This window comes from Crinia signifera, chromosome 4 (genome assembly GCF_055691185.1).
Source record: "Crinia signifera chromosome 4, ASM5569118v1, whole genome shotgun sequence".
Lineage (NCBI taxonomy): Eukaryota > Metazoa > Chordata > Amphibia > Anura > Myobatrachidae > Crinia > Crinia signifera.
Window position 1 is genome coordinate 335168931 of NC_139220.1, and position 120565 is coordinate 335289495.

Consider the following 120565-nt stretch of genomic DNA (forward strand, 5'->3'; position numbering starts at 1 on the left):
GTGCGGACACTACGGGGTACACTCACATAGGACACACGCTGTCACAGTGCGGACACTACGGGGTACACTCACATAGGACGGACACCCCACAGGACACACGCTGTCACAGTGCAGACACTACGGGGTACACTCACATAGGACGGACACCCCACAGGACACACACTGTCACAGTGCGGACACTACGGGGTACACTCACATAGGACGGACACCCCACAGGACACACGCTGTCACAGTGCGGACACTACGAGGTACACTCACATAGGACAGACACCCCCCAGGACACACGCTATCACAGTGCGGACACTACGGGGTATACTCACATAGGACGGACACCCCCCAGGACACACGCTGTCACAGTGCGGACACTACGGGGTACACTCACATAGGACGGACACCCCCCAGGACACACGCTGTCACAGTGCGGACACTACAGGGCACACTCACATAGGACGGACACCCCCCAGGACACACGCTGTCACAGTGCGGACACTACGGGGTACACTCACATAGGACACACGCTGTCACAGTGCGGACACTACGGGGTACACTCACATAGGACACACGCTGTCACAGTGGGGACACTACGGGGTACACTCACATAGGACGGACACCCCACAGGACACACGCTGTCACAGTGCGGACACTACGAGGTACACTCACATAGGAAGGACACCCCACAGGACACACGCTGTCACAGTGCAGACACTACGGGGTACACTCACATAGGACGGACACCCCACAGGACACACGCTGTCACAGTGCGGACACTACGAGGTACACTCACATAGGACAGACACCCCCCCAGGACACACGCTGTCACAGTGCGGACACTACGAGGTACACTCACATAGGACGGACACCCCACAGGACACACGCTGTCACAGTGCGGACACTACGGGGTACATTCACATAGGACAGACCCCACAGGACACACGCTGTCACAGTGCTGACACTACGGGGTACACTCACATAGGACACACGCTGTCACAGTGCGGACACTACGGGGTACACTCACATAGGACACACGCTGTCACAGTGCAGACACTACGGGGTACACTCACATAGGACGGACACCCCACAGGACACACGCTGTCACAGTGCGGACACTACGGGGTACACTCACATAGGACGGACACCCCACAGGACACACGCTGTCACAGTGCGGACACTACGGGGTACATTCACATAGGACAGACCCCCCCAGTACACACGCTGTCACAGTGCGGACACTACGGGGTACACTCACATACGACAGACACCCCCCAGGACACACGCTGTCACAGTGCGGACACTACGAGGTACACTCACATAGGACAGACGCTGTCACAGTGCGGACACTACGAGGTACACTCACATAGGACAGACACCCCCCAGGACACACGCTGTCACAGTGCGGACACTACGAGGTACACTCCCATAGGACACAGGCTGTCACAGTGCGGACACTACGAGGTACACTCCCATAGGACAGACCCCCCCACAGTACACACGCTGTCACAGTGCGGACACTACGGGGTACACTCACATAGGACGGACACCCCACAGGACACACGCTGTCACAGTGCGGACACTACGGGGTACATTCACATAGGACAGACCCCCCAGTACACACGCTGTCACAGTGCGGACACTACGGGGTACACTCACATAGGACGGACACCCCACAGGACACACGCTGTTACAGTGCGGACACTACGGGGTACACTCACATAGGACGGACACCCCACAGGACACACGCTGTCACAGTGCGGACACTACGGGGTACATTCACATAGGACAGACCCCCCCAGTACACACGCTGTCACAGTGCGGACACTACGGGGTACACTCACATAGGACGGACACCCCCCAGGACACACGCTGTCACAGTGCGGACACTACGGGGTACACTCACATACGACAGACACCCCCCAGGACACACGCTGTCACAGTGCGGACACTACGAGGTACACTCACATAGGACAGACGCTGTCACAGTGCGGACACTACGAGGTACACTCACATAGGACAGACACCCCCCAGGACACACGCTGTCACAGTGCGGACACTACGAGGTACACTCGCATAGGCACCAACCACCTACTACAATACATGTCAGACGGAGTACGTCGGCAGTGCTTACCTACTTACATAAACACCTGATAAAGGTCACGGGACAGCAGGAGACATGTACAATAACATAATATTGTGGTCATGTGACAGCAGAAGACATGTACAATAACATTGGAGTAATATAATGTAGTCATGTGACAGGTGAGGTCAGAGTCCGCCATGACACCGGACATTATAACAGCGGCCTAGAACAGTCTCTATCGGAGCTCTGGGCGCCGGTGGCAGGTCTGGGCATATGGCGGCGTCTGATTACTAACATACCCAGCGATGAGCTTACACAGAGGACACGTGGCTAATACAGAATTATTATTATTAATGGTGTGCTTATTACTGCAGGAAGAAAAATTTCAGAGGCAGCGCGGATTCAAATAAACAATTTAAAATTTATTAAATAACACAATTAATACAATTGGTACTCAGATACCGGCCGGTACTTCAATATATAAAAAAACAAGTATAAATGAATAAAGCAAAATTAAGCAATAAAATGTGTTAGTGGCTTGCTGCAATAATTATTATATCCAATCTCTCTCTTTCTTTCCAGTTTTCAATGTAGTTTAGTAAGCAAATGGACAGTTAGCTCTCTCACAGCTTAGTCCGGGTTTATGGGTTAAGGATCTACGTCCTTCTGATGAAGCGGCCGACTGTGAAAGGCCGAGAAACGCGTTAAGGAGACCAGGTGCCGACCGCTGCCTCACCGTGCCTTCCTGCATACATTCTGCCTCCGTGACCGCACATCTTCCTGTGGATCTCATCTTGGGAGCTGTTTTGCACATAAGCAAGGAATCAACAGCCAGATAAATCCCCACAGGTCGACTGAGTGACTGAGCCAAAGGCGGGCAGGTTATAGCTCAATTGAGCACCATTCATTCTTTCCATGTCTTCTCCAAATAACCTTTTCCAACATCAAAAGCATGCATGCCATCTAACCCATTAACCCGGACTAAGCTGTGAGAGAGCTAACTGTCCATTTGTATCGGAGTACCAATTGTATTAATTGTGTTATTTAATAAATTTTAAATTGTTTATTTGAATCAGCGCTGCCTCTGAAATTTTTCTTCCTGTTCCTGTTGCCTAAGGGGTTGGGGTATCCCCTTATCAGAGACAGCAGCAGATTCAATTATATAGAATTGTGCTCTGCCACCTCTTTCTTGCTTATTACTGCAGCCTGAGAGTGACAGCGATCTGTACATGAGAGGACTGCACCCATACAGTCAGCATTGCCGACATACCAGAGGTCACACAGGGGACGGGCGGGTTATTTACATTACTGCAGCCGCCGGTTACTGGTGGGAGAGGACAGACCGTGACTGGTGCCAACATAAACGTGGGCTCGTCCACTGCCAGCCAGACACGGAGCACTGGGGGGGGGCAACATACACTGCAAATGTATCAATGCGAGACCCGTCCCAGTCACAGACAGCAGACCCAACATCAGACCAGTCCCAGTCACCTACAGCAGCAGCAGTCCCTACGTCAGACCAGTCCCAGTCACCTACAGCAGCAGCAGTCCCTACGTCAGACCAGTCCCAGTCACCTACAGCAGTCCCTACGTCAGACCAGTCCCGGTCACCTACAGCAGCAGCAGTCCCTACGTCAGACCAGTCCCGGTCACCTACAGCAGCAGCAGACCCTACGTCAGACCAGTCCCGGTCACCTACAGAAGCAGCAGTCTTTACGTCAGACCAGTCCCAGTCACCTACAGAAGCAGCAGTCTTTACGTCAGACCAGTCCCAGTCACCTACAGCAGTCTTTACGTCAGACCAGTCCCAGTCACCTACAGCAGCAGCAGTCCCTACGTCAGACCAGTCCCAGTCACCTACAGCAGCAGCAGTCCCTACGTCAGACCCGTCCCAGTCAACGACAGCAGTCCCAACGTCAGACCCGTCCCAGTCAACGACAGCAGTCCCAACGTCAGACCCGTTACAGTCACCGACATCAGTCCCAACGTCAGACCCGTCACAGTCACCGACAGCAGTCCCAACGTCAGACCCGTCCCAGTCACCGACAGCAGTCCCAACGTCAGACCCGTCCCAGTCACCGACAGCAGTCCCAACGTCAGACCCGTCCCAGTCACCGACAGCAGTCCCAACGTCAGACCCGTCCCAGTCACCGACAGCAGTCCCAACGTCAGACCCGTCCCAGTCACCGACAGCAGTCCCAACGTCAGACCCGTCCCAGTCACAGACAGCAGTCCCAACGTCAGACCCGTCCCAGTCACCGACAGCAGTCCCAACGTCAGACCCGTCCCAGTCACCGACAGCAGTCCCAACGTCAGACCCGTCCCAGTCACTGACAGCAGTCCCAACGTCAGACCCGCCCCAGTCACCGACAGCAGTCCCAACATCAGACCCGTCCCAGTCACCGACAGCAGTCCCAACGTCAGACCCGTCCCAGTCACCGACAGCAGTCCCAACGTCAGACCCGTCCCAGTCACCGACAGCAGTCCCAACGTCAGACCCGTCCCAGTTTCAGCAGTGGTGGCAGCACCCCAGGATTGGTAAATTCGCACTAGATCAGGTAACAAACCTCTATTCTTACCACATAAATCCAACCACCTGATGCAAAGCCCTTATTCAACTCATATTCAGTGTGGCTGCTGCGTAACACCAGGGAACAGAGGTGGACAAACATTCCAATAACTCCACCAATACATCCTGAGGCACAATCACCAGACCAGCCCATCAGGTCCCACCACAGAGACCTCACCTAAAGCTATGTGATCAGTAATGGTCAGAAGAACGAGATACAATTCCATAGGGCTGGTCCATGTCTGGAGCCCTATCATCTTATAGATGGGAAAGGGAACACGCAACACTTACGAGGTGGACAGGACCGGCCATGTTCCTTCTCCTCTTCTGACTTCACCTGGACACCAGGCGGCTCTTCCTTCTTCCCCGGTGGCAGTTTTTCCTCCCGTGCCTGGAGAGCTGCCGGCTTTGGGGGTAGTCGGGGCTGAGTTTCATCGCCGGTTCCTCCTTCGGGGTCCTTCTGAAACAGACCGGCTATCTTCTTCACAGACACCCCTGATGTTGTTTGCTCGGGGACACTCTCCTGGGGCTCAGAGTGGACGATGGGGGTCAGGGGTACACTTGGCAGACACGGAGGAGGCTTCTGTGGAGGCTTCGGAGGCAGATGGGGTGGTGGGCGGTTCGGAGGCTTAGCTTTGATAATCCGGACAGGCTTCTGGGAGAGAGGAATGGGAGGGGGCAACGTGTCAGTGGCGGACATGGCTCCAGTGTGGTCTCACACATTAAGGCATGATGGAGAACTCTGAGAAGGGGAACACAAGAAGATAATAACAGTCAGTCTACAAAAAAACCATTGTGACCCTAACACACAGCACAGCCAATACCAATGTACACAGAGAGGCAGGAGCTAGGAGCCTGCCCCTCCCCCTGCAGGGTGACACAGACAGAAGGGAGCTATGAGCCTGCCCCTCCCCCTGCAGGGTGACACAGACAGAAGGGAGCTATGAGCCTGCCCTTCCCCCTGCAGGGTGACACAGACAGAAGGGAGCTATGAGCCTGCCCCTCCCCCTGCAGGGTGACAGTGACACAGACACTCGCCTAGGACAGAGTTGCAGGGAGGATGGGGAGAGACAGGCTCAGGATTTTCCCACCAGCATCAGGAAGTGCGCTTCCTCCCGATAGTAACAGACGGGCGTATCTGTGCTTCCTCCCGATAGTAACAGACGGGCGTATCTGCACGGGTGTGGGACAAGGGGTAGAAAACAAAAAGGTTGACATGCAAAAAGGTCAATGTGGGGTTTGTAGCTGTTTTTGACCCGAAGGTCGACACAGATTAAAGCTCGGCAGTCAGTAAAAAAAAAATAGAATGACCCCCGGCTACAGCATGGCCCGTAACTCTGTAGCTGGTGTGAGACTACTAGTCTAAGCATACCCTTAGAGCAGTGGTAGCCAACCCTAGCCCTCGAGAGCTACCAACAGTTCACATTTTCCAGACAACCTAGCTGCTGCACAGCTGCACTCATTAATCACTGACACATTTTAAAAGATCCACAGATGGAGCTAATTAGCTCACTTGTGATTCTGTGAGGAGACCTGCAAAACATGCACTGTTGGTAGCTCTCGAGGACTAGGGTTGGCTATCCCAGCCTTAGAGCATGCTGGGTATTGTAGTTCCACACCAGTTGGGCAGCCTCTAGTGTACAGAGTAAATGCCTTTCCCCCTCCTCTGAGTGTACTGAAATAATTAGGGAATAGGGGGGCACTGAGACCCCCCCCCCCCCCCATCCAGTACACACACCAGACAGAGGCCATATTATGGGATGCCGCAGATGAGCAGAGAACATGGAACACGGAAACACACGAGGAAATCTCCAGAGCCGGGCAGATGTGTCACACGTGAGCTCGCAGTCACTTCCAGTAACAACCTGGGTGTGTCACACACTCACCCGAACAGCACCCCAGGCACTGTCCTATTCATATAGAGATGGCCATTGCTGTGTAGGGTGTGGTATGGTACTCTGACAGTCGGGATCCCGACTGGCCGGAGTCAGACAGCATGGCGAGCGCAAAAAAGCCCCTTGCGAGCCACCTATTCTATTCTCCCTCTATGGGGGTCGTGGACCCCCACGAGGAAAAATAGCGGGTGTCCGGCGGGCACCCGGCTGTCGGCATTTTGACAGTTGGGATCCGACGTCGGGTAAATGACTGTCGGGATCCCGACTGTCGGGAACCCGTCCTGCACCCGCTGTGTAGCCCCCTAACTGGGACCTGGGTGTGTCACACACCTACCCGACCAGAGACCCAGGGACCGTCCTATTCATACAGAGATGGCCATTGCTGTGTAGCCCCCTAGCTGGGACCTGGGTGTGTCACACACCTACCCGACCAGAGCCCCAGGCACCGTCCTATTCATACAGAGATGGCCATTGCTGTGTAGCCCCTAGCTGGGACCTGGGTGTGTCACACACCTACCCGACCAGAGCCCCAGGCACCGTCCTATTCATACAGAGATGGCCATTGCTGTGTAGCCCCTAGCTGGGACCTGGGTGTGTCACACACTCACCCGACCAGAGCCCCAGGCACCGTCCTATTCATACAGAGATGGCCATTGCTGTGTAACCCCCTAGCTGGGACCTGGGTGTGTCACACACTCACCCGACCAGCGCCCCAGGCACCGTCCTATTCATACAGAGATGGCCATTGCTGTGTAACCCCCTAGCTGGGACCTGGGTGTGTCACACACTCACCTGACCAGCGCCCCAGGCACCGTCCTACTCATACAGAGATGGCCATTGCTGTGTAACCCCCTAGCTGGGACCTGGGTGTGTCACACACTCACCCGACCAGCGCCCCAGGCACCGTCCTATTCATACAGAGATGGCCATTGCTGTGTAGCCCCCTAGCTGGGACCTGGGTGTGTCACACACTCACCCGACCAGCGCCCCAGGCACCGTCCTATTCATACAGAGATGGCCATTGCTGTGTAACCCCCTAGCTGGGACCTGGGTGTGTCACACACTCACCCGACCAGCGCCCCAGGCACCGTCCTATTCATACAGAGATGGCCATTGCTGTGTAGCCCCCTAGCTGGGACCTGGGTGTGTCACACACTCACCCGACCAGCGCCCCAGGCACCGTCCTATTCATATAGAGATGGCCATTGCTGGGACCTTGGTGTGTCACACACTCACCCGACCAGCGCCCCAGGCACCGTCCTATTCATACAGAGATGGCCATTGCTGTGTAACCCCCTAGCTGGGACCTGGGTGTGTCACACACTCACCTGACCAGCGCCCCAGGCACCGTCCTATTCATATAGAGATGGCCATTGCTGTGTAGCCCCCTAGCTGGGACCTGGGTGTGTCACACACTCACCCGACCAGCGCCCCAGGCACCGTCCTATTCATACAGAGATGGCCATTGCTGTGTAACCCCCTAGCTGGGACCTGGGTGTGTCACACACTCACCCGACCAGAGCCCCAGGCACCATCCTATTCATACAGAGATGGCCATTGCTGTGTAACCCCCTAGCTGGGACCTGGGTGTGTCACACACTCACCCGACCAGAGCCCCAGGCACCGTCCTATTCATATAGAGATGGCCATTGCTGTGTAGCCACTAGCTGGGACCTGGGTGTGTCACACACTCACCCGACCAGAGCCCCAGGCACCGTCCTATTCATACAGAGATGGCCATTGCTGTGTAACCCCCTAGCTGGGACCTGGGTGTGTCACACACTCACCCGACCAGAGCCCCAGGCACCGTCCTATTCATATAGAGATGGCCATTGCTGTGTAGCCACTAGCTGGGACCTGGGTGTGTCACACACTCACCCGACCAGAGCCCCAGGCACCGTCCTATTCATATAGAGATGGCCATTGCTGTGTAGCCACTAGCTGGGACCTGGGTGTGTCACACACTCACCTGACCAGCGCCCCAGGCACCGTCCTATTCATGCAGAGATGGCCATTGCTGTGTAGCCCCTAGCTGGGACCTGGGTGTGTCACACACTCACCCGATCAGAGCCCCAGGCACCGTCCTATTCATATAGAGATGGCCATTGCTGTGTAGCCCCTAGCTGGGACCTGGGTGTGTCACACACTCACCCGACCAGCGCCCCAGGCACCGTCCTATTCATACAGAGATGGCCATTGCTGTGTAGCCCCCTAGCTGGGACCTAGGTGTGTCACACACTCACCCGACCAGAGCCCCAGGCACCGTCCTATTCATACAGAGATGGCCATTGCTGTGTAGCCCCTAGCTGGGACCTGGGTGTGTCACACACTCACCCGACCAGAGCCCCAGGCACCGTCCTATTCATACAGAGATGGCCATTGCTGTGTAGCCCCTAGCTGGGACCTGGGTGTGTCACACACTCACCGGACCAGAGCCCCAGGCACCATCCTATTCATTCAGAGATGGCCATTGCTGTGTAGCCCCCTAGCTGGGACCTGGGTGTGTCACACACTCACCGGACCAGAGCCCCAGGCACCATCCTATTCATACAGAGATGGCCATTGCTGTGTAGCCCCCCTAGCTGGGACCTGGGTGTGTCACTTCCTGGAGACCTGTGGCCTTAGGGCGAGAGGTCCACGGGGTCACCGGCCAGCTTCCACAGCGCACAGAGTCCTACAAATATTCGGGATTCGGTTGCTAGGTACAGGGCTAAGGTCAACAGGCGACAATGGGAAGGACGACAGTCTTTTTGTGCTGACAGGCGATATTTCATACCCTACCATCCGCTAAAGCATGGTGGGAGAATATAATAGGGTGCCGCGCAGCGAGCCATGCGAGGGGACGCGGTACACCGATTAGGTGTCCATGTCGACTTGCGTCAACATCCGGGGGAAAAAAACATGAAAAACTGAAAAAGATTAGTCAGGAAGCAGAGTGGTGGCTTGCGCTAATGCAGCAGCTGCGTAGAGCGGTGGACAACGCCCCCGGCTGTATCCGAGCAGGATCCGTGGTGCAGTTATTTCACAACTCGAGGAGGGTTGCGAGCATTCTTGAGTTTTGAAAAAGCGGCGCCGCGGACCTGCTCTGATACAGCCGGGGGCGTTGTCCATGCATGGTATCGGTGGGGAAGGAGAGGGAGGGAAGAGGAGGAGGGGTAATCCACTGTGGCAATGAGCATGTACCCCTGGCATCAAGCATGTTACCCGTTGCAGAGCATGCAACCCCTGGCATCAAGAAAGAAACACGTAGCAACGAGCATGTAGGTAAGCGGCAATTATGTGGCATAATAGGCATTATGGAATGTGGCATTATATGTAATGGGCATTACAGTGTAATGGGCATTACGGCGTGTGGCATAAGGTGTAATGGGCATTACGGCGTGTGGCATAACATGTAATGGGCATTACGGCGCGTGGCATAACGTGTAATGGGAATTACGGCGCGTGGCATAACGTCTAATGGGCATTACGGTGTATGGCATAACGTGTAATAGGCATTATGGCATGTGGTATAATATGTAATGGATGTGTCACATGTGTAATAGACAATACTGTGTACATTTCTGGCTTGCATTGTCCCTATTTTTCGTTCTTCTGGCTTGTACACTTTCATCCTGGCTCTTAAATTTAAAAAAATATTGTTGAAACCTGACATAAACACACTAAAGTGTCACAAACACACATGTTCTCATACAGGCTGCCCTGGGAATGACCCGAGACAGGAAAGGCTGCACCCCCTCCTGACATTGTTCAGGAAACTATCCCATCCTCAGCCGAAAGATCCGCACAGGGCCCGACGGTGGGATCAGTGTATGGAGGGGAGGAGGTCTGCCAAAACAGCATGGAGAGATAGGTGGGCTGCAGAGCTGACACTCTGATATACAGATACAGCATGGAGAGATGGGTGGGCTGCCGAGCGGACACTCTGATGTACAATACAGTTTAGTGCCAGCACAGATGGTGTAATGGTTGGCACTATTTAGGCCCCGATTCTGGTTCACCACCAAAAGCAAATTCTCTCTAATGGACAAAACCACTGAGGTCATTACAGGGGCCAGGCTCCCTCCTGTGATGTCATATAGTGCACTGAGGTCATTGCAGGGGGCCGGCCTCCCTCATGTGATGTCATATAGTACACTGATGTCATTACAGGGGGCCGGGCTCCCTCCTGTGATGTCATATAGTACACTGATGTCATTACAGGGGGCCGGGCTCCCTCCTGTGATGTCATATAGTGCACTGAGGTCATTACAGGGGGCCGGCCTCCCTCATGTGATGTCATATAGTACACTGATGTCATTACAGGGGGCCCGCCTCCCTCATGTGATGTCATATAGTACACTGATGTCATAACAGGGGGCCGGGCTCCCTCCTGTGATGTCATATAGTACACCGATGTCATTACAGGGGGCCTGGCTCCCTCCTGTGAGGTCATATAGTACACCGATGTCATTACAGGGGGCAGGGCTCCCTCCTGTGAGGTCATATAGTACACCGATGTCATTACAGGGGGCCAGGCTCCCTCCTGTGATGTCATATAGTGCACCGAGGTCATTACAGGGGGCCGGCCTCCCTCCTGTGATGTCATATAGTACACTGATGTCATTACAGGGGGCCGGGCTCCCTCCTGTGATGTCATATAGTGCACTGAGGTCATTACAGGGGGCCGGCCTCCCTCATGTGATGTCATATAGTACACTGATGTCATTACAGGGGGCCCGCCTCCCTCAGTGATGTCATATAGTGCACTGAGGTCATTACAGTGGGCCGGCCTCCCTCATGTGATGTCATATAGTACACTGATGTCATTACAGGGGGCCCGCCTCCCTCATGTGATGTCATATAGTACACTGATGTCATTACAGGGGGCCCGCCTCCCTCATGTGATGTCATATAGTACACTGATGTCATTACAGGGGGCCGGGCTCCCTCCTGTGATGTCATATAGTACACTGATGTCATTACAGGGGGCCGGCCTCCCTCCTGTGATGTCATATAGTACACTGATGTCATTACAGGGGGCCGGGCTCCCTCCTGTGATGTCATATAGTGCACTGAGGTCATTACAGGGGGCCGGCCTCCCTCATGTGATGTCATATAGTACACTGATGTCATTACAGGGGGCCGAACTCCCTCATGTGATGTCATATAGTGCACTGATGTCATTACAGGGGGCCAGGCTCCCTCATGTGATGTCATATAGTACACTGATGTCATTCCAGGGGGCCGGGCTCCCTCATGTGATGTCATATAGTGCACTGATGTCAATACAGGGGGCCGGGCTCTCTCATGTTATGTCATATAGTGCACTGATGTCATTACAGGGGGCCAGGCTCCCTCATGTGATGTCATATAGTGCACTGATGTCAATACAGGGGGCCGGGCTCTCTCATGTGATGTCATATAGTGCACTGATGTCTGCCCCTCACACAATGCAGATGGTACAGCCTGCAGTGTATATGCTCAGGTACACATGCTTCACACACACAATGGGGAACAGATCCAATGGGAGAGAGACTGCCATATACACCGATACAATGACACACGCACAGGCTGCTGATACAATGACACATACAGGCTGCTATATACACCAACTGAATGAGACACAAGAGAGACACACAAGCACCAATACAATTACACAGGCTGCTGCATATACTGATAAAATGAGACAGACAGACACACACACAGGCTGCCATATACACCAATACAGAATACAATGATACACAGACACACACAGGCTGCTGCATACACTGATACAATGACACACAGACACACACAGGCTGCTGCATACACTGATACAATGATACACAGACACACACAGGCTGCCATATACACCAATACAATGATACACAGACACACACAGGCTGCCATATACACCAATACAATGATACACAGACACACACAGGCTGCTGCATACACTGATACAATGATACACAGACACACACAGGCTGCTGCATACACTGATACAATGATACACAGACACACACAGGCTGCCATATACACCAATACAATGATACACAGACACACACAGGCTGCTGCATACACTGATACAATGATACACAGACACACACAGGCTGCTGCATACACTGATACAATGACACACAGACACACACAGGCTGCTGCATACACTGATACAATGATACACAGACACACACAGGCTGCCATATACACCAATACAATGATACACAGACACACACAGGCTGCTGCATACACTGATACAATGATACACAGACACACACAGGCTGCTGCATACACTGATACAATGACACACAGACACACACAGGCTGCCATATACACCAATACAATGATACACAGACACACACAGGCTGCCATATACACCAATACAATGATACACAGACACACACAGGCTACTGATACAATGACACAAACGCAGACAGATACACATATACAATAATACATACATGATACAATGTTACCTGTGTGTGCAGTGCGGGCAGGAAGCTGCTGCTGCTGCTGCTGGGTGTAATCCTGACACAGCCGGAGCCTCTGCAGCAGCAGCACAAGCACACAGGGGAGGGCGGGGCCGGGGCGGGGTCTGTGCGGGGTGGGGGCGGGGCGGCCTATTGTTCTCATCCAGCTCTATGCACACAGTATCTGTCTATGTATCTATGTATATATCTATCTATCTATCCATCTACCACAGTATCTATCTATCTATCCATCTATCTATCTATCCATCTACCACAGTATCTATCTATCTACCACAGTATCTATCTATCTACCACAGTATCTATCTATCTACCGCATATCTATCTATCTATCTATCTATCTATCTATCTATCCATCTACCACAGTATCTATCTATCTACCACAGTATCTATCTATCTATCTATCTATCTATCTATCTATCTATCTATCCATCCATCTACCACATTATCTATCTATCTATCTATCTACCACAGTATCTATCTATCTACCGCATATCTATCTATCCATCCATCTACCACAGTATCTATCCATCTACCACAGTATCTATCTATCTATCTATCTATCTATCTATCTATCTATCCATCTATCTATCTACCACAGTATCTCTCTCTCTCTCTCTCTCTCTCTCTCTCTCTCTCTCTCTCTCTCTCTATCTATCTATCTATCTATCTATCCATCTATCTATCTACCACAGTATCTATCTCTCTCTCTCTCTATCTATCTATCTATCTATCTCTATCTATGTATCTAACCATCTCGGGATGTACTAAAAGGAATGACAGTGGAATGGCAGTCTGGTCTGCAGATAAGGAATGCCAATTCCTTTAGTTTCTTATATAGTGCAGCAGATTCTGTTACAGCATCTTATATAGCGCAGCAGATTCCGTTAGTTTCTTATATAGTGCAGCAGATTCCGTTACAGTGTCTTATATAGCGCAGCAGATTCCGTTACAGTGTCTTATATAGCGCAGCAGATTCCGTTACAGCGTTTTATATAGCGCAGCAGATTCCGTTACAGTGTCTTATATAGCGCAGCAGATTCCGTTACAGTGTCTTATATAGCGCAGCAGATTCCGTTACAGTGTCTTATATAGCACAGCAGATTCCGTTACATTGTCTTATATAGCGCAGCAGATTCCGTTACAGCGTCTTATATAGCGCAGCAGATTCCGTTACAGTGTCTTATATAGCACAGCAGATGCCGTTACAGCGTCTTATATAGCGCAGCAGATTCTGTTACAGCGTCTTATATAGCGCAGTAGATTCCGTTACAGTGCCTTATATAGCGCAGCAGATTCCGTTACAGCTTCTTATATAGCACAGCAGATTCCGTCACAGCGTATTATATAGCAAAGCAGATTCCGTTAGTTTCTTATATAGTGCAGCAGATTCTGTTACAGCGTCTTATATAGCGCAGCAGATTCTGTTACAGTTTCTTATATAGCGCAGTAGATTCCGTTACAGTGTCTTATATAGCGCAGCCGATTCCGTCACAGCTTCTTATATAGTGCAGCAGATTCCGTTACAGTGTCTTATATAGCGCAGCATATTCTGTTACAGTGTCCTATATAGAGCAGCAGATTCCGTTACAGCGTCTTATATAGCGCAGCAGATTCCGTTACAGTTTCTTATATAGCGCAGCAGATTCTGTTACAGTTTCTTATATAGCACAGCAGATTCCGTTACAGCTTCTTATATAGCACAGCAGATTCCGTTAGCTTCTTATATAGCGCAGTAGATTCCGTTACAGTGCCTTATATAGCGCAGCAGATTCCGTTACAGCTTCTTATATAGCACAGCAGATTCCGTTAGTTTCTTATATAGTGCAGCAGATTCTGTTACAGCGTCTTATATAGCGCAGCAGATTCTTTTACAGTTTCTTATATAGCGCAGTAGATTCCGTTACAGTGTCTTATATAGCGCAGCCGATTCCGTTACAGCTTCTTATATAGTGCAGCAGATTCCGTTACAGTGTCTTATATAGCGCAGCAGATTCCGTTAGTTTCTTATATAGCGCAGCAGATTCCGTTACAGTGTCTTATATAGCGCAGCAGATTCCGTTAGTTTCTTATATAGCGCAGCAGATTCCGTTACAGTGTCTTATATAGCGCAGCAGATTCCGTTACAGTGTCTTATATAGCGCAGCAGATTCCGTTAGTTTCTTATATAGCGCAGCAGATTCCGTTACAGTGTCTTATATAGCGCAGCAGATTCCGTTAGTTTCTTATATAGCGCAGCAGATTCTGTTACAGCTTCTTATATCGCAGCGAATTCCATTACAATTTATTATATAGCGCAGCAGGTTCCGTTATAGTTTCTTATATAGCGCAGCAGATTCCGTTACAGTGTCTTATATAGCGCAGCAGATTCCGTTACAGTGTCTTATATAGCGCAGCAGATTCCGTTACAGTGTCTTATATAGCGCAGCAGATTCCGTTACAGTGTCTTATATAGCGCAGCAGATTCCATTACAGCGTCTTATATAGCGCAGCAGATTCCGTTGCAGCGTCTTATATAGCGCAGCAGATTCCGTTACAGTGTCTTATATAGCGCATTAGATTCCGTTACAGTGTCTTATATAGCGCAGAAGATTCCGTTACAGTGTCTTATATAGTGCAGCAGATTCCGTTACAGCGTCTTATATAGCGCAGAAGATTCCGTTACAGTGTCTTATATAGCGCATTAGATTCCGTTACAGTGTCTTTTATAGCGCAGTAGATTCCGTTACAGTGTCTTATATAGCGCAGCAGATTCCGTTACAGTGTTTTATATAGCGCAGCAGATTCCGTTACAGTGTCTTATATAGCGCAACAGATTCCGTTAGTTTCTTATATAGCGCAGCAGATTCCGTTACAGCGCCTTATATAGTGCAGCAGATTCCGTTACTGTTTCTTATATAGTGCAGCAGATTCCGTTACAGTGTCTTATATAGCACAGAAGATTCCGTTACAGTGTCTTATATAGCGCAGCAGATTCCGTTACAGTGTTTTATATAGCGCAACAGATTCCGTTAGTTTCTTATATAGCGCAGCAGATTCCGTTACAGCGTCTTATATATAGCGCAGCAGATTCCGTTACAGTGTCTTATATAGCGCAGCAGATTCCGTTACAGTGCCTTATATAGTGCAGCAGATTCCGTTACTGTTTCTTATATAGTGCAGCAGATTCCGTTACAGTGTCTTATATAGCACAGAAGATTCCGTTACAGTGTCTTATATAGCGCAGCAGATTCCGTTACAGCGTTTTATATAGCGCAGCAAATTCCGTTACAGCGTCTTACATAGCGCAGCAGATTCCGTTACAACGTCTTATATAGCGCTGCAGATTCCGTTACAGTGTCTTATATAGCGCAGCAGATTCCGTTACAGTGTCTTATATAGCGCAGCAGATTCCGTTACGGTGTCTTATATAACGCAGCAGATTCCGTTACAGTGTCTTATATAGCACAGCAGATTCGTTACAGTGTCTTATATAGCACAGCAGATTCCGTTGCCCTTTACAATAGGAGACAGTGATACATCAAACTGGGTATTTACAGCCAGTCAGAGGTAGGAGGGCCCTGCTAGCAAGCTTACACTCTATAGGGAAATAGGCATTGATACATAAGGATAGGTATTCTATATCGCATAAAGTCCACTACAAAGCTTGGTAATGGGATGTATGATACAGTGACCCAGCAATGTTGGCCATAAACCACGCACATAACACATAGGTACTGGGGAGTGCAGCCATAGACCACACAAGTAACACATAGGTATTGGGGAGTGCAGCCATAGACCACGCACGTAACACATAGGTATTGGGGAGTGCAGCCATAGACCACGCACGTAACACATAGGTACTGGGTAGTGCAGCCATAGACCACGCACGTAACACATAGGTACTGGGTAGTGCAGCCATAGACCACGCACGTAACACATAGGTATTGGGTAGTTCAGCCATAGACCACGCACGTAACACATAGGTACTGGGTAGTGCAGCCATAGACCACGCACGTAACACATAGGTATTGGGGAGTGCCGCCATAGACCAGGCACATAACACATAGGTATTGGGGAGTGCAGCCATAGACCACGCACGTAACACATAGGTATTGGATAGTGCAGCCATAGACCACGCACGTAACACATAGGTACTGGGTAGTGCAGCCATAGACCACGCACGTAACACATAGGTACTGGGGAGTGCGCCATAGACCACGTACGTAACACATAGGTACTGGGGAGTGCGCCATAGACCACGTACGTAACACATAGGTACTGGGGAGTGCCGCCATAGACCACGCACGTAACACATAGGTATTGGATAGTGCAGCCATAGACCACGCACGTAACACATAGGTACTGGGTAGTGCAGCCATAGACCACGCACGTAACACATAGGTACTGGGGAGTGCGCCATAGACCACGTACGTAACACATAGGTATTGGGGAGTGCAGCCATAAACCACGCACGTAACACATAGGTACTGGGGAGTGCAGCCATAGACCACGCACGTAACACATAGGTACTGGGGAGTGCAGCCATAGACCACGCACGTGACACAAAGGTATTGGGTAGTGCAGCCATAGACCACGCACGTAACACATAGGTACGGGGGAGTGCCGCCATAGACCACGCACATAACACATAGGTACTGGGGAGTGCCGCCATAGATCACGCACATAACACATAGGTACTGGGGAGTGCCGCCATAGATCACGCACGTAACACATAGGTACTGGGGAGTGCAGCCATAAACCACGCACGTAACACATAGGTACTGGGGAGTGCAGCCATAGACCACGCACGTAACACATAGGTATTGGGTAGTGCAGCCATAAACCACGCACGTAACACATAGGTACTGGGGAGTGCAGCCATAGACCACACACGTAACACATAGGTATTGGGTAGTGCAGCCATAGACCACGCACATAACACATAGGTACTGGGGAGTGCAGCCATAGACCACGCACGTAACACATAGGTACTGGATAGTGCAGCCATAGACCACGCACGTAACACATAGGTATTGGGGAGTGCAGCCATAGACCACGCACGTAACACATAGGTATTGGGTAGTGCAGCCATAGACCACGCACGTAACACATAGGTATTGGGGAGTGCAGCCATAGACCACGCACGTAACACATAGGTATTGGGGAGTGCCGCCATAGACCACGCACGTAACACATAGGTACAGGGGATTGCAGCCATAGACCACGCACGTAACACATAGGTATTGGGGAGTGCCGCCATAGACCACGCACGTAACACATAGGTACTGGGGAGTGCAGCCATAGACCACGCACATAACACATAGGTACTGGGGAGTGCAGCCATAAACCACGCACGTAACACATAGGTACTGGGGAGTGCAGCCATAGACCACACACGTAACACATAGGTACTGGGGAGTGCAGCCATAGACCACGCACGTAACACATAGGTACTGGGGAGTGCAGCCATAGACCACGCACGTAACACATAGGTACTGGGGAGTGCAGCCATAGACCACGCACATAACACATAGGTACTGGGGAGTGCCGCCATAGACCACGCACGTAACACATAGGTACTGGGGAGTGCAGCCATAGACCACGCACGTAACACATAGGTACTGGGTAGTGCAGCCATAGACCAGGCACGTAACACATAGGTATTGGGGAGTGCAGCCATAGACCACGCACGTAACACATAGGTACTGGGTAGTGCAGCCATAGACCAGGCACGTAACACATAGGTATTGGGGAGTGCAGCCATAGACCACGCACGTAACACATAGGTACTGGGTAGTGCAGCCATAGACCACGCACGTAACACATAGGTATTGGGGAGTGCCGCCATAGACCACGCACGTAACACATAGGTATTGGGTAGTGCAGCCATAGACCACACACATAACACATAGGTACTGGGGAGTGCAGCCATAGACCACGCACATAACACATAGGTACTGGGGAGTGCCACCATAGACCAGGCACGTAACACATAGGTACTGGGGAGTGCAGCCATAGACCACGCACATAACACATAGGTACTGGGGAGTGCAGCCATAGACCACGCACGTAACACATAGGTACTGGGTAGTGCAGCCATAGACCACGCACGTAACACATAGGTACTGGGTAGTGCAGCCATAGACCAGGCACGTAACACATAGGTACTGGGGAGTGCGGCCATAGACCACGCACGTAACACATAGGTACTGGGGAGTGCCGCCATAGACCACGCACGTAACACATAGGTACTGGGTAGTGCAGCCATAGACCACGCACATAACACATAGGTACTGGGGAGTGCAGCCATAGACCATGCACGTAACACATAGGTACTGGGTAGTGCAGCCATAGACCAGGCATGTAACACATAGGTACTGGGTAGTGCAGCCATAGATCACGCACATAACACATAGGTACTGGGTAGTGCAGCCATAGACCACGCACGTAACACATAGGTATTGGGGAGTGCAGCCATAGACCACGCACGTAACACATAGGTATTGGGGAGTGCCGCCATAGACCACGCACGTAACACATAGGTACAGGGGATTGCAGCCATAGACCACGCACGTAACACATAGGTATTGGGGAGTGCCGCCATAGACCACGCACGTAACACATAGGTACTGGGGAGTGCAGCCATAGACCACGCACATAACACATAGGTACTGGGGAGTGCAGCCATAAACCACGCACGTAACACATAGGTACTGGGGAGTGCAGCCATAGACCACACACGTAACACATAGGTACTGGGGAGTGCAGCCATAGACCACGCACGTAACACATAGGTACTGGGGAGTGCAGCCATAGACCACGCACGTAACACATAGGTACTGGGGAGTGCAGCCATAGACCACGCACATACTGTAACACATAGGTACTGGGGAGTGCCGCCATAGACCACGCACGTAACACATAGGTACTGGGGAGTGCAGCCATAGACCACGCACGTAACACATAGGTACTGGGTAGTGCAGCCATAGACCAGGCACGTAACACATAGGTATTGGGGAGTGCAGCCATAGACCACGCACGTAACACATAGGTACTGGGTAGTGCAGCCATAGACCAGGCACGTAACACATAGGTATTGGGGAGTGCAGCCATAGACCACGCACGTAACACATAGGTACTGGGTAGTGCAGCCATAGACCACGCACGTAACACATAGGTACTGGGTAGTGCAGCCATAGACCACGCACATAACACATAGGTACTGGGGAGTGCCACCATAGACCAGGCACGTAACACATAGGTACTGGGGAGTGCAGCCATAGACCACGCACATAACACATAGGTACTGGGGAGTGCAGCCATAGACCACGCACGTAACACATAGGTATTGGGGAGTGCCGCCATAGACCACGCACGTAACACATAGGTATTGGGTAGTGCAGCCATAGACCACACACATAACACATAGGTACTGGGGAGTGCAGCCATAGACCACGCACATAACACATAGGTACTGGGGAGTGCCACCATAGACCAGGCACGTAACACATAGGTACTGGGGAGTGCAGCCATAGACCACGCACATAACACATAGGTACTGGGGAGTGCAGCCATAGACCACGCACGTAACACATAGGTACTGGGTAGTGCAGCCATAGACCACGCACGTAACACATAGGTACTGGGTAGTGCAGCCATAGACCAGGCACGTAACACATAGGTACTGGGGAGTGCGGCCATAGACCACGCACGTAACACATAGGTACTGGGGAGTGCCGCCATAGACCACGCACATAACACATAGGTACTGGGTAGTGCAGCCATAGACCACGCACATAACACATAGGTACTGGGGAGTGCAGCCATAGACCATGCACGTAACACATAGGTACTGGGTAGTGCAGCCATAGACCAGGCATGTAACACATAGGTACTGGGTAGTGCAGCCATAGATCACGCACATAACACATAGGTACTGGGTAGTGCAGCCATAGACCATACACATAACACATCCCTGACATCCCCCTTCTCTCTTTCCTTCTCTGCCTGACACCCCATTCCCTCTCTCCATCTCTTCCTGACACCCCCTTCTCTCTCTCCATCTCTCCCTTACACCTCCCTTATCTCTCTCCCTAACACCTCCCTACTCTCTCTCCATCTCTCCCTGACATCCCCTTCTCTCTTTTTATCTTTGCCTGACCCCCACTTTTCCCTCTCCATCTCTCCCTGTTACCCCCCCCCCCTTCACACTCTGTCACCCCCGTCTCACTCAGACACCTCCCTTCTCTCTTGTGTCTCTTTCTGACTCCTCCCTTCTCGCTCTCTCCGTCTCTGACACCCCCTTCTCTCTATGTCTGTATCTCCCTGACACCTCACTTCTCTGTCAACATCTCTTCCTGACACCTTCCTTCTCTCTCATTATTGCCTCTCCCTGACACACCCTTCTCTCTCTTCATATCTCCCTGACACCCCCTTCTCCCTGTCTCTGAGACACCCCCTTCTCTCTCTCCATGTCTCCCTGACACTTCCCTTCTCTCTCTACTTCTCCCTGACACCTAACTTCTCTCTCTCCATCTCTCCCTGACACCTCCCCTCTCTCTTTCCATCTCTCTTTGATACCTCCCCTCACTCTCTCTCCCTTTCTCCCTGACACCTCCCTTGTCTCTCTCCATCTCTCCCTGACACCTCCCTTTTCATTTTTGATCCCTCCCTGACACATCCCTTCTCTTTTTTGATCCCTCCCTGACACCTCTCTTCTTTCTCTCCATCTCTTCCTGACACCTTCCTTATCTCTCCATTTCTCCTGACACCTCCCTTCTCCCTCTCCGTCTCTTCCTGCCACCTCCATTCTCCCTCTCTGGCTCTCCCTGCCACCTGCACTCTCTCGCTCTAAATCCTCCCGTCTCTATCTCCATCTCCAAAAGGTCGACATGTATTTTTTTTTTTACTGTTTTTTTTACCCGAATGTCGACACAGTCGACATGGACACAGTTTGAAGTTCGCTGCACTCGCATTGCTTCAGGCACGGTGCCTCGCTACGCTCGGCACACTGTTTTCTTCTCCCGCCACTCCCTAGTGGATGGTAGGGCATGAAATACCGTCTGTCGGCACATGTCGGCTCAAAAAGCAGTGAAAAACCCCATGTCGACCTTTTGACTGTCGACATAGACACTGTTGACCTAATGCTTGTGTCAGCCTTTTTGAATGTCTGCCTTTTTACATGTCGACCTTTTTGTATGACCTTTTTTGCTTGTTGACCTTCTTGTTTGTCGACCTAATGATGTCGACCTAATGGTTATCTACCTTTTTGCTGTAGACCCGTTGTTCGGATCCCGTGGAGACATCCTCGGTTGATCTAATTACTCTGCTCAGAATCTACTGCGCTATATAAGACACTGTAACGGGATCTGCGGCGCTATATAAGACACTGTAACGGAATCTGCTGCGCTATATAAGACGCTGTAACGGAATCTGCTGGGCTATATAAGACGCTGTAACGGAATATGCTGCACTATATAAGACACTGTAACGGAATCTGCTGCGCTATATAAGACACTGTAACGGAATCTGCTGTGCTATATAAGGCACTGTAACGGAATCTGCTGCACTATATAAGACACTGTAACGGAATCTGCTGCGCTATATAAGACGCTGTAACGGAATCTGCTGCACTATATAAGACACTGTAACGGAATCTGCTGCGCTATATAAGACGCTGTAACGGAATCTGCTGCACTATATAAGACACTGTAACGGAATCTGCTGCGCTATATAAGAAACTGTAACGGAATCTGCTGCGCTATATAAGACGCTGTAACAGAATCTGCTGCGCTATATAACACACTGTAACGGAATCTGCTGCGCTATATAAGACACTGTAACGGAATCTGCTGCGCTATATAAGACGCTGTAACGGAATCTGCTGCGCTATATAAGACACTGTAACGGAATCTGCTGCGCTATATAAGATAGTGTACCGGAATCTGCTGCGCTATATAAGATACTGTAACGGAATCTGCTGCGCTATATAAGACACTGTAACGGAATCTGATGCGCTATATAAGACGCTGTAACGGAATCTGCTGCACTATATAAGTAACTGTAACGGAATCTGCTGCGCTATATAAGACGCTGTAATGGAATCTGCTGCGCTATATAAGACACTGTAACGGAATCTGCTGCGCTATATAAGACACTGTAACGGAATCTGCTGCGCTATATAAGACACTGTAACAGAATCTGCTGCGCTATATAAGACACTGTAACGGAATCTGCTGCGCTATATAAGACACTGTAACGGAATCTGCTGCGCTATATAAGACACTGTAACGGAATCTGACGCGCTATATAAGACGCTGTAACGGAATCTGCTGCGCTATATAAGACGCTGTAACGGAATCTGCCGCGCTATATAAGACACTGTAACGGAATCTGCTGCGCTATATAAGACACTGTAACAGAATCTGCTGCGCTATATAAGACACTGTAACGGAATCTGCTGCGCTATATAAGACACTGTAACAGAATCTGCTGCGCTATATAAGACACTGTAACGGAATCTGCTGCGCTATATAAGACGCTGTAACGGAATCTGCTGCACTATATAAGACACTGTAACGGAATCTGCTGCACGATATAAGACACTGTAACGGAATCTGATGCGCTATATAAGACGCTGTAACGGAATCTGCTGCACTATATAAGTAACTGTAACGGAATCTGCTGCGCTATATAAGACGCTGTAATGGAATCTGCTGCGCTATATAAGACACTGTAACGGAATCTGCTGCGCTATATAAGACACTGTAACGGAATCTGCTGCGCTATATAAGACACTGTAACAGAATCTGCTGCGCTATATAAGACACTGTAACGGAATCTGCTGCGCTATATAAGACGCTGTAACGGAATCTGCTGCACTATATAAGACACTGTAACGGAATCTGCTGCGCTATATAAGACACTGTAACGGAATCTGCTGCACGATATAAGACACTGTAACGGAATCTGATGCGCTATATAAGACACTGTAGCGGAATCTGCTGCGCTATATAAGACACTGTAACGGAATCTGCTGCACTATATAAGACGCTGTAACGGAATCTGCTGCACTATATAAGACGCTGTAACGGAATCTGCTGCGCTATATAAAACGCTGTAACGGAATCTGCTGCGCTATATAAGACACTGTAACGGAATCTGATGCGCTATATAAGACGCTGTAACGGAATCTGCTGCACTATATAAGTAACTGTAACGGAATCTGCTGCGCTATATAAGACGCTGTAATGGAATCTGCTGCGCTATATAAGACACTGTAACGGAATCTGCTGCGCTATATAAGACACTGTAACGGAATCTGCTGCGCTATATAAGACACTGTAACAGAATCTGCTGCGCTATATAAGACACTGTAACGGAATCTGCTGCGCTATATAAGACGCTGTAACGGAATCTGCTGCACTATATAAGACACTGTAACGGAATCTGCTGCGCTATATAAGACACTGTAACGGAATCTGCTGCACGATATAAGACACTGTAACGGAATCTGATGCGCTATATAAGACACTGTAGCGGAATCTGCTGCGCTATATAAGACACTGTAACGGAATCTGCTGCACTATATAAGACGCTGTAACGGAATCTGCTGCACTATATAAGACGCTGTAACGGAATCTGCTGCGCTATATAAAACGCTGTAACGGAATCTGCTGCGCTATATAAGACACTGTAATGGAATCTGCTGCGCTATATAAGACGCTGTAACGGAATATGCTGCACTATATACGACACTGTAACGGAATCTGCTGCGCTATATAAGACTCTGTAATGGAATCTGCTGCGCTATATAAGACTCTGTAATGGAATCTGCTGCGCTATATAAGACGCTGTAACGGAATATGCTGCGCTATATACGACACTGTAACGGAATCTGCTGCGCTATATAAGACTCTGTAACGGAATCTGCTGCGCTATATACGACACTGTAACGGAATCTGCTGCGCTATATAAGACACTGTAATGGAATCTGCTGCGCTATATAAGACACTGTAACGGAATCTGCTGCGCTATATAAGACACTGTAACGGAATCTGCTGCGCTATATAAGACACTGTAACAGAATCTGCTGCGCTATATAAGACACTGTAACGGAATCTGCTGCGCTATATAAGACGCTGTAACGGAATCTGCTGCACTATATAAGACACTGTAACGGAATCTGCTGCGCTATATAAGACACTGTAACGGAATCTGCTGCACGATATAAGACACTGTAACGGAATCTGATGCGCTATATAAGACACTGTAGCGGAATCTGCTGCGCTATATAAGACACTGTAACGGAATCTGCTGCACTATATAAGACGCTGTAACGGAATCTGCTGCACTATATAAGACGCTGTAACGGAATCTGCTGCGCTATATAAAACGCTGTAACGGAATCTGCTGCGCTATATAAGACACTGTAATGGAATCTGCTGCGCTATATAAGACGCTGTAACGGAATATGCTGCACTATATACGACACTGTAACGGAATCTGCTGCGCTATATAAGACACTGTAATGGCATCTGCTGCGCTATATAAGACGCTGTAACGGAATATGCTGCGCTATATAAGACACTGTAACGGAATCTGCCGCGCTATATAAGACTCTGTAACGGAATCTGCTGCGCTATATACGACACTGTAACGGAATCTGCTGCGCTATATAAGACACTGTAACGGAATCTGCTGCGCTATATAAGACACTGTAACGGAATCTGCTGCGCTATATAAGACGCTGTAACGGAATATGCTGCGCTATATAAGACACTGTAACGGAATCTGCTGCGCTATATAAGACGCTGTAACGGAATATGCTGCGCTATATAAGACACTGTAACGGAATCTGCCGCGCTATATAAGACTCTGTAACGGAATCTGCTGCGCTATATACGACACTGTAACGGAATCTGCTGCGCTATATAAGACACTGTAACGGAATCTGCTGCGCTATATAAGACACTGTAACGGAATCTGCTGCGCTATATAAGACACTGTAACGGAATCTGCTGCGCTATATAAGACGCTGTAACGGAATATGCTGCGCTATATAAGACACTGTAACGGAATCTGCTGCGCTATATAAGACGCTGTAACGGAATATGCTGCGCTATATAAGACACTGTAACGGAATCTGCCGCGCTATATAAGACTCTGTAACGGAATCTGCTGCGCTATATACGACACTGTAACGGAATCTGCTGCGCTATATAAGAAACTGTAAATAAATGAAGAAATGAGTGATGTCCAACCCCTCTTAGGTGGACAGACAGGATAAAACTGGGGTTAATATAAAATATACAAATATTTATAGCTTTGTGTATGTGTATATTGAGTATGCGTATGAGCGGTTGGCCCCAGCGGCAGTGCGGTGTGTAGCACATAGACTACAATGGCTTATGCCAGGTGGAAGCATCGTCTTCTATGGGTTCACCAAGATCCTTGACCGACTCAGGAGTCTGGGGGGTGTCACATTATTCCGGGAGCCTCCTCCACATCAGCAGTGTGGCCTATGGCGGCCATTTTGTTTCCCAATGTGAATATGGAGTGAGTGCATTAGACTTCCTGTCCCCAGCTCCCTGTGCAATGTCCCTTTGGTTCCTATCATGGAGAACAGGACAGAACGCATCTCCTACATTATGTTTCCAAGGCCAGGTCCTGGATCTTCTTCACCAACCACCAGCCTGAGGGGTGAACGGAACATAACGTCTCTGTAACGTTGGCGAGAGCTGAATGATCGGCATTGTGTCCGGCACTTGTTCTCAGTGATGAAACCAACGATGCTATTAGGTAACAGTAGGGATCGCCGTGTCCCTTCACAATGGAGCCACATTCTTTTCTCCTCTTTAAAGAGTCATAAAAACTCCTGGTGAGTATATAGTATACAGTCAGGGGTGGAGGTGCCAGCGACAGGGGAACAGCGCACTGGCCGGGACACAAATAATCCTCTGTATAAGCCCTTTATACCAGTACGCTCCTGGATTACACAGGTTCTTTGGCTGCTTAAAACCAGATGGAATGCAAACCTGAAGTCAGCCAGGAATTCCAGGTCACTTAGGGGGTGATTCTGGTGAATTCGGGCCTGTGCCAAGCAAGAAAATAAACAAAATTTATTTTTCTTTGTAGAAATGGAGCAGATATCTGGGCTTGTTCCGGAGCAGGGCATGTGCCGGATCAGATCAGGGAGTGTGCTGGACCGGAGCAGGGCATGTGCCAGATCGGAGCGGGGCATGTGCTGGATCGGAGCGGGGCATGTGCTTGATCAGAGCGGGGCGTGTGCTGGACCGGAGCAGGGCATGTGCCGGACCGGAGCGGGGCGTGTGCTGGATCAGAGCAGGGCGTGTGCTGGACCGGAGCGTGGCATGTGCTGGATCAGAGCAGGGCGTGTGCTGGACCGGAACGGGGCGTGTGCCGGACCGGAGCTTGGCGTGTGCTGGACCGAAGCAGGGCATGTGCAGGAAAGGGGAGTGTGCTGGACCGGCGCAGGGCATGTGCCGAACCCGAGCGGGGCGTGTACTGGACCGGATCAGGGCATGTGCAGAAAAGGGGAGTGTGCTGGACCGGAGCAGGGCATGTGACGGAGCGTGGCGTGTGCTGGATCGGAGCAGGGCGTGTGCTGGACCGGAGCGTGTGCCGGACCGAAGCGGGGCGTGTGCTGGACTGGAGCAGGGCATGTGTAGGAAAGGGGAGTGTGCTGGACTGGAGCAGGGCATGTGCCGGACCGGAGCGGGGCGTGTGCTGGACTGGAGCAGGGCATGTGCAGGAAAGGGGAGTGTGCTGGACCGGAGCAGGGCATGTGCCGGACCGGAACGGGGTGTGTGCTGGACCGGAGCAGGGCATGTGCAGGAAAGGGGAGTGTGCTGGACCGGAGCAGGGCATGTGCCGGACCGGAGCGTGGCGTGTGCTGGATCGGAGCAGGGCGTGTGCTGGACCGGAGCGGGGCGTGTGCCAGACCGGAGCGGGGCGTGTGCTGGACTGGAGCAGGGCATGTGCAGGAAAGGGGAGTGTGCTGGACCGGCGCAGGGCATGTGCCGGACCGGAGCGGGGTGTGTGCTGGACCGGAGCAGGGCATGTGCAGGAAAGGGGAGTGTGCTGGACCGGCGCAGGGCATGTGCCGGACCGGAGCGGGGCGTGTGCTGGATCAGAGCAGGGCATGTGCCGGACCGGAGCGGGGCGTGTGCTGGATCAGAGCAGGGCGTGTGCTGGACCGGAGCAGGGCATGTGCCGGACCGGAGCGGCTTAACCCTTACCCGCTCATGTTGTTAGGCTGGCTGAGTATTGATTAGAATTTCTAAGCTGAATATGAATGAGCATTGAAACACTGTAGTATTGATGAGTATTACTCAGGAAACAACCAGCCCCTAACTGTCATTTTCCAAACCGCCTGTAACATGGCAGTTATGAGCTGATTGGCTGATACTTTATCTCTCTCTCTCTCTTAGAAAATGGTCCCTACAATGTCGGCTTGCGATTACTGCATTCCCAGACCCCCGACTCCCCTCAAATGTTTCATCGATATATCAGCAGTTCAATCTGTCGGCCGATATATCGGCCAGTGTGTACGCCCAGGAGCAGAGCGTTTGGTAGCGGTCAGTCACATTGGACGGTCAGCATTCTGGGGCCTATTGCAACAATAAAACTGGCCACATTTAACAACCGTGCGGCATGCCGGACAAACTCAGAGGTTTGTTAATGGGGAAATCACTTCCAAAGCAAAACCAGGCCCTTGAGTTCTCCTTTAAAAAAACCTCAGCGTTCGTCCGGCATCCCGCAACGAACTCTGAGGCGGCTACATTTGGCCGCAAGAGCTTGCGAGCAGGGCCCTCCTACCTCTGACTGTCTGTAATACCCTGTGTGATGTATCACTGTCTCCTATTGTAAATGCTGCTATATAAGAAACTGGTAATAAATAAAAGTAAAGAGAATGAGCTGCGAATAGCAGCGAATGAGGATAAAAACTTAGCCTGTGCCCCACAAAATAGAAACATAGGTGCTGCAGGGGGGAAGGGGCCAGATTAGGTCGAGAGAGAGAGATAGGGAATACAATGGGAAAGCGCCCCCCCCCCCCCACACACACACAGGTTATAGCCCATACTTAAGGAGGGGGGAGGACAGGGGTCAGCACACTCACAGTTCATCGCAGCAAGGATCCCACCCACCCATCCCAAGAGAAAGAAGGAACAACATCAAACAACTCAAGAGGGCAAAGCAGCAGACGGAAGGAATGCGGACCAGCCATGGTATGGCGCTAGGCCTGGCGTCGGGGGCGGAAGTACTGCGGGCCAGCCAAGGGAGGGCGCCAGGCCTGGCGTCAGGGGGCAAAGCGGGATCACCCACGGTTACAGGTTGTCAGTTGCGAGAAGGGGATCCCGGGCCCCCAGGCGGTTACATGATTCAGTTGATAAGGGCTGGTGGACCGCAGTGCTATCTTTGCCACCCAAATTAAGTAACAGTAAATCTGAAATCAATTTAATAAATCGTGACCAATTAATTCGCCAAAATTACTCAACTCCGAATGGTTATTTCAGGTACAAGGGGAAGGTTACAAGAGGGTAAAGAATGGGGAGGAGACGGGTCAGGGGGTTCAAGGTGTTGAGTGGTGAGGGTCATCAGGCGCTCAGTGGTTTAACAAATGTACATCCGTATGGAGCCCATTACTAGCCCTCTCCTGACCTCTTGTGGTTCACTTTAGGTATTACATATAACCCTGACATCCTTTTTTTTAAAATGCTTCCAAAACTGACATTTACTAAGATGGGAGTTCTATTGAAGATTTTATGTTGCCCGTAGCAACCAACAAAGGCGGCCCAAGGCAGAGGTAACTAGGCCGATGACTAGGAGCATTTCTTCGAAGCCTAGGGCATGCTCAGAAAGGGCCGGACTGGCTATCTGGCAGTTTTGGCAAATGCCAGATGGGCCGATGGCCTTGTGGACCTATTTTGTTCAGAAACCTCGCCGCGGCCGCTCCTGAGCCCACTGCCTCCAGTCCTGGCTGCCCGTCACTCTGCGCCGTCCCGCCTGTCATTACCATTTTGACATCATACTGCCACCTGACCCGCCGACGCCGCCCTCCATGCTGCACACCGACGGACACCAGCCTGCTGTCATCTGCTTTCTGGGAATGCGCCCCTTACATTCCAGGGCTTAAGAGGTTCCATCTACCTGGATTCTCAAGTGGGTGAGACAAAAACTCCTCAACTTCCACCTATCTGCCGGTGTTAGAGCTTGTTACTAAATAATATCGTCTATGTACTAAGGACTCAGTGTTCAGTTATTGTTTATATTATAATCCAATGTCTGTTGTTTATGGTGTTTGCCACAATGTGTAATGGGCATTACGGTGTGTTCCATAATGTGTAATGCCTCCTTTATGTAATATGCCTCCTTCCCATGAGGCCTCGCCCCCTTTTTGTTGCTCGGCTTAGCCGTGCAAGGGTCCCGCCTGCTGCAGGTGGGCCTGTGTGCTCAAAATGCCAGAGCCGATTTCTGGTCTCAGTCCGGCCCTGCTGCCTACCATGATCTGAACTCTCGGTCGGTGGCAACAGGAGTGCCAGAGGTCAGAGCAGAGACTGTTGAGGTAGTGGTGGGCAGTATCAGAAATGGGCACTGGTCCTGGAGGAGGACTGCTGCACATGCCCAGCTATGCTGGAAACACCAGGACACTAAAATGCGGATTGTTATTGGTGAGGGGTAATGGATGTTGCTGGCTGCTGCTCTGAACTGTAATGCTCGGTAATGGGTGCTGTGTTGGCTGCTGCTGTGCTCTGTACTGCTGGGTGATGGGTGCTGTGCTAGGTGATGGGTGTTGTGCTGGATGATGGGTGCTGTGCTGAATGATGGGTGCTGTGCTAGGTGATGGGTGCTGTGCTAGGTGATGGATGCTGTGCTAGTTGATGGGTGTTGTGCTAGTTGATGGATGCTGTGCTGTGTGATGGGTGCTGTGCTATATGATGTGCTAGGTGATGGGTGCTGTACTAGGTGATGGGTGTTGTGCTAGGTGATGATTGCTGTGCTGTGTGATGGGTGCTGTGCTATGAGATGTGCTAGGTGATGGGTGCTGTGATGGGTGCTGTGCTGGAAGATGGGTGCTGTGCTAGGTGATGGCTGCTGTGCTAGGTGATGGATGCTGTGCTAGGTGATGTTTGATGTGCTGGGTGATGGCTGCTGTGCTGTGTGATGGCTGCTGTGCTATGTGATGTGCTAGGTGATGGGTGCTGTGCTGGGTGATGGCTGCTCTGCTGTGTGCTGTGCTATGTGATGTGCTAGGTGATGGGTGCTGTGTCAGGTGATGGGTGCTGTGCTGGGTGCTGTGCTGGATGAAGGTTGCTGTGCTAGGTGATGGGTGTTGTGCTGGGTGATGGATGCTGTGCTAGGTGATGTTTGATGTGCTTGTTGATGGATGCTGTGCTAGGTGATGGGTGCTGTGCTGGGTGATGGCTGCTGTGCTGGATGATGGTTGCTGTGCTAGGTGATGGGTGCTGTGCTGGATGATGGTTGCTGTGCTAGGTAATGGGTGCTGTGCTGGATGATGGGTGCTGTGCTAGGTGATGGGTGCTGTGCTCGATGATGGTTGCTGTGCTAGGTGATGGGTGCTGTGCTGGATGATGGGTGCTGTGCTAGGTGATGGCTGCTGTGCTAGGTGATGTTTGATGTGCTGGGTGATGGCTGCTGTGCTGTGTAATGGGTGCTGTGCTGTACTATGTGCTGTGCTAGGTGATGGGTGCTGTGCTAGGTGATGGGTGCTCTGCTAGGTGCTGTGCTGGATGATGGTTGCTGTGCTAGGTGATGGGTGCTGTGCTGGATGATGTTGCTGTGCTAGGTGATGGGTGCTGTGGTGGATGATGGTTGCTGTGCTAGGTGATTGGTGCTGTGCTGGATGATGGGTGCTGTGCTAGGTGATGGGTGCTGTGCTGGATGATGGTTGCTGTGCTAGGTGAAGGCTGCTGTGCTAGGTGATGGGTGCTGTGCTACGTAATGGGTGGTGTGCTGGGTGATGATTGCTGTGCCGGGTGATGGGTGCTTTGCTTGTTGATGGATGCTGTGCTAGGTGATGGGTGCTGTGCTAGGTGATGGGTGCTGTGCTGGATGATGGGTGCTGTGCTAGGTGATGGGTGCTGTACTGGGTGATGGGTGCTTTGCTGGATGATGGTTGCTGTGCTAGATGATGGGTGCTGTGCTGGATGATGTGTGCTGTGCTGGATGATGGGTGCTGTGCTGGAAAGTGCTGTATAAGCTGCAAAAGGAAGTAGGGTAGGCTGCCCTGACACATTAAGTATTCTGGGATTCGGGAGACGCTGAAGTTTATCTTCAGCGCCTCTCCTCCGAATGATTCTATTGGCCTCCTAGAGGCCAATCAGGAGCCGAGAAATTTGGCTCCTGATTGGCCACTAGGCGGCCAACACAATCATTCGGAGGAGAGGCGCTGAAGATGAAACTTCAGCGTCTCTCTGGTTAGTTCGTGAGAGGGTTCCTCTTATTGATATAACTGCCGACTGGGATGCGGTCATTTGGTCTACAGCATAATGGTGGATAGTCATTAGGACAACACCATTAGGTCGACATGGGAAAAGGTCGAAATGTCATTAGTTCGACAGGTCATTAGTTCGACAGTGTCTAGGTTGACAGTCAAAAGGTCGACATGGGGTTTTTCACTGTTTTTTGAGCTGACATGTGCCGACAGGCATAGGCGTGCGCAGCCCATTTTCTTAGGGGGTGCACCATTGGAGGGCGTGTCCATCACCGCCTACTGGGCGTGTCCATCACCGCCTACTGGGCGTGTCTATCAAAGCCTATTGGGCATCAATGCAAACTAAACAGAAGGTGACTTTTTTATGTATATGCACTTCAGAATGAATAATTCCCCCCCCCCACCCCCACACACACACACACACACACACACACACACACACACACACACAAACACACCAGAAATAGGGACAGTGCATGAAACGTTGCATGAAATTGAGTGGTATGCGTTGTCATTACTAAGATTACAGGAGAAGGACCCGGGGAGTGCCGGTCAAATCGTGTGTATGTATGAAACTTTTTTCTGACAAGGCACCCCACCACGGAACATAGGAGCGTGAGTGCCGGCACATCAGTTTGCCTCTAGACCACTAATCCAAGGCCCCCCTGCAAGTATCCGTTTCGGGGTTCATAAACCCCTTTTTCAAGATGAACCCCGAAATGTTGGTTTCACAAATACAAGATTATTTTTTGTAATAATATGGGTCGATCCTATTAACCCCGAAGGGTGCGAGTTGCCGTTCATTTGCCGTTTTCACGCTGAAAACAGCACCCGAATTCACCCTAACTCGCACCCTTCGCACTGCCGAATTCACTGAAATTTACTCACACCCCAAGGAGGTGCGAGTATTTTTCAGCGAATTCAGCCTGCCTAAAGTGCACCCGGTGTCGTGATGATTCGCACTCAGCAAATCATCTGCAGCCTTCGGGGTTAATAGGATCAACCCGACAAACACATACATATATATATATATATGTGTGTGTATACACACACATATACAAATAGACTGTGAGATGTATGTATATATGTATATGTATATATATATATATATATATATATATATATACAGGGGGGGATTCGGCGGGACTCGCAAGCAAAAGAACCACACCAGGCGGATAAATTCACCTAACGTTTCGAGGCTGGTTGCCTCTTTATCAAGGTGCTCAAAAACTTCAAACAATAACACAAGTGAGGAAAAACAGTTTAAATACCTGCTCCGGTCCTGTCGGTGCTCGCGGCACGGTCCAGCGTCTCCGGCGTCTAATGGTGACGTCACGTGAGTTGCGTCCCGGCCGGGAGCCTGAGAGGCGGATACCACATCTACAAAAAAGATATACAGAACAAAATGCATTAATCTTCTGGAAAATAACAAGATCTGCCATTGTACTAGTGCTGTGCTGATATGAAGGTGTTATGGAAACACTGTAAAGTGCTAATGTGCGTTGCAAAATCAATACTGACACATCCAATATGGCGACGCAATTAAAGTGACAGTGCTCATTAAAAAATCATGAAAAATCTACACAGTGGGAAAAGTACATAATACATATAACAAACAATTAAAAACACAGTCTACAAGTCTGAGCAATTCTATCCACGGGGTAGTGGCAGATCCACTATACAAAAACGGAATACAGGGCATCCTTCCAATTACAGGAACTATCTTGGGTGCCTTCTGGGACCTGTCTGGCCAACAAGAGCGGTGCCATAGATGTTTACACAGCAACTGACCGCCCCTGGTGTGTATGATGTCTTTACAGAAAACGTGATAAGCCGGTTTGTTCGTTTAGACCCCTGGGTACCAGGGTGTCCAAATGAAAGATCCAGCGGCTCTCCAACTGAAGAAGCCGCAAAGATCTGTCACCCCCTCTAGACAGTGGGGGGACATGATCAATAATGCGGTACCTTAAAGTGTTCAAATTGTGTCTGGCTTCTGCAAAATGCCTTGCGACTGGTTGGTCGCTGTGGCCCGAGGAAATGGCAGCTTTAATGGCCGACTGGTGGGCTGCAGCCCTCTCCTTGAAAGTGCGGTCAGTCTTCCCCACATAGTGAAGGCCACAGGGGCAACTAATAAGGTAGGTGACGAATTTTGTGTTGCATCCCACTCTATGTTTAATTTTAAACTTTTTCCCTGAATAGGGGTGATGGAACGAATCCCCAGGGATCATATAGCCACAGGTGATGCATCCACAGCACCTGTAGCACCCAAGCTTGGGGATACCCAAAAAGGTGGGATCTTTGGGGAGAGGGAATACAACATCATTGCGCACCAGATAGTGCTTCAAATTCTTCCCTCGTGTGCACGAATTCATGACCCTTTTGTTGCGCAAAGCAGGTAAGCTGGCATCTGATGTAATTATTGGCCAGTGTGAATTCACCACCTTTTTGATTTTTTGGCTGGCTGGATTGAATTTATTAACCCAAATGATTTTGTCATCCATTTGGCGTTCTTCGGTTCTGGGGGCCAAGGCCTCATTCCTGGTCATGTCTAACACCCTCTTTTTGGTGGCTTCTAATTCACTAACTGTATATCCCATGTCGGCAAATTTGCTGCACATTTTGGTAAGGGTATCCACTAGATCTTCTTGTTTACTACAGATGCGGCGGGCCCGCAGCATCTGTGCAAAAGGAAGTCCCTTTTTGAGGGGTGTGGGGTGAAAACTATTGGCCAAGAGAGTGTTGTTCCTGTCCGTCGGTTTGGTGTAGAGGGTAGTCACAATGGCCCCAGCTCGGATGCTGATGTCAACATCGAGATATTGCACTGACTCCTTACTCAGTGCGTATGTTAATTTTACTGGGGAGTTAGATGCATTGTGATCCAAGATGAGATTCTCCAAAATACTCTGATCGCCCGACCAGAATATCAGGAGGTCATCTATGTATCTATGAGATAAACAATTAAATGATCTTTGACTTGTTCATTTTTTGTGAACAGATGCTGCTCAACTCTAAACATGTAAGAGTTGGCGAGCGATGGGGCCACTGAGGACCCCATCGCACACCCTCTCAATTGCAGGAAGAATTTCCCATTGAACCGGAAATAGTTCCTCTTTAGCGTAAGTTCCAACAGTTGCATGAAAAAAGGGATGGAAGGACCTCTATATTTTTCACTGTTGGAAATCAGGAATTCCACTGCATCTAGACCTGCCTGATGGGGAATAATTGTGTACAGGCTAGATACATCTACTGTAGCTATTATGCAATCAGATGGTACTTCAGTAATGGCTAACAACCTTTGCAGCAGCATGTTGGTGTCTTTTAAAAAAGCGCTGTCATTTTGAACACACGGTTGAAGAAAATAATCTAAATAAATAGAAATGGCCTGATACAGAGAACCCCGGGCAGATATGATGGGTCTGCCCGGGGGTCTCTGTGCATTCTTGTGCACCTTAGGGATAGAGTACATGATGGGCACAATGGGGAACCTGACAAGAATGCACAGAGACCCCTGGGCAGACCCATCATATCTGCCCGGGGTTCTCTGTATCAGCATCCGAGCTGGGGCCATTGTGACTACCCTCTACACCAAACCGACGGAAAGGAACAACACTCTCTTGGCCAATAGTTTTCACCCCACACCCCTCAAAAAGGGACTTCCCTTTTCACAGATGCTGCGGGCCCACCGCATCTGTAGTAAACAAGAAGATCTAGTGGATACCCTTACCAAAATGTGCAGCAAATTTGCCGACAGGGGATATACAGTTAGTGAATTAGAAGCCACCAAAAAGAGGGTGTTAGACATGACCAGGAATGAGGCCTTGGCCCCCAGAACCGAAGAACGCCAAATGGATGACAAAATCATTTGGGTTAATAAATTCAATTCAGCCAGCCAAAAAATCAAAAAGGTAGTGAATTCACACTGGCCAATAGTTACATCAGATGCCAGCTTACCTGCTTTGCGCAACAAAAGGGTCATGAATTTGTACACACAAGGGAAGAATTTGAAGGACTATCTGGTGCGCAATGATGTTGTATTCCCTCTCCCCAAAGATCCCACCTTTTTGGGTATCCCCAAGCTTGGGTGCTACAGGTGCTGTGGATGCATCACCTGTGGCTATATGATCCCTGGGGATTCGTTCCATCACCCCTATTCAGGGAAAAAGTTTAAAATTAAACATAGAGTGGGATGCAACTCAAAATTCGTCACCTACCTTATTAGTTGCCCCTGTGGCCTTCACTATGTGGGGAAGACTGACCGCACTTTCAAGGAGAGGGCTGCAGCCCACCGTTCGGCCATTAAAGCTGCCATTTCCTCGGGCCACAGCGACCAACCAGTCGCAAGGCATTTTGCAGAAGCCAGACACAATTTGAACACTTTAAGGTACCGCATTATTGATCATGTCCCCCCACTGTCTAGAGGGGATGACAGATCTTTGCGGCTTCTTCAGTTGGAGAGCCGCTGGATCTTTCGTTTGGACACCCTGGTACCCAGGGGTCTAAACGAACAAACCGGCTAATCACATTTTCTGTAAAGACATCATACACACCAGGGGCGGTCAGTTGCTGTGTAAACATCTATGGCACCGCTCTTGTTGGCCAGACAGGTCCCAGAAGGCACCCAAGATAGTTCCTGTAATTGGAAGGATGCCCTGTATTCAGCTTTTGTATAGTGGATCTGCCACTACCCCGTGGATAGAATTGCTCAGACTTGTAGACTGTGTTTTTAATTGTTTGTTATATGTATTATGTACTTTTCCCACTGTGTAGATTTTTCATGGTTTTTTAATGAGCACTGTCACTTTAATTGCGTCGCCATATTGGATGTGTCAGTATTGATTTTGCAACGCACATTAGCACTTTACAGTGTTTCCATAACACCTTCATATCAGCACAGCACTAGTACAATGGCAGATCTTGTTATTTTCCAGAAGATTAATGCATTTTGTTCTGTATATCTTTTTTGTAGATGTGGTATCCGCCTCTCAGGCTCCCGGCCGGGACGCAACTCACGTGACGTCACCATTAGACGCCGGAGACGCTGGACCGCGCCGCGAGCACCGACAGGACCGGAGCAGGTATTTAAACTGTTTTTCCTCACTTGTGTTATTGTTTGAAGTTTTTGAGCACCTTGATAAAGAGGCAACCAGCCTCGAAACGTTGGTGAATTTATCCGCCTGGTGTGGTTCTTTTGCTTGCGAGTGCCGCCGAATCCCCCCCCTGTGCATACTGACAGCCTAGTGCTGCCTTAGGACGGGCACCGCATCATCGCTATTTGAACACTATTCATCTTCAGCAGCTTGGAGTGCCGCAAATCCCCCCCTCGCATATATATATATATATATATATATATATATATACTCACACATATTCAGTATATACACATATACTTATTTTAAATATATTTCTTTATAAAGGTGCTAATAAAAACGCACCTGTGTTCCTTACAAGTCACTGTCAGGTGTGTGAAGACTGGGAGAGAGACCCTCCCTCCCTGCTCAGCTTCAGTTCCCGGCTCCTCTCCTCAGTCTCTGGCCTCTCCAGACTCCAGCGTGTGACGTGGTGACGTCACACGCATAGGATAAGCAGAGACAGTAACCTGCTTCCCCCTGACACTCCGTCCCAGGCCGCGCCCCCACCCTCCTTCCCTTCAGCCCTCCCTCCCTTCAGCCCTCCCATACGACAGCCCACCTGCCCATCAAGTAAGGGCAGTGTGACAGTGAGACTGTCATGGCGGCGCCCGTGCGGGAGCGGCAGGCAGCACGCCAGCAGCCGCAAATGTATGTATTGCAATTCACATACTGATCTACTTTGTCATTCAGTGAGCCGGCGCCCGGCCGCCCACGCTCCCACGTATATACAGCTGACCGCTGCCCAGATAAAAATAATGTGTGTCTGGATCCATCTGACAGGCTGCCGTCCATTAGGAGGGGCCTGTGCACCCCTGGCACCCCCTGTGCGCACGCCTATGCCGACAGGTGTTATTTCATGCCCTACCAACCACTAGGCCATGGTGGGAGAATAAAATAGTGTGCTGAGCGTAGCGAGGCACCGTGCCCGACGCATCGCGAGTGCAGCGAGCGATGCAAAGGGATGCGGTGCATTTTATACTGTGTCCATGTTGACTGTGTTGACATTCAGGTCAAAAAACAGTGAAAAACCCCATGTCGACCTTTTGACTGTTGCCCTAGACATTGTCGAACTAATGACCTGTCGAACTAACGACCTGTCGAACTAATGACCTTTCGACCTAGAACCATGTTGACCTTTTCCCATGTCGACCTAGACCTATGTCGACCTTTTCCCATGTCGACCTAATTGTGTCGAACTAATGACTGTCGACCATCATGCTGTAGACCAAATGATCCCAAACCCTGCCGACTGAGGAGAACAAAAATCACGCTGATAACGTTGATGCGTCATATTCACAGCAAGAAATAAAGCACCAAAACCAACTCCTGTGTTATAGACTGTAATAATCCATTCACCATATAGTATATATATATATATATATATATATATATATATATATATACTCGTCCTCAAGAAACAGGGCTGCCGAGCATTAGCCGCTGGGATACCGCATAAAGGACAACGGGAGCTGAAATATATAAATCGATACACAGCTCATCATTAAATCAATGACAGGATTCCAACAGGCTTATATACCGTCACGATATATAGCTGCTGGGCATTGGCGGTTTGGTAATACTGCATAAAGGGCAGCGGAATTATTTCACCTTGGAGATTTATCAAAGCGCAAAATATTTGCAACCCAATCCTCCAACTGGTCATCCAAACGGTATACATGACAAAACTATGACACAAACCGTTCCCAGCGGACTCGTAATAGAACAGAGGAATCTGGCAGCGTACACACTGCCAGATCACCCGTACGTTCCCAACTGGCATTTCCGGGCACAATAGTTTGATCTCTGTTCATATGGAACAACAAATTGATTAGGGATAATCTGAAAAGGTAGAAGCATATACCAGATTGTAATTACAGAGCTAGCATACACTATGGGCCTCATTCTAGTTCACTCTTTCTGACAAATTCCTTCTTAGATGGACAAAACCATGTGCACTGCAGGTGGGGCAGATGTAACTTGTGCAGAGAGAATTAGATTTGGGTGGGGTTTGACTTCAAAGTGATATCTATATTGCAGTGTAAAAATAAAGCAGTCAGTATTTACCCTGCACAGAAACAAAATAACTCACCCAAATCTAATTCTCTCTGCACATTTTACATCTGCCCCACCTGCAGTGCACATGGGCCCTTATTCTGCTTTGAACGGCCGGAGCCGCATATGCGGCTCCGACCGTGCAGGCGAATCCCCGCCTTCCATACGGATCGCCACGGCCGTCCGTACGCGGACATGTGGCGGTCCGCATGAAAATGGCGGGGGATACGCCTCCACCATCTTGGAGCAGCCCCCTGCATTCGATGGTCACCGACCATCGAAGGCAGGGCCGCACGCTCCACCAGCTCCCGCACCCATAGACCTCACGGACACTTGTCCGTGTGAAAGCATGTATGGGGGCGGGCAGCTGACATCCGGCGATGTCAGATGCCCGCCCCCAACACATGCGTCACAGCCTCATTACCATGCGTACGCCCCGCGTTTGCACGGGAACGCCCATGAAACGCGGGGCGTATGCATAGGGAAATGAGGCTAAGTAGCCCCTCACGCCCCTATCCACCCCCTTTGCGGCGTTAAAAAAAATTGTGCGGCGATTTCGCCTGCACATGCGCAGAGTGCCCTCTGCACATGCGCAGAGCGAAAACATCGGCGGAACGGCCGCATGCGGCCGTTACCGCTTAGAACAGAATAAGGGCCATGGTTTTGTCCATCTAAGAAGGATTTTGTCAGAAAGAGTGAACTAGAATAAGGCCCTATATCCCTAAAAAAGAACAAGAAACAAGACATACTCAGCGTGTGCATCAATTTTAATTTGTATGGTTCAATGTTTGTTCAGTTATCTATGTGGCTTTTAAATTGATAGGAATAAAGGTTACATGTTATTGGAAGTTCTTTTCTATAATATAAATATTATTTAGGTTGCTATTAATGGCCCAAAAATACCCTCCGGGGTCTATGTTGTAAAGCGCAGTTCTCTCTGTAGTATTTGGTAATTTCCTTCTTACGTACGTTGCTAGTTCCTCCTAGTTTTAGCATTTGGAAACTCTGTTCCTCTTATTGGTTGCAATTGTGCAATATGTCACCACATCGGGGATATTGTCCTTATAATAATAGGGTTAAAGTTAAAATAAGAAAAAAAATGGCATGCGGGGGAGGCCTTCGGGAAACCAATGTATTTGGGGGTTCCCCACTCCCCCACCCTGTCCAAGGCTAACCAGCCACGGTAGTCATGGATTGGCCGGGGGACCTTGCATAAAAAGTGTCCCCCAGCTGTAGCATCTCACCGCTGTCTGTTAGAGCCGGGTGCTGGTTCCAAAAAACAAGGGATCCCCACTCTTTTTGTCCCTCGTATTTTTAGAACCAGAAACGGTCCAAGAGCCGATACTGGTTTCTTAAAAATGGGGATCCCCACTATTTTGTAATGACACCCTATTACATTTCGCTCATGGTATAGGTTTACAAAAGACCCCAGAGATTTGGGCGGCCGTACAGGAAATGGGAACCAGTGCTGGGACAAGGAGAACTGGCGATGTGCTAGTGACAGGTTTCACTAAGAATGACTGCACTGGGATTGGACGGCACTGTAATAATTAAAAATAGAAAAACATTGGTTTTGCTGTGCCATCGATGGAGGGAAACCATCTGGTTCTCACCCATCGATGTCAAAAGTATTCAACATCAGCCATAAACCATTGATGATTTTGATTCATCGATGGTCAATGGCCATCCCTAATCAGGATTCCCTGTATAATCTCCTCGTCATGCTCACTTCACTAGGAATATTATTAGGTGCTGTGTTCATAGGCATACTTGCCTACCCTCCTGGGAGGGTCCTGCAAATTGGGTCCCCCTCCAGGCCCCCCCGGGAAGGTGGGCAAGTTTGACGCATTTTGAACAGAGCCCCTGCTCCCCCCCTTCCCCGCGGTATAAAGTGCTTATTTTTGCGGGTCCGGGGGAGGGGCGTAATTTTGCGTCGTTTTAGCCACTCCCCCCATCCACAGACCCGCAAATTAATGCAGCTGCTTATCGTTGGGGCAGGGCTAGGTGACATCAGACTCGCCCCGCCCCCGAGACTCGTCCCGCCCCCCATTCACTCCTCTCCGGGCTTCTCCCGGAGAGGAGTTTTTAAAACTCAGCAGGTATGTTCATAGGTCTGAGTGTATACCTAGACAGGTGACTTAGCGCAGGGATGGCCAGTGTTGGGGCCGGCCGCAGCTGGGGATGGCCAGTGCTGGAGCTGGCTGCAGCTAGGGATGGCCAGTGCTGGGGCCGGCCGCAGCTGGGGATGGCCAGTGCAGGGGCTGGCTGTAGCTGGGGATGGCCAGTGCAGGGGCTGGCTGCAGCTAGGGATGGCCAGTGCTGGGGCCGGCCATAGCTGGAGATGGCCAGTGCAGGGGCTGGCTGCAGCTGGGGATGGCCAGTGCAGGGGCTGGCTGCAGCTAGGGATCGCCAGTGCTGGGGCCGGCCATAGCTGGGGATGGCCAGTGCAGGGGCTGGCTGCAGCTGGGGATGGCCAATGCAGGGGCTGGCTGCAGCTAGGGATGGCCAGTGCTGGGGCCGGCCATAGCTGGGGTTGGCCAGTGCAGGGGCTGGCTGCAGCTGGGGATGGCCAGTGCAGGGGCTGGCTGCAGCTAGGGATGGCCAGTGCTGGGGTCGGCTGTAGCTGGGGATGGCCAGTGCAGGGGTCGGCCGCAGCTGGGGATGGCCAGTGCAGGGGCTGGCTGCAGATAGGGATGGCCAGTGCTGGGGTCGGCCGCAGCTGGGGATGGCCAGTGCTGGAGCTGGCTGCAGCTAGGGATGGCCAGTGCAGGGGCCGGCCGCAGCGGGGGATGGCCAGTGCAGGGGCTGGCTGTAGCTGGGGATGGCCAGTGCAGGGGCTGGCTGCAGCTAGGGATGGCCAGTGCTGGGGCTGGCCATAGCTGGAGATGGCCAGTGCAGGGGCTGGCTGCAGCTGGGGATGGCCAGTGCAGGGGCTGGCTGCAGCTAGGGATGGCCAGTCTGGGGCCGGCCATAGCTGGGGATGGCCAGTGCAGGGGCTGGCTGCAGCTGGGGATGGCCAGTGCAGGGGCTGGCTGCAGCTAGGGATGGCCAGTGCTGGGGCCGGCCATAGCTGGGGATGGCCAGTGCAGGGGCTGGCTGCAGCTGGGGATGGCCAGTGCAGGGGTTGGCTGCAGCTAGGGATGGCCAGTGCTGGGGCCGGCCATAGCTGGGGATGGCCAGTGCTGGGGAACGTGAGCCCATGAATAGGACACATGACAAGTGCAGGCACGCGCTCCTCCGCTTCCTGAGTGTGATCTTACAGAAAGGAGAAGTGATCACTGAGCAGAATCCTAGCGACATGGGACCCGTCCTGCACAGTCTCATCCTCCTGCTGTGGCCCTGTCTGTCCCAAGGTAAAACTCTGGGAATTACATATCCACCACTAGTTATTTACAGTGTCTGACTATACTGGGGTGTGTGTGTGTGTGTGTGTGTGTGTGTGTATATATGGCATGGTGTGGTAGTGTATGTACTGGGCTGTGTGTGTGTATATGGTAGAGATGTGCGGGCTCGGATATCAGAGATCCGAGCCCCCACGGACGTCATCATTCCGAGCCCGATTCCGAGCAGCGCTCGGAGATTCCCGCCTGACTCGGTCCGTCCGCGTGATTAGAACGTCATCTCCCGGCGTCGGATTTCGCGAGGCTTTATAAGCAGCTGCCGCGCCCCCGCCATCTTCACTCCAGTTAAGTAGTGGGTTGGGAGAGGGTGTGTTGGTGCTGCTGCTGGGGCTTAAACTTGAGCTTGTCCTTGAGCTTTTGCAATCGCTGGTGCTGTCTCTCAGTGCTGCTGTGTAGTAGTCTAACTGTGTACTTGTAGTACTACTGTCTCCTCTGTGCGGTCTACCTCTGGTGTGCTGTGCTGCCTGTAATTGATTATTTTATTTGCTGGGGCTGTCTCCCTCAGTGCTGCTGTGTACTCTGTTCTCAGCTTAGGACAACAGTCTAACTGTGTACTTGTAGTACTACTGTCTCCTCTGTGCGGTCTACCTCTGGTGAACTGTGCTGTAATTAATTATTTTATTTGCTAGGGCTGTCTCCCTCAGTGCTGCTGTGTACTATGTTCTCCTCTGCTTAGGAGAACAGTCTAACTGTGTACCTGCCTGTAGTACTGTCTCCTCTGTGCTGGGGCATACCTCTGGTGCTGTGCTGTGCCATTTATTATATATATAATTATTAATTAATTATATTAAATATAAATATATATATAGTCCACTGGTGCTGCACTGCTGCCTGCACTGAATCTGCCAGTCTGGCGGTCTGTGGTCTGGGGCTCACTGGCTAATAAATAATTAAATACTGCCTGCCTAATAAATAATTAAATACTGCCGTATATCTCTACCTTTGTGGTCTGGGGCTCACTGCCTATACTGCCGTATGTACCGTCTGGTCTGGGGCTCACTGGCTAATAAATAATTAAATACTGCTGTATATCTCTACCTTTGTGGTCTGGGGCTCACTGGCTATACTGCCGTATGTACCGTCTGGTCTGGGGCTCACTGGCTAATAAATAATTAAATACTGCCTGCCTAATAAATAATTAAATACTGCCGTATATCTCTACCTTTGTGGTCTGGGGGTCACTGGCTATACTGCCGTATGTACCGTCTGGTCTGGGGCTCACTGGTTAATAAATAATTAAATACTGCCTGCCTAATAAATAATTAAATACTGCCGTATATCTCTACCTTTGTGGTCTGGGGCTCACTGCCTATACTGCCGTATGTACCGTCTGGTCTGGGGCTCACTGGCTAATAAATAATTAAATACTGCCGTATATCTCTACCTTTGTGGTCTGGGGCTCACTGGCTATACTGCCGTATGTACCGTCTGGTCTGGGGCTCACTGGCTAATAAATAATTAAATACTGCCTGCCTAATAAATAATTAAATACTGCCGTATATCTCTACCTTTGTGGTCTGGGGGTCACTGGCTATACTGCCGTATGTACCGTCTGGTCTGGGGCTCACTGGTTAATAAATAATTAAATACTGCCTGCCTAATAAATAATTAAATACTGCCGTATATCTCTACCTTTGTGGTCTGGGGCTCACTGCCTATACTGCCGTATGTACCGTCTGGTCTGGGGCTCACTGGCTAATAAATAATTAAATACTGCCGTATATCTCTACCTTTGTGGTCTGGGGCTCACTGGCTATACTGCCGTATGTACCGTCTGGTCTGGGGCTCACTGGCTAATAAATAATTAAATACTACCGTATATCTCTACCTTTGTGGTCTGGGGCTCACTGGCTATACTGCCGTATGTACCGTCTGGTCTGTGGCTCACCGGCTAATAAATAATTAAATACTGCCTGCCTAATAAATAATTAAATACTGCCGTATATCTCTACCTTTGTGGTCTGGGGCTCACTGGCTATACTGCCGTATGTACCGTCTGGTCTGGGGCTCACTGGCTAATAAATAATTAAATACTGCCATATATCTCTACCTTTGTGGTCTGGGGCTCACTGGCTATACTGCCGTATGTACCGTCTGGTCTGGGGCTCACCGGCTAAAAAATAATTAAATACTGCCTGCCTAATAAATAATTAAATACTGCCATATATCTCTACCTTTGTGGTCTGGGGCTGACTGGCTATACTGCCGTATGTACCGTCTGGTCTGGGGCTCACTGGCTAATAAATAATTAAATACTGCCGTATATCTCTACCTTTGTGGTCTGGGGCTCACTGGCTATACTGCCGTATGTACCGTCTGGTCTGGGGCTCACCGGCTAATAAATAATTAAATACTGCCTGCCTAATAAATAATTAAATACTGCCGTATATCTCTACCTTTGTGGTCTGGGGCTCACTGGCTATACTGCCGTATGTACCGTCTGGTCTGGGGCTCACTGGCTAATAAATAATTAAATACTGCCATATATCTCTACCTTTGTGGTCTGGGGCTCACTGGCTATACTGCCGTATGTACCGTCTGGTCTGGGGCTCACCGGCTAAAAAATAATTAAATACTGCCTGCCTAATAAATAATTAAATACTGCCATATATCTCTACCTTTGTGGTCTGGGGCTGACTGGCTATACTGCCGTATGTACCGTCTGGTCTGGGGCTCACTGGCTAATAAATAATTAAATACTGCCGTATATCTCTACCTTTGTGGTCTGGGGCTCACTGGCTATACTGCCGTATGTACCGTCTGGTCTGGGGCTCACCGGCTAATAAATAATTAAATACTGCCTGCCTAATAAATAATTAAATACTGCCGTATATCTCTACCTTTGTGGTCTGGGGCTCACTGCCTAAATACTGCCGTATATCATTATCTACCTGTCTGGTCTGGGGCTCTCTGCCTAATACTGACGTACCTGTCTGGTGTGTGGCTCACTGCCTAATACTGCTGTATCTGTATAACTGCCTGCTGGTGCATACTCACTGACATATATATAATTGCACACCAGTGGCGCTGTTCTGTGACATAACTCCACAATAATAATGGAGATCCAAAATATGGAGGTTAACAAACAAAGGAAAGATGAAGATGCACTTCCTCATAGTTCTGAAGCTGCTGCCACTAGTCATGACATAGGCGATGAAATGCCAACAACGTCGTCTGCCACGGCCGATGCCCAGTGTGAAGGCAGAGGGCATGTACAATTGAAACCAAACTTCCGTAAAAGGAATAAAACTATGAAATGTAAATCGTTGGAAGAGAAACTTAAACTTGGCAATATGCCATTTACGACACGGAGTGGCAAGGAACGTCTAAGGCCATGGCCTAACTTCATGACTAGTGGTGCAGCTTCAGATGACGAGGAAAGTCCTCCTCCTCCTCTCTCCCCGCCCAATAGGAAATCAAAGAGAGTTAGGCTGACACCGACTCAAAAAAGTCTGACAAAATTTCTGAAAAAGAAACAGAAAAAAATTCAGAAAATAAATCTGGAAATAACTCATCCTTCTAAAGACATATCCCAAATCCCCACAGAGAGTCCGAGGGTGGCGGTGGTTGTGATGCCGGACCTTCCTATCACTGTACGTGAAGAGGTGGCTCCTTCCACCATTTGCAGTATGCCCTCTGCATATGCTGGAAGGATGACCCACAGTCTAGTTCCAGATTTTATTAGTGAAGATGATGTTGTACACCAGGAGGAGGATATTGATGTAGCTGTCACTGAGGAGGAAGTTGTCGAGGAGGATGGAGACTTGGTTTGCTTAAATGACGCACCAGGGGGGAATGAGGCACCTGTGGTGGAAAAAGTTGTTGTCCATGGGATGAAAAAGCCCATCGTCATGCCTGGACAAAGGACCAATAAATCCACCTCTGCGGTCTGGAATTTTTTTTATCCGCATCCGGACAACAAAAGTATTGCCATTTGTAGCTTATGTAAAACTCCAATAAGCAGGGGTAAGGATCTTGCCCACCTAGGGACAACCTCCCTTCAACGTCACCTAAAGAAGCGTCATGGTTCAGTGTTTAGTCCAGAAAGTGCGGCTAGCAGTCCAGCGACACCTAAATCACTTGGTCCTCCTTTTGGAGCCAAATGCCTGAAAAGCACACCACCAACTCCCTCCTCGACAAATTCCTCCTCGATCCGGATAGGGGGGAGTCCTGCAGTCCATCTCACCTGCATGAATGACTCCATAGATTCCTCCGGAGGATCCTGCAGCACTACGCCTACTACTACTACTACTGCCGCTGCTGCTGCTGCTCCTGGAAGTCAGAGGGGAAGTCAGTCATCATCCCAGAGGGGAAGTCGTAAGACCGCTACGTCTTTCACTAAGCAATTGACCGTCCAACAGTCATTTTCCATGAGGATGAAATACGACAGCAGTCATCCTATGGCAAAGCGGATAACTGCGGCCTTGACAGCTATGTTGGTGTTAGACGTACGTCCGGTGTCCGCCATCAATGGAGTGGGATTTAAACGGTTGATGCAGGTATTGTGTCCCCGGTACCAAATCCCGTCTAGATTCCACTTCACTAGGCAGGCGATACCCGCGATGTACAGGGAGGTCAGAAAAAGTGTCCTCAGTGCCCTGAAAAATGCGGCTGTACCCACTGTACACTTAACTACAGACATGTGGACAAGTGGATCAGGGCAAACTAAGGACTATATGACTGTGACAGCCCACTGGGTAGATGCATCGCCTTCCGCAGCAGCAGCATCTCCTGCATGCCAGCTCCTTCTTAGGCAGGCTACGCTGTGTATCACCGGTTTCAAGAAGAGGCACAACACCAACAACCTCTTAGAGAAACTGAGGGAAATCATCTCCCTGTGGCTTACCCCCCTTAGACTCTCCTGGGGATTTGTGGTGTCGGACAACGCCAGTAACATTGTGCGGGCATTAAACATGGGCAATTTCCAGCACGTGCCATGTTTTGCCCACACAATAAATTTGGTGGTGCAGCATTTCATAAAAAATGACAGGAGTGTGCAGGAGATGCTTGCGGTGGCACGCAAAATTTGCGGACACTTTCGGCATTCTGCCACAGCCTGCCGAAGGCTGGAGCGGGAGCAAAAACTCCGCAACCTGCCCTGCCATCAGCTGAAACAAGAGGTGGTGACGCGCTGGAACTCCACCCTCTATATGCTGCAGAGGATGGAGGAGCAGCAAAAGGCCATTCAAGCCTACACAGCCACCTACGACATAGGCAGAGGAGCGGGGCTGCACCTGACTCAAGCGCAGTGGAGGCTGATTTCCGTGTTGTGCAAGGTTCTCCAGCCGTTTGAAGTAGCCACACGTGAAGTCAGTTCCGACACTGCCTGCATTAGTCAGGTGATTCCCATGATCAGGCTGTTACAAAAGCAGCTGGAGAAAGTGAAGGAGGAGCTAAAGCGGAGCGATTCCGCAAAGCATGTCGCTATTGTGGAGGAAGCCCTCCATACGCTTTGCCAGGATACGAGGGTGGTCAGTCTGTTAAAGTCAGAGGAATACATTTTGGCCACAGTGCTCGATCCTCGGTTTAAAGCGTATGTTGTGTCTCTGTTTCCGGCGGACACAAGTCTACAAAGGTGCAAAGACCTGCTGGTCAGGAGATTGTCATCTGAAGGGGACCGTGACATGGCCCCAGCTCCTCCTTCATTTTCTCCCCCACCTGTGCCTGTGAGGAAACAGCTGCGATTTCCCACACAACCCGCTGGCGGGGATGCAGGGCAGGCAGGAGGGAGTTTGGACATCTGGTCTGGACTCAAGGACCTGCCAACGATTGCTGACATGTCTACTGTCGGTGCATTGGATGCTGTCAACATTGAAAAAATGGTGGATGATTACTTTGGTGACAGCATCCAAGTAGACATGTCAGACAGTCCTTACCTGTACTGGCAGGAAAAAAAGGCAGTTTGGAAACCCCTGTACAAACTGGCTCTATTTTACCTGAGTTGTCCCCCCTCCAGTGTGTACTCCGAAAGAGTATTCAGTGCAGCGGGGAACCTGGTCAGTGAGCGGCGAAGGAGGTTGCTCCCGAAAAATGTTGAGAAAATGATGTTTATAAAAATGAATTATCACTTATTCAATGAAGAGCAGGAATTGCCTCCAGAGATTATAACTGGACCTGTGATTGTGGAGTCCAGCGGGGACGAATTGATAATCTCTGAGAATGAGGAAGTACACACTGAAGGGGGCGAGGAATCAGAGGAGGAGGAGGAGGAGGATGATGATGATGATGATGAGTGACGATGACATCTTGTTACTGTAGAGCCAGTTTATACAGGGAGATATTATGAATTGTTTTATTTTTTTGTGGGGGCCCAAACAAACCAATCATTTCAGCCACAGTTTTGTAGGCCCTGTCGCTGAAATGTTTGGTTTGTTAAAGTGTGCATGTCCTATTTTCGCAACATAAGGGTGGGTGGGAGGGCCCAAGGACAATTCCATCTTGCATCACCATTCATTATTCCTACTGCTGAGAGTCATTCATATGTGGGACTTGTCTTTTCAATGCATACAACTGTTTGCATTCCACTTGATTGCTGCACCTTCATGGGTGAGAATGTGATCTCCCTGACCTGGGGGACTCAGGGCTGGGGCAGGAAGGCTCAATTACACTTCTTTTTTTGGGCGGCTAACCTTTTTTTACCTGTCTGGTCTAGTGCCCACTGCTGAGAGTCATTTTTAATGAGGGTATTGTCTTTCAAATGCATATAGCTGTTTGCATTCCACCTCATTGCTGCACCTTCATGGGTGAGAATGTGATCTCCTTGACCTGGAGGAGTCAGGACTGTTGCCGGAAGGCTCAATTACACTTATTTTTGGCCGGCTACACTTTTTTTTACCTGTCTGGTCTGGTGCCCACTGCTGAGAGTCATTTTTAATGAGGGTATTGTCTTTCAAATGCATATAGCTGTTTGCATTCCACCTCATTGCTGCACCTTCATGGGTGAGAATGTGATCTCCTTGACCTGGAGGAGTCAGGACTGTTGCCGGAAGGCTCAATTACACTTATTTTTGGCCGGCTACACTTTTTTTTACCTGTCTGGTCTGGTGCCCACTGCTGACAGTCATTTTTAATGAGGGTATTGTCTTTCAAATGCATATAGCTGTTTGCATTCCACCTCATTGCTGCACCTTCATGGGTGAGAATGTGATCTCCTTGACCTGGAGGAGTCAGGACTGTTGCCGGAAGGCTCAATTACACTTATTTTTGGCCGGCTACACTTTTTTTTACCTGTCTGGTCTGGTGCCCACTGCTGACAGTCATTTTTAATGAGGGTATTGTCTTTCAAATGCATATAGCTGTTTGCATTCCACCTCATTGCTGCACCTTCATGGGTGAGAATGTGATCTCCCTGACCTGGGGGACTCAGGGCTGGGGCAGGAAGGCTCAATTACACTTCTTTTTTTGGGCGGCTAACCTTTTTTTACCTGTCTGGTCTGGTGCCCACTGCTGAGAGTCATTTTTAATGCACATCAGGGTCAGGATCAGGCACATCATAATTAATAATCAATCAATCATAATCAATCAATCATAATCAATCAATCTATCATAATCAATCAATCATAATCAGAATCAAGCCTGGGCGGCTGCAATTAAAGTTCTTTGTGGGCGGCTAAAGTTTTTTTTAGTTTTCCAGTTACTGCAGTTTTATACATAGCTTGGTTTTTGTAAGTTGAAGACTTGTCATTGCAATTTTCTTTTACAATATCCTTTATCTTTGCATGGACTTTGTGTATTTGGTTAGCATTCTGAGGTGTACACTGACTGCCTTCACCTTGAGCATGATCAGTTTCTGAAGCGGCAAAAATCCTTTTGTTTTGAAGATAGTCACTTTCTTTGCCGTTAGTTGTACAGGCTGACCTACTAACAGACACAGTTGCTTCGGAACAAGTTGTTGGAAATTTTTTAGGAGATAAAGCTGTACAAACCTTCTGGCCCCCCTTTTCAATTTTTAATTGATTTGCAAACATTTTGTAGTATTTGTCATATGTGCATAGCCTTTTAGAGAGAACTGCTTTTTCCTCATCAGATAACCTTTGTAATGATTTGACCTTCGCATCTCTCTCCTTTTTATTTAATGACAAGAACGATGAATACTTCTTTAATTTCTTCATCAACTGTTCTTTATTCATGAAATGGTCCGATAAAGCCTTTCCTCAAAACTTAAGTAAAGTTATGTTTCCTTGATAATACTTTCACAGCTCACAAAATTCTCATCACTGGCTTCCTTTTCTTTGCCACTTGATACCTTGTTTTCACAATAAAGATTGATTTATTTTTGATGACCAGTTGGGTACAATTAGTTACACATCTTTTTGGGCGGCTAAACTTTTTTGGGGGAGGCTGCATTTAAACTTCTTTGGGGGCGGCTGCAATTAAACTTCTTTGGGGCACAGGGGCACAGGGGGTATCCTGTAGTGGGCTGCCACACATTTTTTTAAATATGGATCTTTCAGCACAGAGACAAACTGCACATCAGGGTCAGGATCAGCCAGGTTGTTAAACGGGGTTTCGACCACTGTTGGAGCACTCCTCTTAAAGTAATCTTTTCACGAGCGTCCATCACTTTGATAGGCTTGTCTCCTGCCATGATCTGTTGCTTATTCGAATTCAGCATTTCACGGGCGTCCTGCACTTTACCCCTTATGCGGAAGCGAGCATCTTTGGCCACCAACTTTTCACGGGCATCTTTTATCCCTAGTTTTTGGCGTGCATCAGTCACACCAATTTTCTGACGAGCATCAAATGTTCTCTGAAAACTGGTGGCAAGTGGACGATTGTTCACAGATGGTTGGAGTCTGGATCTCACGTTTCCTATACCTCCCCTGTTACTGACCCTGCGGTACATCCCGGTGCCCACGGACATTCCCCGTTTCCTGATCAGTTCATCCAGCGACACGTCGGCCATATTCCTCCAACCACACAGCTGCTATATCTAATTTGATAAAAATAAAAATAATACTTGTGCTGTGTGGGACTGTAAAAAAGAATTCCATGCTGCTTGTGCACTGACGTCTGCCACTGAGTGCCACGGCCGAACAGTACCTAATAAGAAAATTAATTATTATAAATTCTGCTGGTGCACAATACTAGTATTGCTGACGTATCTACCTGTCTTGTGCCTAGTACTACTGTCTTATCTACCTGTCTGGTGCCTAGTACTGCCATATCTACCGTCTGGTCTGGGGCTCACTGCCTAATACTGCCGTATCTACCTGTCTGATCTGGGGCTCACTGCCTAATACTGCTGTACCTGTCTGGTCAGGGGCTCACTGCCTAATTTTTTTTGGAGCCTTGAGACTTTTAGGGATGCTGTACTAGCCGACACCTTTAGGTGGACTCTGGTCTGTCTTGTATCAAGCACAGTGGTCTCATGTGCATGAGATTGTTCTCTGTCCTCTTTTAAAATTGTGTCACCATCTTTATGGGTGAGAATGTGATCTCCCTGACTTGGGGGAGTCAGGGCTGGGGCAGGAAGGGTACAGGCTGAGTGGGGGTAGGGCACCCTTGTACTCTGCTGCTTTTGCCGGCTCCGGCCGGTAGCGTCTCCCTGGTGTCTCCCTGGTGTCCCTGGTGTCTCCTCCGGCACAGTTTCATTTCACCTCTGACCTCTCCTTTTGCGCTCCTGTGCCAGTGCCCCTGTAACTGTGTGGTGCAAAATAGTACCTGAATCTGGAGCTGATTACGGCGGCAGCTTCTGGATTCCTCACGGCTTCCCTCTTGCCTCCCTCATGATGCTGGCTGCTGGCTCTCTCTGTGTGCGCTGCTGTCCATCACCGCCGGGTCTCCTGCACGGAAACGCTGCCCGGCTCTCTCCTCTCTAGCGGGTCTCACTTCTGCACGCTTCCAGGCTGCGCACTCTGCTGCTCTCCTCTCTGTGGATCTTTAGGGTGCCCAGCCTGTCTTCTCTCTCTAAGCACGTGTCATCCTCTCTCACGCTGCTGCAAACCCTCCTCCGGCACAGTTTCATTTCACCTCTGACCTCTCCTTTTGCGCTCCTGTGCCAGTGCCCCTGTAACGGTGTGGTGCAAAATAGTACCTGAATCTGGAGCTGATTACGGCGGCAGCTTCTGGATTCCTCACGGCTTCCCTCTTGCCTCCCTCATGATGCTGGCTGCTGGCTCTCTCTGTGTGCGCTGCTGTCCATCACCGCCGGGTCTCCTGCACGGAAACGCTGCCCGGCTCTCTCCTCTCTAGCGGGTCTCACTTCTGCACGCTTCCAGGCTGCGCACTCTGCTGCTCTCCTCTCTGTGGATCTTTAGGGTGCCCAGCCTGTCTTCTCTCTCTAAGCACGTGTCATCCTCTCTCACGCTGCTGCAAACCCTCCTCCGGCACAGTTTCATTTCACCTCTGACCTCTCCTTTTGCGCTCCTGTGCCAGTGCCCCTGTAACAGTGTGGTGCAAAATAGTACCTGAATCTGGAGCTGATTACGGCGGCAGCTTCTGGATTCCTCACGGCTTCTTCCGGAGAACCTGTGGCAGGGAATGGCACAACCCAAGGAGAACCCACAAAAGACAAGGCTACTACGGCTAGCAGCAACAAATATTTATTTAAAGGAGATATGTAAATGGGTTGCTGCAATACACTCACGTACTTATGCAAAACAGTCACTTTATATCATTCAGTAATTAAAGCTATAACTAATCAATGACCAGATTAAAGAGAGAACGATTACGCAAAAAATTACATCACAACAATAACAATATGACAGAATAATATTACGTCACAACATGTCCGCCAAGTGGCGCTATGCACCCTATATACACTGCGCGGTAGTCCCTGGTGCAAAACAACACAGTTCCTGAATTTGAATAACGGTCCCGCGAAGGAAATCCTCACAAGGTGATTAGGCCATAACTTAGTGTGCACACTACTTTTATGTATAACAAAAGTGATCAAAAATCCTCTCTAAGAGGGGCAGGCAGATTCCCATCCCTTAGGGCAATCTCCTGTATCAGAGGCAAACAGGCAGTCCTGTTAGTGGGGGTATCCAACACCCCAGTACCTGAACAATCAGCTGCAGTTGCCAGCTCCTGCTGGTCACGACTCCTGGCTGGCCACTGCCTGTCTTGGGTGCTGTGTGGTCCTCTGGGTGACTCCCAGATGGGCGGCAATGTCCCTCTCTGCCTAGTTCCGTGCTGTAGGTCTCTGCAGTCACTCCTACTGGGCTCTATCTCCCTTCACATGCTGCTCACCCCTTCTTCTGGTCAGCAGTGCTGGCTGTCATTAACTGCTGGGTCCTTGCTCCCAGTGCCTGGTCTCAGATGTGTGCTTCTCTCTGCACAGCATCTCTGTCTGCATGCTTCCTGGCTCAGGATACAAGCTCTTCACCCCTCTGCACACTTTCTCTCTCTCTCACACACTGCTGCTGGGATCACCTCTGACCTCCCAGCTTCCTGTCTCATGTGCAGGGGAGCTGGGACACTAGGACACTAGCTGAGTCTGTTAACCCCTCACAGACCTGCAGCTTCCACAAGCAAAGGAGGTTTTCCTCTGAGCAGCATTGGCTGCAATTAAAATCTCTTTGGGGGCACAAGAGTACACCAGGGGTGGACTGCCACAATCCCTGGGCAGCCAATCGGGGGTGTCAGGCTCCCTGCACGTGGACTGAGCTGGGGCTGTTTAACCCCTCACATCCCTGCAGTTTTCCTCTGAGCAGCATTGGCTGCAATTAAACTTCTTTGGGGGCACTCCAGGGGCACAGGGGGTATCCTGTAGTGGGCTGCCACACAAGCCCATTCACATTTTTTGAAATATGGCTATCCACAGGTTGTTCAGTCTGCCATTTGAGATTGGGATCTTTCAGCACAGAGACAAACTGCACATCAGGGTCAGGATCAACCAGGTTGTTAAACGGGGTTTCGACCATGAATCAATCACATCAAAAAATTAATTAATAATCAATCAATCATAATCACAATCAAGCCAGATAGGGGTCTTGTTAAATATTAAACTGACCAAAACAGATACACACACAACTAATACTGCCTCATCTACCTGTCTGGTCTAGTGCCCACTGCCTAGTACTACCGTATCTACCGTCTGGTGCCTAGTACTTCCTAGTACTGCCTTATCTACCGGTCTTGTGCCTAGTACTGACTTATCTACCGTGTGGTGTCTAGTACTGCTTCATCTACCTGTCTGGTCTGGTGCCCACTGCTGAGAGTCATTCGTATGAGGGACTTGTCTTTTAAATGCATACAACTGATTGCATTCCACTAATGAGAGTAATTGATTGCTGCACCAATCGCCCACTGCTCCTCGGCTGCACTGTGTAAACAGTGCACAATCAAGCCAGATAGGGGTCTTGGTGCTTGTTTTGAGGTTGTAGCAGGGGAGTGCAGCTACGAGTCGTAACACCTTGAGAGAAGATCAGTACTTCTCTACCGGCAAAGGACATCCTCCTCGACAGAGCGCACAGCTTCACGAGGGACGCATGTGAAGCAGTGAGCAAAGGGAACACCCGCCTAGCGAGCCAGATCACCTGAATCCACCCTAGCGATCAATAGAGTTACAGAAGTCGCAGCCAGATAGAACTCTTCCAGCTGCCACCTAGTCATTGATTAGCCCCCTCCCCTCCACCCATTAGGCAATGATTGACGAGACGAATGGTAATAATAAATAATAAATGAATAATATTACTAATCACCAAATTAAAAATCAGATGAAATTAATTATAAATAATCATAATCACAATCAAGCCAGATAGGGGTCTTGTTGGATGTTAAAGTGATCGAAACAGTTACACACTTGCAGACAAACTCTGTGCTGCACAAAATGCCCACCGCTCCTTGGCTGCACATGGTAAACAGTGCATGATCAAGCCAGATAGGTATCTTTTATGGGCCTATTTTTTTAAACTGCCATCATGTCTGCCGCTGCAGTGCCACTCTTACATGAGCCACGTGTTTGTGCCGCACACTTGTGTGGCTTAGCATAGTTATCCAGCTACCTCAGTGCAAACTTTGGCAATAAAAACAATATTGTGAGGTGTGAGGTGTTCAGAATACACTGGAAATGAGTGTAAATGAATGTTATTGAGGTCAATATAGCGTAGGAGCAAAAAAACCACCAAATTCTGCCATTTTAGCTGTTTTTAGGCTTTTTTTAACAAAAAAATCAGAACCCAAAACCCAAATAAATCCAAACACAAAACACTTAGGAGGTGTTTTGCCAAAACCCATTAGAACCCAAAACCTCAAGGTAATCAGAACCCAAAACCCAAAACCCAAAACCCGAAAAGTGGCCGGTGAGCATCCCTAGTATATGGCATGGTGTAGTAGTGTATGTACTGGGCTGTGTGTATATATGGCATGGTGTAGTAGTGTATGTACTGGGCTGTGTGTGTATATATGGCATGATGTAGTAGTGTATGTGCTGGGCTGTGTGTATATATGGCATGGTGTAGTAGTGTATGTGCTGGGCTGTGTGTATATATGGCATGGTGTAGTAGTGTATGTACTGGGCTGTGTGTATATGTATGGCATGGTGTAGTAGTGTATGTACTGGGCTGTGTGTATATATGGCATGGTGTAGTAGTGTACAGTATGTACAGGGCTGTGTGTGTATATATGGCATGGTGTAGTAGTGTCTGTACTGGGCTGTGTGTATATATGGCATGGTGTAGTAGTGTACAGTATGTACAGGGCTGTGTGTGTATATATGGCATGGTGTAGTAGTGTCTGTACTGGGCTGTGTGTATATATGGCATGGTGTAGTAGTGTATGTACTGGGCTGTGTGTATATATGACATGGTGTAGTAGTGTCTGTACTGGGCTGTGTGTATATGGCATGGTGTAGTAGTGTACAGTATGTACAGGGCTGTGTGTGTATATATGGCATGGTGTAGTACTGTCTGTACTGGGCTGTGTGTGTATATATGGCATGGTGTAGTAGTGTATGTACTGTGCTGTTTGTGTATATATGGCATGGTGTAGTAGTGTCAGTACTGGGCTATGTGTGTATATATGGCATGGTGTAGTAGTGTCTGTACTGAGCTGTGTGTATATATGACATGGTGTAGTAGTGTATGTACTGGGCTGTGTGTGTATATATGGCATGGTGTAGTAGTGTCTGTACTGGGCTGCGTGTGTATATGGCATGGTGTAGTAGTGTATGTACTGGGCTGTGTGTGTATATATGGCATGGTGTAGTAGTGTCTGTACTGGGCTGTGTGTGTATATATGGCATGGTGTAGTAGTGTCTGTACTGGGCTGTGTGTATATATGGCATGGTGTAGTAGTGTATGTACTGGGCTGTGTGTGTGTATATATGGCATGGTGTAGCAGTGTATGTACTGGGCTGTGTATATATATATAGATATATATCTATATATATCTATATATATTATATATGGAATGGTGTAGTAGTGTCTGTACTGGGCTGTGTGTATATATGGCATGGTGTAGTAGTGTATGTACTGGGCTGTGTGTGTATATATGGCATGGTGTAGTAGTGTCTGTACTGGGCTGTGTGTATATGGCATGGTGTAGTAGTGTATGTACCGGGCTGTGTGTGTATATGGCATGGTGTAGTAGTGTATGTACTGGGCTGTGTGTATATATGACATGGTGTAGTAGTGTCTGTACTGGGCTGTGTGTATATATGACATGGTGTAGTAGTGTCTGTACTGGGCTGTGTGTATATATGACATGGTGTAGTAGTGTCTGTACTGGGCTGTGTGTATATATGGCATGGTGTAGTAGTGTACAGTATGTACAGGGCTGTGTGTGTATATATGGCATGGTGTAGTAGTGTCTGTACTGGGCTGTGTGTATATATGGCATGGTGTAGTAGTGTATGTACTGGGCTGTGTGTATATATGACATGGTGTAGTAGTGTCTGTACTGGGCTGTGTGTATATGGCATGGTGTAGTAGTGTCTGTACTGGGCTGTGTGTATATTATGGCATGGTGTAGTAGTGTATGTACTGGGCTGTGTGTGTATATATGGCATGGTGTAGTAGTGTCAGTACTGGGCTATGTGTGTATATATGGCATGGTGTAGTAGTGTCTGTACTGAGCTGTGTGTATATATGACATGGTGTAGTAGTGTATGTACTGGGCTGTGTGTGTATATATGGCATGGTGTAGTAGTGTCTGTACTGGGCTGCGTGTGTATATGGCATGGTGTAGTAGTGTATGTACTGGGCTGTGTGTATATATGGCATGGTGTAGTAGTGTACAGTATGTACAGGGCTGTGTGTGTATATATGGCATGGTGTAGTACTGTCTGTACTGGGCTGTGTGTGTATATATGGCATGGTGTAGTAGTGTATGTACTGGGCTGTGTGTGTATATATGGCATGGTGTAGTAGTGTCAGTACTGGGCTATGTGTGTATATATGGCATGGTGTAGTAGTGTCTGTACTGAGCTGTGTGTATATATGACATGGTGTAGTAGTGTATGTACTGGGCTGTGTGTGTATATATGGCATGGTGTAGTAGTGTCTGTACTGGGCTGCGTGTGTATATGGCATGGTGTAGTAGTGTATGTACTGGGCTGTGTGTGTGTATATATGGCATGGTGTAGCAGTGTATGTACTGGGCTGTGTGTGTATATATGGCATGGTGTAGTAGTGTCTGTACTGGGCTGTGTGTATATGGCATGGTGTAGTAGTGTATGTACCGGGCTGTGTGTGTATATGGCATGGTGTAGTAGTGTATGTACTGGGCTGTGTGTATATATGGCATGGTGTAGTAGTGTCTGTACTGGGCTGTGTATATATATGGCATGGTGTAGTAGTGTCAGTACTGGGCTGTGTGTGTGTATATGGCATGGTGTAGTAGTGTATGTACTGGGCTGTGTATGTATATATGGCATGGTGTAGTAGTGTCAGTACTGGGCTGTGTGTGTGTGTATATATGGCATGGTGTAGTAGTGTCTGTACTGGGCTGTGTGTATATATGACATGGTGTAGTAGTGTCTGTACTGGGCTGTGTGTGTATATATGGCATGGTGTAGTAGTGTCTGTACTGGGCTGTGTGTATATATGACATGGTGTAGTAGTGTCTGTACTGGGCTGTGTGTGTATATATGGCATGGTGTAGTAGTGTATGTACTGGGCTGTGTATATATGACATGGTGCAGTAGTGTATGTACTGGGCTGTGTGTGTATATATGGCATGGTGTAGTAGTGTCTGTACTGGGCTGTGTGTGTATATATGGCATGGTGTAGTAGTATATGTACTGGGCTGTGTGTGTATATATGGCATGGTGTAGTAGTGTATGTACTGGGCTGTGTGTGTATATATGGCATGCTGTAGTAGTGTATGTACTGGGCTGTGTGTATATATGGCATGGTGTAGTAGTGTATGTACTGGGCTGTGTGTGTATATATGGCATGGTGTAGTAGTGTATGTACTGAACTGTGTGTGTATATATGGCATGGTGTAGTAGTGTATGTACTGGGCTGTGTGTGTATATATGGCATGGTGTAGTAGTGTCTGTATTGGGCTGTGTGTATATATGACATGGTGTAGTAGTGTATGTACTGGGCTGTGTGTGTATATATGGCATGCTGTAGTAGTGTATGTACTGGGCTGTGTGTATATATGGCATGGTGTGGTAGTGTATGTGCTGGGCTGTGTGTATATATGGCATGGTGTAGTAGTGTATGTACTGGGCTGTGTGTGTATATATGGCATGGTGTAGTAGTGTATGTACTGGGCTTTGTGTATATATGACATGGTGTAGTAGTGTCTGTACTGGGCTGTGTGTATATATGGCATGATGTAGTAGTGTCAGTACTGAGCTGTGTGTGTGTATATATGGCATGGTGTAGTAGTGTCTGTACTGGGCTGTATGTGTATATATGGCATAGTGTAGTAGTGTATGTACTGGGCTGTGTGTATATATGGCATGGTGTAGTAGTGTATGTACTGGGCTGCGTGTGTATATGGCATGGTGTAGTAGTGTATGTACTGGGCTGTGTGTGTGTATATATATATATATAATCCCCAATATTCCTAAACGCGCTACCAGAAATCCAAATATAAAAATATAACAAGGTATACAAGTTAAAACAATCGTGACTTGGCTGCCTGACCACAAAATTCCCTGAGGGTTCAAGGAATAAAGCCCACAAAATGTTTTCCAATAGTGGAAAGGTGCCTATAATACAGAAACACAGTCCATAAGTGATAATTCTTTTTCAATGATGCAACGAGGATTTCATCCAATATTAGTTTTTATTTTGTCCTTCAATGGAGAGTCAATAGTACAATCAGATGTATAAAAAACGTTCCAACGCGTTTCGTCTTTAAAAAGACTTCATCAGGGGTACCATGATACAATCTTCTGGCCACTGTGGAAAGTTCACAATGAATAGAACTGAAATATTCCTTTGTTCTATCCGAAATATGAAAAAATTCTTAATAGTGAATAAACCGTTAAATATTTAAGTGAAACCTAATGGGACTCTCCCAAAAGTAATGCTTCCTCTCACCTAAGATATTAACAGAATATTAATGAGAAGTTTATCCTTGGGGGGTTAGTAAGGATAGCAAACAACCTCTGCAAATAGCCTCTGTCTCCTACAACTGTGGTCAGCCCACAGTTATTACCAGTTATTATATAGCGCACACATATTCCGCAGCGCTGTACAGAGACTATTATTACCAGTTATTATATAGCGCACACATATTCCACAGCGCTGTACAGAGAATATTATTACCAGTTATTATATAGCGCACACATATTCCACAGCGCTGTACAGAGAATATTATTACCAGTTATTATATAGCACACACATATTCCACAGCGCTGTACAGAGAATATTATTACCAGTTATTATATAGCGCACACATATTCCACAGCGCTGTACAGAGACTATTATTACCAGTTATTATATAGCGCACACATATTCCACAGCGCTGTACAGAGAATATTATTACCAGTTATTATATAGCACACACATATTCCACAGCGCTGTACAGAGAATATTATTACCAGTTATTATATAGCACACACATATTCCGCAGCGCTGTACAGAGACTATTATTACCAGTTATTATATAGCGCACACATATTCCGCAGCGCTGTACAGAGACTATTATTACCAGTTATTATATAGCGCACACATATTCCGCAGCGCTGTACAGAGAATATTATTACCAGTTGTTATATAGCGCACACATATTCCGCAGCGCTGTACAGAGAGTATTATTACCAGTTATTATATAGTGCACACATATTCCACAGCGCTGTACAGAGACTATTATTACCAGTTATTATATAGCGCACACATACTCCGCAGCGCTGTACAGAGAATATTATTACCAGTTGTTATATAGCGCACACATATTCCGCAGCGCTGTACAGAGAGTATTATTACCAGTTATTATATAGTGCACACATATTCCGCAGCGCTGTACAGAGAATATTATTACCAGTTATTATATAGCGCACACATATTCCGCAGCGCTGTACAGAGACTATTATTACCAGTTATTATATAGCGCACACATATTCCGCAGCGCTGTACAGAGACTATTATTACCAGTTATTATATAGCGCACACATATTCCACAGCGCTGTACAGAGACTATTATTACCAGTTATTATATAGTGCACACATATTCCACAGCGCTGTACAGAGACTATTATTACCAGTTATTATATAGCGCACACATATTCCGCAGCGCTGTACAGAGACTATTATTACCAGTTATTATATAGCGCACACATATTCCACAGTGCTGTACAGAGACTATTATTACCAGTTATTTATATAGCGCACACATATTCCGCAGCGCTGTACAGAGACTATTATTACCAGTTATTATATAGCGCACACATATTCCACAGCGCTGTACAGAGAATATTATTACCAGTTATTATATAGCACACACATATTCCACAGCGCTGTACAGAGAATATTATTACCAGTTATTATATAGCGCACACATATTCCACAGCGCTGTACAGAGACTATTATTACCAGTTATTATATAGCGCACACATATTCCACAGCGCTGTACAGAGAATATTATTACCAGTTATTATATAGCACACACATATTCCACAGCGCTGTACAGAGAATATTATTACCAGTTATTATATAGCGCACACATATTGTTTTCCAATAGTGGAAAGGTGCCTATAATACAGAAACACAGTCCATAAGTGATAATTCTTTTTCAATGATGCAACGAGGATTTCATCCAATATTAGTTTTTATTTTGTCCTTCAATGGAGAGTCAATAGTACAATCAGATGTATAAAAAACGTCCCAACGCGTTTCGTCTTTAAAAAGACTTCATCAGGGGTACCATGATACAATCTTCTGGCCACTGTGGAAAGTTCACAATGAATAGAACTGAAATATTCCTTTGTTCTATCCGAAATATGAAAAAATTCTTAATAGTGAATAAACCGTTAAATATTTAAGTGAAACCTAATGGGACTCTCCCAAAAGTAATGCTTCCTCTCACCTAAGATATTAACAGAATATTAATGAGAAGTTTATCCTTGGGGGGTTGGTAAGTATAGCAAACAACCTCTGCAAATAGCCTCTGTCTCCTACAACTGTGGTCAGCCCACAGTTATTACCAGTTATTATATAGCGCACACATATTCCACAGCGCTGTACAGAGACTATTATTACCAGTTATTATATAGCGCACACATATTCCACAGCGCTGTACAGAGACTATTATTACCAGTTATTATATAGCGCACACATATTCCACAGCGCTGTACAGAGACTATTATTACCAGTTATTATATAGCGCACACATATTCCGCAGCGCTGTACAGAGAATATTATTACCAGTTATTATATAGCGCACACATATTCCGCAGCGCTGTACAGAGAATATTACCAGTTATTATATAGCGCACACATATTCCGCAGCGCTGTACAGAGACTATTATCACCAGTTATTATATAGCGCACACATATTCCGCAGCACTGTACAGAGACTATTATTACCAGTTATTATATAGTGCACACATATTCCACAGCGCTGTACAGAGAATATTATTACCAGTTATTATATAGTGCACACATATTCCACAGCACTGTACAGATTATTATTACCAGTTATTATATCGCGCACACATATTCCGCAGCGCTGTACAGAGAATATTATTACCAGTTGTTATATAGCGCACACATATTCCGCAGCGCTGTACAGAGAGTATTATTACCAGTTATTATATAGTGCACACATATTCCACAGCGCTGTACAGAGACTATTATTACCAGTTATTATATAGCGCACACATATTCCGCAGCGCTGTACAGAGAATATTATTACCAGTTGTTATATAGCGCACACATATTCCGCAGCGCTGTACAGAGAGTATTATTACCAGTTATTATATAGTGCACACATATTCCGCAGCGCTGTACAGAGAATATTATTACCAGTTATTATATAGCGCACACATATTCCGCAGCGCTGTACAGAGACTATTATTACCAGTTATTATATAGCGCACACATATTCCGCAGCGCTGTACAGAGACTATTATTACCAGTTATTATATAGCGCACACATATTCCACAGCGCTGTACAGAGACTATTATTACCAGTTATTATATAGTGCACACATATTCCACAGCGCTGTACAGAGACTATTATTACCAGTTATTATATAGCGCACACATATTCCGCAGCGCTGTACAGAGACTATTATTACCAGTTATTATATAGCGCACACATATTCCACAGTGCTGTACAGAGACTATTATTACCAGTTATTTATATAGCGCACACATATTCCGCAGCGCTGTACAGAGACTATTATTACCAGTTATTATATAGCGCACACATATTCCACAGCGCTGTACAGAGAATATTATTACCAGTTATTATATAGCACACACATATTCCACAGCGCTGTACAGAGAATATTATTACCAGTTATTATATAGCGCACACATATTCCACAGCGCTGTACAGAGACTATTATTACCAGTTATTATATAGCGCACACATATTCCACAGCGCTGTACAGAGAATATTATTACCAGTTATTATATAGCACACACATATTCCACAGCGCTGTACAGAGAATATTATTACCAGTTATTATATAGCGCACACATATTCCACAGCGCTGTACAGAGACTATTATTACCAGTTATTATATAGCGCACACATATTCCGCAGCGCTGTACAGAGACTATTATTACCAGTTATTATATAGCGCACACATATTCCGCAGCGCTGTACAGAGAATATTATTACCAGTTGTTATATAGCGCACACATATTCCGCAGCGCTGTACAGAGAGTATTATTACCAGTTATTATATAGTGCACACATATTCCACAGCGCTGTACAGAGACAATTATTACCAGTTATTATATAGCGCACACATATTCCGCAGCGCTGTACAGAGAATATTATTGACAGTTGTTATATAGCGCACACATATTCCGCAGCGCTGTACAGAGAGTATTATTACCAGTTATTATATAGTGCACACATATTCCGCAGCGCTGTACAGAGACTATTATTACCAGTTATTATATAGCGCACACATATTCCGCAGCGCTGTACAGAGACTATTATTACCAGTTATTATATAGCGCACACATATTCCACAGCGCTGTACAGAGACTATTATTACCAGTTATTATATAGTGCACACATATTCCACAGCGCTGTACAGAGACTATTATTACCAGTTATTATATAGCGCACACATATTCCGCAGCGCTGTACAGAGACTATTATTACCAGTTATTATATAGCGCACACATATTCCACAGTGCTGTACAGAGACTATTATTACCAGTTATTTATATAGCGCACACATATTCCGCAGCGCTGTACAGAGACTATTATTACCAGTTATTATATAGCGCACACATATTCCGCAGCGCTGTACAGAGAATATTATTACCAGTTATTATATAGCGCACACATATTCCGCAGCGCTGTACAGAGAATATTACCAGTTATTATATAGCGCACACATATTCCGCAGCGCTGTACAGAGACTATTATCACCAGTTATTATATAGCGCACACATATTCCGCAGCACTGTACAGAGACTATTATTACCAGTTATTATATAGTGCACACATATTCCACAGCGCTGTACAGAGAATATTATTACCAGTTATTATATAGTGCACACATATTCCACAGCACTGTACAGATTATTATTACCAGTTATTATATCGCGCACACATATTCCGCAGCGCTGTACAGAGAATATTATTAGCAGTTATTTATATAGCGCACACATATTCCGCAGCGCTGTACAGAGAATATTATTACCAGTTATTATATAGCGCACACATATTCCGCAGCGCTGTACAGAGACTATTATTACCAGTTATTATATAGCGCACACATATTCCGCAGCGCTGTACAGAGAATATTATTACCAGTTTCTAATATAGCGCACACATATTCCACAGCGCTGTACAGAGACTATTATTACCAGTTATTATATAGCGCACACATATTCCGCAGCGCTGTACAGAGACTATTATTACCAGTTATTATATAGCGCACACATATTCCGCAGCGCTGTACAGAGACTATTATTACCAGTTATTATATAGCGCACACATATTCCGCAGCGCTGTACAGAGACTATTATTACCAGTTATTATATAGCGCACACATATTCCGCAGCGCTGTACAGAGAATATTATTACCAGTTATTATATAGCGCACACATATTCCGCAGCGCTGTACAGAGACTATTATTACCAGTTATTATATAGCGCACACATATTCCACAGCGCTGTACAGAGACTATTATTACCAGTTATTATATAGCGCACACATATTCCGCAGCGCTGTACAGAGACTATTATTACCAGTTATTATATAGCGCACACATATTCCGCAGCGCTGTACAGAGACTATTATTACCAGTTATTATATAGCGCACACATATTCCGCAGCGCTGTACAGAGAGTATTATTACCAGTTATTATATAGTGCACACATATTCCACAGCGCTGTACAGAGACTATTATTACCAGTTATTATATAGCGCACACATATTCCGCAGCGCTGTACAGAGACTATTATTACCAGTTATTATATAGCGCACACATATTCCACAGTGCTGTACAGAGACTATTATTACCAGTTATTATATAGCGCACACATATTCCGCAGCGCTGTACAGAGACTATTATTACCAGTTATTATATAGCGCACACATATTCCGCAGCGCTGTACAGAGAATATTATTACCAGTTATTATATAGCGCACACATATTCCGCAGCGCTGTACAGAGAATATTACCAGTTATTATATAGCGCACACATATTCCGCAGCGCTGTACAGAGACTATTATCACCAGTTATTATATAGCGCACACATATTCCGCAGCACTGTACAGAGACTATTATTACCAGTTATTATATAGTGCACACATATTCCACAGCGCTGTACAGAGAATATTATTACCAGTTATTATATAGTGCACACATATTCCACAGCACTGTACAGATTATTATTACCAGTTATTATATAGCGCACACATATTCCACAGCACTGTACAGATTATTATTACCAGTTATTATATAGCGCACACATATTCCCCAGCGCTGTACAGAGAATATTATTACCAGTTATTATATAGCGCACACATATTCCACAGCACTGTACAGAGACTATTATTACCAGTTATTATATAGCGCACACATATTCCACAGCGCTGTACAGAGACTATTATTACCAGTTATTATATAGCACACACATATTCCGCAGCGCTGTACAGAGACTATTATTACCAGTTATTATATAGCGCACACATATTCCTCAGCGCTGTACAGAGACTATTATTACCAGTTATTATATAGCGCACACATATTCCGCAGCGCTGTACAGAGACTATTATTACCAGTTATTATATAGCGCACACATATTCCGCAGCGCTGTACAGAGACTATTATTACCAGTTATTATATAGCGCACACATATTCCGCAGCGCTGTACAGAGACTATTATTACCAGTTATTATATAGCGCACACATATTCCGCAGCGCTGTACAGAGATTATTATTACCAGTTATTATATAGCGCACACATATTACGCAGCGCTGTATAGAGAATATTTGAGCATTCACATCAGTCCCTGCCCCAGTGGAGTTTACAATCTGTATTCCCTACCACATGTACACACAGACATTCTTGGGTTAATTTTTGTTGGGAGCCAATTGACCTACCAGTATATTTTTGTATATTTTTATAATGTGGGAGGAAACCGGGGACAGCAGCACATGATCACACCGGCTCTTCTTATCTATACTAGTGTGCACTCATCCATAGCCTGCTGCTGTTAGCTATAAGTGTGAGAAATGTTGTAGCAATATTTGCAAAACTTCCCCAAATATATTGTTACTATGGTAAGCTAGTATGTTATGATATCTTGTTTCTTTTTGTGACATGTAAACCCCCCCAAAAAAGGTTACCAAATAGTGATCCTTCTTCCCGTCCTTGTCTCCCGCAGCCTGTACTGTCCATCAGAAACCCCCTGTCCTGGTCGCATTCAGCGGAGAAACAGCTCATATTATCTGTGACATCTCCCACGCAGACACAGAGTTGCAGACGACCGTTTCATCCTTCCTATTCCGCTATGGCGCGCCCGAAACACAACTGGACATACGGGGACACACTAGCGGAAACAGCGTGAAACACAGTATTACAGTGAGCGGACAGTCAGGGGTTTACTACTGCCGGGTGACCTGCGGGGGGGAAAAAGGCCAAGGCAATGGGACATACATACATGTTAGAGGTGGGTATCCTTGTAACAGGACTGGCACCATGCCACCTCCTGTCTGCCTCACTGGGACCAGGGATGTCAAATGTACAAATAGCCCCAGCAAGGTGCACCATTCTCTACCCCAAAGCCGGGGGGTATACCACTGCTGCTAATAGCAACCAGGGGATGCTCCAGTGGAAGGGGCTGCAGCAGAGTTCATAATTCAAATAGGTGAATCAAAGCAACTGCCACCAACTGCCATTCCAATCTGACTCACTGGCAGTGGGTGTGGCTCCCTTATTTGTATTGTAGACTATTCTGCAGTCCCATCTCTGGAGCCGTCACTGATAGCAACGATGCTCTAGGTGGTTCTCTTCAGCTGCTGTGTCCATAGCATCACTCCACTGCTACCGCTGTGACCGGATCATAGTGAGAGATGATGAGACAGTGAAGTCGTCATGGTAACACGCGGCTAAGCATATAGCAGCAGACGGGATTCAAGCCTTATAGGGCAGCCGAAACGCATCAGGAATTAGAGGCTATCTTATCTGTGTCACCCTGCAGGGGGAGGGGCAGGCACATAGCTCCCTTCTGTCTGTGTCACCCTGCAGGGGGAGGAGCAGGCTTATAGCTCCCTTCTGTCTGTGTCACCCTGCAGGGGGAGGGGCAGGCTCATAGCTCCCTTCTGTCTGTGTCACCCTGCAGGGGGAGGGGCAGGTTCATAGCTCCCTTCTGTCTGTGTCACCCTGCAGGGGGAGGGGCGGGCTCATAGCTCCCTTCTGTCTGTGTCACCCTGCAGGGGGAGGGGCAGGCTCATAGCTCCCTTCTGTCTGTGTCACCCTGCAGGGGGAGGGGCGGGCTCATAGCTCCCTTCTGTATGTGTCACCCTGCAGGGGGAGGGGCAGGCTCATAGCTCCCTTCTGTCTGTGTCACCCTGCAAGGGGAGGAGTGGGCTCATGGCTCCCTTCTCCCTGTGTCACCCTGCAGGGGGAGGGGCCGGCATATAGCTCCATTCTGTCTGTGTCACCCTGCAGGGGAGGGGCGGGCTCATAGCTCCTTTCTGTCTGTGTCACCTTGCAGAGGGTGGTCCATGCTCACAGCTCCCTTCTGTCTGTGTCACCCTGCAGGGGGAGGGGCGGGCTCATAGCTCCCTTCAGTCTGTGTCACCCTGCAGGGGGATGGGCAGGCTCATAGCTCCCTTCTGTCTGTGTCACCCTGCAGGGGGAGGGACAGGCTCATAGCTCCCTTCTCCCTGTGTCACCCAGCAGGGGGCAGTACATGCTCACAGCTCCCTTCTCCCTGTGTCACCCAGCAGGGGGCGGTACATGCTCACAGCTCCCTTCTCCCTGTGTCACCCAGCAGGGGGTGGTACATGCTCACAGCTCCCTTCTCCCTGTGTCACCCAGCAGGGGGTGGTACATGCTCACAGCTCCCGTCTCCCTGTGTCACCCAGCAGGGGGTGGTACATGGTCACAGCTCCCTTCTCCCTGTGTCACCCAGCAGGGGGCGGTACATGGTCACAGCTCCCTTCTCCCTGTGTCACCCAGCAGGGGGCGGTACATGCTCACAGCTGCCTTCTGTCTGTGTTACCCTGCAGGGGGAGGGGCAGGCTCATGGCTCCCTTCTGTCTGTGTCACCCTGCAGGGGGGGGGGGCAGGCTCACAGCTTCCTTCTGTCTGTGTCACCCTGCAGGGGGAGGGGCAGGCTCACAGCTCCCTTCTCCCTGTGTCACCCTGCAGGGGGAGGGGCAGCCTCACAGCTTCCTTCTCCCTGTGTCACCCAGCAGGGGGCGGTACACGCTCACAGCTTCCCTCTGTTCTCTCTGTAGATTTGGGTTATGTGGAACCTGTTAGCAGCCCTCTGAGACTCTGCTTCGTACTGATCACTATGTGTGTCCTCCTGCTGCTCCTGTCTGGTGCTGGGACCTTCCTGGTGGTGCCACTTCTCTGGAAGGGACAGGTAACACTAGAATGTGATATGTTACATCTTAGATCACCCAGTGCCACCTCCTCTGGTGCTGTACATGACATTATGGGGGATTCTGGGTGACCCGCCCGGCACTCGCACTCCGATATCACAGCACGCATGCCACTGGATGTGTTTAGCATAAACATTAATTGGCAGCTTGTGTGCGGACCGAAATCTTTCGATGGTCGCCTACTATCGAATGATTTCTACAGCGCTCGCAGATCTAAGACACCTCTGTGGGTCAGATCTGTTGGTCGGGCAGCTGCCCACCACCCTAACGTCCGGCAAATTACCATGGGAGCGCATCATGGCCCCCACCCCACCCCCACCCGCAATGCGGCTGCACATAAACATAAACATTTATGTAACTAAACATCGCTCCGCCGTTATCCTCAGTATCTGTCCCTATCCTCTATTGCACAGTACTACTCCCCTGGTCCTGCACATAAAATGTAATTCTCAGTATCTGTCCCTATCCTCTATTACACAGTACTACTCCCCTGGTCCTGCACATAAAATGTAATTCTCAGTATCTGTCCCTATCCTTTATTGCACAGTACTACTCCCCTGGTCATGCACGTAAAATGTAATTCTCAGTATCTGTCCCTATCCTCTATTGCACAGTACTACTCCCCTGGTCATGCACGTAAAATGTAATTCTCAGTATCTGTCCCTATCCTCTATTGCACTGTACTACTCCCCTGGTCATGCACGTAAAATGTAATTCTCAGTATCTGTCCCTATCCTCTATTGCACAGTACTACTCCCCTGGTCATGCACGTAAAATGTAATTCTCAGTATCTGTCCCTATCCTCTATTGCACAGTACTACTCCCCTGGTCCTGCACATAAAATGTAATTCTCAGTATCTGTCCCTATCCTCTATTGCACAGTACTACTCCCCTGGTCATGCACGTAAAATGTAATTCTCAGTATCTGTCCCTATCCTCTATTGCACAGTACTACTCCCCTGGTCATGCACGTAAAATGTAATTCTCAGTATCTGTCCCTATCCTCTATTGCACAGTACTACTCCCCTGGTCCTGCACGTAAAATGTAATTCTCAGTATCTGTCCCTATCCTCTATTGCACAGTACTACTCCCCTGGTCATGCACGTAAAATGTAATTCTCAGTATCTGTCCCTATCCTCTATTGCACAGTACTACTCCCCTGGTCCTGCACGTAAAATGTAATTCTCAGTATCTGTCCCTATCCTCTATTGCACAGTACTACTCCCCTGGTCATGCACATAAAATGTAATTCTCAGTATCTGTCCCTATCCTCTATTGCACAGTACTACTCCTCTGGTCATGCACGTAAAATGTAATTCTCAGTATCTGTCCCTATCCTCTATTGCACAGTACTACTCCCCTGGTCCTGCACATAAAATGTAATTCTCAGTATCTGTCCCTATCCTCTATTGCACAGTACTACTCCCCTGGTCCTGCACATAAAATGTAATTCTCAGTATCTGTCCCTATCCTGCATTGCACAGTACTACTCCCCTGGTCCTGCACATAAAATGTAATTCTCAGAATATATTCCCATCTTCTATTACACAGTACTACTCCCCTGGTCCTGCACATAAAATGTAATTCTCAGTATCTGTCCCTATCCTCTATTGCACAGTACTACTCCCCTGGTCCTGCACATAAAATGTAATTCTCAGTATCTGTCCCTATCCTCTATTGCACAGTACTACTCCCCTGGTCATGCACATAAAATGTAATTCTCAGTATCTGTCCCTATCCTCTATTGCACAGTACTACTCCCCTGGTCATGCACGTAAAATGTAATTCTCAGTATCTGTCCCTATCCTCTATTGCACAGTACTACTCCCCTGGTCCTGCACATAAAATGTAATTCTCAGTATCTGTCCCTATCCTGCATTACACAGTACTACTCCCCTGGTCCTGCACATAAAATGTAATTCTCAGAATATATTCCCATCTTCTATTACACAGTACTACTCCCCTGGTCCTGCACATAAAATGTAATTCTCAGTATCTGTCCCTATCCTCTATTGCACAGTACTACTTCCCTGGTCATGCACATAAAATGTAATTCTCAGTATCTGTCCCTATCCTCTATTGCACAGTACTACTCCCCTGGTCATGCACTTAAAATGTAATTCTCAGAATATGTTCCCATCTTCTATTGCACAGTACTACTTCCCATGCCCTTTATCTGAAATGTAATTCTCAGTATCTGTTCCCATCCTGTATTGCACAGTGCTACTTTCCTTGCTATGTGTGCTAAATGTAATTCTCAGTATCTGTTTCTATTCTGTGTTGTGCAGTATTACTTCCCTTGTCCTACATGTGAAATATAGATCTCTGTATCCACCCCTGCCCTGTATTGCACAGTACCACTCCCCTTGTTATGTATGCTAAATGTAATTCTCAGTATCTGTTCCTATCCTGTATTGCATAGTACCACTTCCCTTGTCCTGTATGTCAAATTTAATCCTCTGTATCAGTTCCTTCCTATCATGTATTGCACAGTGCTACTTCCTTTGTCCTGTATATAATATAAAATGCTCAGTATCTGTCCCTACCCTGTATTGCACAGTGCTACTTCCCGTGGTCTGTATTCTAAATGTAATTCTCAGTATGTTCCTATCCTGCATTGCACAGTATTACTTCCCTCGTCCTGTATGTAAAATATAATGATCAGTATATGTTCCTATCCTGTAGTGCACAGCACTACTTCCCTTCTCCTATATATGATATATAATGCTCAGTATCTGTCCCTATCCTGTAGTGCACAGCACTACTTCCCTTCTCCTGTATATGATATATAATGATCAGTATCTGTCCCTATCCTGTAGTGCACAGCACTACTACCCTTCTCCTGTATATGATATATAATCCTCAGTATCTGTTCCTGTCCGGTATTGCACAGTACCACTTCCCTTGTCCTGTATATGTGATGCTCAGTATATGTTCCTATCCTGTAGTGCACAGCACTACTTCCCTTGTTCTGTGTATGATATAAAAATCCTCAGTATATGTTCCTATCCTGTATTGCACAGTACCACTTCCCTTGTCCTGTATATGTGATGCTCAGTATATGTTCCTATCCTGTATTGCACAGTACCACTTCCCTTGTCCTGTATATGTGATGCTCAGTATATGTTCCTATCCTGTATTGCACAATATTACTTCCCTTGTTCTGTGTATGATATATAATCCTCAGTATCTGTTCCTGTTTGGTATTGCACAGTATTACTTCCCTTGTCCTGTATATGTGATGCTTAGTATATGTTCCTATCCTGTACTGCACAGTATTACTTCCCTTGTCCTGTATATGTGATGCTCAGTATATGTTCCTATCCTGTATTGCACAGTACCACTTCGCTTGTTCTGTGTATGATATATAATCCTCAGTATCTGTTCCTGTTTGGTATTGCACAGTATTACTTCCCTTGTCCTGTATATGTGATTTCAGTATATGTTCCTATCCTGTACTGCACAGTATTACTTCCCTTGTCCTGTATATGTGATGCTCAGTATATGTTCCTATCCTGTATTGCACAGTACCACTTCCCTTGTTCTGTGTATGGTATATAATCCTCAGTATCTGTTCCTGTTTGGTATTGCACAGTACCACTTCCCTTGTCCTGTATATGTGATCTCAGTATATGTTCCTATCCTGTACTGCACAGTACTACTTCCCTTGTCCTGTATATGTGATGCTCAGTATATGTTCCTATCCTGTATTGCACAATATTACTTCCCTTGTTCTGTGTATGATATATAATCCTCAGGGTGACATTCTATGGGATGAGATAAATGCGCATGTTTTTTTAGCGCACCACATCGCCGCAATTCGCCATGTTTGAAATCGCATTTTTCAGTCATAATTCACATATTTAATGTGATGCGATTTGGAGGCTGAAAAGTGCGAAGTGGTGCGATTTGCGGCGAAGTGGTGCGATGTCTTTAGTCCTGAAAATGTGCGATTTTCATGTCTGAAAATCGCACGTTTGCAGGAAAGCGCAAATTATAAAAAAAAAAAACGAGCGCGGGGTCCCCCGCCAGAGCATAACCAGCCCCGGGCTCATTGAGCTGGTGCTGGTGACATAAAATCAGGGTCCCCGACAAATAGGGGTCCCCTTGATTTAATGAAACCAGCACCAGGCTCAAGGTCCGGCGCTGGTTCCCAAAATACGGGGGACAAAATGACTAGGGGTCCCCCGTATTTTAAGAACCAGCACTCGGCGTCTCTAGTCAGAATGATTTCTGGCCAATCAGGAGCCGAGAAAGTCGGCTCCTGATTGGCCAGAAATCATTCTGACTAGAGACGCCGAGGAAGAAACATCTCTGCGCCTGTGAAAGTCCTGTGAGCCGGGTACCAGATGGGAGCAGCGCTTCTGCCGGAGAGGATGCAGAGGTCGTCGCCGGGGACCAGGTGAGTAGGATTTCCTTCCTTAGGTACCCCTGGGGACTACCTCGGATCCTGGACCCCGGATTCTTCAGCCCAGGAGCCCCGGAACCCCGGACCAGCCCCGGAACCAGGACCAAGGCCCCGGAACCGGACTCTTCTGCCCTGGAGCCCCGGAGCCCGGACCCAGGATCCAGGGACCGACCTACGGGCTCAAGGTAGGTAAGTATCAGTGTGTGTGTGTTATGTGTGTATTAAACTTTTATTTTTCAGGGTGTCAGTGTGTTTATTTTATCTATTTTTTGTACTGTAGAACTACAAGTGCCAGCAGGCCCTTTAATGCCCCGCATACTGGGACTTGTGGTTCTCCAAGTCCCAGCATGCGGGGTAGGCTTGCTGGGACTCATAGTTCGCCAGTAGAAAACAATAGTTTTTCTTCTTTTTTTTACACAATCCATCAGCCCGATGCCCACCGCCCAGGGGCATCGGGGACAGCCCCGGACTATCAGCATGAGTTGGTAAGTCCTGGAGGGGGGGGACCCCTTCATTGGGGGGGTCCCCACTTCCCCAGGACCCCTGCCCATGCTGACCAGCCAGGGGGTTAATGCTTTGGCCGCGGGACCTTATATAATAAGTGTCCCCCGGCTGTGGCATTACCCTGCTGGCTGGTTGGGTCCGGTGCTGGTTCTTAAAATACGGGGGACCCCTAGTCATTTTGTCCCCCGTATTTTGGGAACCAGCGCCGGACCTTGAGCCTGGTGCTGGTTTCATTAAATCAAGGGGACCCCTATTTGTCGGGGACCCTGATTTTATGTCACCAGCACCGGCTCAATGAGCCCGGGGCTGGTTATGCTCTGGCGGGGGACCCCGCGCTCGTTTTTTTTTTTATTTTAACCGTTTTTGTTTTTTTTTACACCAGAACCCTGCACAGAACATTGCGATCTGTGCAGGGTTCTGGCTAATTCGCCAAACAGAACCTGGTCTGAAATAAGTGCGAATATTAGTCACCTTAAAAGTGCGATTTGCGAAAACGCATTGCATTAAATAAGCGATTTGTATACTTTTCTTTACGAAAACATCTGGATGCGATAAAAATGCGAATTTATCTCGCACTTTTGGTCAGCATGCATTAACGCACATAATATGCGATTTCTATCCCTTAGCGCATCCTATTAAATATGCGATTTGAAGGAAAAATGCGATATCGCCATTTTTTTTACTAATTAACGCCAAAAAACGCAAATCGCATCCCATAGAATGTCACCCTCAGTATCTGTTCCTGTTTGGTATTGCACAGTACCACTTCCCTTGTCCTGTATATGTGATGCTCAGTATATGTTCCTATCCTGTACTGCACAGTATTACTTCCCTTGTCCTGTATATGTGATGCTCAGTATATGTTCCTATCCTGTATTGCACAGTACCACTTCCCTTGTTCTGTGTATGATATATAATCCTCAGTATCTGTTCCTGTTTGGTATTGCACGGTACCACTTCCCTTGTCCTGTATATGTGATACTCAGTATATGTTCCTATCCTGTATTGCACAGTACCACTTCCCTTGTCCTGTATATGTGATGCTCAGTATATGTTCCTATCCTGTATTGCACAGTACCACTTCCCTTGTTATGTTTGCACAGCTACATGACACTTGTGTGCACAATACTTGCGTTTGGGGCTTGGCATTGTTTCTGACGTGGCCATTGTGCGCCTGTGTCCTGTTCCTGACTATTACTGTACAGAAATGTCTGTGCCCTGCAGGAGAAATCTTCACCAAGGTCCAGAAAGTTCTCCCCAGCTGATGTGACCTCGGGTGCCGCGGTGCCGCCAGGAGATGGGAGCGGTTCCCTGTACACGGTGAGTGCGGGCAGCTATCCGCCCGTATTCCTGGGCTGCCGTCCGAGAACATCACAGATATCTTCCTGAGGTCATGTGACATCCGCCACCCCCAGTCTGCACCTGAGATGGGGGGTACACTGATTCAATCGGCCCCCCACGCGTTTGCAGGAGGGACCGATAGTTTGCAACTGCGCATAGGTTTTTACGCGCATGTCAAGAAGAAGAAATGATTGTCTGTGCGTGGTGGACCGGAGAGAATTAGGTCAAAATTAAAATATAACTTTTAATCTTTGTATATTTAAAAGACTGCGAAATCTAAAAACCAAAATGAAGTATAGACGTGAAGAAAATAATAGAATTCTGCATATATTTACTTGCTAGGTGGTGTAGATATAATCTCTGCGCAGGATATCAATGGACGGTATCTGATATCTGATGTGATATCTGGCAAGTGGATCATCCATTAGTGCTGGTGTGGGAGAGTCGGTGTATTTTACTTTACACAGATAAAGTGATCTCTGTATTGTAATACCATCCACACATTTCAGCCAGATGTTCTATATTACGATGAATAATTGATCAAAATCAGTATTAGTCTGTTCTTGTGACTAGGTTAGTTATATAAAATTAAAAAATATCTTGAAGCCTCTTAATGCCTTAGACGATTACAAGATATGCGAGTACAATCTATTGTTTGACCACTCTTGTGCATTGTACAAATGTACACTTTCATGCATGTATACTGCCTCGTCATTCAAGCTTCAATAAAATATATTTGGAAAAAAAAAAAAAAATCAGTATTAGTGTAAATAAGTGATTCCAATAATAAACTGAGAAGGTTGATGCTTCTCCTACTGAGACACTACTTATCAGATGGCGTTCAATTGGCGATTGCAATATGTACACTCCTGGTTAAACAACACTATTAGGCTGTTTAAGCTGTCATAAATATAAACTGCTCTCAGGTATTATACCGCTCCGGATAGCTGTTACCAGCAAGCGGGTGGGCAGCTGTATGGTAACGCTGTGTTGAACACTGCAGCGGCACACACCTTAAGTGGACAGGGTAGTGCGCAGTGCGTCTGGTGGAACACCGCTGCACTGCTAGATGCCGGGAAAGGGAAAGAGATCACAGTGAGTATGAGACACCGTGGGGGAAATTTACTAAGAAGTGTATTCTACTTCACATGTGATGTTGCTTTGGGCAACCAATCAGAATGTACTTCTTATTTATTTAGCACCTTCTGCTAAATAAAATAAGTGTTTGTGCCCCAGAAGTGACACTGGGGTACGCACACAACGTGTGTGGTCAACACGCGTTTCGCATTAAGCTTCTTCAGGACCAGAGTGGTGTGGCGGTGTTTCACTGTATGCACCGCACACCACCCTTACCGCCAGGCACTGTCCCATTCAGCTGCGGCAAATGCCGGGTTATAGACACGGTGTCTCATATTCACTGTAATCTCTTTCCCTTTCCCGGCATCTGTCTACTAAAGGTGTGTGCCGCTGCAGTGATACAACACAGCGTTACCACACAGCCGCTCACCCGCTTGCTGGTAATACTGATTTTGAGAAATTATTCATTGTAATAAAGAACATCTGGCTGAAATGTTTTGATGGTATTACAATAAAGAGATCACTTTATCTGTGGAAAGTAAAATACACTGACTCTCCCACCCCAGCACTAACTTGTCGGATATCACATGTTTGTGTAAACACATTATATTAGATACCGTCCACTGATCTCCTGCGCAGGGATTATATGTACACCACCTGGCAAGTAAATATATGCAGAATTCTAATCTCAGCAGGACACATTGTTACATACTGCTTATGGTGACAACAATATAACCACTCACTGGTAAATTCACAGAAGGAGGGTGAAAAAGGAGAATCTCACTCCAAACATTTGTGCATTACACCACTCACCTGTGGTCAGGCTGCCACTGCCTATATATACCTGTATATACGTACACACATATGATAAGACGCACTGACATTTCTCTGTAGTATAATAGGGTTGGGGAACATTAACACTGGGGCCCCCACTGTGTGAGGATACAATATGCTTTTTAGTTTCACTCTTTGGGCCACATCGATTTGCTTTTGATTCGATTTTCTATTAGATCTGCCATTAGATCTTTCCATTCGATTTGGCATTAGATCTGTACTTTTGCATTAGATATCGAATTCGATATGCATTCATGGTACATTGTACACATTCGATTTACTAGATGGAATCAGTGGCGGATTCAGGGGGGGGGGCACCCGGGCACGTGCCCCCCCTGTCATTTATTTTGTAGCTGAGGACCAGGGCTTTCCAACGAGCCCAGCCCCGTGTCTCTAGCCCCCCGGGAACCAGAGATATCGCCTGGCAAACCTGTAACGTTTTTTCCCCATAGGATAATATGGGACCCATCAATTCCGACCCCCACCGGTTCCGACGGCTGCCAGTTCCCGCCCTGGCATCACAGAAGCTTGTGGTTGATTTCATTCAATTCCAAATCGCTTAGCCTTCAATATGATACCAGAATGGTCCAAATCGGTCAATCGGTTCCAGAGATATTGCGTGTAAACCGATTTTTTTATTTTTGAAATGTAATTTCATGGCTGTTCATGTTCTTTGAGGGCAGATTACTCTGGATCCAAACGTTCCAGTTTCACTGGACCAAAATCATTCAAAGCCCACTCAAAAGTTCTTCAATATAATACTTCTCTCATGTTAATGGGTCAGTTGGTTCCGAAGATATAGCCGGTTAAATGAGATAACTGGTTAAAGGGGGGAGGGGTGGTTTTCTCTCCCCCTCACACCAGAAAATGCAGGGACTAGGCTGGTGTAAAAGGGGCCAACCTGGGAATGCATTTTCTGGTGTGAAAGGGGTATTATTTTGGGTATTAGCCGGGACCTGCAGTGCTCTGAATACAGCCAGGCTCTGCCACTGTCAGTGGCTACCACTTCTGCCTGGCGGCGGCTGTCCCCCATTTACCTCGAGCATGTATTCCCCCTTGGCAATGAGCATGTAATCCCACATGGCAACGAGCATGGAACCTCTGGCAATGAGCATGGAGCCCTTGGCAATGAGCATGTAGAGAAGCAGCGCTTATGTAGCATAATTTTTAATAGGCATTATGGTGTTTGGCATAACACATAATGGACATAATGGCGTGTAACTTAACGTGTAATGGACATTATGGTGTAAATGTTTAATGCGAGCCTTTGGTGGACAATGTTCCTGTTTATGAAGTGTATTGTGAATTTTGGCTTAATCTGTGTGGCATTATGTGAATTCTGGCTCAATCCATGTGGCATTATGTGAATTTTGTCTCAATCCGTGTGGCATTATGTGAATTTTGGCTCAATCCATGTGGCATTATGGGAATTTTGGCTCAATCCGTGTGGCATTATGTGATTTTTTTCCCAATCCGTGTGGCATTATGTGAATTTTGGCTCAATCCGTGTGGCATTATGTGAATTTTGGCTCAATCCATGTGGCATTATGTGAATTTTGGCTCAATCCGTATGGCATTTTATGCATTTGGCTCAATCCATGTGGCATTATGTGAATTTTGACAATCCATTTGGCATTATGTGAATTTTGGCTCAATCCGTGTGTGTTATTATGTAAATTTTGGCTAAATCCATGTGGCATTATGTGAATTTTGACACAATCCATGTGGCATTATTTGAATTTTGGCTCAATCCATGTGGCATTATGTCAATTTTGGCTCATTCCATTTGGCATCATGTGTAAGGGGCAAGTATAATGGGGTCTAGTATTTTGTTGCATAATGTGTAGAAGTTGTATATGGTGTTGACACGCCCCCTGTTGAGTGGCCACACACCCTTTTCCGGAGCGCGCCTTTGGCGTGCGCACAACTACATCCTTCACTTTTGTTGCCATGGTGGGCCTGCGTACTTTAAATGCCAGGGCCTTTTTTTAATTCCATTCCCACCCTCTCCTGCCGCTCTCTTAGCATGTACACTGGCACCACTAACACCGCCCCTCCCCCACCCAAACCCTTTTTTATCATGGTGCCCCCCCTGTCATTTTATCCTGGATCCGCCCCTGGATGGAATTCGATATTTCCTTGGCTGCACAGTAGATTTTTCTGTTCAATTTTGTGAAAACGGGATCGATCATCGCATCGAATGTAGATGTAGTGACATAAAAGCCATTCAATTTCGTTTAGGATTCGATTAGATTTTGCTTCTATAAGCAAAATCGAATCAAAAATCGGGAAAAATGGATGCATGTATACAGGGTTTTATTCAGATCTGAGCTCAGTACAAATTTGTTTGGAAAATGGGCAAAACCATGTGCACTGCAGGTGGGGCAGATGTAACCTGTGCAAAGGGAGTTAAATTTGGGTGGGGTGTGCTTAAACTGAAATCTAAATTGCAGTGTAAAATAATGCAGCCAGGGTCGGATTGGGACCAGAAATCGGCCCTGGCAGGCGGGACTGTTGCACAGTGAAAATGGGGCGTGGTCTCACGGAAAGGAGGCGTGGCATCAGAAAAAGTAGGCATTACACATGGAACACACCGTAATGCAAATGACAGAATATGACACAATCTGGACCCCACCGGCTGCTCCCCCTGTATAATAACAGGACACCACAGGCTGCACCCCTGCACAATAACAGAACACCACAAGCTGCCCCCCCTGCACAATAAATGGACACCACAGGCTGCTCCCCCTGCACAATAACAGGTCACCAAAGCCTGCTTCCCCTGTACAATAACAGGAATGAGGAGTCAGGACACTACAGCATACCTCCCAACTTCTGTGCTGATGAAATAGGGACGCGCGAGTGTCCGGAAAGGAGGCGGGCGTATGCAAATGAGGGTGCGGCTTATGCTAATTAGCCGCAACCTCATTTTCATACGAGAATAGACGCTGTGCGCATGCGCACAGCGTCTATTCTATTAGATTGGGGGGTCTCCCAACTGCCACCCCCCCGCAGCGGGACAATGCCTGCCGCGGGTGGGACAGCGGGACAGGACCCGAAAATCGGGACTGTCCCGCTGTAATCGTGACAGTTGGGAGGTATGCCACAGGCTTCTCTCAGAAGTTCTCTGGGAGAATCCTGTGGTGTCCTGACTCCTCAGCCCTGTTCTCCCCTGTACAGATGAGGCCGTGAAGCTGATTTCATATAAATTATTCCTCTGTCTCCGCGCTGCTGCAGCTTCATAAAAAATGATCCTCTCCCCCTGCTTCAGTTATTGTTCATCCCCCCCCCCCCACTGCTACATAAAAAAAATGGTGAAGCAGTGGGGAGGGGGAAGAGGAACCATTTTAATGAAGCAGAAGAGGTGGTAGGGGGAGAGGAACATTCTTTATAAAGCTGCAGCAGCGTGGAGGCCTGAAGAAGGGAGACAGTGGGGATGAGAATAAAAGCAGCTAGTTAACATTCAAATCTTATCCTTGCTGCTGCTCGCGCAGGTGCCGCCGTTGTGCTGGTGCTGGTGCTCCCGCTCTCATCCCTCCCGTGCTACCCGGGCTAGTAGTGCCCCAAAGAGAGAGACCCGCGGTGGCTGGAATTTGAAGGAAAGCGACATCACGACAGGGTACATCATGACGCCGCTCTTGCAGGACCTGGCCCCGTAACTCCGGTGACTCGCGCATGCGCAGTCACATTTTTCATGGGAGACAGCCAGAATGGTAGATGGCCAGTCCGGCCCTGAATGCAGCCAGTATTTACCCTGCACAGAAACAAAATAACTCACACAAATCTAACTCTCTTTGCACCTGTTACATCTGCCCCCCCCCATTCTGCTATATATTACACTGACGTCAGGGGAGGTCAGATCCCCGCCCTGTGCGAGGACACCCTAGAGGTCTCTCCGATCGCCGACCATCGAAAATTTTTCCTCCGCACCCATGGCTGCGAATGGATGAGTATGTAAATCATCCATTTGCATGCCTGCAGGGGTTTGGGGGGGGGGAGTCCGTGCGGCAGGTGGGCGGCCCTTGCGAGTTACCAGAATAAGGGCCCAGGTGTTTGGGTGAGGACAGTGGGGTTTGTGTAGGGCCGACCCCCCCCCCCCACAGTCACCTCTGCTGCACGGCCAGCGGAGGATGTCGCAATAGAATCAGGCTGGTCGGAGGCGGAGCTGACATCACATGACTTCCCCTCACACGCCTTGCCACGCCTGCATGTTCCCCGACAATCCCTGAAAACAGACAGTTACCAGCCCCGAACGCCTATTGTGTACGCATGGGCCGACGGACGATATGCACACCCAAGGGCCGTGCCATGCAAGTGCTGCCAATGCCAGTAGGCCACCACGTAAGGTGCTTCCTCTTAGGTTCTCACTATTGCTCAATGCCAGCTATAAGCCCTGTCAAACTGGGGTACGAAGGGCCCAGGCCAATGCACTGTTGGGGGCCCATACTTAGGGTTGTGTCCAGTTTCCAGAGGGGGCGAGGTTAGCGCATATTTGTATAGCTGACGCAGGCGTAGTACCGTGATGGAACGGGCGTATCGGGCAACACTACCACATATACAAATGTAAGGGAGGTTATTACTGGTGGATTCTTCATGCAGCCTTTTCTCCTTCACTGAACAGATCCTGGGGCCACGGTCTGACGATGTGTACGATGTCCTGCAGGAAGAGCCACCCAAACCCACGGTGAGACATCCCTGCTTCCTATTTATTACTGTCCTCATCATGTCTCCGAGCATGCACTTCATGCACTTCCAGAACCTTCCACAGGGGGGCAGTGTAATATGATGTCCTGCAGGAAGACCCACCCAAATATTACTGTCCTTGTCATATGTGTCTGAGCATGCACTTCCATCATTCTTCCACCAGGGGCAGTGTAATATGATACAAGAGGTGTGGAGGTGTTGCCAAGAACAATTATCAGATTCCAGCTATTGTCTCTATGGTGCAGGCTAGAAAATGATAGACAGAATTTGATTGGTTGCTATGGGCAACATAGCCTTAATAAATTTACCCCATTGACTGAATTGGCTGAATTTTATGATAACACTACATTTATTTACTTTCAGGTAAGACAATCCTCTGTACATGGAAAGGCACATAGAGGAAGCCAGGATAAGCCACAGGTGTGTATTATATGCAGGGGAATCACACCAAAGAGATGGGGGAGGGACAGGCGGTGACTGGGGAATCACCCCATAGAGATGGGGGAGGGACAGATGGTGACCAGGGAATTACACCATAGAAATGGGAGAGGGACAGGTGGTGACTGGGGAATCACACTATAGAGATGGGAGAGGGGCAGGTGGTGACCAGGGAATTACACCATAGAGATGGGAGAGGGACAGGTGGTGACCAGGGAATTACACCATAGAGATGGGAGAGGAACAGGCGGTGACCAGGGAATTACATCATAGAGATGGGAGAGGGACAGGTGGTGACCAGGGAATTACACCATAGAGATGGGAGAGGGACAGGTGGTGACCAGGGAATTACACCATAGAGATGGGAGAGGGACAGGTGGTGACCAGGGAATTACACCCTAGAGATGGGAGAGGGACAGGTGGTGACTGGGGAATCACACTATAGAGATGGGAGAGGGGCAGGTGGTGACCAGGGAATTACACCATAGAGATGGGAGAGGGACAGGTGGTGACCAGGGAATTACACCATAGAGATGGGAGAGGAACAGGCGGTGACCAGGGAATTACATCATAGAGATGGGAGAGGGACAGGTGGTGACCAGGGAATTACACCATAGAGATGGGAGAGGGACAGGTGGTGACCAGGGAATTACACCATAGAGATGGGAGAGGGACAGGTGGTGACCAGGGAATTACACCCTAGAGATGGGAGAGGGACAGGTGGTGACTGGGGAATCACACTATAGAGATGGGAGAGGGACAGGAAGTGACCGGGGAATCACACTATAGAGATGGGAGAGGGACAGGTGGTGACTGGGGAATCACACTATAGAGATGGGAGAGGGACAGGAAGTGACCGGGGAATCACACTATAGAGATGGGAGAGGGACAGGTGGTGACTGGGGAATCACACTATAGAGATGGGAGAGGGACAGGAAGTGACCGGGGAATCACACTATAGAGATGGGAGAGGGATAGGTGGTGACCAGGGAATTACACCATAGAGATGGGAGAGGGACAGGTGGTGACCGGGGAATCACACTATAGAGATGGGAGAGGGGCAGGTGGTGACTGGGGACTCACACTGTAGAGATGGGAGAGTGACAGGAGGTGACCGGAGGATCACACTATAGAGATGGGAGAGGGACAGGTGGTGACTGGGGACTCACACTGTAGAGATGGGAGAGTGACAGGAGGTGACAGGCGGTGACCGGGGACTCACACCATAGAGATGGGGGAGGGACAGGCGGTGACCAGGGAATCACACTATAGTGATTGGAGAGGGACAGGAAGGTCTGGGAATCACACCATAGAGATGGGAGAGGGTCAGGTGGTGAACAGGGAATCACACTATATAGATTGGAGAGGGACAGGAAGTGACCGGGGAATCACACTATAGAGATGGGAGAGGGAGAGGTGGTGACTGGAGAATTGCACCATAGAGTTGGGAGAGGGACAGGTGGTGACCGGGGAATCACACTATAGAGATGGGAGAGGGATAGGGGGAGACCGGGGAATCACACTATAGAGATGGGGGAGGGACAGGCAGTGACCGGGAAATCACACTATAGAGATGGGAGAGGGACAGGTGGTGACCGGGGAATCACACTATAGAGATGGGAGAGGGACAGGTGGTGACTGGGGACTCACACTGTAGAGATGGGAGAGTGACAGGAGGTGACCGGAGGATCACACTATAGAGATGGGAGAGGGACAGGTGGTGACTGGGGACTCACACTGTAGAGATGGGAGAGTGACAGGAGGTGACAGACGGTGACCGGGGACTCACACCATAGAGATGGGGGAGGGACAGGCGGTGACCAGGGAATCACACTATAGTGATTGGAGAGGGACAGGAAGGTCCGGGAATCACACCATAGACATGGGAGAGGGTCAGGTTGTGAACGGGGAATCACATTGTAGAGATGGTAGAGGGACAGGCGGTGACCGAGGAATCACACTGTAGAGATGGGAGAGGGACAGGTGGTGACCGGGGAATCACACTATAGAGGACCGGGGAATCACACTATAGAGATGGGAGAGGGACAGGTAGTGAACGGGGAATCACACTATAGAGATGGGAGAGGGACAGGAAGGTCCGGGAATCACACTATAGAGATGGGGGAGGGACAGGCGGTGACCGGAGAATCACACTGTAGAGATGGTAGAAGGACATGCGGTGACCGGGGAATCACACTGTAGAGATGGGAGAGGGACAGGTGGTAATTGGGGAATCACACTATAGAGATGGGAGAGGGACAGGAAGGTCCGGGAATCACGCCATAGAGATGGGGGAGGGACAGGCGGTGACTGGGGAATCACACCATAGAGATGGGAGAAGGGCAGGTTGTTAATCTGAGATTTAGCAGTACCCCGAGTATCCCATGCCATGTAGAGCATGCTAGAATTTGTAGTTCCTCAGCCTCTCTGGTGCTACAAGCTTACCTTTCTCTGCTATAGGTGTTGTATGACCTAGAGCCCACTCTGAATGCTGTAATATACATCTGGTTTTCAAAATACAAATGATAGAAAACTTTCTCAAATGTATTGTTATTAAAAATGAAAACCTATACATTTAATTTCTGCTTTATTTTCCAGAAACCGCGGAGAGTCTTCCAAGAATCCTCTGTGTATGAAAACATCAGCCGCTGAGTTATAGACTCCCCCTAAATACCCTAGTGCAGTGGTTCCCAAACTGTGTGCCGTGGCTCCCAGGGGTGCCACGGAGTAGTTGCAGGGGTGCCCTGGGTTATTGGTCCAGGACAAATTCAAATTATATATGGTTAATGTAATAAGGAAAATCAGTGATTGTGACTTCCAATTATAACATATGTGGGTAAACAGAAGTGAATCATGTTCCTCACCACATACCTGGACCTAAGGATGACATAGAAGTGCAACTTATTTAATTTATATTTTTTTCTGAAGCTCTTGGTATCTAACTTTTGATCTAGGGTTGCCGTGAAAAAAATTCTAATACTCTAGGGTGCCGTGATTCAAAAAAGTTTGGGAACCACTGCCCTAGTGCCTCCCTGTCTGCTCCCCATTCTGAGCATCATGCTGCTGCGTCCACATTACCGCCTGCTGCTATAGGTGCACCTGCTGATTTATCCTAATGAGAGTATCCACTCTTCCCCTGATGGTGCCTCTGCATATGCCTAGGCTGCGCCTGCAACACCCTCTTTTGTACTCCTTTAGTTGCAGATTTTCCATAAGATTATGGTCTCCAATGTGAGTGATTAAGCATATGAACGCCCGAATCATGCCTGCAAGTAAAGCAAAAAAAAACAAGAACTGGGCAACACCAGATGTAATGTGTGCAGAGAGACCTGTGTAACATCATGCTGCGCTGCAGGTGGTGCAGATGTAACATGTGCATGGAGACCTTGGTAACACCATGCTGCACTGAAAGGGGGGGGGGGGCAGATGCAACATGTGAAGAGAGACCCGGGTAAGACCTTGCTGCACCTTGGGGAGAGCAGATGTAACATGTGCAGAGAGAACCGGGTAAGACAATGCTGCACTGTAGGTGGGGCAGATGTAATATATACATGCAAAAGCAGCCAGTATTTACCCTGAACAGAAAATAAATGAGAATCAGGCCCTACAACTCGCTTATACACCGTATATTGAAAAACCAGAACAATTTCTACATGTCCTGTATTTCTTGTGTTTTTAAATAAAATGGCAGCAGGTGATGGAATCGGGTCCAAAATATAGTGAAAGCTGTTCTTCTTCTTTGCTGATGTCTTATGATTATATACTGTATCATTGTGCCAATGGGTGCTACCAGTGGCAGAAGGGCCACACAGGGAGGCTGGGACTGGCTGAGTACTCTGCTCGGTTGCTTGGCTCACATAGACAGGTGCTGGCTGTCTAACTGAATTTAGAACACTAGTGTTTTTTGCCATGGACCCCAACAAGGAGGTTTGGTCTTTGCCTGTCCGGCATGCAGGATCAAGAAGAACTCCCAGGTCATAAACCCAGAAGTCTTCAAAGTAAAATGTACAGCTGTTCTTTGCTGTTTACATTGCAAAATTTTAATGTATATGGTGTTACGAAATGCCACTATGCATGTGATCAGTGTTGTAATCTATCACATTGAAATTGCATCATGCCCCTCTTTCCTATGTTTAACTTGCCTTGAGAAAGCTATAGCGAAACGTACGTAAGCTGAGAAAGCCATTGCGAAAACGTACTTCGGCTGAGAATGCCATAGCGAAACGTATGTCAGCTGAGAAAGCCATAGTGAAACGCATATCATCAAGCTTGTAACTGGCAAGTGCTGGCTGCTCTTTCTTAATTCCAGCAAAATAGTTTTTTTAGAGGAAAATGAAAGTACCTACATGAAAGTTATTAGGCGTTTCCTGTGCTAACATATATAACTGCTCCTTCACTTCCTTCACTTCCTTAGCCTCTACATATCTGATCACTCATCTAGATCTGAGTCCCAAGTCTGTTGTTTTTAGTAGAGAGACTGAATATAGTTAATATAATTAATATCTCGTTATAATATCTCATTATAGTGATAATAAGAATAACGAGTAATAGATGTATAAACCTCAAACCGTAAGGTACGGATCAATGACTGACAATGAAACATTGTTATAGTGATTCCTCAGAAATAGATACAATATATGACGGACAGCAACAATTTTTTTACAAGCCCATTAATGAATGATATATACTACAATAATCCAGACCACTACAATATAATCACAAAGTTATATAGTCATTCATTGATTATCCAGAACACAGCGAAATGCGTCAGTCTGATATTGCTCCCAGACCTACAGCCTATTGTCTGACCCAGCCCCTGAGCCGTATACCGCCTCTGCTGCCGGATGTTAAGTTATTGGCGGGGCGTATCCACTACCATCAGCACCAGATGGAACAAAGGGCCCTATTCAGACCTGATCACATGGCTGCCAATTTGCATGGTGGCCGATTATCGATAAACTGCACATGCCTTCGGTATGCAGTGCGCATGTGCAAATCTGTCCTGCAACTTTTTCTAAATGCAAGGTAATTGACAGGAAGAAGGTGTCTGGAGGTGGCAACTGGCCATTTATTAGAGGTGCTACTAAAAATGCAGGCCTGGGAAATGCTGGGAGTGACGGGGAATTGCTGGGTGTCCGGGGGAATTGCTGGGTGTCCAGGGGAATGCTGGGATTGTCCAGGGGAAATGCTGGGTGTCCAGGAGAAATGCTGGGTGTCCAGGAGAAATGCTGGGTGTCCATGGAAATGCTGGCAGTGTCCAAGGAGATGCTGGCAGTGTCAGGGGGGAAACGCTGGCAGTGTCCAGGGGAAACGCTGGCAGTGTCCAGGGAAATGCTGGGAGTGTCTGGGGGGAAATGCTGGGTGTCCGGGGGAAATGCTGGGTGTCCGGCGGAAATGCTGGCAGCAGTGGTGGATTAGCAACACGGGGCGATAGGGGCGGTCGCCCTGGGGCCCCCACACATCTGGGGGCCCCCACACCCACCACCCCACTGCTGCGGTGGCAGGTCATGGGTGGCAGGCAGCGCGGTCTGGCAGCGCAGGGTGGGTAGCGCTGGCGGGCAGGGGGTCCCTGTGGCATATGTGAAGTGTGTGGCGGGGTCTCTGCAGCAGGTGGGAACTAGTTACTAGTTCCCATCTGCTGCAGGGACTACGCCGCTCACTTCACCACCCAAAAAATCGGACCTAGGATTTTTACCCTGCCACTGTTTCCACTGACAAAAATCACGGGTTCAGCGATATTACACACTGGGTCAGGACTCAGGAGGGACTACGCCGCTCACTTCACCACCCAAAAAATCGGACCCAGGATTTTTACCCTGTCACCGTTTCCACTGACAAAAATCCCGGGTTCAGCGATATTACACACTGGGTCAGGACTCAGGAGGGGTCTCTGTCACTGGACCTGAAGCTGTTATAAGATTACAGGTTACACAGGACCCAGATACCCAGGCAGGGAGAAGGAGAAGCTGGGATCCATGGCTCACTTACAGATCCCTCATCCCCTGAAATAACAGCAATCTCCCTCTCTCCCTCATTAGTCTAGTAATCTCCCTCATGTCACCTAGCCCACATTACACGGTTAAATTTTTTGGGAGAAAGGAATGAGAGATAGATACATTTACATTGAATCATCTGCACCATTTCCCAGCACTTTACCAAGTATAGTAGCTCTTACTAACTGCTTTGGGGATCATCTACATTTGGATTCCTCTCAGATGTAGCAGCACACACCCACACTTCTAGGTGCCATGTTCACAATCTCTTTGCACAATCTCTCCATATATGGAATTAGACACGCCCTTCGGGTGGAGCATGACACGCCCACTCAATGGGGCGCTGTGCAAACTCGTATTACCAACTATAATCTCCCTGAAACTAGTTTTCAAAAGTAGGCAAGAATGCTTCAAATGCCTCCTTATTGTGCATCTTGAAACAATCACACCACTGTATTTCAGCTGAAGTTATTTGTGGATTTTTCTTTGCATCCCGAACAATTTTCCTGGCAGTTGTGGCTGATATTTTTGTTGGTCTACCTGAACATGATTACCTTTTCCCGCAGATCCTTTGACAGTTCTTTCACTTTCCCCATGACTCAAAATCCAGACACGTCAGTGCAGCACTGGATGAAAGATGCAAGGGTCTTTCAGGAGACCAGAAACTCACTGACCTTTTATACACACACAATGATTACAAGCACAGATCCCAGGTGAGGATGGTTACCTTTAGTAGCCATTCAAACTCGTTTGTGTCAACTTGTGTGCATTTTATAAGGCCAAAATCTGCAGGATGTGTAAACTTTTGATCAGGGTCATCTGGGTAGTTTCAGTTGTGAGTATAGCTTCACCCCAACCACTAACCATGAGTGACAGAAAAGTGTGTGAGTTATCATTCATATTCTCTGACAAATGGCCAGAAAATTACAAATTCTGCTAGGGTATTTAAACTTTTGAGCACAACTATATATATATATATATATATATATATATATATATATATATATATATATATATATATATATATATATATATATATATATAAAAACAGGTAGTAGGTGCGCAAGTCCCATAAAAGTCCAATTTCCAAAGGGTTAATACCCAAACTTCCAGTCTCCTGCACTTTGGTCTTTTTATGACCGGCAGCTCCTATCAACACCTGGATTCGAAGGATCACTCAATCTAGAAAATACAAACAAAGGAGCGCTCCATAGTGCAATATGTATAAGCAATTTATTTCATGCAGCTTTAACATTCATGTAAAAGCAATGGGTAACGTACCCTAACTGACGGTTAACACAACCGCAGTGATGAACAGCATGGATTTGTGTCAACACACAGGGTGGCGGAGAGGTTACACTCACACGTCTTGGTAACAGCTTGTTTGACGCTAGGCCACGCCCCAACGCGTTTCATCATCAAAGGACTTCGTCAGAGGGCTGGCCTAGCATCGGTCAGATCCCTCATTTTAACAGGTGAGATATCATTAATTAGGCATTATGAGTGTATGCTTTAATCTTATTGGATGTTCCTTTAAGGAGCCTTGCCATATGTCACAATGTTGAATCTGATTTTTCTCACCTGTTACAACGAGTTACAATACCCATGATCAAACATCATATCACATACATAATTTTAATACGTCAATCATAAAAAACATTATATAAAACGACAGTATATAAAACAGAGCTAATTTAATAAATACACATTTAATGAGAAATAAAAAAAAACATTCAATGAAAAAATACACTTAAAATTCATATTGTGCTGCATATAATCCAATGCACTTCCACTTTTGGTTTCCGGATACTTATACTTAATTCTTCAATGTCACCATATCCTTTTTATGAGGCTTTGTATTTTTACCTCTATATTAGGATTGAAGCTTATCTGAAAAAGATCTTAAAGAGACAGTGAATAATATTGCGGACCACATGTCGCTCCGTTTTGATTTTTCCTAGAGTGAACATATATGCGACAAACAATCATATTTTTCAAGAGTATTCTCTATATAATTACCGTAAAGTGATTTTACTTGGTACAAATTTTCAAAAGACAGGCTTTTTGGCACATCGTACACACAGACCAATTTTGCAATCCTAGTCTATACAATCTGTCTCTAATTAAAGAGACATACATCCCAATATAGATATAAGAGTTTTTTCTCAATATAATATGCAATTGTTTTCTAAAAATAGACGAGAGCAATAACAGACCTTGGGCAATATGTGATATTTACCCTACACATTATATTTAATCACAGATACTAAATCCATATAACAAAGACAATATAACCATACAGCAAAGGCTGATTTTTATATGATTTTGATATAACTATAACAAAAAATATAACAAAAAGGTACAGGTAAAGATGTTAATATTAATGCAAGCATGGAGAAGAGTGAGTTTACTCCCATATCTTGCACTTCAGCGCAAAAAGGGTGTAATTTCAACCCCTTCGTTTAAACCTCCCGGTATTAGGGAATTCATTGTATATATCCAGAACGATTCTCTTTTTAATAATAATCGGTCTCTATCCCCACCTCTTATATCGAGGTTTACTTGTTCCAAACCAAAGAATCTCATGTTACAAGGGTCATCTGACATGATGAAAAATGCCTTGGCACACTGTGGTTTTCCACATTTCTCTTTATATTACGATAGTGTTCTAATAATCTCACCTTGAGAATTCTTTTGTTTTTTTCCCACATAGTATTTCCGCATCCACAGATCAGGAGATATACTATGTAGGTCGAATTGCAGTTAATGAAAGATTTAATAATTCTTTCTTTTCCATTGCCATCTGTGAAGGTTTTGGTCTTTATACCGTGTGTACACATTTTACATCTCCCACATGTAAAGAAACCCTGCACCTTGGTACCGCAAATTGTGCCATTATCTTGTACCTTGGGGATAACTGGTAACAGGCTTTGAGAAAGTTTATTTTTTAATGTTGTAGACCTTCTAAACACAATTTCTGGATATTGGCTGATTTTATCTCCCAAAACTGAATCCATCTTAATCAGGTACCAGTATTTATTCAAAATTTGCCAAATATCACTATTTTTCACATTAAATTGTGTTACAAAGGGGCAAAACAGGCTATTCTCCTTCAACCTTTGTTCTGGAGTCTTATAGCTAATCAATTCTTTTCTATCAAAATTCCTAGCTTTTGTTAAGTATTAAGTATAAGTATCCGGAATCCAAAAGTGGAAGTGCATTGGATTATATGCAGCACAATATGAATTTTAAGTGTATTTTTTCATTGAATGTTTTTTTTTTTATTTCTCATTAAATGTGTATTTATTAAATTAGCTCTGTTTTATATAATGTCGTTTTGTATAATTTTTTTATGATTGATGTATTAAAATTATGTATGTGATATGATGTTTGATCATGGGTATTGTAACTCGTTGTAACAGGTGAGTAAAATCAGATTCAACATTGTGACATATGGCAAGGCTCCTTAAAGGAACATCCAATAAGATTAAAGCATACACACATGAAGCCTAATTAATGATGTCTCACCTGTTAAAATGAGGGATCTGACCGATGCTAGGCCAGCCCTCTGACGAAGTCCTTTGATGACGAAACGCGTTGGAGCGTGGCCTAGCGTCGATCAAGCTGTTACCAAGACGTGTGAGTGTAACCTCTCCGCCACCCTGTGTGTTGACACAAATCCATGCTGTTCATCACTGCGGTTGTGTTAACCGTCAATTAGGGTACGTTACCCATTGCTTTTACGTGAATTTTAAAGCTGCATGAAATAAATTGCTTATACATATTGCACTATGGAGCGCTCCTTTGTTTGTATTTTCTATATATATATATATATATATATATATATATATATATATATATATATATATATATATATATATATATATATATATATATACATAGTGGACTCCCTGCTGACATAGCAGCAATCTCCCTCTCTCCCTCATTAGTCTAGCAATCTCCCTCATGTCACCTAGCCCACATTACACTGTTACATTTTTGGGGAGAAGAGGAATGAGAGACAGATACATTTACATTGAATCATCAGCTCCGTTTCCCAGCACTTTACCAAGTACAGCAGCTCTTACTAACTGCTTTGGGGCTCATCTACATTTGGATTCTTCTCAGATGTACTGTAGCACGTTTCTTGGTGCTATATTCTCAATCTCTCCATATATGGAACTAGACACGCCCTTTGGGTGGAGCATAACACGCCCCCCTCAATGGCAAAATTCTACTACCAACCATAATCTCCCTGAAACTAGTTTTCAAAAGTAGGCAAGTATGGATCATGGGAGGTAATCTCGGCAATGGGGGTAACTGCATTTGTACACTTCCAGGCTCCTGGGAACAGCATTGTCAGGCCACCCCTCAAACTGCCCCTGACAGCAGTTTAACATGTGACAGGTAAAACTCTTTATTTAGTTATACATATTGTAATCACAAAATCATTACAAATGAACATTATTTTTAATAAAGTACTTTTTGTGTAAAATATACAAAATATGTGGTTTGCATTTGGTATGATGTCTCTTTTATATTGGGTGTGTGCTTCAGTCGAACTGACCAATGGATTTAATGTAAGTGACAGCACAGTGTTATCCTATGTGGAAACTGTGCACACTGGTTTCACTTTCCTTCACTTTCATTTCTCTCTCCTGCTGCAGCGATGGCGTCTGCTGATCTGAGACAGGAGCTGGACTGTTCCATCTGCCTGAGCATTTATACAGATCCTGTAACCCTGAGATGTGGCCACAACTTCTGCCGGGTCTGTATTGATTGTGTGCTGGATACGCAGAAGAAGGCTGGAGTTTATAGCTGTCCTGAGTGCAGAGCAGAGTGTCAGGAGCGTCCTGTACTGCAGAGGAACATAACACTGTGTAACATAGTGGGGAGTTTCCTGTCTGCTCGGCCAGATCAGGAGGAGACTGGGATCTGCTGCACTTACTGTATTCACTCTCCTGTACCTGCTGCTAAGTCCTGTCTGCATTGTGAGGCCCACCTGTGTGATAATCACCTGAGAGTACACAGCAAGTCAGCAGAACACGTCTTATGCGACCCCACCACTGCCCTGGGGAACAGGAAATGCTCCGTCCATAAGGAACTCTACAGATATTACTGCACTGAGGATGCTGCCTGTATCTGTGTGTCCTGCTGTCTGATTGGGGAACACAGAGGACATCGGATGGAGTCATTGGATGAGGCCTCAGAGAAGAATAAGGAGAAGCTGAGGAATGTTCTGCAGAAACTGACCACAAAGAGAGCGGAGACTGAGAAAAGAGTCCAGAGACTGCAGGAGCGCAGGAGAGAAGATCAGGGAAAAGCAGCGGGTGTAACAGAGAGAGTCACTGTCCTGTTTAGAGACATCAGGAGACAGTTGGATGACCTGGAGAAGAGAGTCCTGAGTAGGATCTCCACATGGAAAGAGAACGTTTCACTCTCCGTCGCTGATCTGATCCAGCAGCTGGAAATAAAGAAGGACGAGCTGTCCGGGAAGATGCGTCACATTGAGGAGCTGTGTAACATGTCTGACCCAGTGACTGTCTTACAGGAACCAGACACCGGGGACTTGTGTGACACTGAGGACACAGAGAGACATGATAACCAGGTCCGTGGTGCAGGAGGTCTGGATGTGGGTTTCATTTCAGGGAAACTGCAGGAAAGATTATATAAAATAATGATATCTATAAATACTGGTGTCTATATGCTGGAACCTACAGACCTATTACTGGATGTAACCACAGCTGGGTATGATATACAGATATCAGGTGACAGGAAAACTGCATTCTTCTCACCAGAACAAGGAAGCCCAGTAACACCAGAGAGATTTCAGTATAGTCAGGTAATCAGCACCAGGGGATTCTCCTCAGGGCGACATTACTGGGAGGTGGATGTCAGGGAATCAGATTACTGGAGGGTGGGGATGTGTTACCCCAGTATAGATAGGAGAGGAAACCAGTCAATCATTGGGAAGAATAACAAGTCCTGGTGTTTATATAAAGGGTATATTAATGAGTACTTATTGCTACATGACAGTAAGTGGGTTCAGTTACCGCGCAATATCCCCTGTGACAGAGTGAGGATATACCTGGATTATGAGGCAGGACAGCTGTCCTTTTACTCTCTGTGTGACCCCATCAGACACTTACACACCTACACCGCCACCTTCACTGAGCCCCTCCATGCTGCATTATGTGTACTGTTCGGGTGTATAACTATAAGCACCTAGAGACTGATGAGTGGAATCTGGTTGGTGGATGTCCCAAGGCTGGTTCCAGCGGCAATACTAACCCTCTATGGCAGCTTCCTGAAAGAAAGCTGCCATAGGTGGTCAGTGAAACGCGTCAGTGCTACACCGTCTTGAACCAGCCTTGGGACATTCTTTCAAGCTCCTGAAGGAGGAATTGAATACTATGAGGTGCTTACTCTCTGGAATTGCCTATCACTACCATCTGGATGCTGAATATCCAACAGGAACAAATAACTCTGACGTCACCGTACAAAGTGGTCACCGATTCTCTACTTACCCATGCGGTGACCAGTCTGGTAACTATATTCTCTGGAGACCTCTTACCTCCATTTGCCATCAGTGAACACTGTATGGTAATACCATCTGCTCCCAGGCAAAATAGGAACAAGTGCCCAAATAGCAAACCCCAGTCTTATTTAGGCTGTTTTATGTGTGATTTTATTACCCTTGTTGATTTTTATTATGTATAGGAGCAGGGCTTAAAGTGTTCCTTGGGAGGTGGTGGTACTCTTTTCCCCTAACCCCCCCCCCAAGACCTTGATCAGTGCCAAGGAATTTGTGCCCTACTTCCCATAAAGGGATAATAGTCCCATAAGAACAGTAACTCCAACTAAAATTACAATACACATTAGTACAATTATATACACAATACACCGCATGTAGTGCCCCTGATTCCTATTACACCACATATTAGTGCCCCTTCTACACATAATGGTCACAGTAGTGCTGTTTATACACATCTGTCACTCCAGTAGTTCACTGTCCATGTCACTCAGCAGCTCCACGCCCTTTGTCCCTCCATTACTAAGCCGCTAAAATATAACATGAACCTCATCATATTCAGAGCTGTGTAAAATCATCCCTGCTTTTTCTTGTCTGTAAGGGGGGTTATGGGTACCTAATACCCCCACCACCACCTGTGTGCGACACTGTGTATATATATATATATATATATATATATATATATATATATATATATATATATATGTATACTATGTTTGTGAGGCCACCGTCCGCAGATATAACCTGTTTCAAGGAGTGTTAAACCCATTCTGTCTATATATACAGTATATATATATATATATATATATATATGTTTATGAACTTTAATATGTATTGTTAACTAATAGCTGGTCACAATGTTCCCTGACCTCAGCGTCAGCCCCCAGACTGCACCACAACAGCTGCTTTCCATTTTGTTGTTGATTTATAAAATGAATGTGAAATGGTCACATGAGCGCCGGGCATAAAGCCATGAAGAACCACATGATAATGATGTACTGAAACTTCCATATGTATTTTACTTGTAGTATTACAATGCTAAAAGCCTGCACGTAATTCATCTAGGTCAGTGGTTCCCAACCCTGGTCCTCAAGTACCCCCAACAGTGCACGTTTTCCAGGTCACCACACAGAATCCCAGGTGACATAATTAGCTCCACCTGTGGATCTTTTCAAATGTGCCTGAATAATGAGTGCACCTGCCGGGTGACCTGGAAAACGTGCACTGTTGGGGGTACTTGAGGACCAGGGTTGGGAACCACTGATCTAGGTAATTTGGAACGATAGATGCTATGGCGGCCATTTTGAGACAGGCAGTTCTGTGGTGAATTGCCCACATATGCCTATAATGTAAGTAATCCAGACGTATCTCAATAAATAACTGGCTTTGCAATTAAATATGAGACTGGACATTCAAGATTATTTCCATTTTACTCATTGTAGCAGGGATGGGGAACCTCTGGCCCTCCAGCTGCTGTCGAACTACACATCCCAGCATGCCCTGCAACAGTTTTAGCATGGCCAAATAGGAAAACTGTAGCAGGGCATGCTGGAAAATGTAGTTCAACTACAGCTGGAGGGCCCCATCCCTGCAATATAGGGTTAACTGGGGTAGGCCCGGAGTGATCACACACTAAGCATTATGGACCAAATAGCGGTTATAACCAGATTATAGTAAACACAGTAGCTCCATAAGCCCTCCAGCACTAGGGGAGAGCATCTCCGGGAGGCCAAGACGGACATTGACACACACCTCCAGATGTTCGTGAACCTGATGGGAGTCCACCGGGTAGGTCTAGAGGACTGGCTCAAGTACCTAGGGCCAAGCCTGACTGGAAAGGCACTGGAAGCCTACCAGGGACTCAGTGTCCAGGCTGTGGGGACTATGCCAAGCTCAAGAAGGCGCTATTGGCCCGATTCCAGATCACCGCTGAAACCTACCGCCAGCGGTTCCAGAGTGCTAGGAAGAGGGAGGGTAGCTTCTACGTGGAGTATCTACCGAAAGTGGACAGAGGGGAAGCAGGCAGCCAGGGAAGCCTCTCGCCAAATCCTTGGTCCCATGGTGGGAGGCCCCGAGAGCCCCGGCAGCCAACTTCCCTCCCCATGTCCATGTCCCGAACCCCAATGGGACCTCATGACTGCTACAGGTGTGGACAGCCAGGGCACCTACAGCGGAACTGCCCCCTGAGGTCAAGACCGCCCCACACCAGTTGCCCTCGTCTACGTGCAGTCGTCCAAGGGGCGGAGGAGGAGGACCTGTATACAGATGGGGATGAGGACAATGAGGGGGGTCTATGCCGATGACCTGGTAGGCGATCCTGGGGCACCTGCCCCCAAAAACATGCGGGGGCACATGCAGCCAGTATGGGTCGAGGGTCGGGAAGTAACTGGACTCAGAGACTTTGGAGCTTCCCTAAACCTTGTGGAGCACGACCTAGCACCTCCAGGCCTCCTTTTGCCACAGCAGCGAGTAACCATCCGCACCGCAGGAGGCCAGGAGAGGGATATTCCTGTAGCCCGGGTTCAAATGGACTGGAAGGCCGGACAAGGGACCGTAGAAGTGGGCGTGCTCAGTGGACTGCCCGCCAAAGTCAACTTAGGTAATGACCTGGGTCGGGGACTCATGACCCACTTTGTGCAACCCCATAGGTGGATTTTCAGTAATGGATGCGTACCGTACTCACAAATGAATGTTGCTGGTACAGGCTCATCAAGGTTTCTTTTTTAGAAGGGAACCCAGTCTCTTAAGTGCAGTATGTATCCATAGATTGCACCGTACCTGGTGACTGGGGTATTGGCCTTATACCCCAATCGTAACCGCATACAGATGGTGAATTCCCAAAATGAAATACAGCAAGGCTCCTCTCCTGTATGGCAGATGTCTGGACCGGGGACCGTATAGTCTGGGAAAATGGGCTGCTGTATAGGATAGTCACAGTACGTCTTGACCTGGGGCCAGGCACCTCCCCCAAACAACTGATAGTCCCCTCAGCATATAGACCTGAGCTCCTAGCCCTGGCACATGACATCCCAGCAGCAGGCCACCTGGGCACCCGTAAGGTGTTGCGTGAGGTGAAAGAGTACCGCGCCTCTTGTGACACTTGCCAGCGGTTAGCCGGAGCCCCAACCAAAGCCCCCTTGTTGCCCATGCCCATTATAGGAGAACCATTCAGAAGGGTAGCGATAGACCTTGTAGGCCCCCTAAAGGTGCCCAATCATTCCGGCAAAAAGTACATCCTCACTCTGGTATATGTGGCCACCCGGTACCCTGAAGCAGTGGCCCTCGCCTCCATAGATGCGGAGCACGTGATACAGGCCCTGGTGTACATTTTCAGCAGGGTGGGGTACCCCCAGGAGGTGCTCACTGACAAGGGATCACAATTTCAGGGTGAGCTAGTGAAGACCCTGTGGGAGAAGTGGGGGGTGAGGGCTCTCCGGACCACCGCTTACCACCCCCAAACCAATGGGTTGTGTGAGAGGTTCAACAGGACCCTCAAGTCCTTGCTCAAGGAATACGTCCACTCAGAGGGGAAGGACTGGGAGAAGGCGCTGCCGCAACTCCTGTTTGCTTACCGCGAGGTGGCGCAGGAGTCCACCGGCTACTCCCCCTTTGAGCTTCTGTATGGCCACTCAGTACGTGGGCCCCTAGACCTAGTCAAGGAAGGGTGGGAAGGGACCTTCAGAGACCCAGAACAGTCGGTTCTGCAGTACGTTGAACAACTGCAGGCGCGACTGAAGCGAATGATGGGATTAGCCAGAGAGAACCTAGTCAAGGCCCAGGACAAGCAAAGAGAAGGGTACGACCAGCATGCTCGCCTCCGGGAAATGGTCCCAGGGCAGAAAGTAACGGTCCTGAATCCTGTGAGAAATAACAAGCTCCAGGCCATTTCACATGTTACATCTTCTGCTTCCATTCTTTCAGAAAGATGTGTTGAGACTTAACCCATTCCAGGAAGGGGAAAATCGGTGGGACCACTTCCTTATATTCATCCATGAGTGTGGTACCCTTCCTGGAATGGGTTAACTCTCAACACATCTTTCTGAAAGAATGGACGCAGAAGATGTAACATGTGAAATAAAACAGGAAGTGGGGCAAGTCGGACTGTAAACACAAGCCCCCCGTCCATGACCGTGTGTACCGGAAGTGATGCATGAGACAGGGGGAACACTGGAGCCGGACGCATGCAGCGTCTATGCGCGTCATCACCCGGAAGTGAACTTCCGATACCGGAAGTTCACGTAACGAACAGAACGGGACCCGGTGATCGGCGCACAACTAATCAGCTGTACTATAAAGTGGCCATCTATACTGACACAGCTACACTCCTTGAAAAAGGACACATGTAGTGTCCGAAACGCGTTGGCGTAGCTGTGTTGCCATTCGGACCAGGGGATACGGAAGAAGGGGATTTCTTGCCAGTGGGACTGTTTTGCTGTGACCTGCCCGGGTTAAGATCACTGTACCACATGCCCATTTGAGAACCGATTCCACCAGGTTCTCCACCTATTGCGGTAAAATCCACCCTTTTTCTATCTCCTGGACTTGTTGTTCTTTGTGAATTTTAATTGTGTCCAAAATAAAAGGTTTTTCTGCACCATATAGTTTTTATTTCTTCCTATGAGGGATATTGTATATGGGACGGTATACATGAAGGTTTGATCGGGATGTCGGTTGAATATACCCATGCTATATACCTTTGGAGAAGAGGAACGCCATTTACTTCTAAGGGAAGTGTGGTAGAGTCATTTCCCTCAAGCGCTGTTGTTGAGGATCGACCCCCAACTGGTACCGTTTGGTACCCACCTGTCTGTAGTTCAAGTAAACCGCCATTTGGGAGAGGCGGATGGGGTGTTGGACTTCACAATAGCAGCTATTCTATCTTTCGAATTTGTTATTTTACTGCGCAGGACTTTTTGTTTAGGTTGAGATTCCATTGTATCCATTGTCAGATAGTGTGGACAGCCAACTGTGACGAGGCTTTCTCCCAACTCAAAATGACCCTGTCCAGCTCCCCCTTGCTAGCCACCCCCAACTTTGACAAATGGTTCCTAGTTCAGACCGATGCCTCGGACCATGGGCTCGGGGCCATCTTAAGCCAAGTAGGGGCAGATGGCTGAGACCACCCCATAGTGAACCTATCCCAGAAACTGGTGGAGCGAGAGAAGGCCTATGCCACCATTGAGAAGGAATGTTTAGCCATTGTGTGGGCCCTAAAGAAGCTCTAACCATATCTTTATGGGAAGGAGTTCACAGTCTTGACAGACCACAACCCCCTGAGCTGGCTTCAAAAAACGTCTGGGGAGAATGGGAGGCTGCTACGGTGGAGCCTTGCCCTCTAAGCTTATAATTTTTCTATCTCTCACAAAACGGGGAAGGACCATGCCAATGCTGATGAATTGTCCCGACAGGAGGAGCCAGATCCCGCTCCCAGGAAACCACTGGCCCCGATCCTCCCGACTGGCCCCGATCCAAGAGCCAGCCCCTCCGACCGGGTTTAGGAAGGGGAGGAATGTGACGATCCTTCGGGTGCCCCACCCCAGTTCGTCAGTGGGTAGTCCCCCCTAAAGCCCTACAGGCTTGCACCCCAACACAGGGGGGTGGACACCCACCTATTCCTAAACAGTGCCCAGTGACTACCGGACATTTTCAGGCCTGAGAACGCCATGCCAGACGCAGGATTGTACTATTTCTCTAAGGGTGTCTGAGGCCAGCAGGAAATGTCGACAGCCGACACCCCCCTATCTCATCCCCCTCTCTCACAGGAAGCATCAGCAAGCTGAATAGGCTGAGACTTCACAACCAACAATAGGGTCTATTTTGACTTCACAGCTGGCCCACCACCTTATCAGCACAATTATCTGGCTTTTGTTTCTCCCTGGGCTTGTTATAGACTGGCCGGCACCAGACCCACAGGGAGCCAAAGAACCCCAGGGAACATTGTTTTCCTAGGTTCCAGCAGCAGCCAATCCCTACACAGAACTCAGGGGCCATTTACATCTCAGGATTCAAGCAACAACCAATCCTGACTCAGAACTCAAGGATAAAATGGGCTGAAACAGCAGCTCTGGGTACAACATTTTGGATCCCTAACCCTGAGAGGCACGGCCAGATGGAAGGAGACTGAGGTCCCTCCAGACCCCACCAGAACATCAGCATCATCTTCCGGGCCAGCAGCCAGTGTTTGCATCCAGGTCACCAGGACCCCGACAGCACCAACAGGCCAAGCGGCTGGGACTCATCACCTGCAGGATCAGCGGTGTGCATTCGGCCCCGGCTCAGGGGAGCCCATCCAGCAACCAACATTTTGCAGGAGCATCACCCCGTGCTGTGCCCCAGCTCATAGACTGCCCAAGGTTACTATTGACTGTGGAAGGGAAGGGGAAGTGTTCATCTTTGTGTGGTTCTGATAATAGTTAGTGTGTGCTGTGTTATGTAGTAGTGCTACCTGTATTGTGTAGTGTTAGTTGTGTGGATATGGTTTTCATATGTACTGATAATATGAAATAAAGGAGCATTTTGTACCTTTGCTTTTGTTGCCTTACTGTGTGATCCTAGAACCCATGACTCTCGGGCACCATGCACAGCTGTAAACGCTGCCTTTCTCAAGGCGGATACGAGCGCTAGGTCCCTGCATGCACACATGAATCCGGGAGTCATCACAGGCTATGAGAAAAAGCTACATAGGGATGGTTATATTGGGCTATGAGGAAAGGCTAGCCAGGTTATGTATGGTTACATTGGGCTATGAGGAAAGGCTAGCCAGGTTAGATACAGTTACATTGGGCTATGAGGAAAGGCTAGCCAGGTTAGGTACGGTTTCATTGGGCTATGAGGAAAGGTTGGCCAGGTTAGGTATGGTTACATTGGATTATGAGGAAAGGCTGGCCAGGTTAGGGATGGTTACATTGGGCTATGAGGAAAGGCTAGCCAGGTTAGGCGAGGTTACATTGGGCTATTAGGAAAGGCTAGCATGGTTAGGGATGGTTACATTGGGCTATGAGGAAAGGCTAGCCAGGTTAGGGTTGGTTACATTGGGCTTTGAGGAAAGGCTAGCCAGGTTAGGGATGGTTACATTGGGCTATGAGGAAAGGTTAGCCAGATTAGATATGGTTACATTGGGCTATGAGGAAAGGTTAGCCTGGTTAGGGATGGTTACATTGGGCTATGAGGAAAGGCTAGCCAGGTTACGGATGGTTACATTGGGCTATGAGGAAAGGCTAGCCAGGATAGGTATGGTTACATTGGGCTATGAGGAAAGGCTAGCCAGGATAGGTATGGTTACATTGGGCTATGAGGAAAGGCTAGCCAGGTTAGGAATGGTTATATTGGGCCATGAGGAAAAGCTATAGCCAGGTTAGGTATGGTTACATTGGGCTATGAGGAAAGGTTAGCCTGGTTAGGGATGGTTACATTGGGCTATGAGGAAAGGCTAGCCAGGTTAGGTGTGGTTACATTGGGCTATAAGGAAAGGCTAGCCAGGTCAGGTATGGTTCCTTTGGACTATGATGAAAGGATAGCCAGGTTAGGTTTGGTTACATTGGGCTATGAGGATAGAATAGCCAGGTTAGGTTTGGTTACATTGGGCTATGAGGAAAAGCTAGCTAGGGATGGTTATATTTGGCTATGAGGAAAGGCTAGCCAGGTTAGGTACAGTTACATTGGGCTATGAGGAAAGGCTAGCCAGGTTAGGTACAGTTACATTGGGTTGAGGAAAGGCTAGCCAGGTTAGGTATGGTTTTATTGGGCTATGAGGAAAAGTTAGCCAGGTCAGGTATGGTTATATTGGGCTATGAGGAAAGGCTAGCCAGGTTACGGATGGTTACATTGGGCTATGAGGAAAGGCTAGCCAGGATAGGTATGGTTACATTGGGCTATGAGGAAAGGCTAGCCAGGATAGGTATGGTTACATTGGGCTATGAGGAAAGGCTAGCCAGGTTAGGAATGGTTATATTGGGCCATGAGGAAAAGCTATAGCCAGGTTAGGGATGGTTACATTGGGCTATGAGGAAAGGTTAGCCTGGTTAGGGATGGTTACATTGGGCTATGAGGAAAGGCTAGCCAGGTTAGGTGTGGTTACATTGGGCTATAAGGAAAGGCTAGCCAGGTCAGGTATGGTTCCTTTGGACTATGATGAAAGGATAGCCAGGTTAGGTTTGGTTACATTGGGCTATGAGGATAGAATAGCCAGGTTAGGTTTGGTTACATTGGGCTATGAGGAAAAGCTAGCTAGGGATGGTTATATTTGGCTATGAGGAAAGGCTAGCCAGGTTAGGTACAGTTACATTGGGCTATGAGGAAAGGCTAGCCAGGTTAGGTACAGTTACATTGGGTTGAGGAAAGGCTAGCCAGGTTAGGTATGGTTTTATTGGGCTATGAGGAAAAGTTAGCCAGGTCAGGTATGGTTATATTGGGCTATGAGGAAAGGCTAGCCAGGTTAGGGATGGTTTTATTGGGCTATGTGGAAAGGTTGGCCAGGTTAGGTATGGTTACATTGGGTTATGAGGAAAGGCTAGCCAGGTTATGGATGGTTATATTGGGTTATGAGGAAAGGCTACCCAGGATAGGTATGGCTACATTGGGTTATGAGGAAAGGCTACCCAGGATAGGTATGGCTACATTGGGCTATGATGAAAGGCTGGCCAGGTTAGGGATGGTTATATTGGGCTATGAGGAAAGGCTAGCCAGGTTAGGGGTGGTAACATTGGGTTATGAGGAAAGCCTAGCCAGGTTAGGGATGTTATATTGGGCTGTAAGGAAAGGCTAGCCAGGTTAGGGATGGTTACATTGGGATAGGAGAAAAGGTTAGCCAGGTTAGCTTTGGTTACATTGGGCTATGAGGAAAGGGTAGCCAGGTTAGGTAAGGTTACATTGGGCTATTCGGAAAGGCTAGCCAGATTATGGATGGTTATATTGGGCTGTGAGGAAAGGCTAGCCAGGTAATGGATGGTTACATTGGGATAGGAGGAAAGGCTAGCCAGGTTAGGGATGGTTATATTGGGTTATGAAGAAAGGATAGCCAGGTAAGGGATGGTTATATTGGGCTACGAGGAAAGGCTAGTCAGGTTATCTTTGTTTATATTGGGCTGTGAGGAAAGACTGGCCAGGTTAGGTGTGGTTATATTGGGCTGTGAGGAAAGGCTATCCAGGTTAGCTTTGGTTATATTGGGCTGTGAGGAAAGGTTAGCCAGGTTAGCTTTGGTTATATTGGGCTGAGAGGAAAGGCTAGCCAGGTTAGGCACAGTTACATTGGGCTGAGGAAAGGCCGACCAGGTTAGGGATGGTTATATTGGGTTATGAGGAAAGGCTAGCCAGGATAGGTATGGCTACATTGGGTTATGATGAAAGGCTAGCCAGGTTAGGAGTTATAACATTGGGTTATGAGGAAAGGCTAGCCAGGTTAGGGATGGTTACATTGGGCTATGAGGAAAGGCTAGCCAGGTTAGGGATGGTTATATTGAGATATGAGGAAAGGCTAGCCAGGTTAGGGATGGTACATTGGGCTATGAGGAAAGGCTAGCCAGGTTAGCTTTGGTTACATTGGGCTATGAGGAACGGCTAGCCAGGTTATGTGAGGTTACATTGAGCTATTAGGAAAGGCTAGCCAGGTTAGGGATGGTTATATTGGGCTGTGAGGAAAGGCTAGCCAGGTTAGCTTTGGTTACATTGGGCTATGAGGAAAGGCTAGCCAGGTTAGGGGTTATAACATTGGGTTATGAGGAAAGGCTAGCCAGGTTAGGGATGGTTATATTGGGCTGTGAGGAAAGGCTGGCCAGGTTAGGGTTGGTACATTGGGCTACGAGGAAAGGCTAGCCAGGTTAGCTTTGGTTACTGGTAACCGAGTAACCGAGTCCACCCCAGAGATTATGGGTCTACCGGGGGGGGGGGGGGGGGGTCTATTAGGCTTTTATGGACCTTGGGTAAAATGTATGTGTATGGTTTTTCATTTAAAAGGAATTTAACTTCTGTTGAAGATATTACATTTTTTGCCAAGGCTGTTTTAAAACTCAAGTTAAAACTTGAAGATCTCCTTAAAACAGCCTTGGCAAAAAATGTAATACCTTCAACAGAAGTTAAATTCCTTTTAAATGAAAAACCGACTACCCGAGTTATATACATTTTACCCAAGGTCCATAAAAGCCTAATAGACCCCCCATAATCTCCGGGGTGGACTTGGTTACCAGTAATTTGTCTATGTTTATAGACCATCATCTCCAACTCCTAGTGTCTTTAAACAAATCTCATCTAAAAGACACAGGAGACTTTTTGAAACTCATTGAATCCATCACATGGAAAAAAGAGTATCTGTTAGTGACAGCTGACGTTAGCTCTTTATACACGATCATACAACATGGGAGAGGGATTCAGAGTTCAAAACATTTCTTGTCTTTATCAGACAAATCACAGGATCTTCAAGATTTCATTCTCAGCGGCATATCCTTTATTTCTCTATCATGCAGCAGGTGACACTGGAACTCACATTGGGGTTTAGAGCTGGGACAGCTGGGAGCCAGGCACTACTAATTTGATTAGGGAAGGCTACTCCTCCCCTCTAAGCCCCATCAGCCCCAGTTAGAAAATTGTGCTCAGGGAGCTGGTCACTCATTCTACCTGCTCCTGCAGGTTGTTCGTTTTTTCTACTATCTACACTGTGAATACAGAGCCCTTCCCTGCTTATTTCAAAAGGTTGGGTCCGGGTCTCCTGCGCCCCTGGTTCTGAACCAGGTTGTCGGTCAGGGCCTCTCTAAAGGTGCCTGCCCAGACGTTTTGTGCTCCTGCCAGCCCTATGCTACAAAGGGTCTGCCAGCCACGCAAGCGGTAGCAGCCTCAGGGTAAGTACTATGCTTTTTTGTCCCCCTCCTAACTGCTGCCGTTTTCACGAGCAGCATCGCGGCGCCGCCATCTTGGAATTCGCGCCGCCGCTGCAGCCCTGTTCTCTGCCGGCTCTCCTGCTCTGGTTCCCCTGTCCTAGTGTTTGTAGGGGCAGGGGTGTGCGGGAGTGGAGCGGGCGGTCAGCAAAGCGCTGGGCGCGAGTGAGAGGTGCGCGCTGCGGCGCTGTTACAGACACTGCTGGGGAGGGGGTGATGTAATGTTTAGGCTTTAAGCCTGAGGCGGGCACGGCGCGGCCCTTTGCTATGCGCTACACACACACAGACAATTGTTGCTATGTGTAAAAGGCTGCTCTTTTCCTATTCCATAGGACTACTGCAGCCAGCGACTCCTGTTAACCCCTTGTGGGTAGATATTTAGGGATGAATTCTGGGGTGTCGAAGCTTGTTTCCCTCCAGGTCCCGCAGCCCCTGGTGTCTTTAGTGTGGTGTGTGTGTGTGGAGGGCGCAAGAGGTCATGTGGACCGGACTTGCGCGGGAAGCATGACGGGCAGGTCAGGCACCAAGGCTTCCAAGAAGGCATTCATTTGCACTTCTTGTAACATCAAATTTGCTCAATACTCTGCAGATGGCAAACCAACGCTTTGTCAGGTCTGTTCTGCCTCCCCTACGGGGTCTTTGATAGACGAGCCCACTGCTCCTAACTGGGCTTCCCTGCTAGCAGGGAATATGTCCAAATTATCGGCGGAATTGGCAGAGTCACGCAGGGCTGAACCAGCGATGGGCCTCAACCCTGGCTAAGTCTGTGGAGTCCTTAGCTTCTTCAATGAATAGGACCCAGAAACAGGCTTCTGTTAGCCAGAAGCGGCCTTTACAGGCTGCGTTTCAGTCGGATGATTCTGACGAGGAGCCTCCGTTTAAAGAAATGGAGGAAGGAGAGTGGGAGGAGGTGCAGGATGATCCTGTTGAACCGGAGCCTACCCCTGGGGGCGTTGAGGCCCTTATTATTGCAGTGAAGCAGGTTCTTAATTTACCTGAGGACCCTGCTCCTCAACCGCAGGAATTGGACCTGTTTGGTCTGACAAAGAGGTCTGCTATTGTTTTTCCTTGTCCAAACCAGGATCAACTTTTAGCAGCCTGGAGGAACCCGGATAAGCGTTTTCAGATGCCTAGACGTTTTCCATCGTTATATCCCTTTGATCCAGCTGCTTTAGGCAAGTGGGAGACTCCGCCTCCAATGGACGCGTCTGTGTCCAGGTTATCCAAGAAGACGACATTGCCGGTTCCGGGAGCTTCTTCTTGGAAGGATCCATCGGACCGCAAGCTAGAGGCCACCCTAAAGACCATTTACACGGCGGCGGGTGCCCAGCTTAGACCTGCCATAGTATTGGCCTGGGTAAACAAGGCAAATGCTAGATGGGCAGAAATGATCCTAGAGGGTTTGGATTCAGGTATGTCTCGGGATGAGATTGGTCAATTAGCAGAGCACATAAAGGAGTCTGCAGCCTTTTTGGGTGACGCGGCGAAGGATATTTCGCTTATATCTGCTCGTATTTCGGCCAACGCAATTTCCGCAAGGAGAGCATTGTGGCTGCGTTCTTGGCAGGCAGATGCCGAGTCCAAGAGAGCAGTAGAAGGGCTTCCATTCACAGGAGACATCCTGTTTGGACCGGAGCTTGATAAGTGGATTTCGCAGGCCACTGGGGGGAAGTCAGCATTCCTTCCCTCAGCAGCTCCACCTGCACGGCGTCACTATACGGGACCGTCTTTTCAGTCCTTTCGTCCGCAGCAGTCCTTTCGTGGTAGAGGATGTGGATTTCAGGCCTCCAGAGGCTCTCGGGCTAGAGCCCGCCCTCAATCCAACGCTCGACCACAGGAGCCTAAGCCACCTCAGAAGCCGGTGGCATGACGGTTTGCCAGCTTTTGTGGGGGATCCGGTGGTGAGAGCTCGCCTGTTGGACTTCAGAACCCAGTGGTTCTCCCTTTCGGAGGACCCTTGGGTTCGCAGGCTCATTTTGGACGGTTATCGAATCCAGTTCGACCTTCCTCCCCCCACACGTTTCTTCACCACGGCTCTTCCCGTGTCTCAGGACAAGAGGTCGGCTCTTGAGGGGGCGATAGATATCTTGCTGAAGTCTCAGGTTATCATCCCGGTTCCGTCGACACAGAGAGGCAAGGGGTACTACTCAAATCTTTTTGCAGTGCCCAAGCCAGACGGGTCAGTCAGACCCATCCTAAATCTCAAGTCCCTGAATCTATTGGTATCATACCAACCTTTCAAGATGGAGTCGATTCACTCTGTCATTGCATCCTTGGAACCGAACGAGTTCATGCTATCATTGGACATCAAGGATGCCTACCTTCATGTTCCCATTTGGAAGCCTCACCAGGCTTACCTAGGGTTTGCCATAGGGAAGGATCACTTTCAATTCAGGGCCCTGCCTTTTGGGTTATCATCGGCTCCCAGAGTTTTCACAAAGACTCTGTCAGTCATTATCGCCTCTCTACGACATCAGGGGGTGACCATAATTCCATATCTGGACGATCTGCTCATCAAGGCGTCGTCGGTGGAATTACTGGAGGAACAAGCGCATCTGACGGTTCGGACCCTCGTCAGCCGGGGTTGGTTCCTAAATTTCAAGAAGTCCACTCTGACTCCTTCCAAGAGGATTATTTTTTTGGGACTCTGGTTGGACACTTCGGTTCAGAGAGTGTTCCTACCAGAGGACAAGATCAGTTCCATAACAGCGATGACCCGCAGGGTTCTGCAACCGCGTCGAGTTCAGCTTCACTTGTGTGTTCAGCTCTTGGGAAAGATGGTGGCTTCCTTCCCAGCGGTAACGTGGGGAAGGTTCCATTACAGACCTTTCCAGCTGGATCTCCTAAGAAAGGGAGCGGGGTCGCATCTGTCTCTACACAGACTGGTTCGGCTTTCAGCCCGGGCTCATCAGGCCTTACTCTGGTGGCTTCACTCAGAGCACCTCAGACAGGGGCGAAGATATGCCATCTGGGACTGGATTCTCCTAACCTCAGACGCAAGTCTGAGGGGTTGGGGAGCAGTGGTGCTTGGTCTTCGTCTACAGGGGAGATGGGACTTCAGAGAGAGTCAGTTATCCATCAACGTGTTGGAGCTAAGGGCAATTTACAACGCCTTGCTAGCAGCACAGGATTATCTTCAGGGAAGACCAATAAAGATTCAAGCAGACAGAGCTATCCAAGAGTCTGCAATGGGCAGAAAGCAGGCAGGTGATTCTTACTGCCATGTTCATTCCGGGAGTAGAGAACGTGGAGGCAGACTCTCTCAGCAGAGAGGATCTCCATCCAGGAGAGTGGACTCTACATCCCGAGGTGTTTCGGGAGCTCACGGATCGTTGGGGGACTCCCGAGGTGGATCTGATGGCATCCCGAAAAAACCATCAGCTTCCAAGATATGTGGCAAGGACAAGAGATCCTTACGCCATAGGGACCGACGCCCTAGCAATGCCGTGGACATTCAGGTTCGTGTACCTGTTTCCTCCTCTTCCACTTCTGGGTCAGGTTCTAAAGAGGTTGAAAAGAGAATCCGTCCAGGCAATTCTCATTGCCCCATGTTGGCCGCGCAGAAGTTGGTTCTCCGACATTCAGCAGCTTCTGGCGGACGAACCATTTCCTCTTCCCCAGCGGCACGACCTTCTTCAACAGGGTCCGTTCCACCATCAGAAGTTGTCGTCCCTCCATTTGACGGCGTGGCTCTTGAGACCGAAGTGTTAAGGGCGAAGGGAATTCCAAGTTCAGTCATTCCGACTATGTTGAGGGCTCGTAAGCCATCCTCAGCGGCTCACTATCATCGCATCTGGCGTGCCTATGCGGACTGGTGCAGATCTCAGGGTTGGCCTTTCAGAACTTTTAAGTTGTCCAGGATGTTGTTGTTCCTCCAGAGGGGCTTGGACGCTGGTCTGCGTTTGGGATCTCTGAAGGTGCAGATCTCGGCGCTATCCATTCTTTTTCAGAGGAAGGTAGCACTCATTCCTGAGATCCAGACTTTCCTTCAAGGAGTTGTACGGGTCCAGCCTCCGTTTGTCTCACCAACACCTCCTTGGGACTTAGCCTTGGTCCTTTCTTTCCTCCAGTCCAGGACTTTTGAGCCTTTAGAGGAGGTACCTTTAAAGTTCCTCGTTTGGAAGACAGTTCTACTACTGGCTCTAGCTTCAGCCCGCCGAGTGTCTGAGCTGAGCGCTTTATCTTGTAAGGCTCCGTATCTTATATTCCATGAGGATAGAGCGGAGTTGCGTACACATCCGTCTTTTCTTCCGAAGGTGGTGTCAAAATACCACGTGAATCAGCCTATCGTGGTTCCTGCCTTTCGGAGTGATTCTTCTTCTCAGTCTACATTGGATGTTGTTCGGGCTCTGAGGATTTACGTGGCAAGGACTTCATCTATCAGAAAGTCTGATTGTCTTTTTGTTCTATATGACGCTTTCCGCAGAGGATGGCCGGCGTCGAAACAGACTTTGGCCAGGTGGATACGTCTGACCATTGCACAGGCGTATGTGCAGGCAGGGAAGTCGCCGCCTTCTACGGTGAAGGCACATTCCACGAGATCGGTGAGTACATCCTGGGCCGCTCAGAGGGGAGCCACGGCTTCTCAGCTCTGTAGGGCGGCCACGTGGTCGTCATTGAACACGTTTGTTCGCTTTTACCAGTTTGATACGTTTGCCTCTTCATCTATGACTTTTGGTCGTCTGGTGTTGCAGGATCCACAGAGCTCCCACCCGGGGCATGGTCTTTGGAACCTCCCCAATGTGAGTTCCAGTGTCACCTGCTGCATGATAGAGAAAAGAGGATTTTGGGTACTTACCGATAAATCAATTTCTCTGAATCAGCAGGTGACACTGGACGCCCTCCCTGCCTTTTGTGTTCTTTCGTGCAAGTTCGGTTACTTTTATAGTATGATTTAATGAATGTTGTTGTCTCAATGAACGATTTACTATTACCATCTCCTCTAGTAGGACAATTTCCTAACTGGGGCTGATGGGGCTTAGAGGGGAGGAGTAGCCTTCCCTAATCAAATTAGTAGTGCCTAGCTCCCAGCTGTCCCAGCTCTAAACCCCAATGTGAGTTCCAGTGTCACCTGCTGATTCAGAGAAATGGATTTATCGGTAAGTACCCAAAATCCTCTTTTTACAATATATTTTTTTCCTGTTCAACGAAGAATTTTACATTCAACGGACGGGAACAGCGATGGGCACCAGATTTGCCCTAAGCTATGCCAACCTTTTTATGGGGGCATGGGAGCTTAATACCATCTGGGCTAATAACCCATTTGGGGCGAATCTGGTGTCCATTGATGATATTTTCTTGGTTTGTGAGGGGGACAGAGAAACCCTCAAACTGTTTTATAACTATCTCAACAATAATGATTGCAACATCAAACTGTCCTTTGAGATAGAAGAAAACAGTATTAACTTTTTGGATATAACAGTCCACGTAGAAGAGAATACCCTCAAACACAAAAATGTCTATAAACCGACAGATTCGGGTAGATATATCCCGTCTTCAAGTTGCCATCATAAAAATTGGTTGAGTTCAATCCCAAAAGGACAGTTTAAACGTTTAAGGAGAAATTGCTCTGATGATACCATCTTCTCAGAGCAAGCAAAGGAGATGAAGACCAAATTTTAGGCATGTGGATATGAAGAGTCCAAACTGGAGAGGGAAATTGAGACATTAAAAACAAGGGAAACCTCAATGTCCAATAAAGAAAATTTCTCATATTCATTAATCACCACGTATACAGAGGAACACAAAACAATAGAGAAAATCTTCAAAAAACATTGGAGAATTCTACAAAATGACCCTATTCTAAAGAATTTGATACCTGAACACCCTAAACACATTTATCGGAAGGCCCCCAATATACGTACAAACCTTGTTATATTGGGAGAACCACGAGAGCTCTCAAAACTAGATTGGGAGAGCACTTGAGGAATGTGAAGAATGGGTTGGAATCGCATTCCCTCTCCTCCCATTTTAAAGCCATACATAAATGTTCCCCACAGGAGACAGTTTCTTTCTGTGGCTTAAAAATAGCGAAAGGAAACATTAGGCAAAAGGACGATATAGCACCACTGGCAAAGTCAGAGATGAATCTCATCTTCAATTGCAACACTCTGACACCAGGGGTCTAAATAGTGATTTTGAGCTGAAGTGGTTCCTTTAGATCAACCCAGTCCTTTTGTGCTATTATTAATTCTATATAGTAATCACTATAATTTTTTTGCCTTTTTGGTGTTTAGCGATTTTCTGCTATTTTTGCTATTATTAATTCTATATGGAAACTATTGTAAAAGTTTTGTGCCATTAATGCTATTGTAGAAATTTGTATTTGTGGAATTGTGTCCCGACTGTATATAGCGTGTTGCTTTAAGATGGATCTATTACCAAATAGGTACATCACGCTATACATAGAAGAGATGTATATATCTATAAGAATGAATTTTGAATGTATCGGTTCTTAATGTATCTTTGGATCATCCTCTATGGTCGGGTTGCCATGACAACACAAGCGTGCATAGACACAAAACTATATGAACTTCCGCCGTATGCGGTCCATAAGCCGAAAACACTAAGACGCAATTCCCAACTGAACCGGCCGGGTTTCCGTAGTTGCGGTCCAGCAACCGGAAACAGCCGGAGGAACAAGGGAACGCGTCAGAAGATCACGTGATTCCACACGGATGGCGTCCTGTAGCTTTGAACCCGCCGAGCTTCCGTAGCTGCAATCCAACAGCCGGAAGCAGTGGTAAATAAACACAGAGGAGACGCCAATCTTTGAAAACGGCTTCAGATTCACTTTATGGACGGTCGCTTCACACTGAGGAGCAAAGGATGGGAATTTTTTTTATCTGGAATCTGTTGAGACCTTGTGCAGTCCATGTACTGTATCTTATATTCTTTTTTTTGTTGTTTTCCTACTGTCATGGGGACTGAGGTTATTTTGTTGGAATAAAAATGACTACTTTTTAAAGTAATTTGTGGAAAAAATATTCTTCTAATTGAGCAATTCCTTGCTGATTACGTCTATCTCTTCTGCATATATATTGGCCATATTGGTGGGAAAGGAGAAATTATTAGTTATTAAGAACACAGGGCCAAGAAAACGCTACGTGAACATAAAGACTTACCTAACCGTAAGTCGGGTACACAAATCCTCCCATTACTTCCAGACAGACCAATCTCCTGGGTATATTGCACCTTTTTTGTTGGCACGGTGAAGGATTCTGGCTTTTGCACAAAAGATACCATACAGTGTGAGTTCCGGTACGCTCCCTGTATATCATCTTCTCCGGATAAATCACCCGTAGTTTACCTATATATATGGTTTAAAAACAATCCTACACATTGTTTATCTTTTCACTTTCTATATTGCTAATGGATGGAGACACTTAAACCTTCTGAACAACAGAGAACACAAGTAAAAGAACCCGCTACGGGCATATACACCATCGATATTACCGTGAGTGGGGTATGTCCATTAATTTGAAATTCTACACGTCACTATTTTTTTTTAAATGTCTTCACATTTAAAGAAACCTTTATACGTGTACCCTCACCTTCTATTGGGTGAGTAAGGTACGCCCACTTAAAGAGAGATTCCTCTCTATCCTCCCGAGGGAAGAAATTGTTGTAGACCTGAGTGAGGAAATAAACGAATCTACACAGATTTTCTTCTTATTTTATTTTTTATGTACATATATCAGGAGAAAAAAAAGGGATTTTTGTAAGAACTTACCGTTCGAATCCCTTTCTCTGATATGGTCCTGGTGACACAGCTCAACACTGGGATGTAGGAGGGTCCGAAGGAGCATGTAGGAGGGTCCGAAGGAGCCAGGCACCTATCCTAAAGCTTTTAGAGGGTAGGCTCCTCCCCTACTGCATCCCGGACTCTTCAGTTCAATCTTTCAAAGCCACTGGAATACATTAACTCAGTACAAACGCCTGCACATATTATATGCACATTTTATAACAATAACTGTTAACTTTAACCATTTTAACATGAACATCATGAAATTTCTGGCATACTTACTGAGCGTAAGGGAGGGATCGCTGTGTCACCAGGACCATATCAGAGAAAGGGATTCAAACGGTAAGTTCTTACAAAAATCCCTTTTTCTCTTTTAATGGTCCTGGTGACACAGCTCAACACTGTGACGTTCCAGAGCCGGTCCTTTGGGTGGGTACGCTCAGGTTTGCAGCTCTCAGCACTGCTCGCCCGAATGATGCGTCCTCCGACGCGAACTCATGGAATCTATAGAATTTGGCAAAGGTATGAACAGATGACCAAGTGGCAGCCCTGCAAACCTGCTCAGCTGTTGCCCCATGTCGAACCGCCCAAGAGGTGGCAACTGACCTGGTGGTATGCGCATTTATTCTGGCCGGTACAGGCCTTCCCACTTTGGTGTATGCAAAAGCTATCACAGATCGCAACCACCTAGCAATAGTCTGCTTAGATGCAGGCCAACCAATTTTGTGTATGTCATACAACACCAACAAGGTGTCAGTCTTTCTGACACACTTAACTCTGTCCACATAAATGCGTAAAGCACGCACAACATCCAAACTCCTCAACTTGTCCCTTTTCTTAGAACCCTCTGGGGGTTGAAACACAGGTAGAATTATCTCCTGATTTAGATGGAAGGCAGAGACTACCTTCGGCAAAAACTGAGGCACTGTCCGAAGAACTGCCCTGTCCTCATGAAAAATTAAGAAAGGAGATTTGCATGACAAAGCTCCTAACTCTGACACCCTCTTAGCTGATGCCACTGCCAACAAGAACACCAGCTTCCATGTGAGAAACTTAAGGTCCGCCGACCTCAAAGGTTCAAAGGGTGCCTTCTGAAGGCATTCCAAGACCAGTGACAAATCCCAAGGCGCTACTGGTTGTTTGTATGGAGGTTTCAACCTAGATACCCCCTGTAAAAAAGTCTGAATTTCCGGTAAAATGGCTATCCTTTTCTGGAAATAGATGGACAAGGCCGAGATCTGCACCTTCAATGACTGAAGGCTTAAGCCCGATGAGAAACCATCTTGTAAAAATTCCATCATTTTAGATAACTTAAAACGAGATGTGTGTGACTTCCGTCTCTCGCACCATCGAATGTAAGTTTTCCAGACTCTATAATAATTTGCCGAGGATACAGATTTCCTGGCTTTAATCATAGTGTGAACCACTGCGTCAGAAAAACCTTTACTTTTCAAAATGGCGGTCTCAATAGCCAGGCCGTCAAAATTAATCGAGCTGAATCCAGGTGAATGAATGGGCCTTGTCTTAGAAGGTCTGGCCTCAGAGGTAGACGCCACGAGTCCACAGACAACCTCTGAAGCCTCGAGTACCAGGACCTCCTTGGCCAATCTGGGGCCACTAAGATCACCGGAACCGCCTGCGCCTGTATTTTCTTTAAAAGTCTCGCCAGCATTGGTACTGGTGGAAAGGCATAAAGGAGATTCCCCTCCCAGGGGATAGTCATGGCATCCACCGCCTCCGCTAGTGGATCCCTTGTTCTGGCATAGAACCTGGGCACTTGGTGGTTGAACCTGGATGCCATCAGGTCCACATCCGGAGTTCCCCACTTCAAGGTGATCTGCTGAAACACCTGAGGGTTTAAGCTCCATTCCCCTTCCTTGAGCTCTTCCCTGCTCAGGAAGTCGGCCTCTATATTCTCCACTCCTGGTATGAATATAGCTGATACAGCTGGAACATTCTGTTCCGCCCACAGGAAGATTCTGGACACCTCCCACATGGCCAATTTGCTGCGTGTACCTCCCTGGTGATTCAGATACGCCACAGCTGTGGCATTGTCGGTCTGAATCCTTAAAGGGAGGTTCTGTAACCTGTCTCCAGCCAAGGAAATCACTTTCCAGACAGCCCTCAGCTCCAAGATGTTGATCGGTAGAGCCGACTCCTCTGTAGTCCACAAGCCCTGCAGCCTGAGGTCCAAGACTACTGCCCCCCAGCCCCTGAGGCTGGCGTCGGTAGTAACTACTAGCCAGTTCCAGGTCTGCAATGACCGACCCCATTGAAGAGAGTCCACTTCTGTCCACCATTTCAAGGAGTCTCGAGTGTCCGAAGACAGCACTATCAGCTCCGACTTCATGGTCTGTGTGTTTCCTGACCAAGCCGTCAAGATGTTCCATTGGAACACCCGAGAGTGGAACCTGGCAAATTGCAGCGTCTCGAATGACGCCACCATTTTCCCCAGCAGCTTGAGGCACCTCCATACTGAAATGCTCCGAGCGCTGAGAATCTCCTGGACTAAGGCGATTATACAGTTTCAATGCACCCAGTCACTTAGCTGTCTGTCGGTTTCAGATGCGGGGAAACGATGCCCAGGAAATCCAAACACTCTGCCAGGATCTGTAAGCCAGCTCAGCTCCGCTGCAAGCGTTCTGAAAGGCGCCAAACACAGAGTGAGGGAAGAGACCAAAGTCCCTGCTGCTGCGGGGTCCGTGACTTTTGGCGCCAACCACCCCCAGTCAGCCGCTCCCTTGGTAGGATTTCCTAGTTCCAGTATCTCCCCCTCGGCTGGGGACCACTTGGAACATGCCTGTAACAACACTGCTGTCCTCTCATATAGGAGCTCAGTGTGTAAGCTCCGCAGAAAATGGCCGCCACCATCACGGAGCGCCTGTCCCCCATGATCCCCACCTAAGCGTGAAGCCGGTTTCAGGACACTCCGGAGCCCAGGCAGCTTCTTAAAAGAAGCTGTAAGTGCTGCACAGGGAGGCCAGACAGCGTCTCCCTTGTGCACAGTGAGCTGACAGGACGCGCTTCTGTCTGTTCCTGCTGCGCTATCAGTGTGAGGATTCACTATGAGAATCCTCGCACTGTGCCTACCTAGCTAGAGTAAAATTAATAAAACAATAAAATTCCCCTAACTACTCTAATTCTTCAGCTGCTCCTGCAGCCCTTTAGAATAGAATGGGCACCTAACACGAACTGAAGAGTCCGGGATGCAGTAGGGGAGGAGCCTACCCTCTAAAAGCTTTAGGATAGGTGCCTGGCTCCTTCGGACCCTCCTACATGCTCCTTCGGACCCTCCTACATCCCAGTGTTGAGCTGTGTCACCAGGACCATTGAAAGAGAAAAGGGTAACCCAAAGACAAGCACCTGAGGGACAGTATAAAGAAAATGCTACGTACCTGTACCCCGCCATAGACACTGTGAGTGGGGTACGCCCATCTATCTCCTCTCTGCCCGTATCTATTCTAAACCCTCTCATTGATATGGAATGATATGTAACTGTTGGTTTTCTCTATTGTTTTTTTCCTATAACCGGGAATATATTGAGAGAGAACATTCAAGGTGTTGATAAGACCTATTGAGATACCGATGCTTGATACTCCAGCTCAACCCTTAGAAGTCCGGAACCCCAATTTTGTTGTGTTGTATGGCCAGGTTAGGTATGTTTAAAAGGGTTAGACAAATTTCTAGCAGAAAGAAGTATCCAGGGTTATATCCATTAGTGTTCATTCTAGTACCCGCTATCTTTGAAAACCCATGCAGTACCTCTTTCCTGCCTAAGGTGTCGCTGTCTGCTGTGGTGTTTCTAGCACAGGTCTGGTTTGGATATCAGTGCTGATATACAGACCACACTGTACTAGAAGCACTACAGCCGACAGCGACACCCCAGGCAGGGAAGAGGAACTGCATGGGTTTTCAAAGTTGGCGGGTGCTAGAACGAACACTATCCAAAATACCTAATGTGCCATAGTGCACTCAGGAGTAAACCGGATAACCATTAGCATAGTCGGGGATCCTAGCTTATAATATACAGGTAGTAATCGCAGGGGATCTGAACACGATGAATCTTTGTCTATGTTACTGTTACTATGTAATAAGCCTCGGCGTACACAAAACGTTCTAATCTACATAGATAAGAGAAGTTCTCCACTCAGAGGACAAACGTCCACAGTACCCGACCACATAGCCACACATCTCACACTACAAACACAACGTCTTACATCCAAATGTATTAGTCATTGTTAGTTTTATTTATTCTGTAAAAATAACCGAAGGAGGAAAAAGCGGCGATATTTGCTTTTCATTAACCAATCAAAAGATGAACCTGATATTTACAGGTTTACAATAATGATACAGAAGGTTCCTGACTAATTTCACACCTCAGGGTTGAAGGAAATGCAGTGCACTGCCCACCAATCACGTGTCGCCCAGACTGGGAAGTAGATCCAAGCCTGTGGGGTATTGCAGCAAAGGAAGACCACCTACAGCTGTTCATAAAACACAAAGACCACCCGAGGTAGCACGTCTGAGACTAACCAAACCAAGACAGGACCGTTTTTTGTCCTGGAACCCAGTTGTTACAGGTGCCAGGGAAGGTCCGCCATTCTGTCCTGTCCTGTAATAATGTTCCAAACACCACGCACATTCTTGGTTGGTGTTAATGGCTGCATACCGGCATTCACACGTCTACTGTAACACAGACAAGTTTCTTCACTTAACTCAGGGGTTCCCAATCTTTTTCAAATCATGGCGCCCTAGAGTTTCAGCATTTTTCCACGGCACCCCTAGGCCCCCCCCAAAAAAATATAAATTAAGTATATTGTTTTTATATGTGCTTCTTAGGTTCAGTTATGTGGTAAATGGCAGGATTTACTTCTGAATGTACACTTATTTTATGATTGGCAGCCACCAGCACTGGTTTTGTCCATAAATAATTGATCATAAATTATTTGAATTGATCCTGGTCCACCAACCCAAGGCACCCCTGCAAGTGTCCCGAGGCACCCCAGGGAGCCACGGCACACAGTTTGGGAACCACTGACTTAACTAATATTTTTCCAAACACCTCTCAAAAACATCGGTTAAGCATCGATGGTGGCTGCAGTTGGCTGTCCGGTCAGTAGTGATCGGCTATACGGCAAACACTGTGATGGGAACCAGGAAGCAGGAGGACCAGGAGGTCCCAGAGAGAGGCAGATGCAGCCACAAGCTGTGCATTTCTCACTGGTCGCATGAGATGTGACGATGTCAGGGAAAGCCCAGCCGGGTGTGGTCACATCTGATGGAGCCATGCCAGGCAGATGCTTAATGCAATTGTGGAACACTTTGAGCTTGTTCTATAGGAACAGTCAACTCTTGAAAGCGTATTTCAGAATGTTGGGACACATTGATTCTGAAAAGAAGTAAGAATTAAACATGGATACTTTACTGTCAGCTGTTAAGTGGTGGGTGCTAAGTTGATAGCAATTCGGTTAGAATAATATTGTCTTTTACAGTAGGACTACAGGTCCCAGGAATTCTCCCCTGCATGCGCATACCTGAAGAACAACAAGTCCCAGCACACAGACTGCAGTGAAACCTAAGTACAATCACACATATTCCTCTTGGTGCGAATCAGTCCCCTTCTCCAAGTAGAATCCACTACATGTATTGGTAAAATACACACCTCAGCCCTTCCAGAAAACGGGTCCTGTATTATAGCCATGGTCAATATTGGGCCCTCCAATTATAGCCCTTTGTTCACTGAGGCGCTGAGGGTGAGCCGTCCGTGTCTTGTGCCTAAGTGCCGGTTACCAGGGCTCATTGGATAGACCCTGGCGAACCTATTACATTACAGCTGCTGATAGGATCCCAGCCCCAGCCTGTAGATGTGAATATATCAGAGAATATCACATGGCAGGGTGACAGGGTGTTGGGCAGATCATGACACAGGAGTGCAAAACATTTCCATAGTACTTAGTAAAACACAACAGGCCGAGGACATCTTGTGGTCGAATTGAAGAAGGCACTATATTTTTTCTGTGCTCTTAGCTTTGCCTATTTATCGATTGTTATTTGCAGGATATTCCTATTTTCAGGACTTTAATCAATCGTGAGTCAGCAAATCTACAGCCAGATCCCAAAACTGCAGCCCACAAGTGGCACCCATCCAACCTGGATCTACCTGCTGGAATAAAGAGCAGCCGTATTCACAGCCGGGAGACGTAAAAAGCCCCCCCAATCCTTTCCCTATCATACGAGCGGACGCATTCGCATACACAGGAGGAGGAGGCGCTGGGCACAGGATGTGGAGGCAGGGTGTGTGGGTCAGAGGATGTCGGAGCCGGGTGCGTGGGGTAGAGAATAGGTGCACAAGGTGTATAGGGCAGGGGATGGGGGCATAGAGCATGGGGCAGTGTCTGGGGCAGTGGATGAGGCGCAGGGTGTGTGGGGCA

The 120565-nt window shown here is 47.7% G+C and overlaps 3 protein-coding genes across 5 annotated transcripts in view; 2 read left to right on the forward strand and 1 right to left on the reverse strand.

Moving 5' to 3' along the window:
- Positions 1–13110, reverse strand: part of LOC146076015 (uncharacterized) — an 83058-nt gene extending 69948 nt beyond the window's left edge. For 2 of the 3 annotated variants that reach the window (XR_014473678.1, XM_083185781.1), the window contains exons 1-2: positions 12976–13110; positions 4935–5385 (exon numbers count right to left, since the gene is read on the reverse strand). Coding sequence is in view for 2 of the 3 variants with exons in the window: in XM_083185781.1 (XP_083041907.1) it covers positions 4935–5343 (409 nt within the window). In the remaining variant the exon portion in view is untranslated. Of the gene's footprint in view, positions 1–4934; positions 5386–12960 lie in introns of all 3 variants that reach the window. The other variant, XM_083185782.1, reaches the window with a different exon arrangement.
- Positions 13111–42799: 29689 nt separating this feature from the next.
- Positions 42800–86719, forward strand: NFAM1 (NFAT activating protein with ITAM motif 1). Its single transcript, XM_083180699.1, has 7 exons — positions 42800–42980; positions 67464–67748; positions 69544–69674; positions 75831–75926; positions 82480–82542; positions 82926–82982; positions 85599–86719. Exons 1-7 carry the CDS (start codon positions 42800–42802, stop codon positions 85650–85652), a joined length of 867 nt encoding a protein of 288 aa, XP_083036825.1. The 3' UTR covers positions 85653–86719.
- A 6943-nt stretch (positions 86720–93662) lies between these two features.
- Positions 93663–96916, forward strand: LOC146076018 (E3 ubiquitin-protein ligase TRIM39-like). Its single transcript, XM_083185789.1, has one exon. The coding sequence runs from the start codon at positions 93663–93665 to the stop codon at positions 95220–95222; it is 1560 nt and encodes a 519-aa protein (XP_083041915.1). The 3' UTR covers positions 95223–96916.
- The last annotated feature ends 23649 nt before the right edge of the window (positions 96917–120565 follow it).

Excerpts from the sequence above, each read along its gene's own strand:
- LOC146076018 (XM_083185789.1), top strand. The coding sequence starts at position 93,663 with ATGGCGTCTGCTGATCTGAGACAGGAGCTGGACTGTTCCATCTGCCTG.
- NFAM1 (XM_083180699.1), top strand. The coding sequence starts at position 42,800 with ATGGCCAGTGCTGGGGAACGTGAGCCCATGAATAGGACACATGACAAG. Across the intron at positions 42,981-67,463 it reads GTGGCCCTGTCTGTCCCAAG|CCTGTACTGTCCATCAGAAA; the intron begins GTAAAACTCTGG and ends TGTCTCCCGCAG. Across the intron at positions 67,749-69,543 it reads GACATACATACATGTTAGAG|ATTTGGGTTATGTGGAACCT; the intron begins GTGGGTATCCTT and ends TTCTCTCTGTAG.